The 130,392-nt window shown below is 45.8% G+C and overlaps 2 protein-coding genes across 2 annotated transcripts; one reads left to right on the top strand and one right to left on the bottom strand.

Moving 5' to 3' along the window:
- Positions 1-9,118: 9,118 nt before the first annotated feature.
- On the bottom strand, positions 9,119-90,467 carry sucla2 (succinate-CoA ligase ADP-forming subunit beta). The gene is made up of 11 exons (XM_086006471.1): positions 90,330-90,467; positions 87,169-87,349; positions 63,944-64,043; positions 44,600-44,762; positions 32,581-32,709; positions 28,806-28,944; positions 26,583-26,744; positions 22,461-22,603; positions 13,464-13,584; positions 11,574-11,662; positions 9,119-10,141 (listed from the first exon to the last, which is right to left on the bottom strand). Exons 1-11 carry the CDS (start codon positions 90,423-90,425, stop codon positions 10,067-10,069), a joined length of 1,398 nt encoding a protein of 465 aa, XP_085862597.1. The 5' UTR covers positions 90,426-90,467; the 3' UTR covers positions 9,119-10,066.
- Positions 90,468-101,194: 10,727 nt separating this feature from the next.
- On the top strand, positions 101,195-112,588 carry nudt15 (nudix (nucleoside diphosphate linked moiety X)-type motif 15). The gene is made up of 3 exons (XM_086006472.1): positions 101,195-101,491; positions 105,959-106,155; positions 112,255-112,588. Exons 1-3 carry the CDS (start codon positions 101,334-101,336, stop codon positions 112,410-112,412), a joined length of 513 nt encoding a protein of 170 aa, XP_085862598.1. The 5' UTR covers positions 101,195-101,333; the 3' UTR covers positions 112,413-112,588.
- The last annotated feature ends 17,804 nt before the right edge of the window (positions 112,589-130,392 follow it).

Raw genomic sequence — 130,392 nt, 5'->3', positions numbered from 1 at the left:
CCCGTGGATTGCGTCGTGACATCATCGCGTTTTCCCGCGCTTGGGCAGTCACGTGATTAGCGACGTGACGTCATCGCGTTTGCCCGCGCTTGGGTGGTCACGTGATCCGCGACGTGACATCACGTTTGCCCACGCTTGGGTGGTCACGTGATCTGCGACGTGACGTCATCGTGTTTGCCCGCGCTTGGGTGGTCACGTGATCCGCGACGTGACGTCATCGCGTTTGCCCGCGCTTGGGTGGTCACGTGATCCGCGACGTGATGTCATCGCGTTCACCCGCGTCATCGCGTTCGCCCGCGCTCCCAAAGGGGAAATGCCCCGTACCGGCAAACTGTATCTATACATCGTTAAAGGGAATTATGACCGGTAAGTAAGGGACACTCGGTGGTACCGCTGCAGTTAAATCATTATCACTAAAATAAAATATATACAGTGCTGCAGCACTATCACAACTGCATATTGGATTAGGAAAGCTGACTCCTCCACCTCCCCTTCCCCAACAGAAAATGGAAGCCACACTCACTTTATGCCAAAGTCTGGAAGAAGGGAAGAGGAATGGAAATTAAGGAAGAAAAGAATGAAGCCCCAGGCAGCCAATGAATTATTTTTGAGGTGCAGTCACTGTTGTTAAGGGGGCAACTTAAGAAAACTATATCTAACGACTCCGAAATATATTCTCCCTAGTCAAAAATAATTTTCTTTGTTTTGGGGGGGTGGGGGGAGGAGGTGAAGGGAATTATTTTTTGTAGCATGGGTTCGAGTTCTTGACTTCAATTATTTAGCTCTACAGCTTGCTGCTGTCAAGATCAAAACACAAACTTCAGCCTGCCTGTCAGCATAGCTAGTTAGGGTGGTACACTGCACTGTGTTCAACATGATTTCCTTGAAGATTGAGAGGGGGACATGATCAAGTTACTTAAAAGGCTGAGTGCCATTGATTATAGAGATCAAAAGCATCAAATGGGTCTTCGTGGTCCACGTATAACATTTAAATCAAGTCCTCATTAATGTGCATATAACTCAAGTTGCTGAGATCTTGGTGTTCTGATTTAGGATCTCTCTGACGTAAGAAAACTACTAGGCACTTGGTCTAAGCGTTAAACAAAGCTTTAATCAACTGTTCTGCAACATGGAGGTCTAGTTGTGTCCTTCACTAGTTCCTGTTAAGAATGGCCTGCGCAAGCTGGGCCCGTGCCCGAGTATTTATACTCTCCCTGGACAGCGCCACCCGCAGGCCACTCAGTATTATTTCATAAGTCTTTCTTTCATGAATGACTGATTCATGTCACTCTCCACCATTGAAGCAACCGCACTAAAATCAGACCTTTACAAACCTGCAGGCACACATAATTCAAACAGGATCAGCCAACTAATAAAATAAATATAATTTCGAATGAGATTGAGTTGCCTCGACTTTGTAGGCTGGGTTTCCAGCGTGCTGGGGCAGCGTGTGACCCTTAACCTGTACCCCTGAGCTAGGTGCAAACAGGCTGCCTGAGTTGGTTTAGGAACACAGAATTGAACACAAGTAGAAAAAAATTAACAAGTCTCAAGCGAGATTGGAGATTAGAAATTTGTTTTGCCCATAGAGCCAATTGGTGACCCAAAATAGCAGATGTGTCATATATTTGAGGGAGCGTCCTAGGCGGTTTTATTCTACACTGGAGATAAGAAAATTGAATACTGAACATTTTAAATATTTATATCACAGCCTTTCAAATTACAGTCTGCTCCGCTTAATTTGAATTATCCATTAATTCCATTTTTTCCAAGCCAAAAAAATGATGCTATTTCTGTTGCAGGACAACTTCAAATTAACATAATAAACCCTGGGTAATTTCCGCTTTGAGGGCAATCGCCGATTCCAGCGCAAATTGCGCCCAAAATTGCACTGGTTTTGAAAAGTGTCTCCCCCCCGCCACCCAGAGTTTCCGCTCAACCTCATTTGCATATCGCCAAATGCAAAATCTGCCATGAACCAGTGCAATCGGGCAGCATTTCAAAGCGTAATTCTTTCTTTTTAAATGTTGCTTTAAAAAGTATTCCTCGATATATTTAAGAGTGGTAATTTGGTGCAGTTTGATTAATACAGCTGAAAATGGGCTCATCACAAAAAATAAGCATTTTAAATCATCGTGTCAATCCACCACCTGTGAGTAACCCGATTTTAAATGACATTTAAAAACTAAACAAAACCATTTGCTAGTTATATTGGGGTACAGTAGTAGTTATATTGGGGTACGGTAGTAGTTATATTGGGGTACAGTAGTACAGTTATATTGGGGTACAGTAGTAGTTATATTGGGGTACAGTAGTAGTTATATTGGGGTACAGTAGTAGTTATATTGGGGTACAGTAGTAGTTATATTGGGGTACAGTAGTAGTTATATTGGGGTACAGTGGTCAGTTATATTGGGGTACAGTAGTAGTTATATTGGGGTACAGTAGTAGTTATATTGGGGTACAGTAGTAGTTATATTGGGGTACAGTAGTAGTTATATTGGGGTACAGTAGTAGTTATATTGGGGTACAGTAGTCGTTATATTGGGGTACAGTAGTAGTTATATTGGGGTACAGTAGTAGTTATATTGGGTACAGTAGTAGTTATATTGGGGTACAGTGGTCAGTTATATTGGGGTACAGTAGTCAGTTATATTGGGGTACAGTAGTAGTTATATTGGGGTACAGTAGTAGTTATATTGGGGTACAGTAGTAGTTATATTGGGGTACAGTAGTAGTTATATTGGGGTACGGTAGTAGTTATATTGGGGTACAGTAGTAGCTATATTGGGGTACAGTAGTAGCTATATTGGGGTACAGTAGTTATATTGGGGTACAGTAGTAGTTATATTGGGGTACAGTAGTAGTTATATTGGGGTACAGTAGTAGTTATATTGGGTACAGTAGTAGTTATATTGGGGTACAGTAGTAGTTATATTGGGGTACAGTAGTTATATTGGGGTACAGTGGTCAGTTATATTGGGGTACAGTAGTAGTTATATTGGGGTACAGTGGTCAGTTATATTGCGGTAAAGTAGTAGTTATATTGGAGTACAGTAGTAGTTATATTGGGGTACAGTAGTAGTTATATTGGGTACAGTAGTAGTTATATTGGGGTACAGTAGTAGTTATATTGGGGTACAGTAGTAGTTATATTGGGGTACAGTAGTATAGTTATATTGGGGTACAGTAGTAGTTATATTGGGGTACAGTAGTAGTTATATTGGGGTACAGTAGTACAGTTATATTGGGGTACAGTAGTAGTTATATTGGGGTACAGTAGTAGTTATATTGGGGTACAGTAGTAGTTATATTCGGTACAGTAGTCAGTTATATTGGGGTACAGTAGTAGTTATATTGGGGTACAGTAGTAGTTATAGTGGGGTACAGTAGTAGTTATATTGGGGTACAGTAGTAGTTATATTGGGGTACAGTAGTAGTTATATTGGGTACAGTAGTAGTTATACTGGGGTACAGTAGTCAGTTATATTGGGGTACAGTAGTCAGTTATATTGGGGTACAGTAGTAGTTATATTGGGGTATAGTACAGTTATATTGGGGTACAGTAGTCCGTTATATTGGGGTACAGTAGTCAGTTATATTGGGGTACAGTAGTAGTTATATTGGGGCACAGTAGTAGTTATATTGGGGCACAGTAGTAGTTATATGGGCACAGTAGTAGTTATATTGGGGTACAGTAGTCAGTTATATTGGGGTACAGTAGTAGTTATATTGGGGTACAGTAGTAGTTATATAGGGTACAGTAGTAGTTATATTGGGGTACAGTAGTAGTTATATTGGGGCACAGTCGTACAGTTATATTGGGGTACAGTAGTAGTTATATTGGGGTACAGTAGTAGTTATATTGGGGTACAGTAGTCAGTTATATTGGGGTACAGTAGTACAGTTATATTGGGGTACAGTAGTTATATTGGGTACAGTAGTAGTTATATTGGGGTACAGTAGTCAGTTATATTGGGGTACAGTAGTAGTTATATTGGGGTACAGTAGTAGTTATATTGGGGTACAGTAGTAGTTATATTGGAGTACAGTAGTAGTTATATTGGGCTACAGTAGTTATATTGGGGTACAGTAGTACAGTTATATTGGGGTACAGTAGTAGTTATATTGGGGTACAGTAGTTATATTGGGGTACAGTAGTACAGTTATATTGGGGTACAGTAGTAGTTATATTGGGGTACAGTAGTAGTTATATTGGGATACAGTAGTTATATTGGGGCACAGTAGTAGTTATATTGGGGTACAGTAGTAGTTATTTTGGGGTACAGTAGTAGTTATATTGGGGTACAGTAGTAGTTATATTGGGGTACAGTAGTAGTTATATTGGGTACAGTAGTACAGTTATATTGGGTACAGTAGTCAGTTATATTGGGTACAGTAGTAGTTATATTGGGGTACAGTAGTAGTTATATTGGGGTACAGTAGTACAGTTATATTGGGGTACAGTAGTAGTTATATTGGGGTACAGTAGTCAGTTATATTGGGGTACAGTAGTAGTTATATTGGGGTACAGTAGTAGTTTTATTGGGGTACAGTAGTTATATTGGGTACAGTAGTAGTTATATTGGGGTACAGTAGTAGTTATATTGGGGCACAGTAGTGTTATATTGGGGTACAGTAGTTATATTGGGGTACAGTAGTAGTTATATTGGGGTACAGTAGTAGTTATATTGGGGTACAGTAGTCAGTTATATTGGGTACAGTAGTAGTTATATTGGGGTACAGTAGTAGTTATATTGGGGTACAGTAGTAGTTATATTGGGTACAGTAGTAGTTATATTGGGGTACAGTAGTAGTTATATTGGGGTACAGTAGTAGTTATATTGGGTACAGTAGTAGTTATATTGGGTACAGTAGTAGTTATATTGGGGTACAGTAGTAGTTATATTGGGGTACAGTAGCACAGTTATATTGGGATACAGTAGTAGTTATATTGGGGTACAGTAGTTATATTGGGGTACAGTAGTAGTTATATTGGGGTACAGTAGCACAGTTATATTGGGATACAGTAGTAGTTATATTGGGGTACAGTAGTTATATTGGGGTACAGTAGTAGTTATATTGGGGTACAGTAGTTATATTGGGGTACAGTAGTCAGTTCCTTAGTAAATTTTTAAAAAAATTAAAAACATACCTATTCGTGTCCTTGCGCCAAAAAGAACCAACTTAATTTTTGGAGGCTCCCCGAAAGCCTGCAAACGAAAGCAATTAGCGGAACTCCCAATGCTAATTAATTCACCCTGGGGGCGTGGTCAGTTTTGTGGGCGGGGCCAGCTTCTCACACAATGTTTTTAAAACTCGCTTGACAGAGCGCAGAAATTAGAGTTGCGCTGAACACAATTTGCGTTTAAAATGCCACAATCTTTTACGCCGCTTATGCCGATATCGGGCAAACTGCGCCGCGAAAACCAAGCGGAAACTTCAAGCACGATTGAAGCGCGAAACCATTAAAAACTGTTTTCTTGGAAATGAACAGGACACATCACAAGGTTATTAGTTAATGCAAAATAGTTTTCCAATTCTCTTTGTGGAACTATAACCCGAATCAGATTCATTGCACCAAACTAATCTAAAAGAACCATTACCTTTTGTACAGTGGCAATAGGATTTCCTCCTCACCAGAAGTTGGGAAAGCAATTTCCTCTGCTTTTAAAGGTTTATTCTGCTTCATTAAAATGTTAGTGACCTCCTGGAAGCTCATTTGTACCCAGTGCTTTTAATCTCACTAAGGGTCTGAGTAACAAAGTGATCATCAATGGGATTTTCAATTTCTTGAATAGCCAGCCCTCTTTCTGAGAGAAACAGTTGTTGATAATTATCAATCTGGCATTAAGTTAATGTGGGTCTATCTGGAATGCCCCTCAGTGGTTTTAACATTAGGATCAAAGAGGTTGCTTACACGTGTAGGAGTGTTTCCTCCCAGCCCAACAAGCTAACCTCCATACAATTGGACCCCCGCAATGTCCGATGTCCCCCCCCCCCGCGATGTCCCACTCTTCCCCCGCGATGTCCCACTCTCCCCCCCGCGATGTCCCGCTCTCCCCCACTCTTCCCCCCACGCGATGTCCCGCCCTCCCCCCGCGCTGTCCCGCTCCCCTCCACCCTGTCCCACCCCCCCCACGCTGTCCCCCCCCGCGATGTCCCACTCTCCCCCCCCCAATGTCCCACTCTCCCCCCCCCCCAATGTCCCGCTCTCCCCCCCCGCGATGTCCCGCTCTCCCCCCACTGCGATGTCCCACTCTCTCCCCCCCCAATGTCCCACTCTCCCCCCCCCAATGTCCCACTCTCCCCCCCCCCAATGTCCCGCTCTCCCCCCCCCCAATGTCCCGCTCTCCCCCCCCGCGATGTCCCGCTCTCCCCCCACTGCGATGTCCCACTCTCTCCCCCCCCGCGATGTCCCACTCCCCCCCCCGCCCGCGATGTCCCACTCCCCCGCGATGTCCCACTCCCCCGCGATGTCCCACTCTCCCCCCCCACCCCCCCGGCGATGTCCCACTCTCCCCCCCCGCCCCCCGGCGATGTCCCACTCTCCCCCCCCCCCCCCCGCGATGTCCCACTCCCCCCCCCCCCCCCCGGCGATGTCCCACTCCCCCCCCCCCCCCCGGCGATGTCCCACTCCCCCCCCCCCCCCGCGATGTCCCACTCCCCCCCCCCCCCGCGATGTACCACTCCCCCCCCCCGCGATGTCCCCCCCCCCCGCGATGTCCCACTCCCCCCCCCCCCCCGCGATGTCCCACTCCCCCCCCCCCCCCGCGATGTCCCACTCCCCCCCCCCCCCCGCGATGTCCCACTCCCCCCCCCCGCGATGTCCCACCCCCCCCCGGCGATGTCCCACTCCCCCCCCCCCGCGATGTCCCACTCCCCCCCCCCGCGATGTCCCACTCCCCCCCCCCCCCCCCGCGATGTCCCACTCCCCCCCCCGCGATGTCCCACTCCCCCCCCCCCCCGGCGATGTCCCACTCCCCCCCCCCCGCGATGTCCCACTCCCCCCCCCCCCCGCGATGTCCCACTCCCCCCCCCCTCCCCGCGATGTCCCACTCCCCCCCCCGCGATGTCCCACTCCCCCCCCCCCGGCGATGTCCCACTCCCCCCCCCCGCGATGTCCCACTCCCCCCCCCCGCGATGTCCCACTCCCCCCCCCCTCCCCGCGATGTCCCACTCCCCCCCCGCGATGTCCCACTCCCCCCCCCCCCGCGATGTCCCACTCCCCCCCCCGGCGATGTCCCACTCCCCCCCCCCCGCGATGTCCCACTCCCCCCCCCCCCCCGCGATGTCCCACTCCCCCCCCCCGCGATGTCCCACTCCCCCCCCCCCGCGATGTCCCACTCCCCCCCCCCGCGATGTCCCACTCCCCCCCCGCGATGTCCCACTCCCCCCCCCCCGCGATGTCCCACTCCCCCCCCCCCGCGATGTCCCACTCCCCCCCCCCCCGCGATGTCCCACTCCCCCCCCCCCGCGATGTCCCACTCCCCCCCCCCCGCGATGTCCCACTCCCCCCCCCGCGATGTCCCACTCCCCCCCCCCCCCGCGATGTCCCACTCCCCCCCCCCCCGCGATGTCCCACTTCCCCCCCCCGCGATGTCCCACTCCCCCCCCCCCCCGCGATGTCCCACTGCCCCCCCCCTCCCCGCGATGTCCCACTGCCCCCCCCCTCCCCGCGATGTCCCACTCCCCCCCCCCCCCCGGCGATGTCCCACTCCCCCCCCCCCCCCCCCGATGTCCCACTCCCCCCCCCCGCGATGTCCCACTCCCCCCCCCCGCGATGTCCCACTCCCCCCCCCCCCCCCCCCGCGATGTCCCACTCCCCCCCCCCCCCCCCCCCGCGATGTCCCACTCCCCCCCCCCCCCCCCCCCGCGATGTCCCACCCCCCCCCCCCCCCCCCGGCGATGTCCCACTCCCCCCACCCCGGCGATGTCCCACTCCCCCCCCCCCGGCGATGTCCCACTCCCCCCCCCCGCGATGTCCCACTCCCCCCCCCGCGATGTCCCACTCCCCCCCCCCCCCCCCCCGCGATGTCCCACTCTCTCCCCCCCCCCCCCCCCCCCCCCCGCGATGTCCCACTCCCCCCCCCCCCCCGGCGATGTCCCACTCCCCCCTCCCCGCGATGTCCCCCCCCCCGCGATGTCCCACTCCCCCCCCCCCTCCCCGCGATGTCCCACTCCCCTCCCCCCCCACTCCCCGCCCCCCCCCCACCCCCCACTCCCTCCACCCCCCACTCCCTCCCCCCCCCCCCACCGCCCACCGCCCACCGCCCCCCCACTCCCCACCGCCCCCCCCCCCCCGCCCCCCGGCGATGTCCCACTCCCCCCCCCGCCGCGATGTCCCACTCCCCCCCCCCCCGGCGATGTCCCACTCCCCCCCCCGCGATGTCCCACTCCCCCCCACCGCGATGTCCCACTCCCCCCCGCCCCCCCCCCCACTCCCCTCCCCCCCACCCCCCACTCCCTCCCCCCCCCGCGATGTCCCACTCCCCCGCGATGTCCCACTCCCCCCCCCGCCGCGATGTCCCACTGCCCCCCCCCCCGCGATGTCCCACTTCCCCCCACCGCGATGTCCCACTCTCCCCCCTGCGATGGATCTGTGCTCCCAAGGTAGCCATGGCTCCTTTCTATGCTCCCAAGTAGCTCCAATATGCTCTGCCTCTACACAAATTGCTCCCTAATCCCCAGTGTCGCCAAACCTCAATCCCGCCAGTATTCTCAAACCCTAGACTTCCCCAACAGTTTTCTGTTCGAAAGGTCATCGACCTGAAACGTTAACTCTGTTTCTCTCTCCACAGATGCTGCTCTGGCCTGCTGAGTTTTTCCAGCGTTTTCTGTTGTTATTTCGGATTTCCAGCATCCGCAGTATTTTGCTAAAATACCTATTGTGTTGTGCAGCCTCTCCTGAGGAGTGGTGATACATTTGCTCTGTACTGTACACTACAAACTTTGTATCTCTTCGAGTCACTACAATGTAATGTAGAATGACTACTTCATCCAGTAGTTTAGCTGTGGAATAAATTAGTCTGGCCACAAAATAGAACTGAGCTTTCATACATTTTCAATCTGAACAAGGTAGCAATAATTTGCTAGAAAAACCCAGTTATCAAGCAAGTTTTCACAGAATTGAAATATATTTTATTGTTGAATACAATAACCAGAGTTTCAATAATGCATATTTAAATGTTCCAACTCCAGCCTATGAGGCTTAAACATATTCCAAAAATGCCTTGCTACGTACACAAGGGGACAATTCAATGTGCTTTTTTCTTTTAATAAGCTAATTTTTGATCTTTAGTTTACAGTGTCAAACAAAATACAGCAGCAACAAACATCTTTGAACATACTTCTCTTTTGTAGAAGGGACTATTTTGCCCCTTTATCAGTGTGATTAACTCATTCATTACTTCAAAGTTTGAGTTCATTGTTGTATGGAAATTGATCTGGAGTGTCTCAGGCATGTGTTTACCAATAATAAATTCACTTCTGTTGAAATGGCAGCACCTTTGGGTGCAGTGCAGCAGAGGAATGTGCAAAAGGTTAGAGGTTTGACCGTTCCAAAGCAGAAATTAATGAGTTAACATCCGTTGCATAAATTGCATCTGCAAAAAACATCCTGTGCGTTTCAAGTAAGACGAGAGTGCAGACACATGCTTAGTGATGCTTTAAACAGTAAAGTACATGGTACTTTGCTGGAAGCCAGGTTATGAAAACAGACCAATTCAGACTTAGTGTTTGGTCATGCAACTGTGCTTCAGGATCCACCAGCTGAACACATCAATGCTCTATGGGATTTGGAGAGCAACTCAATATGCATGCAAACTTTAAATAATTGATTGGTAATAATTTAAAAATCTACCCATGTCTGCATTACATTACATCTATATATTTGGAGATGCAACACTAAACAAGTAATGTCAATGAACGCCATGCTAACAAGTCAACATTATATTTCGTGCAGTATTGCAACTTGGCTAATAGAGTCCCTTCACAGAGCAAAACACAATTTAAGAGGATACCACAATTGTTAACACCATAGGAATTCTTTTCTTAAATGTGCGTCTCAAATTGCCAGCTGGAAATTGACATCCACCTGTACCTCCTTTGCCAATGACACGATTTCTGAAAGCTTTACAACCTGCAAGCAAAGAAAAACGCTGAAAGGGGGCACCTAATAAGCAATTCCAGGTTGAGCAAAATGAACTTGAATTTAAAAAATAATTCTCGTATGGAAATGGGTACTCAAACAATGAACCCAAAGAGTGTGCCATGAGGTAATTTATTCACTGTTGGAAGCTGCGTCTTGCTGAACAAACGCATTAGACCCTGGCTGGGTCACATCATGTCAATCATTACTGTTCTGGCCTCACGAACCCAACCAAAACCCAGATTTTGGGAAAAAAATTTGTACCTCCAAAATGGAGCACGAGAGCCAGTTATTTAAAGTTTGCTATTTAAAGAAACAAAAGTAGACTGGGTGGAAAAAAAGTAAAACTAAGTTTAAAAAAAAACACAGAATGGAGAGAATGGGAAAGGAGAGGCAATGGTGGCAAGGGGGAGGGGTGAGAATTAGGCACGCCAAGGCACGTATAATGAAAATATTCTAAGGTCTAAAAATTCGGTTGCTTTGCGCCTCCCGTTAGCGCCCTATGGCGGCGCTAATGGGGTACAAAGCAACTAGCGCCTGGGTGCGGCGCTGCCAACGCATCCTGCAAAATTCAGCAGGAGGTTAGCGGCGGCGGTAACCGTTAACGCCCCGCGCGCTGCACCACCAGCGATTAAGTCATCGCCTTGCGCAACGCCCCGCTTGCGCCTCGGCCGCATCTTCGGTAGCGCCCCGACTTACCACCGGACACTATGTCCAACAGGGTCAGGGGGGCCTACCTGCGGCCGAGGCGGCGCAAATTAAAGGGGAGGTGCCAGGCGGCCATTTTTGTTGCTGGCCGCCTGCCAGCACCTGCTCCCTCTGCCTCCTCTGCAGCTTCTCGAGTGCCAGGCTCTTTCGCCGGCACTCCGATCCATGGGGAAGGGGAGGAAGGCCTGCCGTACCGTGGCGCGACGTGCCAGAGCGTGGCGCTGCGGCACGTAGCACTGCGATATTCACTCGCAGCGCCCCAAGAGGGAGGTGGGGCGCTTCCAGTAGCACCCCGCTTCCCTCGTGGGGCGCTACCGCTGAATTTCGGCCGCGGGGGTGCTAATTTTTTCAGGGCGCTAAAAGTGGCGCCCTGGCGAAGTAAGCGCCCCAAAAGGGGCGCGACTCAATTTTCCCCCCTAAATGTTTTAGTGCAATGTTTTAGGTAATTAAACATAGTTAATATTACAGTAATAAAGCTGATTACTGTAATATTAATGTTGATGATTTCAGTGGAACAGTGTGCAAACTGAAAACTTACAAAATCTGCCAGCTTAGGAAGACGGTTATTTCCCTACATAAAGGTTAGGTTGACGCTAAGTCAGTCAAAAGAATCTGTCCGATAGCGCAGTTCCCAAAACAGATACATTCCAGATTACTGAGCTTGGGACCCAAGGGTGGTTTGTAGTTTCAGTTTCCCAAGCAACTTCTCGCTTACCATTTTAGCAGCTTCATCCAAGTCATCACAGCTCAGGATTTTGAGTGTGCTGGAAGCAATCAGTGCTTTTGCATCATCAACTTTAGAGCCTATGGGTGAAAGATAATAGACACTGAGCATTCGGCACACACGTCGGAGCTTCCCCCAAGACAGACAGAGACTTGCATTCACATAGCGCTTTTCACAACCTCAGGACGTCTCAAAGTGCTTTAGAGCCAATTAAGTACTTTTGAAGTGTAGTCACTATTGTAATGTAGGAAACACAGCAGCCAATTTACACGCAGCAATCTCCCACAAACAGCAATATGACAATGACCAGATAATTTGTTTCAGTGATGTTGGTTAAGAGATAAATACTGACCAGGACACCTGGGAGAGCTTGCATGCTCTTTTTCGAAATAGTGCTATATCTTTTTTATCCACGTGAATGTGCGGATGGGGCCTCGGTTTAACGTCTCATATGAAGCACGGCACATCTGACAGTACAGCACTCCCTCAGCACTGCACTGAAACTTCATCCTAGATTTTTGCGCTCAAGTCTCTGGAGTGGGACTTGAACCCAGAACCTTCTGACTCAAGTGGGGAGGTCTAAAGGCACTGTCTGGAGTAGCCCTTGCTTCAATTCTCAGGCAGAGTGGAAATGGGGTTACTACAATGGACCTCGATACTCTGGGGTAGGGACAGATACTGATCATTAACCCCTGCTGTAAGTGCCCGTACATGGACATTAAGTGAGAAGTGGTTTTGGGTCGGCTGTCAGTCAACTAGCTTGCTAACATTTACTGTCTAGGCTCCCACAAGAACGGAACGGTCAATGGGGCCAGGTGCTGCAGGGCTGGGGCCACGAACTGCACTCCAAAGTCAGTCAGCACTTTTAGAAGGGGAGAAAGTGGGGGAGTTGGGGCAAGTGCACACACATTAGGAAATTAATTTCTAGCAAAGCCTTTGGCAATTGTTTAAAGGGGAGTAAAGAGAAAGTGTTCAAACATAGAGAAGGCAGTAAAATTACAATTTGGGATTATGCAGAAATAACAATGGGACTAATGTGAAAAAGTAGGAGTAAAGGGAAAGATATTACTAAAATTTTAAATATTCCAAATTTCTAAGATAGATGAGGATTTTCAGAAGGGAGCAATAATCCAGCTGAATTTTAAAAATTGCAAAACACACAAGCTCTGCAGTGTTGCTTCGGTGAAATCGTTTTCAATCACCTCACTGCATTTTGAGAGAAAAAAACTTGTGCTGAATGTCACAGAAGAAATTGTTGAAAATTAAATGTGCCTGCAGAGTACTTTTCCAGCAGAACATTAAAATATATTTTTGCAAAGTGCATTTTAAAAGAATGTATAAGCAATTGTACAGACAGCTGTCACACTGCAAGCTTTATGACATCCCATCACCCTGAATCAAGTCATGCTGCATAATGTACCTCCTGATTTTGGAAATCTCATTGAAGCAAAATAAACATTTCACCCTTATTGTGACCACAAGGGCTTTTTTTGTGGAAACTGCAGAGAATGGATTCAGTTTTGAAAATCTATTTTAAAGGCAGTCTGGTGCACAACATTATTTTTCAGAGCAGGGGACAGATTAGAATTTCCACTTCCTGCTAATACTGCTCAGCAAGTCACCAATTTCAAAGAAGCAATTAGCCCCAACACCCAGCAATGGCGAAGGCCGAGAGATAGGGAGTGGGAAAAAGATTAAAGTTAAACGTGTTGGGAGTGCATTTATAGCATGAAATTCTAATACAGTAGTGGCCATTCACTGATGCACCAATGAAGAGGCCAACCTGTGCAGCTCTCCTAGTTGGGAGAAATAAAGTGGAAAGCAACTGGGCAAAAGCAAGTGCCTCTCTGTAGTTGAATTGGCGGAAACCGCCACACTCACCTTGCAATCTCACAACTATAGGAATCTTCAAATCCAAGTCCTTCACAGCCAGAATAATACCTTTAGCAACTACATCACAGCGCATAATGCCACCGAATATATTTACCAGAATAGCGAGCACCTAGAGAAAGAAGAGACCTTTTTAAAGAAATAATGAAACCATCTGGGCAAAGTAACAAAACAATCAGCATAGTTACATCAAAAGTACTTAATTCTCTGCTTATCAGTAATGATCATTTCATACACTATACATTGGCAACACATACAAGGAATATTACTAATTTGCGCACCTAGCACGAAGTTTTGCCTGCTGGAATAGCATGTCAGGAATTTGAGCAAGGGCTCCCCAGAAGGGCAAAACTCAGTACTGGGAATGCAAAATTGTAAAATTACCCTATGAAAATCAGTTTAAAACAGACACCATTAGTATGGCGGATCTGATTGGGATTATCGAATATTCAATTAGAATTTACTAAGTTTCAAGCTGCAACAGTTACTATTGTTCACTGCCCACTGCCACTGCAGATCAGCTGCCTGTTATAGAAACTGATTTTAATTTCCACTGGAATTAATGAAAGTAAAAACCACTAATGGGCGGATAATCCGCAACGCCAGGTATACGGCCGGGGGGGGGGGGGGGGGGGGTGGGGGGGGGGGGGGGAGTTGAAAATTTACCCCCATTGCGTTATTTTCAAACCTGCCTCTAGCCACAGAAGGCAGACCCAGAGGTCTGTGCTCTGAGGAAAGCAAAGTTAGCCGGTGCCGTTCAAAGCCGAGGGCAGTCCTTCATAGTTTTACATAGAATGTACAGCACAGAAACAGACCATTTCAGCCCAACTGGTCCATGCCAGTGTTTATGCTCCACACGAGCCTCCTCCCACCCTACTTCATCTCACCCCATCAGCAAAGCCTTCTATTCCATTTACCCTCATGTGTTTATCTAAATTCCCCTTAAATGCATCCATGCTATTTGCCTCAACTACTCCTTGTGGTAGCAAGTTCCACATTCTAACCACTCTGGGTAAAGACGTTTCTCTTGAATTCCTTATTGTATTTATTAGTGACCATCACATATTTACAACCCCTAGTTTTGCACGCCCCCAAAAATGGAAACATTTTCTCTGTGTACCCTAACAAACCCCTTCATAATTTTAAAGATCTCTATCAGGTCACCCCTCAGTCTGTTCTTCTCTAGGAGAAAAAACAAACCAATTTAACCTCTTCAAGGAAACAGCATTTATGTTAAAAAAAAACTTGTGAAGGGAACAGCTTTCTCTTAAAAAGTAAACAAGTGTTTTTTTTTAAACTGTGTGGACTGTCATTGCCTAAGTTTCTTCGAAAATGTGTACTAATGAAACAAAATTTACATCAAGTATGTACCTTCTAATCAAACATTGCGAGAAGCACTAGCCTGACTAAGTAACAGTCTGTTCACCTACTGATTACTTTCACTAAATTAGGATGAGAAATACTTCTAACTAGACTCTGTCCATTGATCAAGTGTAGGTGTATTTCCCCTGTCACTGCTTAGCCCAACAATACCATTGCACTGGTGTTAATATTAAAATATAAAATATTGGGAAATTTGATGCACTTAAACAGATGGACAAGGGGGACCCAGTTCACCACCCTTACTGCTGGGAATTTCCAACTTCCTCAATGTTTGTCTAACACAGATGTCAGGCCGTGAAGCAAGCTGCATTGCGTTGTCAGCAGAGCAGGAATTGAAAAGATAACTGCATCTTTCAATTACATTCCTAATTCCACCCAACAGCCACTCCAGATAATTGAAACGGAGGGCTGTACCCTGGCTAACTTAAAGAAGTTGCTGCAAGTGTCTGGTCACGCCAGGTGAATCACAAAGCTCATTATCAATACCATTTCATTATATATTTTCATTTGAGAAACAAAATCAATGCGGGGAGGCGGAAAGACAAGATAGCTTGTTCAATGCAAACGATAAGCATAAAACAACAAATGCAATAATAGCTGAATACCATCAACTCCTGATAAGTTGAAATTTTACACTAAAAAAACAACTGAATTAACCAATCATTTGCATTAACGTGAACAATAGCAAAGTCAGAATTTAGCGCTAAAAAAATTGAATCAGATAATCGGTGTGGAGTCTCGCTTGACTAGCACTTCGAGCATTTGACTATTTGCCGCTCCCTCAGTCTGACTGACTCTAGCCGCAATGTCCCAGCTCAGCATCAAAGTGCCTCAGAAAAATTCCCAGCCCAGGCGCAAACATCAGTACCCCTTCACAATACAGGAAACTTTGGTTTATCCGGAGGTTAACTGTCCGGAATGCTCGAGCCACCGGCAAAAATCAGGAGCCGTTTCGTTAGGTTTTTTTTCTTTTCGTTGCTTTTTTTTTTCCCCACCAGTCAGGCTCTGCAAGGTCTCGCTGAAGCTGTTGCTAAGCTACAGAGACGCTTGCAAGGTACAGCCGACTGTTTAGAAGCTGTTGAAGCAACAGAGTTTGTTGCCAGGTACGGAGCTCAAAATCTCCGTATGTTTCAACATTAGCACTGGTTTGTCCGGCCGTTTTGATGGGACGGCAACAGCTCGGTCCCGTCGGTGCCGGATAGCACAAAGTTTCCTGTATGAAAATAGCCTCATTCCAAGCAAAACAATTAGCGCAGCATTTCCATTTAAAATGGCTTAAGTTGTACATAATACTAAAAAAAAATCTATTCTTGCCATTTTTTCCCTGCTCATCACAGACCTGAAACGTTAACTGTTTCTCTCTCCACGGATGCTGCCTAGCCTGCTGAGTATTTCCAGCATTTTCTGTTATTTTACAAATCTTCCTGACTTGTCATGTGATATAGGTCGTCACTGTGCTGTCTAACTAGTATGGTTCCACAGGAGTAGGGTGAAAACTAAACTTCCATGATGCATTACTTTCATGCAGAATGCGTCAAAACCAACTAAAACTCCCACAGCTGAAGGCCTAGGTGAAATTTCCAACCCCTGGAACTGAAGCAGAACTCAAGTACCAGGCCCCAGAGTGAGAAGCAGGCCTTCAACAGTGGAGATTCTTGCAAGCATTTTTAACATTCAACGACCAATTTTATGGGGCAGATTAATGATTTTTCCATAATTGTGTATTTTAAAAAAAAATTGTGTTATAGCTGTTATTTTTAGCTACGAATAGTGATCCGTGAAAAAGTAAAGTGGTGGCCAAATGCAGCTTGAAAAAATTGTTTGAGCAACTTGATTGGTTTGTCTTGTGGGAGTTGCTGGTTCGAGATGGTGATTTGCTTACTTAGTACTGATTAGTAGTTTTGCCTACCTATTTAGTGAATGGAAGTAGTTTTTGATTAGTTCGAATTTAGTCCATGGGATATTTCAACCAATGGGTCGGCATCATCAACTTAACAGACAGTGGCTAATTTTGCCAATCACTACTTTTTGCCTTATGGATGCAAGACGTTTAAATATACATGTACATTAAGCAAAACCTTTTTTTTTAAACCGATAAAGTACTCTGGGCATTTAAAGATATTTTCTCCCATCTCTTTATTTTCCCTACATTACAGTTGGTTTCAGGCTTCTGTCAATGTTGCTCTTAAAAAGGTGCGAGTATGAGAAATAGACTCTGCTTCCAGTGTTCTCTGTACCATCTGCAGAAGTGCCTCTCCTGTATTTCTCACCATCCAGCATCTCAGTGGAGACTGAGAACTTAGCAAGTGGGTAGTCGCTGGAGTGCAATCTGTGTACCTCCTCTCCCTTCCAGCCTACAGTGCAGGGCATCAGCCCACTAGTGTCCTGGACACCAGACCTTCATTTTCTCCTGTTTTCCCTCCTTTATTCTTAAACTCTTAAAGGGGGAGAAATTCGGTATCGCCCCGTTTGGGGCGCAATTATCGGCCGGGCGCAAGGCACTACACACCTCTCTTAAGGCGCTAACGCTACCTCAGAGCGTTGGCGAAGCTCATGTGATGTCAGTCAGCAATTGAACACAGACACAATGGCGCCGGCCAGTTCTTAAAGGGGAGGGTCGATCTTGCTCTCCATCCACACCCTGCTCATTGCAGCCTTGAATCTTGGCCTGGAGAGACCCGTACATCAATTCTGCTGGAAAGAACAATGGAGGTGTCCAGGGAAAGAGCTCAGTCTAGCCCCCATAGTCTCTTCTAAATCGATGCAAGGAAGATCAAATCAAAATGAACCTGCAAAGTGCTGCTCAGTACCCAAAACTCCTTCACACAGCGTTGATTCTCTCTAGAAGTCAGTCAGTCTCTCTCAATGTATGGTGCAAAAATGTCACTAACAAAAAAAGGCAGGAAGCGGTCGCCTTTAAATAGCACTCCCCCAGTCCCTTCCTGATGGCAAAACGCTCCCCTCAGCCTGTCGTTGCTAGCGGCAGGCGGTAAGGCAGGGGGCGCCACTCAATATCTGGTCCGGGGCGTTGCACGCTCGACTGACATCACGATCTGCGGGCGCAGGAGATCGTGGCGGTAGCGTATAGCGCCGCCGCAAAATGTCTGGTCAATTGCGCGAGTGGCGCAAACATTGCCACGCCCGGGCGCTAGTTGCTTTGCGCCCAATTAGTGCCCTCTTAGGGCGCTAACGGGAGGTGCAAAGCAACTGAATTTTTCCCCCTTAGTGTGATCCTGGCTCAGTTAATAGCACTTTCATGTGAACTGGAAGGTTGTGGGCTCATATCCCATTCTAGGACACAAGCACATAATCTAAACCGACACATCAGCACAGTACTAAGGGACTGCAGCATTGTCAGAGGTGCCATGGTTTGGATGAATCATTAAACTGAGGTTTCATTTGCTTGTGCAGGTGGACTAAATGCAGGAAGACCTCCCAGTGTCCTGGCTAGCACTCATCCCTCAACCAACGCCACCAGATACTAGAAAATCGCTCACTCTCATCATTGCTGTCTCTGCGATCTAGTCAAGTGCAAATTGGCTTCTGCATTTGCCTACCCAACAGTGACTATGCTTCAAAAGAAAAGACAGACTTGCATTTATATAGCGCTTTTCATGACCTTCAGACGACCCAAAGCGCTTTACAACCAATGAAGTGCTTTTGAAGATAGTCACAGGTGTAATGTTGGAAACATGGCAGCCAATTTGCATACAGAAAGCTCCCACAAACAGTCATGTGATAGTAATCAGATAATCTGTTTTAGTGATGTTGGTTAAGGGATAAATATTGACCAGGACACCGGGGCTAACTCCCCTGCTCCTCTTCGAAATAGTGTCATGGGATCTTTTGCGTCCACCCAAGAGCAGACAGAGCCTTGGGTTAACGTCTCATCCCAAAGACAGCACCTCCAACAGTGTAGCACTCCCTCAGCACTGCACTGGAGTCAGTCCAGATTTTTGTGCTCAAGTCTCTGGAGTGGGACTTGAACCTACAACCTTCCGACTCAGAAGCGAGTGCGCTACCTACTGAGCCATGACTGACACAAAAAGTAATTTGCATGTAGCACTTTGATGTGTTTCTCAGGACTGATAATATGCTATATAAATAGATGTCTGTATTTTAGCCCATTGCTAATTTATTAGTGTTAGGTGGAAACCCCAGTTTCTTTAGCGCATTATTCCATTTGCAATTCACTCCTTTTGTTAAGAAATCCTGTTACTTTTCTCCTGCTGCTCCTTTTCCCTCTTTGGGATATCCAGCACCATCTGTTCCCTTAGTCCTACAGCACAGTACTTTTTACGTTTGCGTAACTAGAATTGCTGGTTCAGCAGAGCCCTCTTATCCTATTAAATTATTCAGACATATTTAGGACATAAAATAGTTTTTATAAAAACAAATGAAAAAAGATAAAGATTATAACATTTTAGAAATAGTTCACAAACATTGCAAAGCAGGTAATGGAAGGATTAGAATCAGAACTGTAGAAATTTCCATACCATGAATGAAAATGGCAAGGCTCATTTAGGCTGAAAATCAAATGGTTCAACTGTATTTTCATATTAAATTTAGGTTAGCTGTTGTTAACTGGGGTGCTTTAACCCAGAAATATTAAATAGTCTTGGGGCCTAAAACTAGAATTGATCGGAAACATCTAGAGTTCAACAATAAGAAAAAAAAATTAAAACGGTACAAATAACAGGCTTTGCTGTATTTAGGTTAAGAAGTTTATGGCGATTTGTTTTTGCCACAGAGAAAACAGAGTGCATAGCTGCTGAACTTCATTGAAGGGAATGGTCACACCAAGAATTACAACTTTTTAAAGCAGCAATTAGATTAGTGACATTACTCACAGTAAATCAGGTGAAAAACTGTTTTATATTGACAGGAGCATTAGATCATGTGATGTATAATTTATTATTCTGCTGGTATGGTTTGAGCTATGCTAATGTGGCCTGGCCATTTTCAGGCCATAAAGTCTAATCACTAAGTAAACACTGCCTAAGGTCAATCAGCTCAATTGCTGTTTGGCGAGGGGAATCAGTGCTCTCTCTTCTCTATGTACTTCTGAATGTCTGAAGATTGACAGATGCTCTCAAAACTTTCAGGAGGTACACAGTTAAAAATGGATTTGCTGCTGGTGTATCTGTCCAGAATGTAATCTACTACTAAATAAAAGGCATTAACAAACACATTACCTGTGCTCAATGGTTCAGGATAATTTCACTGTACAAGGTGCTTCTGTTTTAATTCCCAGACTTTATAAGTCGCTTTTGTTTCTGTGATGGGGTGGGGTGGGGTAGTAATCAACCACAAATTCTTTTCAAAATGTGGTCCTGGTATTGTTATGCACCCGTCACCTCTCTGCTGTCTCAGACAGCGAATGATGTGCAGTATGGAGAGTTTACAAGAATGTCTTCAAACCATCACTATGTTTTGTACAACCCTGAAAACTGCAACATTAGTGTTTTCTTCCTTTTTTTATATATAAAAAGGGGAGCAATGAATTTGTAACTCAATAAAAACAGATTTCCATTCAGAAAGGCCAACCACATTTTTAGTTGCATTTGGGACCACTTGTTCAGAGCACCCAGCATTACACTATCATTTAATTAATAAAGTTCAAGCCTAGTAGGTATTTTAAATGAATTCACCAACATATGTCAGCAGAGTATGACACGGCCTGACATCCGCAATTTGACACTCGGCAAGTTGCTGATCTTGGTTTGGTTGTCATGGAGACAGCTCAAGGGCGTTCCCATATGACGAACTTTTCTTGCAAGCCAACCAGCAACTGGTTACAAAGCAGACTGACCTTGGTGACATTCCAAGTTTCTACAGGGGTTGTTTTTTTTTTTTTTTTAATTCGTTTGTGGGATGTGGGCGTCGCTGGCAAGGCCAGCATTTATTGCCCATCTCTAATTGCCCTCGAGAAGATGGTGGTGAGCCGCCTTCTTGAACCGCTGCAGTCCGTGTGGTGATGGTACTCCCACAGTGCTGTTAGGGAGGGAGTTCCAGGATTTTGACCCAGCGACGATTAAGGATTGACGATATACTTCCAAGTCAGGATGGTGTGTGACTTGGAGGTGGTGGTGTTCCCATGCGCCAGCTGCCCTTGTCCTTCTAGGTGGAAGAGGTTGCGGGTTTGGGAGGTGCTGCCGAAGAAGCCTTGGTGAGTTGCTGCAGTGTTATCTTGTAGATGGTACACACTGCAGCCACGGTACGCCAGTGGTGGAGGGAGTGAATGTTTAAGGTGGTGGATGGGGTGCCAATCAATTGGATGCTTTGTCCTGGATGGTGTCGAGCTTCTTGAGTGTTGTTGGAGCTGCACTCATCCAGGCAAGTGGAGAGTTTCTTGTCAATGGTGACCCCAGGATGCTAATTGTGGAGGATTTGACGATGGTAATGCCATTGAATGTCATGGGGAGGTGGTTAGACTCTCTCTTGGTGAAGATAGTTATTACCTGGGACTTAAGTGGCAAGTAACATTCCCACCACACATCAGTCCAAGCCTGAATGTCGTCCAGGTCTTGCTGCATGCGGGCACAGACTGCTTCATTATCTGAGGAGCTGTGAATGGAACTGACTATCCACTGACTATCAGTGAACATCCCCACTTCTGACCTTATGATAAAGGGAAGGACATTGATGAAGCAGGTGAAGATGGTTAGGCCTTGGACACTGCTGAGGAACTCCTGCAGCGATATCCTGGGACTGAGATGATTGGCCTCCAACAACCACAAAAACTTTCCTTTGTGCTAGGTATGACTCCAGCCAGTGGAGAATTTACCCCCGATTCCCATTGACTTCAATTTTACTAGGGCTCCTTGATGCTACAACCGGTCAAATGCTGCCCTGATGTCAAGGGCAGTCACTCTCCCCTCACCTCTGCAATTAAGCTCTTTTGTCCATGTCTGGACGAAGGCTGAAATGAGGTCTGGAGCTGAGTGGCCCTGGCCGAATGCAAACTGAGCATGAGTGAGCAGGTTATTGGTGAGTAAGTGCCGCTTGATAGCACTGTTGATGACACCTTCCATCACTTTGGTGATGATTGAGAGTAGACTGATGGGATGGTAATTGGACAGATTGCATTTGTCCTGCTTTTTGTGGACAGGACATACCTGGGCAATTTTCCCACTTTGTCGGGTAGATGCCAGTGTCGTAGTTGTACTGGAATAGCTTGGCTAGAGGCACGGCTAGTTCTGGAGCACAAGTCTTCAGCACGACAGCTGGGGTGTTGTCAGGGCCCACAGCCTTTGATGTATCCAGTGCGCTCAGCTGTTTCTTGATATCATGTGGAGTGAATCGAATTGGCTGAAGACTGGCTTCGGTGATGGGCCCCAACAGCTTGTGCTCCAAAACTAGCCGCGCCTCTAGCCAAGCTACTCCAGTACAACTGGCATCTATAACTATCTGAGTATTGGCAGACTGGATAGCACAGGCTCCCTGTCCACTCTCCTTTGCTGAGAGACTGGTACACTGGAAAGGTGGACAAAAAAAATAACTGCTTAGGTCATCGAAGGAATGGAGGAACATTTAGAATCATGAAAACCCCAGTCAAATCCAAACAGTTGTAATGGGAGATGGTAATAATTTACCCCCACTCACCTTTTTGTTTGAAGTAATAAGTCTAAATGCCTCATTCACTTGCTGAGCTGTTGCCCCACCACCTACATCTAGAAAGTTGGCAGGCGATCCTCCATGAAGCTTTATGATATCCATTGTGGCCATAGCCAGCCCTGCACCATTTACTGCAAAATAAAATACCCACCAATGATATGCAACCAGCCCATGTTTAACAAAACAAAAGCAGCAAAGGCTCAGAAAAATCTCCCATAAATAGGGAATCATCTCAGTCAAAAAATGACTTGAAAGTAAAATGCACACAGACATGCAAATATCAACATAAACTAAAAAGACCCCTTAAATCAGTCTTTTCTTGAATCAACGAACTGCCTTTCTTTTTCTCAATGCTTCCACATTACTTTAGACACATTTTACATTATTAAAAAATGGGCAAACACTTTTAAACAAAGGTTCAAGTTTACATTTTTGAACAAAGATTCAACTATGCTAATTTGCTTCATTGATATTGTGTCCCATTACAGTAAGGCATTTATTTACTGTAATGCAACATGGAGCCAGGCTGTCCAGCCCAGCCAGTCCACGTTAGTGTGTATCCCCCACACAGGGTACAGTTCCAAACTTGCCGAACATTTCTAACTGAAGTTCTGATTAATCCAGAAATATCTACACTGTACAAATCATTTAAAGCTAGTAGATAGGTACAAAAAGCAACCAAAAAGGTGAATGGAATGTTGGCCTTTATCTTAAAGGGGCTGGATTACAAAGGGGAGGAAGCTATGCTTCAGTTGTATACAGCCTTGGTCAGACCTCATCTGGACCAGTGTGTTGAGTTTTAGGCACCACACCACAGGAAGGATACATTGGCCTTGGAGCGGGTATAGCGCAGATTCTCCAGAATGATGCCGGGGCTTAGAGGGTTAAATTGAGGGCATAAACTTGCCTTGTATTCCCTCGAGTGTGGAAGGTTAAGGGAGTGATCTGATCGCGGTGTTTAAAATGTTAAAAGGATTCGATACAGTAGATACAGAGAAACTATTTCCTCTGGTGGAGAATCGGAAACGAAGCAACGTAAATTAGAGCTAGGCCATTCCATTCAGCAGGGAAATCAGGAAGCACATCTTCACACAACGGGTAGTGGAAATCTGGAATTCTCTCCCCCAAAGAGGCTTTGGATTATGGGACAATTGGAGCTTTCAAGATTGAGATCAGTAAATTTGTTAATTAAGGATATCAAGGGATATGGAGCCAAGGTGGGTAAATGGAGTTGAAGCAGAGATCAGCCATGATCTAACTGAATGGTGGAACAGGCTCATGGGGTTGAATGGCCTAACCCTGTTCAGCGCACTGTCAACGACCTATATTACAAGTGCACTCCAAGCAATGAGACCACCCAATGAGCAGTCTCATCCCTACCTTGATTGTGGAGTCCTGCCAGCATGGATTGGTAGACAACCAGTCCCCCGCTGGCTTAATGGGTACTAACATAGTGTAATACCAAGCCATACGCACCAGATGATCCCAGGTTTAATCCTTGGTCTGTGCAAAGTTAGCAGATTTCATCCAGGGCAGTAGGTGGGTAATACAACTGGTTTAGATGGGCAATAAATAAATGAATCAGTTCCTGCCATTCCTGATCAGTGACCACCCCCCCTTACTGGAACGGGCACAGGGATGGACATTGTTAAATAATCAGCTGTCTAGGCTCACACATGAAGAATGACCACTTGTGTGAAGTACTAGACAGCAACTAGGATCTGTGGAAGTGTACTTCAGTAGGAGAAAGTGCCTACAGGAGAGGAGGAAGAAAATTGGGGAGCTGGGGAAAGAGCTGATCAATACAGTCTGCTCTCAGATCCACACCCAGCAAGGTTTCCCTTTTCAGAACGGGCACCTCGAATCAAATGTTTGCATGCTGGTACTAGAGGAAGTGGTCCTGGTTGATAAAGGACACAGCGCTGGATTACATAGAATTTACAGCTCAAAAACAGGCCATTCGGTCCAACTGGTCTATGCTCGACATGAGCCTCCTCCCACCTTGTCAACATATCCTTTTATTCCTTACTCCCTCATGTACTTAATCTAGCTTCCCCTTAAGAAGGGGATGCGAGACCAAGGGTAGTAGAATCCATACACTTATTTGTATGGTGTTTGCTGTTTCATGGAACTGTTGCAGTGTGTTAATCAGGGCAGCTTTACTAACTAGGAGGTACCAGCTTCCAATATTGGAACAGTGTAATAGCTCTGTTAGTAACATGACACAATATACAATAAGAAATTGAGAGTCTGATTGTCTCCAAATAAGTGGGGTATTTAAAATTACGGTGATAATTTGGTCTTTTGTATGGCAGTATAGAAGATTTAGACTTGTGGTTCAACACAATGGTGTAATTAACATGCTTTTTTAAACAGATAACCAAGAGAACAAAAGTAGTAACTTTTTGCACCTGTATAACACCATATCACACCTCTCGGGTGTCACAAAGCTCTTCACATACAACTAATTACTTTTAAAGTGCAGTCAACTATTGCTATGTAGGTGAATGCAGCAGTCATTTTGCACACAGCAAGGTCTCAAACAACAATGAGATGAATTACCAGTGCATCTATTTTTGGTGATGTTGGTTGAGAGAAGAATGTTAGTCAAGGCACGAAGGAACTCCCATGTTCTTCTTCAAATAGTGCCATGGGATCTTCTGTCTGAACAAGCAGACGGGCTCAGTTTAACATCTCGTCCCAAAAATGGTACCTCCAATACTACATTTATAAGTGTCAGCCTAGGTTATGTGCTCACGCCCTGGAGTGGGGTTTGAACCCACAACCTTCTGACTCAAATGAGCATGCTACCAACTGAGCCAAGCGGAGAATGAAAATCAAAGTGTGAATTTTAAAATGATTAATATCTTAGACATGCACATGGACCTGCTTATGAGTCATTGTCAAAAGGAACCCAGGTGCTTGATGAGCTATATTTTTTCAGTAACATAGGGAGGAAACAGCACCTTGCAGTTCCATTGACAAGAGATAGGCTGGGCAAAACTTAGTTTCCAAAATTAACTCAAGATTTGGTAAGGGAAAGACATTGGGCCGGATTTAGCTGTGAATGGCGAACAAATGGCGCCAGCTGTTCGTTGTACTTTCACTTGCCCATAGACTTTCCATTGTGGTTTTGTACAAGAAGTTGCTGTCAAAGTGACATCCAAATGGCACGGCGCCCTCTACAGGGCATCTGGGACCTGTGTGAACAGGGCAAGCAATCGTATTTCTCCATAACCAGATTGAAGAATTGTTAATGAGGCACGTAGTCTGAACCAGGAAGTGCAAGAATAGTGAATTCCATGTCAAATCAGGTACAGAAAGTAAAATAAGAGAGAGGGAAAGAAAGATTGGATTAAGAGAACAAAAAGAGACAAAGAAAAAACAAAAAGAGACTTGTAATAGTTCGTTTTCAGTGCCAGAGAGGTTGTTTGGCAGTAATTAAGACTTAGCACGTTGTTAAAAGGGTGCTTAGATTGGAATGGACAAGCCCTAACTTTGTGTGACAAGTTTAGTCCCTATCTACCATGCAAGTACAGGAACGTCACGCTGTTTAATGTATTTGAATGGTAAGTCAGAAGGTCAGATGCCATTTTCGCAAAGCTGATGGAGGGGCAGCGCATCTCTGACAACAGCTTCCAGATTTTCACGTTTAACTGTGCATGCATGCTCGCTGATCCGCGCATAAATAACGGTGAACGCCGTTAGCCTCACCGTTATTTTCACAGTAAATTCTGGCCCATTAAGTCAATTTCAAATGCTACACATATTTTCACTTGAGAGGACTAATAAGTATATTGTGATAATATAGTCTCTCTCTCTCTCTCAATTGGAACAGGGAGAGCACAGCGGTTAACAAAAACTATCATGCACAATTTGGTTTGCACAATTTATTTGGATTTAGAGTTAAATGCTGATCAAGTTAGATGCCCTTAGATTGTCAAAGGAAACTGCAGTAATTTGCATGCACAAACAAGCTAAACGACAAACGTAAAGTTTAAGGTAAACTATGTGGAATAAGGAAATAACCTTAACACAATCTGGGCAGAATTGTTTTTCTCAGTTGATTCTATTAATTAATCGGTGATGTATTCAAGCCCCATTTCTTACCCAAACAACCAATGTTTCCATCCAATCCAATGTAACTGAGCTCTAAATCAGCTGCTTGCTTGTCTTGTTCATCCTCTTGACTCCAGTCCTGCTGGGCAAAAATATCCTTCTGCCGATAGGCAGCATTAGAATCAAAGTTGATCTTTGCATCCATGCACATCACTGCAAACAAAAGGTTATGGCTGAAAAATGCATCACTAATACAGCAGTAATTGAATAAACGGTTGGCAACTATTAAGAATTTATTGCATTGTAGAGATGTCAACTGGTAAATGGCAGCCAATTAGTCTAGACCAACCCAAAAAAATTCAATTAGGTTGAGTGACGCATAAACATCATGGGAACAGCATTATTCCTCAAGTAGCAGATAAAACTGAGGTAGTAAAACAGTACCGTCATTTTAGTATTTTAGTGCCTGTTGTGTTGTGTGTGCTTGTGGTCATTAACAACCAATTAGATATAGCAATTTTCATGCGAGTCCATCAACAACATTTTCCCCAATATCATTTGAACAGTAGAACTAGAACTAGCAGTCGTGACCAGGATACTTGGCTTTTCTATCCAAAAAAGGACACGTGGAAGCAACTCACTCCATGAAGGGATGGGGAGACCATTTAAAGAGAACAGGCGTTGGCCTGTTTTTCTAAAACACCAACAGCCACATGTTTTTTCATCACAAATAAAGGAATATTTCAAAAAGAATAACCTAGGCTACGATTGGTGTAATGCACTTTTTGCTACAAATGTGCCCAGGTAACTGTTTAAGATGTGATTTAGGATCAAGGGCAAATTATGAAGACAAGTGGCAGGAGATCCTTCCCCAATCTACCAAAACTACATCTATGCTGGTATTTTTAATAACTGATCTTGTTGAATGTGTAGAAACCACTGGTTCAAGGATTATGCTGAATGGTTCTAAAGGCGTTAGTATTTGTTCACCCTATGAAAGCGATGCAAGTCCACATTCAGAAGTATTACGCTATTGGAGGTGAAATGTATTTTTTTGCTCTTCCATTGCAAGTGGATGGATTTGTTGGCTGAATACAATATAAATAGAGAACGTATCTGAATAACTGTGTGCATTTAATTACGATGTTTCGGAAGTCTTATCGCATCAACTCCTTAACAATGGCCCAGAAATTCGGGTCCCAACGCGTGAATACGCACGGGGTACTCACGCGTAGGCCCAACGAAAATGCCGGTTTCGTGCATGCACTGTGCATGCGCAGGAAACCGGCACTTCCGTTCCCCTGAAAGGGGTTCAGTGGTCGAGCGCGTGCGCATTGAACTTACGTTTTTTTTGCAGGTTTCTCCGGGAGGGTAAGTCTCCAGCAGTTACACTTTTAAAAAGCAGGCGCAAGGCCTGCTTTTAACAAGGTAAGTGGTGAATTAATTAAAATTAAAACATTTTTTCCCCCACAGGTTTATTATTTTTAAATACTTTAAAAGGTAAGTTTATTTTTAGCCCCGTTAGAAAATGTAATTAATTTTTTCAAAAATTTAAATTGTTTAATAGTTATTTCATGTAATTTAGTTATTTTTAAAATGTGATTTAAAAAAAATTATTTGAAGTTTTAGTGATGTTTTGGGGCTTATAGTATTTATAGGTTTGACAGCTCCTCCTGTCAAACTTATGAATGAAGCATTCCCTGCTACCATTGGTTCTCCATGGCCCACGTGATCCCAGGGGATGCATCGAACTAACTGTGCCCCTGGGATACACAAACACTGCGCGCCGGCAGTTGAAGGAGGCCCAGGATCGGAATCCCACGCGGGCCCACAGCTCAACGGCGTTAGGTAAGTGCAGGTCGGGGGCTTGCACCCACGGAAAGCCCCCGACCCGAATTTCTGGGCCACTATGTTCCTTTTCAAGTCTCTTGTGCCAAGACCCATTAAATGTAATGACACATTGGCCCAGAATTTCCTGGAAACTTGCGCCATTACGTTGTGGGGCCAGTTTTACAGTGCAAAAGTCCCAGGAAATTATGGGGCAAGTGACTTACGCTATGCCATCATTTCCTGGGACTTTTGCGACGCTCCACCATTTCTTTTGCAGAAACACTGAAGAGTTAATGAACATAGTTCCGCCCCCATCCACTAATTTGGAATTTAGAAATGGCCAGTTTTTTTTTTTTTTTTTAAATTTATATAAAAGTACGGACCCCTCTCAGCATAAAATCTTATTAAGCAAATCCGAAATAAAAGCAGGCCAGGGTACATTACCAATCCCAGAGACATCCTCCGCCATAGGATTTATCTCTACCATACTGGCATCATATTTGATAAACAGCTCATACAATTTGATCATGTTCTCTGCTGCATCTTCTACGACATTAGGTGGAAAACCCATTTTCCGTGCAACCTGGAAAAATGACATTTTAACACAGAAATTAACATTAAAATGCTAATCCCTTTTAAAGTAGTCTTTGCCAAAAGATGAATAGCTGTCTAGGTCTACACATTACCTGTATGATTTTAGTATTTTGTAGAGTGTAAAAATTCCATTTTAAAATGCACCAGTTTAAAATTATTCAACAAAGATAGAAAGCTTAGGTTCCAAAGCAAACAGCGAACAGATTAGTTCAAAAAATACTGCAAGAGCAGAGGATGCTTTGAATGTGCCAATGTTTCAATCAATAGAAAAAATATCCCTAAATAAAATGTAAAAATGATCTCAGTGGTAGCACTCTTGAACCCACAACCTTCTGATTCAGGGGCAAGTCCCACACCAGAGACTTCAGCACACATTGGACAGCTGACATTTCAGTGCAGTACTGAGGGAGTGTTGAAGATGACGTTTTTCGGAGGAGATGTTAAACCAAATAACCCGTCTGCCCTCTCAGGCAGATGTAAAAGATTGCACGGCATTAGTTAAAGAAGCGCAGGGGTGTTCTCTTGGTGCCCTGGCCAACATATATCCCTCAACCAACACCACAAAAAAAATTATCTGGTCATATATCTCACTGTTATTTGTGAAATCTTGCTGTGCACAAATTGGCTGCCAGGTATATTACATTTCAACAGTGGCTACAGTTCAAAAAGTACTTGATTGGCTGTGAAGCACTTCAGGAGGTCCGGAGGATGTGAAAGGAGCCATAGAAATGTAAATACTTTCTTTAAAATTAGAAACTATCTAAATTGGGATGGTGCTGTGCACAAGAGCTCCAGACAGTGGAGCTCAGCTTTGTGCCCGCAAATTCCTGCGCACGCTGACTTTATTCCGCTTGGATAAATCTGGACACCACATTTCAGAAAAAATGTAAAGGCCTTAAAAAGGGTTCAGAGAAGGTTTACCAGGGATGAGGGACTTCAGTTATGAGGAGAGGTTGGAAAAGTTAGGACTGTTCCCCTGGGAACAGAGAAGGTTAAGAGGTGACCTAAGAGGTTTTCAAGATAATGAGAGGTTTTGATAGAGAAAAACTATCCCCTCTGGTGAGTGGGTCAATAATCAGAGGTCGTAGATTTAAACTTGTTGGCAAAAGATCTAGTGGGGAGACGAGGAAAAATGTTTTCACTCAAGGAGTTGTCGAGATCTGGAATGTTCTACCTGAAAAGGTGGTGGAAGGGAGTTGGACAGTGACTTGAGGATGAGGAACATGTGGGGTTACGGACCGGGTGGGGAAGACTAAGCACAATTGCTCTTTCAAAGAGCCGAAATAGGCATGACGGGCCAAATGGCCTCCTTCTGTGTTGTAAAGGTTCTGATTCTATGACTCTAGGGTTGTCTCGTTTCAATTGTGTATTCTGAGAGAGGCTCTAAGTGGAGGCACAAAGAGAAGGGAGAAAAAGTATAACCACAAACTGCTCTCATGCAGCTCTTAGTCATTGAACAAAAAGCAGCACAGAGAACAGAAGGGGGTTGGGGAAGAGAAACAAAATACGGCCACAAAGTTATGTATATCTAAACTGAAAAAATAATTCAATTCAAAAATCAAAGACGTTTCCTTTCCCCGCCGCTATTTTTGAAAAGCATCTCCTCCCCATTGCTCTGGACAGCAAACGTCCCCCCATTCTACCAATACTACTTAAAGTGGGATGTGTGTTAGATCAGGCCTCCAACTGGCCCTCCATTGGGGTGATCTGAAAACTGGGTACTTGACCTCTTTATAAAAGAGTGGTGTGGGTAACCAGGAGTACTGGGTTTGATGTGGAACGAGCCTTTTGCTCAGTGGTAGCATGCCCGCCTCGGAGTCAGAAGGTGCAGGGTTCGGCCCTTCTCCAAACAGCCCCAGCAAGTGTAGACCGGAGCCCCGGATCTGAATGTTTGGTTGACATTAGGCAGGATTCTCCTGTCTGGTAGAAGTGGTAGTTGGAGGCCTCCCCGCCCATTAGCGCAGCAGCATGCTGCTTGGTTCCAACAGATCACTCACAATATCACGTTCTTCAGTAATCCGGTGGTGCAGCATGCTGCTGCGCTAATAAAGAAGAAAATCTTGCATTTATATAGCGCTTTTCACGACCTCAGGATGTCCCAAAGCACTTTACAGCTGATTAAGTACTTTTTAAAAGAATGTTGTAACGCAGGAAACACAGCAGCCAATTTGCATACAGTAAGGTCCCACAAACAGCAATGTGATAATGACCAGATAATCTGTTTAGTGATGGTGGCTGAGGAAGTATAGTGTAGGCTCACTGATGAGCTAGGAGGAGAAAATTGGAAAAGAAAAATAGAAATATTGTCGACATGTACACTGAAACCTGTAAATTAGGGACACCCAAGAGACTTGCATCAGGTGTCCTTATTTCCAAAATGGTCATTGCATGCACAGTAAACCAGATGAGTCAACTATTTCAGGATTGCCTGCATCTCCTGCAGCATTCCTTCTTTTTTTTCCCCACCCTCACCTGGGATCGTGCCTAATTCTGGAACCCTGCCAGCAGGATGTGATTTCAGGTCAATTTCTGTTTGTTGGGTTTCGTAGCACATTGCCATCCCAGGGTGTTTTTCCATTGAGGGAGGAATGTCCTGATCCTGGGATCTGCTACATTGGCAGCCGTAGTGCCGCAGTGCCTGGCAGATCCCAGCCAAATTTGGGGAGGGGGGGGGGGGGGGGGCGGAGGGAATTAATGTCCTGCAGAGCCATGTCCGGGACCCCCTCCCACTGTGTACTGCAGCTGCTGGGGGGTGGGTAGGGGGCTGTTAGCAGTTCATCAGTGCCTGATGTACTGGTGAAGTAGGGTTTCCAACAATGGTTGTAGGCATTCCTGGAGGTTTGATCACATGATATCAGACCACCTGACCTCTACAAATGTTATTGGATCTACCTTATAAAAAGGGTCCCCTGTAGTTGAGAATCTATTTGTTGTTTTGCGCCAGAAGCTGTTGTGTGAGATGTTCCAAGAACTAAGAGGCCACCTGAGAGCAGGTGAAGAAGGGAAATCAATGGCGGGGAAAAGGGGAAACCATTATATCTATCTCTTCCCCCCCCACCCCCCTCTCCCTCTCCCTCTTTCCCAACTATTGAGCCTCCCTCCCCACCCAATTTCAGGGGCCCTCAATTCCTGACTTCCCAACCCACCCCCACCAGCAGTTTCCAGCTTTTGTGCGATGGAGATCTCTTTGCCCAGCATCCATAGCGGCAGAGAAGCCCCTCTATCACAGTGATAGAGCCGTGCAAGCATTCAATTGCAGAGATAGAGCAGTTTCTCATGCAGGACAGTGTTCGCTATTTAAAAAGCCATTTTTTCACCTGCTGCTGCCTGGTACTTAGCTGCGTGTCTGTTTTTTAAGCTGTAAACAGACTTGGTGCATTGAAGGCTGGCAGTAGTTCCTAATTTGCGAGTGTTCATGGTTTCAAGGTGCAGTTTTTATCTATTACAATGTAAATTATTTGGGACTGTCAGTAAGTGTCCTTTTTTTTTTTAAATATACTGGTGTCCGTTTCTACAGGTTTCACTGTATATGAACTGATTGTAGTACAATCATTGGTTCCAAAAATAGGAAATTCAACTATCTGAGTTCTATCCAGTTTTCATGTTTGGAATTTCTGAGCATTACCTTGACAGCTTGCTCTTTCTTGATGCCTTCAAGTATATCAATGGGCTCCTTAACAATTGCTTCAGGGTATTCAGCTGCTATATCCTCTATATTAACTCCTCCCTGTGAACTGCCTATTAATACTGGCCCCTAAAGAAGAAAAAAATAAAGATTAGTTGGCATAAATGAAATCTCTTTCTCAGTACTAGGTGGAAACAACTATTGCACCGAGAGTCATTTTAGAAGACTAGAGAAATACATTTGGGCTATAAACATAGCACCACCCAAAAACACATCACTGCACAGTCCCAAAGAGTATGTCATAGAGTCATAACGGCACAGGAGGCGGCCATTCGGCCCAGTGAGTCCATACTGGCTCTCTGTAGAGAATCCAGTCAGTCCCATTCCCCTGCTCTATCCCCGTAGCCCTGCAAGTTTATTTCCCTCAAGTGCCTATCCAGTCACCCCTTGAAAACATTGAGTGTCTCCGCTTCCACCACTTCTGTCGGCAGCAAATTCCAGGTCATCTCCACTCGCTGCGTAAGAGAGTTTTTCCTCACATCCCCCCTGTATCTCTTGCCCAAAACCTTAAATCTGTGTCCCCTAGTCCTTGTACCATCAACTAGTGGGAACAGCCTTTCCCCGTCTAGCCTATCCAAACCCGTCATAATCTTGTACACCTCTATCAAATCACCCCTCAATCTCCTTTGCTCTAATGAAAACAAATCCAGCTTCTCCAACCTGTCCTTGTAGCGAAGATCCCCCATCCCCAGAACCATTCTGGTAAATCTCCTCTGCATCCTCTCAAGGGCCTTCACATCCTTTCTGAAGTGTGGTGACCAGAACTGGATGCAATACTCCAGTTGTGGCCTAACCAGTACTTTATAAAGGTTCAGCATAACTTCTCTACTTCTGTACTCAATACCTCTATTTATGAAGCCCAGATCCCATATGCTTTGTTAACCACTCTCTCAATATGTCCTGCCACCTTCAGGGACCTATGCACATTAACTCCCAGGTCCCTCTGTCCCTGCACACTGTTTAGAACTGTGCCATTAAGTGTATATTGCCTCTCCCTGTTCCTTCTGCCAAAATGCATCACCTCACACTTCTCTATTAAATTCCATCTGCCACTTGTCTGCCCATTCTGCTAGCCTTTCCATGTCCTGTTGCAGTCGATTAGTATCATCATCACTGTTTGCCACACCCCCAAGTTTGGTGTCATCGGCAAATTTAAAAATTCTACTCTATTCCAATATCCAGGTCATTTATATATTCCAATATCCAGGTCATTTATATGTATCATAAAAAAAAGCAGTGGCCCCAGCACTGACCCTTGGGGAACACCACTGTCTACCTTCCTCCAGTCTGAAAAAGTGCCATTTACCACAACTTGCTGTTTTCTGTCCTTAAGCAAATTCCTTATCCAAGCTGCCACTGACCCACCTATTCCATGAGCCTCAATTTTGTTAACCAGCCTTCTATGTGGTTCTTTGTCAAATGCCTTCTGAAAATCCATGTAGACAACATCCATGCATTCCCTTCATCAATCCTCTGTTACTTCATCAAAAATTCAATTAGATTAGTCAAACACGATCTGCCTTTTACAAATCTGTGTTGGCTCTCCTTAATTAGCGTAAACCCCTCCAAGTGCCCGTTAATTTTTTCCTTGATTATTATTTCTAAAACTTTACCCATCACTGATGTTAAACTGACTGGCCTGTAGTTACTAGGATTGTCCTTGCACCCTTTCTTGAACAATGGTGTCACATTTGCCACTTTCCAATCCTCAGGTACCTCCCCCGCATCTAGCAAAGATTGGAAAATTATGGCAGGTCCTTCCGCTATCTCCTCCCCCAATTCCATTAGTAACCTGGGATGCAAGCCATCTGGACCAGGCAACTTGGCCACTCTAAGCATACCCAGCCTTTCTAGTACACCCTGTCTATCAATTTTCACCCCTTCCATTGCTTCTACCTTTTCCACTTCTACCGATATTTTATCAGCATCCACCTCCTTAGTAAACACTGATACAAAGTACTCTGAGTATTCTAGCCTTGCCCTGCGCCTCGAAGCATATATCACCTTCTTTGTCTCTAATAGGCCCCACCCGTCTCTTACTACCCGTTTACTGTTTACATGCCTGTAGAAGATTTTTGGGTTCCCTTTTATTTTAACTGCCATTCTACTCTCATATTCTCATCTTCACATCCCCTCTCAACTTATTGTATTTGGTCTGGTTCTCCCTTGAACAATTCATCTGACATGCATCATACACCCTCTTTTTTTGTTTCATCATCTTCTCTATCTCTCTCCCTCATCATCCAAGGAGCCCTTGCTTTGGTTCCCTTACCCTTCCCTCTTGTTGGAATGTACCTAGCTTGTACTTGGAACATCTGCTCCTTAAAGATCACCCATTGTTCAGTTACAGTTTTTCCTGTCAGTCTTTGGTTCCATTTTACCCTGGCTAGATTCTTTCGCATCTCATTGAAGTTAGCCCTATTCCAGTTTAGAAGTTCCACTCTAGATTGTTCCTTGCTCCACTCCATTGCTAATCTAAATCTTATGATACGATCATTACTCGTACCAAAGTGTTCTCCCAGACACTTGGTCGACCTGGCCCACCTCATTCCCCAGCACCAGATCCAGCAATGCCTCCTGCCTAGTTAGGCCAAGAAAATATTGGTCAAGGAAATTCTCCTGAACACATTTCAGAAATTCCTCTACCCTAGCATTATCCCATTCGATATTTGGGTAATTAAACTCCCCCAAAATCACAACTCTATAGCTCTTGCATACCTCTGCGATTTCCCTGCAGATTTGCTCCTCCACCTCCCTCTCACTATTTGGAGGCCTATAGAATACCCTCAATAGCTCCTCAACTCCAACCAAATTAATTCTGTCCTTGTCCCCTCAAGAACATCCTTCCTTTCCAACACTACAATGTCTTCCATAATCAGCACTGCCACCCCACCTCCCTTTTTTCCTTCCCTATCTTTTCTGAACAGCTTGTACCCTTGAATTTTAAGTGCCCAGTCCTCACCATTTAAGCCACATTTCCGTTATTGCCACAACATCATATTGCGTTTACGTGCATGCATTCTAAACCCATTTTTGAATTTTTTTGTAGTCTTTCTTAGTCTGCTCCTATCGAATATGGTACTACTACCTTCTCTAGTACTATCCAACACAATCACTCTTTTATGCGCCTTATTCCTCTTTTCTACTCCTACATGCTGGTGCCCATCCCCCTGCCAAGCTAGTTTAAACCCTCCCCAACAGCACTAGCAAACCTCCCCACAAGAATATTGGTCCCGGCTCTGTTGAGGTGTAACCCATGTACAGGTCCCACCTTCCCCAGAAACGGTCCCAATGTCTCAGGAATCTAAAGCCCTCCCTCCTGCACCATCTCTCCAGCCACACATTCATCTGTTCTATCCTCCTATTCCTGTACTCACTAGCACGTGGCACTGGGAGTAATCCAGAGATTACTATCTTTGAGGTCCTGCTTTTTAATCTCTCTCCTAGCTCCCTAAACTCTGCCTGCAGGACCTCATCCCTCTTTCTGCCTATGTCGTTGGTACCGATATGGACAACGACCTCTGGCTGTTCACCCTCCTCCCTCAAGAGTGTCCTGCAGCTGCTCAGTGACATCCTTGACCCTGGCACCAGGAGGAAACATACCATCCTGGAGTCACGTCTACGGCCTCAGAAACGTCTGTCTGCTCCCCTAACTATCGAATCCCCTACCTCTATTGCTCTTCCACTCTTTTTCCTCCACCCCCCCGCCCCCCCGTGCAGCTGAGCCACCCGTGGTGCCGTGGACTTGACTCCGGCTGCACTCCCCAGAGGAACCATCGCCCTCACTAGTACAGGAAACTTTGTGCTATCCGGCACCCACAGGACCGAGCTGCTGCCGTTGCCTCAAAACTGCCGTACTCTCCAGAGTTAATGTTGAGAGATACGGAGATTCTTATCTCCGTATTTGACAACAAACACTGTTGCTTAGCAACAGCTTCTAAACACTCGGGTGTGGCCTGCAAGCTCTGTAGCTGAAGCTGTTGCTATAGCTATAGCTACAGACCTTGCACAGCTTGACTGTTCAAACAAAGCAAAAAAAACGGCTGCTGATTTTTGCCGGTGGCTCCAGATTGCTGGATAGCTCACCTCCGGATAGCACAAAGTTTCCTGTACTTAGAACAGAATACTGGTTGGAGAGTGCAATGCACTCCGGGGACTCCTGCACTACCTGCCTGGTCCTCCTCTTCTGTCTGGCGGTCATCCACTCCTCTCTGCCTGCATACTCTTAAGCTGGCGGGTGACCACCTCTAGAAACGCGCTACCTACGTAACTCTCAGCCTCGCGGATGCACCGCAGTGACTCCAGCCGCTGCTCAAGCTCCGAAACCCAGAGCTCGAGCTGCTGTAGGTGGCGACACTTCCCACACATGTGGTCGTCCAAGCTACGCGAAGCGTCCAGGACTTCCCACATGGCACAGGATGTGCACGCCACGGGACTGAGCTGCCCTGCCATGCCCCGAAGTAACCCAGCAGAAATTAACTTAAAAAAACAAAAAACACTCCCCAGCTACTCACCAATTAGCTCTTTCCCTCTATTTAATAGGCTATTAACTAACTTAGCAAACAGTTTGGCAATTAGCCACTGGTCGATATCTATTTCACTTGTTCAGTATGCCCTCTTCGTGCGGCCTTCAAGATCAGGTGAATCAGGATGTGGGCATCGCTGGCAGAGCCCACATTTATTGCCCATCTCTAGGTACCCTGGGGTGGTGGTGGTGGTGGGTCTTCTTGATCCACTGCAGTTTGTGTGGTCATAGTTTGTAGCAGTTTGCTAGGTCACTTCAGAGTGTAGTTAAGAGTCAACCACACTGCTGTGGGACTGGAGCCACATATAGGCCAGACCGAGTAAGGACAGCAGGTTTCCTTCCCTAAAAAAGGACATTAGTGAACCAGTTGGGTTTTAAAATCAGAATCTGACAGTTTCATGGTCACTTTTACTGGTACCAGCATTTTATTTCCAGATTTTAAAAAAAAATTAAATTCTCAAACTGTCATGGGATTTGAAGTCACGTTCTCTCAAATAATAGTCCAGTAACATAACCAGTACACTACAGATTCATTGTTACTTCCAAGATTACCCAGATCATTTGCATAATTAGTGGCTGTTTTACTGGAACAAACTCAATGGTTTGCAACGCTAATGGATTGTGTGGGTTGATAGAATGGAATGCATGACAATGCTGTGGTGCTCTGATGTACCTCGTGCTATTTGTACACACAAAGGAATGTGTAGTAAAAATCAGTGGTGGGAAACAAGCCAGCTGTTTCACTGAAAACAATTCCTCCACAACCCACCACTTATTAACGGTGGGGGGGCGGGGGGTCAGCAAGAATATATTATAAACCAACAGTGTCAACCAAAATTACACGTTAAACTTGGAGTGCAATATCCAGTCACCAGTACAAGGCCCAAAGCCTGAAAGTTTCATTGGGCCAAAATATGCCATGAAAATAACGGTGAGGCTAATGGCACTCGCCGTTATTTATGCGTAAACGGTGCAGCAACTTCAGGTGAGGGGCAAATCTGCGGCTAAACGCAAATATCCAAAAATTGCTGTCCAAGTTGGGTCACCCCGTTAGCTTCACGAAAATGGCATCTCGCTGCCTGCCTCACTGTTGAAATGCATTGAATGGCGTGAAGTTGCTGTATCTGCGTGGTAGACACAAACTAAACTCACCACAGAAAGTGAAGTCTTGTCATTTCAAGTCTAAGTACCCTCTTAACGATGTGAACTGCCAACTGCCAGTCAACTTCTCTGACACTGAAAATGGACTCTTACAAGTGTGGAGTCTCGTTCCTTCAGATATTGATTGTTGGAGATTTTTAAAATGTTACTTTTTTTTCCCAATTCCTTCTTGTCTCTTTATCCAATTTTTCTTTCCCTCTTTATTTCTCTATCTGTACCCGATTTGACATTGAAATCATCCACTCTAATTTACACTTCCTGCTCTGTCCTTGCGCTGTTAATTTCACAATCCTTCAAGCTGATTGGTTAAGGCGGTACACAGTTGCTTGCCCAGTTCGCTCAGGTCCTAGATGTCCTGTTTCCCTCGCTGCGCCAGTATCAGCTCGCATTTTCAGTAACTTGCCACACAAAAAATTAAAAAACCTAAACGTGCAAGGGCAAGTCTAACTGGGCCAGAAATTCGGGTCCCCACAGGTGAGTATGCGCTGGGTACTCACGCGTAGGCCCAACGAAAGTGCCGGTTTCGTGCATGCACGGGAAACCGGAACTTCCATTCCCTTAAAAAGGGATTCACAGGTCGAACGCATGCGCCGGAGAGGCAGCGCGTATGCCTGGAACTTCCGTTTTTTTTGCAGGTTTCTCCGGGAGGGTAAGTCTCCAGGAGCTATGCTTTTAAAAAGCAGCCGCAAGGCCTGCTTTTAACAAGGTAAGTGGTGAATTGTTAAATTAAAACATTTTTTCCACAGGTTTATTATTTTTAAATACTTTAAAGAAAGGTAAGTTTATTTTTTGCCCCGTTAGAAACTGTAATTAATTTTTTCAAAAATTTAAGTTATTTTATGTAATTTAGTTATTTTAAAAATGTGATTTAAAAAAAAATGTATTTGAAGTTTTAGTTGTGTTTTGGGGCTGAATTGTATTCATAGATTTGACAGGTCTTCCTGTCAAATCTATGAATACAGATTCCCTGCTACCATTGGCTCTCCATGGCCCACGTGATCCCAAGGGACGCTTCGAACTAACTGTGCCCCTGGGATACGCAAGCACTGCGCGCCGGCAGTTGGCGCAGGCCCAGGATTGGAATCCCACGCGGGCCCACAGCACAACAGCCGGCGCGCTAGGTAAGTGCAGGTCAGTGGCTTGCACCCGCGGGAAGCCTCCGACCCGAATTTCTGGGCCCATTAGATGCCCTGCTACAGCAAATTATAGCCCATTACTTTATATAGTCATTGTCACAATTCAACTCAAACAACAGGAAGCAACCATCAAAATAGATTACGATCTTATAAACCCACAGAAATTTCCTCCAAGCAAAAGAAAACTGATTTAACCTTAGGTTTCACCCTTTGTTTAAAAAAGGGCTATTACTATGACTACTGAATGCTCAAAATAAGTGGTTCTCTTTATGCTGAACTTTTAAGGAAAAAAATGTTGATAATCGATTAAGTTTACCAAAGACTTCCTGGTTATTTTTCCTTCTGGAGTGTTCAATTTGTGTTACCATTACTTGGGACAGGATTGAGATGTATTTAAATCCCGATCGTACTATTATAAAATTACACTACTGGCTTTAAACAGACCATGGTTAAAACTGAGTGGGGGCAATTTTCGACTGCGTGCGGTGATCGAGCAGACAACGTGCAGTGGCTGCACCGAGGGGTCAGCATGGGTCCTGTGCAATTTTCACAATCAGCGCTCAGTGTCATGCAATCAGCAAGTAGGAAACACGCTCCCGGAGGCAGGAAATCTTTGGGGACAGATAGAAGTAACACTGTGGAGCAGCAGGCAACTCAAGTGTAGAGCCTACAGCAGCAGCTACATAAGCTTTCAGATCCATTAAGGTGGAGAGCCTACAAGCAAAGCCAAAAAAAGTCTCCAACAGCTCCATCCAGCTTTACTCGACAGCAGCCGAGGATTTCTTTAAGTATCGCTGCCTCCGGACTTGTACCACTCGTACTGGCAGTAGTCAAGCAGGCAGAGATGAAATTGGCATCAGGATCTGAATGACATCACCTGAATCCATTTGCATATACAGATGAGGCATCCGCCTGTTTCTGATGGAAGCTCTGGCCACCAGGGTTCGAGTCTGCTCCTCAAAAATCAGAATGGAAGTCAAAGCAGCAGTTAAGTCGGTGGGACTGCCAGCTGCTCCATTTTGGTTCTGCTACTACCTCATCTTTGGGCATAAACCAGGAGGTAGCAAGGCAGAAACCACCCCTACTAAATTTAAAATGTATCTAGATAGCTCAAAATTATCCCCCTTTCCTCCCTCCCCAACCCCCCAACTCAAGTCCGTGCCCTAACCACAGCGCTCTGTTCCAGTCCCAAGCTACCTCTTCCGTCCAGCCCAAGGTCTCTGCTCCCAGTTTCTCTCTTGTCCACCACTACTCCTTTCCCCTTCAACAAGACCCACCTAGCTTCACATTCCAATACATCTCCCCTCCCCGCCCCACCCACCCTCGAACACAAACCACTAACCGTGCTCATTTGGAAATCACACCTTTTCCTTTATCCCCCTATTCCTCGAACTTCTTCTCACCTTTGAACACTTCACCCTCCACCACATTCCCATTTCTCCTTTAAGATCCTCTCTGACTACCACACCCTTTCAGGTACCTTACTCCCTCTCCAGGAACAGATGTTGGAAGACAGCAACCAACTAGTAAGGAACAAATTAATCATCAATTGAAGAGCTCAATCAGAATTTTTTTAATACTTTATCCCTAAATTCCAGTGCACAAACAGCAACTTTTGCCAGGAAAAATGGCTGTGGCAGTCAGATCTTAATTATACAAGATATAATTATATATTTGCAACATCAAGACCAGAGTTTGGCAACTGTATAACTGTCTATTGTAAAAAGCAAGCTCACCGATTCTCAATAGCTAGCTATTGTCTGAGTTAAGATGTTAGCCTCACCACAACACAACCATCTGTATAACCTTTTTAATGGATTATTTTTTTGATTGTAGTACTCAAAGTTATAAGATTCTTGCAATGTTTCAGAAACACTGGAATACCCTCACATTGCAAGTACAAATTGTACGTTTCCTGTTTAAAGTGCTGTGCTGCTATCTAGTGGTAAGTGATAGAAGTTTTTTTCTACCTACATAAACGCTTTTGCTGTCCCAAGTCTCGATAGTGCCATTCTCCTGGGTGTTGATTGGTAAAGTATTCAACAATCACATTCTACACAAAACAACCCTATTTCATTGATAGTGCTATGAACCAGTGAAGTATGATATATGACAGAGGCCCAACCAATGGAAATGACGCTTTGATATCTAGATTAAATTTTTCCACAGAAATTACAACAAGCTCAAGACCTCCAACACTCTCATCTACCCTGTTCCTCTCCCTGCCTTAACCCTACATCTCAGCTCCAACCTCAACCCAACTAATATCTCCACACACTTTGCTGCTCCCAAACCTAGCTCCCCACTTGCCAGGTTTACCCTAACCAATCTCATTCCATCTCCTTCAACACATCCTATTCCATTCCCCATCTCATTAGCTTGTTAGGTCGCACGCTCATCTTTGTATCAGAAGGTTGTGGGTTCAAGTTCCAATCCAGGCTGGCTAGGGCAGTACTCCAACATTGTTAGAAGTGTTGAATTTCAGTTGAGACATTAAACTGAGGCACTGTCTACCCGTTTAGCTGAACACAAAAGATACCATAGCATTATTCGAGTAAGTGCAGGGGAATTCTCCCAGTGTCCTGGCCAATATTTATCCTTCCATCAAGACCTCCAGAAAGAGATAAACTGGTCATTTGTCTTACCTGTGTTTGTGGAATCTTCTTGTGCATAAACTGGCTGTGGCATTTGCCTAAATAACAACAGTGACGACAATTCAAAAAGCAAATCATTGGCTAGAACAAACGTTGGGACGTTCTGAGAACATGAACAATGCTGTATAAATGCAAATTCTTTCATGTTCCATTCCCCAGTTCTGTACTCTGTTCCTCACCCTACTACTCTGATCCCCTGCATCATGCTCCCTCCCCTCACAAATGTTCCACACTGCAGTCCAAGCCTTGGATTATCCATGACCAATCCCATGGGGATGTAATAGCAGTCAATGAACTCTGGCCAAAAAGCAAAATCTGCAGATTTACAGAAAGCTCCACTAATATAGAAGTAGGATGTTTAAAATCAGACTTACTGCTTCCAGTGCTGGAGTATGCCGCTATTAGTATTTTACAAAAAATAAGAGTGAAACACAATTATCGAAGAAAGTGGGCAGGAAATGCAGTCACAAGTTTGTTTGGGGCCAATGTGGACATGGATATCAATCACAGATACCCACACAGACCCGAAACATAGAAGGAACTGATCCCTTGCCAGTTCATTTCATAATTTAAAAATTTTAAAGATTGAAATCAAATTCAAATTGTACTTTCATATTTACAACAGTACATCGATTGAAGTATGTAATGCAATTACAGAAATATTTGGATCAAATATACATTTCATGAACATGAGTAAATTAATCCAACTTAGACTGTTCGAACCATTGAAATTACAGGACATTTGGCCCATTGTTTGTGTTCTGGCTCATCAACTGGAGCCATCTAATCTAATCCCATTTCCCTGTACTTTCATATGATCTCATTCTCAAATAGTTATACAATCCTCTTTTAAATGCTATTACTGCCTCTGGCTCAATAGCACTCCATATACCAATAACCTTCTGTGTGAAAACATTCCTTTAACTCTTCCCCTTCATTCTTCTAGTGAGAAACCTCAGTCGATGGCCTCGTTACCAATTCACCAACTGGTAGTAATAATCTTTCACAATTTGCCCTCAAACTCTTTCATAATCTTGAAAACCTCTTCGATCTGTCAAGACGTTTTTATTCCAGGACAAGAGCACAATTTTTCAAGCCTTGTTTCATAACACATGAGTTTTGCTTAATGCACTGTGCAAAAGCACAAGCTTTTTTTGACCAGAAGAATGTGCAGGACCGGCAAAGACCACTGCAATGCATCTGAATGGCCCCATTGTCTAGGAAATATCATATACTACACCTTTCACACCCCTCTATCAATTTTTTCTCCAGGTACTTATTCAACTCACTTGAAGTTGTTGATACAATCAGACCTCAGTGCCTTCCTTGGCAATCGATTCCATACATTCACCACCATTTGCGGTAAGTAGGTATAAGCCTAGTGAAAAGACCCCACCCCTGGCTTTCTCTTTGGAAGGAGAAATTTCCCCCCATATTGCACACAAGCTTGCAGTATGTACAAATTATTCGTTTTCCCAACAGGAAAAGGTAACTTCAACCTTGATGTTCCTAAATAAGGGTAGGTGAAGCAGCTTAGGACTGTAGGAATGTGCAGGACCAGCAAGCACATAAAAATGCAGTCACAGCATTGCAAATAGGCTCCTATTCCCATGTCGTATAAAGCCCGATGATCTGAGCTACTGCACCAGTTAGTTAGTTACAGCTTGAAACTAAACTGAAACCAGTGGATGGTTTATAGTACTGGACTAGCAACTCAGAAGTCACTGAGTTCAAATCCCACCATGGCAAGTTAATGATCTCAGGACAACTAGGGATGGGCAATAAATACTGACTTACCAGTGTCACCTACATCCCAAGAACAAATATTTAAGAAAAAGCAGCCACTTAGTACCAAGCTTCCCCCACCCCCAATCTATACTCATGGAACAGGGGGTAGCATTGTGATGTGGAATGAGTACATCATTTGAAGAATGAAGACAGAGAATCAGAGAATGGGAGGTATTATCTTTCTTTATCATTCCACATACCAAAGTATTAGAGATTTAAGAAAGAGGGGCCTGCTTAGAAACCATAACACCAGGACTTCTCTCCCCTCCTTTAAGACACTCCATAAAATCTACCTCTGACCAAGTTTTTGGTCACCTGTCCTAATGTCTCCTTCTTTGGCTCGATGTCAATTTTTTTGTCTAATTATGCTCCTGTGAACGTTTCACGATGTTAAAGGTGATAGGGTAATGGACTTGTATTTTTTAATTCACACTCCGCACATTATAGGTAATCTATACTATAATAATGCCTCTCTATGAAGCAGAAGAAACAAAAGATTTTGAACCTAAAGCTGACTTATGCATATCTCTACCAAATCTCCTACTTTAGGGCTCCCTTATTAGAACATAAGAATGTAATAAAAGATGAACTTCATTTTTGTTTTAAACAATGTCACACAACAAGAATGAACCAAGCACCAAAGCAAGAAATTAAATCACCAGATTTTGCACGTCAGACTTGGCTGTGTTACTCACCTGAAATGTCCTTTCCAGTGTTATTGCAAAGTAATACTCTCTCCTGGGGTATCTTCGCTCACAGATGAACACCTGGTTGCATATCCTTCCTCTCTCACCTGTCTGTTTGGTAAATAACTTCTTTCCAATCATTTTCGAAGAGATATCCCGGGCTTCCTCTGGACTGTAATGGAGATAAGTCATCAACCAACTTGATTTTCATTACAAGACATGCAGAAAGACTTACAATATGAAGACAGCTTCTGAATCACTCAGTATGAATGTGATAAAATCTTTTAAAACTTTAAGATACAGTACTCATGCCTACACCCCTGAAATAAATATTTAGGGGGAGGCGGGGAGGGAACAAAACCCGGAAATCCCGGGGACGCAGAAGTCCTGCCGAATTTAACAGCAGGCCCGCCTCATCATTTTTAAATTCCGTTTACCGCCTGGTAGTTGAACCAACAATCGGGCAGGGGAAAAAACTGCAGGTTGAGGGGGGGTGGGCAGGGGGTTGGACTGGTATTTGGGAAGGAGGGAAAGATCACAGGGCAGAAGGCATAAGATCGCGGGCAAGCAGCCGTGCGCGGCAAGGCCGCAAATCGGCAGAAGGTTTGCTTGAGGGGCTGGGGGGAGCACCCATACTCCTCCTGGCTTACAAACAACTTCACTGTGGGAGTTTGATTTAAATATTTTAATGAAATGTTCCATGTCGCCAAGACGGGACACATACACAGCACACAACCTGCCGCCGTAAAAATGGCAACAGGCAACTACATGGTGGGTTGGGGTCATGTTTCATGATTTTTAACGCCCCCCCGATCGTGGGGGGTTTAGTATCGACCCCAAAGAGTCTGCGAGTTTTGTTACATGATCGTACAAAACAGATCATTATGGGTTCTCGAAGGTACAATTAGTAAACAAATGCCTGCCAGTCACAAATTCATTCCTGGGGCATCTTGCCCAGCAATCTTAAGCCTGGTGATGATTTTTAAAATTCAGCTAATAAAGCTTTCATGAATGCAATGGGCTTTTGGCTGGACTAGCAATGACATTAACAGCAATCAAAAATCACAAACCTCCTGCTGGTCTGTTTCAAACCAGCACGGATACAGACCTATGAAGAGTTTTGGCTGGGAACAGCAGGAGACACAGCAGACCAGTAAAATGGAAAGAAAAAAAATGCAATTTTCTATATTGCGTAAATCCGGTAGCTTTAATGGCCATTTTTTTTTCTTTTTTGAGGTGCCAGTCCACAATGACCAGATTTACTTAATTCAATTTCACAACTTGCCATGGTGAGATTTGTACTTATTAATGGAAGTCTTCCTAATGAGGACTCATTATCTGATGTAAAGTCAGAGATGATCCGGAGGGAGGGCGGGTGGAGGGGTTGGGGGCTGGTACCGAAGTTAAGCCTGAACATTCACATTTTGGAGCGATCATCCTTCAGACAACAATGCATTAAGTCTTACATAATGACGATGGGACAGGATTGACCATTTGATTTTCTCCAACAGAAACACCCATTATATTTAAGCATACAAGACTTATCTAGGATACAGTGCATGAATCTTGGCAGCACATCAACATGTGGCTGCAACTGAATTAATCGACAAAGAGATAGAAACAGAATATATGTGGATTGAGATAAAGCATCAGAAGGGATGGGTCACTACAGGGGTATACTACAGATCACCAAATACTGTAGTGGAGAGAAATATGTAGGCAAATCTATGAAATGAGTAAAAAAAAATGCCAAATCATAATCATGGGGGAGTTCAACTACTCCCAAATAAACTGGCAAGCAGAGTGAGTGAAACAGGAGAAGGGGATGGAGCTTTTACCCTTTGACCCAATATGCAAGATGTCCAACAAAGGAGGAATCACTGCTCGATCTAGTAATGGGAAATGAAATGGAGCAGATTCGAGAGGTCAGCAAGGGAGAACATCTAGGGAGTAGTGATCATGATAAGGTTTAAGATAATGATTGAGAGAGATATAAATAGTACAAAGACAATAGTAATAAACTGGAAAAAAGCCAACTATGAGGGAATGAGGATAGAGCTAAGGGCGGTAAACTGGAGAAAAATATTGACAAAGGTAACATTTAAAAAGGAGATCAATAAAGTTCAGGAGAAATATATTCCACTTGAATACAAGAACAAACTAGCCAAGAATGAGACACCATGAGGATAAAATTGAATGTAAAACTTGCTGCCATGTGCAGTGGTTGACGTGAATAGCATTCACATGTTTAAGGGGAAGCTTGATAAGGGAGAAGGAAATCGAGGGAATTGGGGGCAAGGTGGCAAGAGGTAATTAGAATAGGAGGAGGCTCGTGTATACACCAACGGTTGGGCTGAGATGTAATTCTATGTAATCAAGAAAAACAAAGCTTTTCAAATATGTAAACTTGGAAAAGCAGAACTTGTTAAACAGCACTATGAATTCAAGAAAGGTCTGTTAGGTTTAATTAACCTCTTTCTTGTATTTAAATCCCTTTATGGCCTCGCCAGTCCCCATCACTGTAACCTCCTCCGGCCCTACAACCCCACCCAGCCTCTGGCCTCTTGTGCATACCCGCTCTCCCTTCACCCCACCATTGGTCATGCCTCGGCCAGCTAGGCCTACATTCTAGAATCGTCTCCCTAAACCCCTTCCTACCTTTCTCACCTCCTTAAAACCAACCACCTTGTCCAAGTTTTAGGTCATTCCTTCTAATATCACTTCCTTTGGCCTGGCACCCATTTTCCCCTTACCTCTGGGAAGCACTTTATAACATTTTTCTGCATTAAAGGCAGTATTTAAATGCAAGTTGTTGTAACTACTAGCATTTTCAAAGACATTGGTGACAAGGCAAATGCAGTTCATATATATTTGGGTTTTAAGAAAGCTTTCACATTTGTGATTAACAGGGTGGCTAGTAATCACAGAATAGGACGTTATGGCAATAGTTAGAAAACTAGATTAGAGGGTTAACCATAAAGGGAACATTTTTAGGCTGGAAAAGGGTGAACTAAGTGTAAAGTCTGTGGTTTGTATTGTAAATAATACACAGACTCCAAGATTAACAAACAAAACAGGTCTTTACTATTCAGAGGTTCAGGCGATTCTGCCCTAGTTAACGTATCACAACCCTTATATACTGGTGTGGTCACTATCGGTATTACAGTATACATGAGCCAACAAATAGTGCCACACCTAAAGTAGTGCTCTTAAAGGCGAACGGTTACATTCTATAGTTCCCTTAAAGGTAAACGGGTACATACACTACAATCCTCCCTTTTTAGCTTTTTACTTACAGAATCCCGTTAAACATACAATCTTCAACTTTATATAAACAGTTTGCAGATATACTCTCGATGGAGTCAACGTCATATAACAATTTACAGATATACTCTCAGTGGAAACAGTTTACAGGTTCAGTCTCTGTGGGAACAGTTCATAAATTCAGTCTCTGGTATTAATTCGTCCCAGACAGCATCTTTTTGGTGTAGCCGGTTCACATGGTAAACGTGACTCCTCCATAGCCTTTTTAACAGCTTGTACTTTCGTCCTGTTGAACCAGCAGTGCGGACTTATACAACCCATTGGCTGTCTCGATAATGTCCCCGGATTTTTTTTACAAATTTAGCACCTTTCGTAGTGTTCGGACTGAGGTAGTAGAAGTAATAATATTTTAAACAGTTATTATCACCGGCTTCTTCTTTTTCTTTTCTGCCTTTTTGAAACTCTCGAAGCTCCTTTCTCGGCGGCCAGCTGTAGCGCCACCAACTCTCTATGTTCCTTAGACCTTAAGTGCTTCATCCGCATTTCAGCACTTTGGGAGTTTTCAATCACACTTTGGGCAGACCACCTCCTCGTAATATTCAGTGTCACTCAACAGGTCATGGTCACATTCGGGGTCATCCTGAGTTAGTCCATCGAGAGGCCCTTCTACTTCTTCCTTACCCAACTGGACGCTAGCCGACTGCTGTTCCTTCTCTATCTCTCTTTCTTTAAAAGACTTCCTCATGCGTTCATATTCATTCCACTCCTCCAGGGTTGTCTGCCATTCCTTCACTACTGACCTCAATACCTCCCCTTCCATCGAGGATTGAGTTATCAGGTGATTTAATCCTTCTATCGCAGCTGTTTCCACATCCAGACATCTCTCCTGAAGAGACTTCTTCATGTGTTCAGCTTCCTCCAGCTTTTTCTGCTCCAAACCCCTCTCCTTTGACGATTTAAGCTCATGTTCAGGGCCCATTCTTACGATCTCTGTGTTTCTTACAGTTCCCTTTTCTTCCACTGAATTGATTCCCAGTTGAATCTGTTCTTCAAGTCGTTGGACCTCGGCCATTGCCGCTTCATATTTATTTTGTGTTTCCTTTAATAATTTAACGAGTTCTTGGACATCCTGCATTCCCTGTTCTGTTATGTCTTCCACCACTAATTTTTCCTCTATGGATTGAATCCCTAACGATGAGTCAGCCTTGGCCTGGAGCTCATCAAACATCTCCTGCAGTCTTTGTAATTCTTGCTCCTGTTCAGACTTTTGTTGTTCATATGCTTCCAGTAAAACTAGCTTTTCGGAGGTTGCCAAGTTAACCCCTTCCAGGATTGTAGTCTGAGCCTGTTCATACTGTTCTTTCAACTCGTTACACTCTGCTTGCAACAAGTCGTAGAGATGAACTGGAATACCATCCTGACTTCCTGAAGATTCCTCTTCCTTTGGATCGTTCTGTGCATATTCTAGTTCCTGAACAGCCTCAGGGAGATGTGATTGGTACTTGGCCACGATGGCTCTATGGTCGCTCTCTGCTTGAGCTAGCTGTCTCTGTTGTCTTTCCAGGGTCTCCCATTCGGTGTCCCAGAACTTTTTCATCTTTTCCATCTCTTGTACGAGACGGGCACTCAACTGTTCTAATTGTCGTTGTACTTTGACATAAGTTTGGGACCGAGCTCGGTGTTCTTCCGTCGTGGATGAATCCTTAGCTTGAGCAGGCTCAGAATTCTCTGTCAACCTGGGGTTCTGCTCTACAGCTTGATTTTGCTTGGTAACATGGGCCTGCCTGCCTGTCTTCGTTTCCTTTCCCCTCATCAGCAATTCCCTTTTTGCCTTGTCTTCCATGTTTACATTGGTCGTCACGTCATCCATTTCAGAATCTGAGCTGATAGCTTGCACCGAGTCCTCCTTCCCTATGGCTTTTAGGTAGTGCCATTCTATGTTTATTTTCTGCATCCACTCCCGCCCTAGGAATGGTGGTCCTCCCTCAGGTAATACGTACAGATTCATTCGTGGGTGTTCTTTGCCCCTATCTCTCACTTTGACTCGTATTTTTCCCATGGGGTATACATTATGCCCCGTGTATGTCTGTAATACGAATTTAGTATTTCTTAAGGGTATGTGAGAGAATAGCCGGTGGTAGTCCTTTTGGTTGATGACTGATACAGCTGATCCCGTGTCCAGCTCCATTCGTACTTGGACTCCAGCTATTTTTAGTGTGACCCAGATCGTCTGTAGATCAGTTACTTTACCCACATTGTGGATTCTCAGACTATCCAGCTCCTGGCTGTTTGGGTCAGAGTCTGAATTTTGTTCGTCTGAACTCTTTTCAGCCACCTGATGCACCTTGTTGTACTTTTCTTGTGGTGGTGGCTTCCTTTGCTTGTTGGTCTTCTTTCCGGACCTGCATACCTTCGCGATGTGACCCAGTTTGCCACATTTCCTGCACTCTTGGTTCTTAAACCAGCACTGATTCTGGTCGTGCGTTGTCTTTCCACAACGGTAGCATTTGGAAGTGCTTGCAGTAATTTGGTCCACCCCGAGTGCCGCCGCCTTTAGCTGCATTTCCGCCGTTCCTTTCGCTGCAGCTTCGTGCGATGAAGCTATGAGGACAGCCCTGTCCAGTGTGAGGTCGTTTTCTTCCAGAAGTCGCTTCTGCGTTCCTTCTTTGGCCAAGCCGCATACGAACTTGTCCCGCAGCGCCTCTGTCAAATTCCCTCCAAACTGGCAGTATTTCGCTAGCTTACGCAGTTCGACTAAGTATTCCGCATTGCTTTCATCTTTCCTCTGGGTTCTTGCGTAAAATTTAAATCGTTCAGCCAGCATCAACGGTGTGGGGTTCAAGTGATCCTTCAGCACTGCTACGATCTCTTCGAAGGTCTGGTCCACTGGTTTAACTGGTGCTATTAGATGTTTCAAGAGCCCGTATGTTTTTGCTCCCATCGAATTTAACAAAGTTATTGCCTTGTCGTCATCCTCAATTTCGTTGGCTTTGCAATATATTTCTATGCGTTCCACATACGTGGCCCAGTCCTCTATCTCAACATCAAAATCATTAATATTTCCTCGCTTAGGCATCTTCTTCTCTTCTTGAGAACACAAGTATTTCTTTACTTATTATTGTTTTTCTAAGATGGCGGTTTCCCGCTTCCGTCTTCTTCCCCGGCGGTTTTCCCGCGAAAAATGGCGGCTTTCCCGCGCTTCTCGGCTCTCCCCGCCCACTTTAATGGCGGTTTTCCCCGCGCTCTTCTGTTCTCCCCGCCCACGGCAATGGCGGTTTCCCGCTTCTTCCCCTGGCGGGAGGGGTACACTTTCCCCCGCGGGCGACGGCCGCTGGCTACCGGTCCCCAGCCTGTGCGTCGGCTTCAGCGCTCTCCGCTGGCTTTCAGACCCCCAGCCCGCGCGTCGGCTTCAGCGCTCTCCGCTAGTTTTCAGATCCCCAGCCCGCGCGTCGGCTTCAGCGCTCTCCGCTGGCTTTCAGATCCCCAGCCCGCGCGTCGGCTTCAGCGCTCTCCTTCCCGCGGCAGGCAACCGGCTCCGGGTACCCCCGATGACGGCGGACAGTTACAGCCTCTGAACTGGCTCTCGGCCAATTCCCGATTTCTCGGCTCTGTCTCACCCGGCCTGCTCCCGGTCTCAGCGCCTCTGGACCCGACTTTGTCTGGCTCCTTTCCCCCCTCGACCGTGGTCGAGTGTACCGCCCTTATCCTCTGGTTTTACTCCTTCCTTATTTTCTTTTACTGTTCCCTTACTCACAGTCCGTGGCAGCCTTGCCTCTCTTGTCGATCGGCTCGCTCCTCACTGTGGCAGAAGGGACCGTCAGTGCCTGTTGCAGATGGAAGTTTTCAATGCCAAAATCTTCCTCTTTGCTATCGCTGCAGCCTCGAGTTTTCACCCAGCAGAACGACGAGGGCGGGTGCCTCACTTCGACGCTCCTTAGTTGCTTAGGAACTACTGTTGCCGCAGGGTACGATCGGCCTCGTCGCCATTGTAAAGTCTGTGGTTTGTATTGTAAATAATACACAGACTCCAAGATTAACAAACAAAACAGGTCTTTACTATTCAGAGGTTCAGGCGATTCTGCCCTAGTTAACGTATCACAACCCTTATATACTGGTGTGGTCACTATCGGTATTACAGTATACATGAGCCAACAAATAGTGCCACACCTAAAGTAGTGCTCTTAAAGGCGAACGGTTACATTCTATAGTTCCCTTAAAGGTAAACGGGTACATACACTACACTAAGGTACGTCAAGGTTCAACTTTGTGATTCTTGTCTAAATCATTAATGAGAAATTAAAAATAACAAGAGCATTGTAGACAAGGGGTTGGATTTTGTCATTGGGGGCAGGCTGGATCCGTGTCAGGTGGTCGGCGTGTCAGGACCCCGCCTCCGATGTGAGGCGGGACAAAAGTGCAATTTTGCCCTAATTGGGCACTTGATTTCCAGCGTGTGGGAACCCCTGGCCCAATGAGTCTTTTGATGCTGAAACTCGCCTCCGATGGCGTCATCTATGCAGCTGGATTTAAGGCCTGCAAGCAGCCTTGGTTCTTTTTCAGCCTTATAAGTTTATCATCATACATCTGAGGGATTCCTACTGCAACTATGTCCAGCACCAGACCAAAGTGTGCACCCTGATTCGATGAGGCCTCCCTCAAAGCTCTGGTGGAGGGAGCAAGAGCAAATAAGGAAATGCTCTTTCCTTCTTCAGGGAGGAAAAAGCCTCCACAACAGACCAAAGCTGTGTGGCTGCAAGTGGCACAGGAGGTGAATGCGATTTCAATGTGCAGCAGAACCTGGCTGCAGTGCAGAAAGAGGTTTCATGACCTTCTCTGCACATGAAAAGTGAGTATTCCATCCCGATGATCCTCAATCTGATCCCCATCGCCTCTCATCACCAGCACTCTGGCTTTGTCAACCTTCTCCTCCACATCCCACTTCACCCTTACATCCCCCCTCTCTATGTTCACATTCACTTAACTATTCGACTATGCAGCTCTCTCACTCCCTATCACTGTGATGCTATGAAACTGACAACACACAGGAAGGGTCCTTGGTCTTGGCACCTCAGTCCATCTGTGTGTCCTTCTAAGCATCTATGCTATGGATTCTCTACACTCTCTCCTTCATTCTCATTCAAACTCCACTTGTCTCACTCATTGCAAGAGAGCCCACAATAAGAGGGAGAGGGCGACCCGCAATAGCCCAGCTCACTGCAGAGGTGGCGGCCCTGGAGATCGTGGGAGTGGAGGACGATCAGACGGGCGCATCACAGCAAGCTGGTGACAGAATAGTTTTTCATCTCTCTCATTGACATTGCATGCGTGACTGATATGGATTATGATGCTTCAATGTGCATGCAACGTTTATCTCACATGTCCAACTCTTTCCTTTACTCCCCCACAGGACCATTGACAGCACCCCTCCCCACTGTCCAGAAGGAACAGCCTGAGCCAGAAGACTCCTCAGAGGAAGTTGCAACCTCTGAGGGCGCAGCGTCAACAGAATTATGCGCACCCAGCGCCACTGCAGACACTCATACCTCAGTGGAACCTTCGTGAGATAGCGTAGTCACCTGGTGTATCACAGCTCACAAGTGAGCATCAGCAAATGGTGGAGACGGACAGCAGTGGAGAGCCCTTGTCGGAGGGCGCAGGACTCTCCCAGCTCGGCTCCGCTGCATGTTGACCCTGTGCCTCCGGATCCATCCAGAAGGAGAGCGGTGCTGGAACTCCAGGAACAGGTGCGGGAGTCTCTGGCAGATTTTGTCTCCAGGGTCGCTGCGAGTGTGGAGCGAATGGAGGAGTCCATCGCTAACATGAGCGGAGCCTTTGTGGAGGTATTGGCGCATGAACGCATCACCACGGAAAGGATGGCAACCTCCGTGGAAAGGATAGCTACGGCCATGGAGGAATTTAGTAGCCAGAGTCTCGAAAACATAGTAATTGTTCAGAATAGACAGACATCTCTTGAGGAGTGATGGTCAGCTATTGAGCAGAGAAACCAGACCTTCATGGAAGTCCTCTGGAGTAGGATTTCCAGTGCAGAAACGGAACCTCATGGCCCCCCTGAAGTGCAGCAAGGTGCTGTCAAGCCACTTGCTAGCTCTGAAGTGGGGCTGACCCATGAGAGGGATGTTGGTGGCAGAGAACAAGGAAGTGGGGGCTCCTCTCCAAGCGTTCACACGACCATGCCACTGCAGAGCCCTCGGTCAGAGCCCCACCAGAGTCCTCACCCAACTGAGATGGGTGTCTCAGCCCCTGCACAGCCGCAGGAGCAGCAGACTGTTGTTGAGCCCTCACAGGCTCACAAACCAGAGGACGCCCGCCAAAGGTGTCAAGACAGGAGCAGCAAGAAAGTGAGCAAAAGGCCTCCATATCTGCTGAACCCACAGGGGAAGCACCACGTAGGAGCACGCGTAAGAGGAAGATAAAGCACAAGTAGTCACAAGGGTAGTCACTTGGGTGTTCTGTTGTGTTTATTTTTGGAAAGCCATCCGTGAATTGTGATGATAAAAAAATTTGATGGCAAACTGTTGAAGTTGTGGCCTGTCTCATTTCACAAATGGGACTTCGACATTGAGGGCTTAGGGCGGCTTGCAATTGTCAGTATGGTGGTCAGAGTGATAGGAATCCGCAGGTTTTGGTCCATTGTCGATGCTCTGGTAAGAAGCTGCGAGGCAAAAGTGTTTGATTGGGCAGGCTAAGCAAATCTGGCCAAGATGAGTGCATCCCTTGCATCCCGGGCAGCAATGTGCTCGCGTGCTGCGCCTCCGCAAGCTGTTCATTGTCGCTCTCCTCCTCCTCACTTGAGGAGGTTATGCGATCAGCCACTTGTACCTCAGCCAACTGCAAACTACGATGCAGTGCCATGTTGTGAAGTGCACAGCAGACCACAACGATTCTGGAGACCCTGGCTGCTGAATACTGCAGGGCTCCACCTGAGCTATCAAGGCATCTGAATCGCATCTTCAGCAAGCCGACGGTTTGCTCGATTATGGATCTGGTGGAAATGTGGCTGGAGTTGTAGCGCTCCTCAGCTTCGTTGGATGGGCGCCTCAACGGCTTCATTAGCCACGTCTTCAGGGAATAGCCCTTGTCTCCAAGTACCAACCGAAAAATTGGTCTGGCGGACTGAAGAGCGGAGGCACACTAGACTGGCGCAGGATGAAGGAGTCATGGGCAACTGCCAGGGTACTTGGCGCAAACATGCAAAATTTCCTTATTGTGGTCACACACCAGCTGCACGTTGAGGGAGTGGAAGCCCTTGCTGATGACAAAAATACCTGGATTGTGATGGGGTGTCTTAAGGGCCACATGTGTGCAGTCAATGACACCCTGCACCCTTGGAAAGCCTGCCAGATTGTCGAACCCAACCACATGCACGGTTACACTTGCTTGATCCTTGGGGAAGTTGATGTAATTGTGTGCGATGGCAAAGAGGGCATCGGTTATCTGCGTGATGCAAGTGTGTGTGGCCGCCTGGGAGACACCGCTGATGTCTGCTGTTTATCCCTGGAATGAGCCTGAAGCAAAAAAGTTGAGTGTGGTGGTGACTTTAATGGCCACTGGTAAGGGGTGTCTACCCGCTCTTCTGGGCTCCAGGTCTTGCTGCAGCATTGCGCAGATGTCACCCACTGCCTCTCGCGAAAGTCTGAGCCTCCTTGGCACTGCTGCTCAGTCATGTTGAGTTAGCTCATCCTCTGCCTGTAAACCCCGTTTTGAGGGTATCTCCTACGGCGATGTGCTTCCACCCGCTGGCGCCTTCTGGCCTGTGCAGCTTCAGGTGGGCGAGCAGCAGCTTGGCGCTCCTGCTGTTGGTGCTGCTGTTGTTCAGGGTTCTGCTGCTGCTGCCGCGGCTGGTCTTCGTCCGAATTGGATGTCCAGGAGAAAAGGAAATAAATGGTTCCCATGCTTCTGCTATATACCTCAGTTGAGGAAGTGCTCAGTCAAGGTGGGAAGAAGGGTTTCCCAGGAGGTCACACTGGAGATGGGTGTCAGGCTCCAAACTTCCACAACAATGAGTAGGCCACTAAAAGTTCCCCCAGACCTGAGACAACAAAGTTCTGCCACCTGCAAATGATGATTGCTGAAAACTCCTTTTTAATGGTGGAGCTGCAGCTGTTAGTAAGCAATCCACTTGTGAGGCCACCAGGATTAACTGGCGTGTACCAGAGGAGACGTGCAGCACGGGGAAATGTGTTCAATTCAGAAAGGCCTCTCAAAATGGGATTATAGAGGCACTTAACTGGTTCTTAAGGGCCTTAAGGGCCTATCCCACCTCTTGGAGGCGGGATGGAAACGGGGTCTGAAACCACGATTGTGGGAAAATTGATCAGAGGCGGGATCGGATCTGCCTGCCATTTTTTGCGATTTTAACACCTCACACACCTCCAAACCCGCCTCCTCGGGCCTGGCAAAATCGTGCCCAAGGTCTCCAAGTGTGCAGATGACATCAAAAGAGAAGGCAAGGCTATTAGTTAACAATGCAACCAGATTCAGGGTGTTTTTAGAAAGGTCTCTGGGCCAATAGGTGGTAGAACAGTTCAACGTAAATATGAATATTTAGTATGGCAGCAAGGAACCAAATGGCACAATGGAAAAGCATGCTGGTCAGGGAAGAAATATGGGGATTATAATGGATAAATCTATGAAGCCATCATAGAAACATAGAAGATAGGAGCAGGAGTAGGCCATTCGGCCCCTCGAGCCTGCTCCGCCATTCAATGCGATCATGGCTGATCATTCAAATTCAGTAACCTGTCCATGCTTTCTCCCCGTATATCCCTTGATCCCTTTAGCCTTAAGAAATATATCCAACTCCTTCTTGAATATATTTAATGAATTGGCCTCTAATGCCTTCTGTGGTAGAGAATTCCACAGGTTCACCACTCTCTGGGTGAAGAAATTCCTCATCTCTGTCCTAAATGGCTTACCCCTTATCATTAGATTGTGACCCCAGGTTCTGGACTCCCCGACCATCGGGAACATCCTTCCTGCATCTAGTCTGTCTAGTCCTGTTAGAATTTTATAAGTTTCAATGAGATCCCCTCTCATTCTTCTAAACTCCAGCGAGTACAAGCCCAATCGACCCAATCTCTCCTCATACGTCATTCCTGCCATCCCAGGTATCAGCCTGGTGAATCTTCGCTGCACTCCTTCCATGACAAGAACATCCTTCCTCAGATAAAGCGACCAAAACTACACACAATACTCAAGATGTGGTCTCACCAAGGCCCTGTACAACTGCAGCAAGACATCCTTGTTCATGTACTCAAACCCTCTCGCTACAAAGGCCAACATTTGCCTTCTTAACCGCCTGCTGCACCTGCATGCGACTCGTGCACAAGGACGCCCAGGTCTCGTTGCACTTCCCCTTCTCCCAATCTATTGCCATTCAGATAATAATCTGCCTTCTTGTTTTTGACACCAAAGTGGATAACCTTGCATTTATCTACGTTATATTGTATCTGCCATGCTTCTGCCCAATCACCCAACCTGTCCAAATCATCCTGGAGTTTCTCGGCATCCTCCTCACAGCACACACACCCACCCAGTTTTGTGTCGTCTGCAAACTTGGAGATGTTACATCTAGTTCCCTCGTCCAGATCATTAATATATATTGTGAATAGCTGGGGTCCAAGGACCGATCCCTGCGGTACCCCACTAGTCACTGCCTGCCACTCGGGAAAAAAAGAGCCGTTTATTCCAACTCTTTGCTTTCTGTCTGCCAACCAGTTCTCTATCCAAGTCAATACCTTGCCCCCAATCCCATGTGCCTTAACTTTACATGCTAATCTCTTATGTGGGACCTTATCGAAAGCCTTTTGAAAATCCAAATACACCACATCCACTGGTTCTCCCTTATCTATTTTACCAGTTACATCCTTAAAAAATTCCAGAAGATTAGTCAAGCACGATTTACCTTTTGTAAATCCATGTTGACTTCGTCCGATCTGGTCACTGTTTTCCAAGTGCTCTGCTATTACATCTTTTATAATGGCCTCTAGCATTTCCCCCACTACCAATGTCAGGCTTATCGGTCTGTAATTCCCCGTTTTCACTACCACCTTTTTTGAATAGTGGGGTAACATTAGCTACCCTCCAATCCATGGGTACTGTTCCAGAGTCTATCGAATTTTGGAAGATGACCAGCAATGCATCTACTATTTCTAGGGCCACTTCCTTAAGTACCCTAGGATGTAGATTATCAGGCCCTGGGGATTTATCAGCCTTCAATCACATCAATTTCTCCAACACCATTTCCCTACAAATACTGATTTCTATCAGTTCCTGCCTTTCATTAAACCCTATGTTCCCCGACATCTCTGGGAGATTATTTGTGTCCTCCTTTGTGAAGACAGAACCAAAGTATGAATTTAATTGGCCTGCCATTTCTTTGTTCCCCATTATAAATTCCCCTGATTCGGACTGCAAGGGACCTACGCTTGACTTCACCAATCTTTTTCTCTTCACATATCTATAAAAGCTTTTACAGTCAGTTTTTATGTTCCCTGCAAGCTTACTCTCATACTCTATTTTCCCCCCTCTTAATTAATCCCTTTGTCCTCTTTTGTTGAATCCTAAACTGCTCCCAATCCTCAGGTTTACTGCTTTTTCTGGCCACTTTGTATGTCCTCTCCTTGGAGCTTATGCTATCTCTAATTTCCCTTGTTAGCCACGGTTGAGTCACCTTTTTTGTTTTATTTTTATGCCAAACTGGGATGAACAAATTCTGTAGTTCATCCATGCGATCTTTGAATGTTTGCCATTGCCTATCCACCGTCAACCCTTTGAGTGACATTCCCCAATCAATCCTACCCAACTCGCGCCTCATACCATCGTAGTTTCCTTTATTTAAATTCAGGACCCTAGTCTCTGAGTCAACTACTTCACTCTCCATCTTAATAAAGAATTCTATCATATGATCGCTCCGACCCAAGAGGCCTCGCACAACAAGATTGCTAATTAATCCTTTTTCATTACATAATACCCAGTCTAAGATGGCCTGATCTCTATTTGGTTCCTCGACATATTGGTCCAGGAAACCATCCCGTATACACTCCAGGAATTCCTTCTCCACAGTATTGTTACTAATTTGGTTAGCCCAATCTATATGTAGATTAAAGTGACCCATGATAACTGCTGTGCCCTTATTGCACGCTTCTCTAATTTCCCTTTTAATGCCATCCCTGACCTCCGCATTACTGTTTGGACGTCTATATACCACTCCCACTAACGTTTTCTGCCCCTTGGTATTTCTCAGTTCTACCCATACAGATTCCACATCATCAGAGCTAATATCCTTCCTTACAATTGTGTTAATCCCCTCTTTAACCAGCAATGCTACCCCACCTCCTTTTCCTTTTTGCCTATCTTTCCTGAATATTGAATACCCCTGGATGTTGAGTTCCCAGCCTTGGCCACCCTGGAGCCATGTTTCCGTAATCCCAATCATATCATATTCGTTTACCTCTATTTGCGCAGCTAATTCATCCGCCTTATTACGAATGCTCATCGCATTAAGACACAAAGCCTTCAGGCTTGTTTTTTTAACGCTCTTAGATTTTTAGAATTATTATTTACTGTGACCATGTTTGATTTAAACCCTTGATTTCTCTGTCTGCCACTTTTGTTTCTCTCCTTCCTGTCTTTTGCTTTTATCCTCGTTTCCCTTTCCTCTGTCTCCCCACTCAGGTTACCAACCCCCTGCCATTTTAGTTTAAACCCTCCGCCACAGCACTAGCAAACACTCCCCCTAGGACATCGATCCCGGCCCTGCCCAGGTGCAAACCGTCCATTTTGTACTGGTCCCACCTCCCCCAGAACTGGTTCCAATGTCCCAGGAATTTGAATCCCTCCCCCTTGCAGCATTCCTCTACAGTGCTTAGTTGCAGTACAAATAGGCAAATAAGTACCGCGTTGTGTTAGTATTGATTGATCTGTAGCTTTTCTGACCTACCACTAAAGCTATGAGCTGAAAACATCAGATATAAAACCTTTTTAATCTACGTAGAATTAAAAGCCATGTCCAAATCAAGTATAATTGTTTTTTTTTTTGAATGATTGAATAACATGGGGTCGACGTTAACTCAGCCGTGAGGCAGGCTTTGAGGCGTGTGGGGGGTTAAAATCGCAAAAACTGGGGGTCGGGACCCCTCCCGCCTGGTTCCCGACCCCGAGCCATTTTAACCCAGGCGTGTCTGATGGTCCCGAATCAGTCCCGCCTCCAACAGGCGGGACTGGTCTTTAAGGCCCTTAATCAGCAATAATTGGCCTTTATAATCCCATTTTAACAGGCCCTTGCATTTTTAACCCTTTTCCCACGTAAAACACACCTGGTGGGGATCACGCCTGTGAAACCTGGCGTGAGCACTATTGGCTTGCTGACTATCAGCTGCAGGTCAACCATTAAAGAGGAGATTTGATCAGTCATCATTTGCAGGTGGCAGGACTTTGTTGTTTCAGGCCTGGCTTAACCACACCTGTGGAAGGCTGGAGCCTCACACACATCTCCAGTGTGACCTCCTGGGAAACCCCGCTCACCACCTTCACTCAGCGCTTCCTCTATGGAGGCATATACCAGAAGCATGGGAGCCATTTATTTCCTTCCCTTCTGGGCATTAGATGAGCTCGAACACCAGCCGCGGCACCAGCAGAACCAGGAACAACAGCAGCAGCAACAGGAGCGCCAGGCTGCTGCTCACCCACTTGAAGCTGCACAGGCCAGAAGGGGCCAGCGCTTGGAAGTGGCTTGAGAGCACCTTGCTGCACATCAGGGGGCCATGGGGACCCATATCTGCACTGGCAGTCCTACTCAGAAGGACTTCCATGAAGGTCTGATTTCTCTGTTCAATAGATGCCCATCGCTCAAGAGATGTCATTCTATAATGAGCACTCACCATGTTTTCCATACCCTGGCGATTTATCTCCTCCATGGAGGTTGCCATCCTTTCCATGGTGATGCGTTCATGCGCCAATGACTCCAGAAAGGCTTTGCTCATGTTCGCTGTGGACTCCTCCATTTGCTCCACACTCACATCGACCCTGGAGACTCCTGCATCTGTTCCTGGAGTTCCAGCCCCGCTGATCTTACGGATGGACCCAGAGGCAGAGGGTCGACATGCAGCTGAGCCGAGCTGGCAGAGTCCTGCGCCCTCTGACGAGGACTCTCCACTGCTGTCCCTGTCTCCACAATCTGCTGATGCTCACTCGTGAGCTGTGATACACCAGGTGACAACACTACTCTATGTCCCGAAGGTCCCACCGAGGTGTGAGTGTCTGCGCTGGTGCGGGGTGCGCTGAATTCTGCGCCCTCAGAGGAGTCTGGAAGCTCAGGCTCTTCCTCCTGGACAGTGGGGACCGGGGCTCTCGATGGTCCTGTGGGGGAGTAAAGGAAAGAGTTAGAGATGTGAGGTCAAGGTTACATGCACATTGCAGATGATCATAGGTCCATCTGTTATAGCTTCAGAATCATTATCAGCGACTCATGCAATGTCAATGAGATGGAAAACTATTCGGTCACCAGCTTGCTGTGATGCACCCGTCTGTCCGTCCCCCACTTGCGCCTCATCCTCCACTCCCACGATCTCTAGGACCGCCTCCTCCCAGGGGGTGAGGTGGGCTACTGATGGTGGCCCTCCTCCTGTCCTCGCTCGTTCTCTTTTATTGTGAGCTCTCTTTTCCTGCAATGAGGGAGACAAGTGGAGTTTGAGTGAGAATGAAGGAGTGAGTGTAGAGAATCTATGGCATAGATGCTTAGAAGGAGACAAAGATGGAGGGAGGTGGCAAGACCAAGGGCCCTCCCTGTGTGTTGTCAGTTGTTTGCATAGCATCAGAGTGATAGGGAGTGTGAAGGCTGCATAGTCGAATAGTTAGGTGAATGTGAGCATAGAGAGAGAGGGAATGGGTAAGGGTGCATGGATGTCAGTGTCAAGTGGGATGTGGAGGAAGAGATTGCTAAAGCTGAGTTCTGGTGAGGAGAGGCAATGGAGATCAGATAGAGTGATGGGAACTTCATACTCACTTTTCCAGTGTGCTGAAGGTCATGAAATCTCTTCCTGCACTGTATCTTGGTTCTGCAGGTAGCCGATAAGGAGTTGACCTCCTCTGCCACTTGCAGCCACGCAGCCTTTGTCTGCTGGGGAGGCATCTTCCTCCCTGATGAAGGGAAGAGCACCTGCTCCCTCCACTAAAGCCTGCAGGGCAACGTCGTCAAAACGGGGTGCAGACCTCGGTCTTTCTCTTGCCATTCTGCTTCCAGCTCAGTGTATCAGCAAATGCCAAAAGGTTGGCAGCCTGCAGAAGAAGCAAGGCTTGTTGCAGACCCTAAATGCAGCAGCAATAATGACGTCATATTATTCGACTTTCTGACTGGAAATACTCATTTGCCAAGGGTTCCCACACGTTGGAAATCAATTGGCCAATTGAGTTAAAATTGCATCATTTAGATTCGTGTGAGAAACACCAAATTTGGGGAACACGACAATTCCCCGCACCGGAGTTAAAATCGACCCCCTAGTGTATTCAACAGCTGCACCAGATTTTGAAATGTACTGCGCCATAGAGCAGGGATGTGGGTTACCTTACTGGCCTCTGCTAACCTTTGTATCCCAGCTGCACAGGACCATTCCTGACAAGAAAAAAATGTACATTTCTGCAAAATTACAAAACAAAGTTTGGATTCATATGTATGGTATAATTTTGAATATTATTTCATAATTTCTAGTTACACCAAATCTGCCAAATCTCAGTCATAGAGTTATACAGCACAGAAAGAGGCCCAGCCATCAAGCCCTGTCTATTCTAATCCTATTTTCCAGCACTTGGTCCGTAGTCTTGTATACTATGGCGTTTCAAGTGCTCATCTAAATGCTTCTTGAATGTTGAGGGTTCCTGCCTCTACCACCCTTTCAGACAGTGAGTTCCAGATTCCAACCACCCTCTGGGTGAAAAAGTTTTTCCTCAAATCCCCTCTAAATCTCCTGCCCCTTACCCTGAAACTATGCCCCTGGTTATTGACCCCACTACTAAGGGGAAAAGTTCCTTTCTATCTACCCTATCTATGCCCCATATAATTTTGTACACCTCAATCAGGTCCCCCCTCAGCCTTCTCTGCTCTAAGGAAAACAACCCCAGCCTGTCCAGTCTCTCTTCATAGCTGAAGCGCTCCAGCCCAGGTAACATCCTGGCGAATCTCCTCTGCACCCTCTCCAATGCAATCACATCCTTCCTATAGTGTGGCGACCAGAACTGCACACAGTATTCCAGCTGTGGTCTAACTAGCGTTTTGTACAGCTCCATCATAACCTCCCTGCTCTTATATTCTATGCCTCGGCTAATGAAGGCAAGTATCCCATATGCCTTTTTAACCACCTTATCTACCTGTCCTGCTGCCTTCAGGGATCTATGTACATGCACACCAAGGTCCCTTTGATCCTCTGTCCTTCCTAAGGTTCTACCATTCATTGTGTATGTATTCCCTTGCCTTGTTAGTCCTCCCAAAATGCATCACCTCACACTTTTCAGGGTTAAATTCCATTTGCCACTGTGCTGCCCATCTAACCAACCCGTCTATATTGTCCTGTAGCCTGAGGCTTCCCTCCTCGCTATTTACCACTCCACCAATTTTCGTGTCATCTGCGAATTTACTGATCATACCTCCTACATTCATATCTAAATCATTAATGTACACTACAACCAGCAAAGGACCCAGCACCGATCCCTGCGGTAAACCACTGGACACAGGCTTCCAGTCACAAAAACAACCTTCGACTATCACCCTCTGCCTCCTGCCACTAAGACAATTTTGTAAAGTGAGTCACTCAGTTTGGATTGAAAATACAGCCTATTTTAATGTACCTCACTCTTGAAAGTAAACACAGACCAAAATGTTTAAATGGGTTTGTACCTGCTTTCATTGTTTTCAGTCACATATATTTAAAAAAAAACTTTGTCCAAACATTTCTCCAACATTGACAGCTCGTGTTGCATGTATGGAAGAAGATACAGATGACCTTACAAGCATCCCTACCTAAAGCATGTATACAAGGTTTGGATTAAAAATGTGGTTTACCTTGTAATACTTACGAATAAACAATTCTGACTCCTCCTTTCAAACCACCTTCAAATACCCCTTTTCCTCTGCCACCAGCTAATATTTGTGCTTTTACAACAAGGTCCTTTGAACCTGTAGTGCAGAACAAAATGTTATACAGTGCAGGCCTCAAACAGTTCTCCAGTATTTAAAACTTACTTGGCTAGGGTATTCACTTATCTGTTCAGCAGAGTGCCAACACCTGTCAAAATATACACTGTTCATTCATCACGAGTGGGAAAAACCTTGCACTACATCTTTCCAAATAGTCTTAACACAAAAATACCGATCCATAGAATTAGTATTTTAGGAATGCACGCACAAAAGCACACACACACACAACCATGCAGATGAAACATCTGTGGTATTTTTTGCCAGTCAGGTCCATCAATGAATAGACTCTGCCTGGCCTTCCCGAGATATCAGGCAATCGAGAGCCTCTTCTTGGAAGCCTGCATTACCCAGACACCATCCACCCACCCTGCCAAACAACCTCTTCATAAAGCATGACTCCACAATCCAATCCCTTCTCGTCCAAAGATGTGCGGGTTAGGTTGATTGGCTATGATAAATTGACCCTTAGTGTTAGGGGGATTAAATACGTGGGGTTACGGGGATAGAGTGGGATATGTGTAGGGGTTACGGGGATCGGGTGGGATATGTGTCGGTGCAGTCTCGATGGGCCGAAATGGCCTCTATCTGCACTGTGGGGTTTCTGTGATTTCTGTGAACTGTCACCTAACGCTACTGACCCCCAACAAATGCATGGTTCCCAGCATTCAAACCATTGTACCGATAATCCCAATCTGCCAATATATGGGAGGCAATGATCATAAGTAAGAGAGGGGTACAGCAGAGTTGGATAAAAAGGAAATGAGGGAGGAACGGGGAGAGAGGAAATGACAGGCAAGGAGAACCGCAATGAAAGGAGGGAGAATGGGGAGTGAGAAAGGAAAGGTCAGCGGGAGGGAGACAATGAGAGAGAGAAGGAAAGAGTGGGAAAGGAGGAAAGAGTGGGAAAGGAAATAAGAAACAGAAGGGGGAAAAGGGAATGACAAATTTAATGAGAGGGCTAGAGGAGAACTATGAGAGAGAAGAGGAATGGGAGAGTGAGACAGAGATTGGAAAGGAGCAAGAAACAAACCGATCAAGAGGGGAATGAGTGTGAAGTGGGAATAAGAGGCAGCCAGGGAATATGCTAGAGACTGGGAGAAATTTAATGGGAGAGGAGAAGGAAATGAAATGCACAAACACAAGCAAGACACGGGCTAGGAATTCATTATAGCCAAGAAATGGGCAGAGTTTAGACTAAATAAGGTTAAGTTGCGCCACCTGAAGGTGGTCTAGGTAGCATGCAGAATTTGTGCTCACTCATTAGCATGATTTTAGTCTTGGCGTTACAGACTGGCGTGCATCATCACCCCGGCCAACCAAATTTCCATTTAATTTGTTACGTTTCATTTAATGTTTTATTAGTTACAGTCTATTTGTTTATGGGTTGCTCAAAAGAGTACACTGAGCAGCTGGATCTATATCGGGGCCAGTCTAATTACAACTCATGATTGTCATGGGCTTTTTCCACTACTTAAAAGGGGAGGTTGATGCTGCAGCACCTCATTGTAAGGTTTGTTGGGTCTGCCGCTGCCCCAACAGCAAAGCAACCAACATTAAGAAATCAATTGCAGCCATGGCAGAACGGAGACAGAGGGAGAGAGCCCGTAGGTTCTCAGATGAAGCTCGAGGCATTGGTATTCGCAGTGGAGAGGAGACGGGCGGTCCTATACCTGCAAACTGGCAGGAGGCCCTCGTCACAAATATCCCGGACTATGTGGAGAGAGACTGCGGACTGTGGTCCCCAGGACCCACACCCAGTTCAGGAAGAAGTTTAATGACCTCACATGGGTTGTCAGAGCGAGTGAAGGCTTCAGCAAATGCCACATACCACCATCTGTAACACAAGCTTCACACTGCTCAATGCACCACAACTCCAGCACTCACCTACCAACAATCTCTACCTATCAACACTCACATCTCACACCTTGCACACAATGACAGCTTCCAACTATGGCAGGCACAACACCCAAACACATTTCACTGAACTTCTCTTTCTCTTGCAGGCCAAACTGGCACAGAATTGCCAGGAGCAGGAGCGGACAGCTGGGGGCCAGGCGGACATTAAAGAGCTGAGCCAGCTGGAGAATCGAGTGCTGGATATAACTGGGTGCCACGTCGTCACTGCCGTGGTCACCGGCAACTTGGGGACAATAACGGTACGTTCATTCCTAATCCTTCTCACACCGTACTTCCCCCTCAGCTCACAATCTCTTTTCACTTTCAAGCTACTCCGGCTAGGTGCATGCATTTCTCTCTTCACCCACCCCGTCCCGTATCATAACCCGACTCTTGTGCCTTTCTGCTTTCAGATAATTAGCAAGCACCCGAGCAGCCTGTCCCCAAGGGCACCACAGAGAGCAAAGGGGGGGGGGGGGGGGGAAAAAAGAGGAAGACGACACCGCATCACTGCATCTTTCGCTCACAGACAACAGCTCAGATACTGGTAGTACGTGTAATTTAGAGGCTAGTGTAGTAGCTGAATCTGCACAGGGTGAGGCACCGGGCACGAGTGGGCTGCAGCAAGGCCGGGGGAAGGAAGAGGGGAGGGAAGAGTTCTGCTGCACAGGATCTCGACGGGGAGGCATTCAGAAGAAGGGTGATGGGCATGCACAAGGAAATGATGGGTGCAATGACAAGCCTGCCAAAGAGAGCCTCTCGGCAATGTCAAGGAGCATGGAGGAGTCTGCCTCCAACATTGCACGGGGCTCTGCGTAGAGCATGGAGTCCAGGATTTCCAGTCTGGAAATGATGGGACACTCCCAGAGAGACCGTGGCGACCCAGATGTGATAGCATGCATGATGGGCGATGTCGCAGCTTCCATTGCAGCACGGGCGGAAGTGACCCAATTGCTGCAGCAGAAGCTCAGACTGCTCTCATGCAGTTTTGGCTTGAGGCCACCCAAGCTCTGACTGCTACCACTATGGCTGGATTTACCACCGTTGACCGGGGCTGTCAGGGTGTCGCAGCAGGCCACCAATCTGTACTCCAACAGATTCCTCGGAATGCTGAGGCGCCATCCCGGGGGAGCGTCAGTGGAGCAGGAACCTGCTGTCCTCTCTCAGGATGACAGCATTCCTACTCCCACTTCGCCACTGCCCTTGTTGCTGCCCGTCAGTCAGCCAGCCCAGAGTGCTGCCACACATGCCGAGGTGGCGCAGTCTACAGCCTTCCTTCTAGGTCCACAGCTGGTTGAGGTCATCCCGCAAGGCCATCTGAAGTCTTCCGCACAGAAACTCAGCAGCCTTCCACCAGTTGTGCTGCAGCCACTGGGGGAGCACCAGATCAGGAGAGGGCACACAAAAGACAGACACTAAGAGATTGCATGAGAGGGATTAGTTAATAGTATTAATATAAATGTGATATATTATAGATAAATTTATTAATTCTGTTTGGAATTTTTGTGGTGTCTCGCATTTCATCTTTGCGCCCAGAAGGACGCTGGGATATACCGTGAGAAAGGTCAGAGTAGGTATGAGGGGGACGTAGTGAGCAAGAGAGATTTGGGATTTCAATCATGCAAATTCAAGTCTGATGAGCCGGTCATGGACAGCCTATCCATAAGGCCGACTGTCTGCCTCCCTCCTCCTGTTGAGGTGGTCCCGCAATCCCTGCTGGCAAGTGTGTAGCATGCAGCAGACCACCAGGAAATGGGACACCCATTCAGTCAAGTACTGGAGGGCTCCTCCAGAGCAGTCAAGGCAGCAGAATCGTTGCTTCAGTAGGCCGATGGTCTGCTTGATGATGTCCCTGGTGGCAGCATGGCTCTCATTATATGAGCGCTGGGGTTGCGGAGGGGAGTCATGAACCAGGTGGAGAGCGGATAGCCCTCGTCTCTGAGCAACCACCCTCAAGCTTGACGTGGTGGCTTTAAGACTGCCGCAAGATGAACATTGTGGCTGCTGCTAGGATAGTGGGCATTGACATTGAGGATTTGCTGTGTATGGTCGCACACCAACTACACATTAAGTAAGTGAAATAGCTAAAGAACACTTGCAGTTGTAGGAAGTAGCACACAGCCACTCAAACTGCAAAACCCTGTCAGGTGCGACTGATTGGTGATGATCCCTTTCAATATCGTCACTGGAGCCGGCTTCCTGCTGCTGCATGCCTGCTCTACCTGTCATTGCTTTCTCTTGCCAGTAACGGCAATGACCAAAACCAAATTAGGGGAATCGGGCATCAAGTGAGCGTTGCACATTCACTGACGTCGTGATCTCCGTGATTTAACTCCAAGAAAATCCCAGCCACTAGGGTTTTACATCATGACCTCTTCAAATGAGAACTGCACAAGTTCATATAGAACAAGATTAGGATTCCAAGCTAGAACAAAGCACACAGCGGGGCTTAATTTTAATGACTCCTCTTGGTTAACCTGGAGATGAGGGAATCATCTTCTACCCATATGCTAGCAATAGAAAACCAACAGAGCCAGGGTTTATTAAATTTTAATGCAGTACACTACAAAGACATTAGGATTTGGAAAAGGCAGCATGGTTAGGGTCAAACTCACTTTCATATTGCAAAAAATGAAGCACCTAGCAAAATATCAAGGAGTCAATATGATTTTATGGTTAGGTCATACTTGGCATTTCAGTTCTTTGTAGAAAATATTGACTGGTGGACAGAAACTGGCACTGCAGAAGTGTAACACAAGATGAGCTCTTTGGGTGAGTACACACATTAGGCACCTACAGTAGCAGAATATACTTTAAAATGCTAGCACCAGGTCCACTCTGAGACAGAACTAGGTGGACATTATATTTTTTGACAATACTACATATGGAAATGGTTTCCAGGTTAAATAAGGCACAAAAAAATTAGCATCAGCAGCTTCTGAAGTGGATAGGAACTCCGATGAATCAGAGGAAACAAAACAGTATAAGGAGCAGTGTCGCAATGGGAGAAGGTGACTAGCAGAGTGCTTCAATGATCCGAGCTCAGGCCATTGTTTACAACGTGTGCAAACGAAAGCAGAGACAGAAACAAAGCTGTTTAAATTTGTTGAGGAAGGGCTTGCAAATAACACCTACGAACATACAAAACTGGCAGACAGGAAAAGACCAGCTGGTCCATCAAGCCTGCCCCACACCATGATGGCTGGAGCATCATCATTAAACATGTCTTTCCTCCCACCCACCCCGCAGCCACGTAGTCTGCTTCTTTGCCTCTCCCGGGGGGGGGGGGGGGGGGGGGGGGAAATCAAGAAATTGGGCTGATAAGTGACAGATATCATTTAATGTGGATAAGACTGTGCTAAGACTGAGTAATCATGAGACGGGGGAGACAAATAAAAGTTAAGCAGTATTGGACTACATAACAGTACAAAAGGGAGATCTGGGAATACTCCGATAGCTTGCTGAAACCATTAGCACAGTGTGCAATAGCACTAAAAAAAAAAGCAAAGATCTTAGGCTGTATTGCCTGAACACAAGTCCCAGGAATTTATACTGACCTAGTACAAAGCACTGGTCCAGCCTGCCTGAAACACCCTGTAGTTTTGGTCACCATACCACAATAAAGACATTCAGGCATTGGCGCGTGAAGGACAACTAAATCAGTATCTTGGATTAGGCACCCAAGAACCGAGGAAAGACTTTACAAACTAGGAATGTTTACATTGGAGAAAATAAAGCTCATGGAGTTTATTCAGGTATTCAAGAGTCTAAGGGATATTGACAAATTGAACCCGAATAATGTTTTACACTGTGCAAGGGGTACAGACTGCAGCTGCAAAGAGGGAGCATGAATAGGCAGGTTAGATTTAACAGCTTTACACAGAGGATGGTGACTACCTGAAGAAGCAGGAGAGCACTATCGGGTTGGCAAATTCAAGAGGGAACTGGTTAGGTACTTGGCACAGAAAGAGGTTGAAGGGTACGAGATACACAATGCACAGCCTTTTTCAAACTTAGGGGCCAGCCAGAGAGACTGCAATCTTCCAGTTCCATACTTTCCTGTTTTCCTATGTAGATATCCAACAATTCGCAGTGTAAACCTGAGCATGAAAAATATTCTGGATACCCAGAGGGTATATAGGACAAAAAGTAGGACTCTCTCAGACCAGTCCTTCTCAAAATGCATCACATTAAATATAGGCTCTTAAAATATGCTGTTTAATTTAATTTAGATGATTGATTGACATTTAGTTCTTGAAGATCCAGGAACATAGCTTTTCTTGGTCCCCAAGGCCAAATCAACCAATGCCTTCTCTGGCCCAAGTTTATCTAAAATCAGAGGAAATGAAGGAACCACACGGTCTTCCAAGAGAATGACAGGGGGCATCAAGGCACTGCTGTGTGGTTACCTTCCCAGAATTGCACGAACCTCCTGTTCCAAAAGGTTGTCAGGAAATCTATTTCCCCCAAAATGCAAAATTTGTGATATCATACCAAAGGCACCATTCATGTGAAGTACATTTAGCTCTTGGCTCTGCGAATGTGCCACTAAATTCAGTATTCCAAAAGATGCTGAGCGCAAAAGACAATTTGTTGCCAATGACAACTGTACTACATTTGAAATACATCAAAGGGTGGAAAAAAAGTTCCAGTTTGCTCACAAATTTCACAACATAAGAACATAAGAAATAGGAGCAGGAGTAGGCCAATCGGCCCCTCGAGCCTGCTCCGCCATTCAATAAGATCATGGCTGATCTGATCCTAACCGCCAATCTACTATCACAGAACCATCTCCTGAATCTAACAGAATTAGACACACAAAATAGGAGCAGGATCAGGCTACACGGCCCCTGGGCCCGCTCCGCTCCCCACAGGGCCATGACCGATCCAAACCTAGACTCATGTCCAAATTCCTGCCCGCTCCCCGTAACCTTTAATTCCCTTTACTTCTAGGAAACTGTCTATTTCGGTTTTAAATTTATGTAATGATGTAGCTTCTACAGCTTTTTGGGGCAGCATATTCCATGGACCTACCACCCTCTGAGTGAAGTAGTTCCTCCTCATCTCAGTTTTGAAAGAGCAGCCCCTTATTCTAAGACTATGCCCCCTAGTTCTAGTTTCACCCATCATCGGGAACATCTTCCCCGCATCCACCCGATCCAACCCCTTCACAATCTTATATGTTTCAATAAGATCGCCTCTCATTCTTCTGAACTCCAATGAGTAGAGTCCCAATCTACTCAACCTCTCCTCATATGTCCATCCCCTCATCCCCGGGATTAACCGAGTGAACCTTCTTTGTACTGACTCGAGAGCAAGTATGTCCTTTCTTAAGTATGGACACCAAAACTGTACGCAGTATTCCAGGTGCGGTCTCACCAATACCTTGTACAACTGAAGCAATACCTCCCTATTTTTATATTCTATCCCCCTAGCAATGAAAGCCAACATTCCATTGGCCTTCTTAATCACTTGCTGCACCTGCATACTAACCTTTTGAGTTTCGTGCACCAGGACCCCCAGATCCCTTTGTACTTCAGTACTTTCCAGTTTCTTGCCATTAAGATAATAACTTGCTCTACGATTTTTCCTGCCAAAGTGCATAACCTCACACTTTCCAGTATTGTATTCCATCTGCCAAATCTCTGCCCACTTACTTAGCCTGTCTATGTCCCCTTGCAGGTTTTTTATGTCCTCCTCACTCACTACTTTCCCTCCCATCTTAGTATCATCTGCAAACTTTGATATGTTACACTCGGTCCCCTCCTCCAAATCGTTAATATAGATTGTAAAGAGTTGGGGACCCAGCACTGGCCCCTGCGGAACACCACTAGTTACTGATTGCCAGTCTGAGAATGAACCATTTATCCCAACTCTCTGCCTTCTGTTAGATAGCCAATCCTCTATCCATGCCAGAATATTACTCCCAATCCTGTGATTTTTTATCTTAAGTAATAATCTTTTGTGTGGCACCTTGTCAAATGCCTTTTGGAAGTCTAAATACACTACGTCCACTGGTTCCCCTTTATCCACCCTATATGTTACTTCCTCAAAGAACTCCAGCAAATTTGTCAAACATGACTTCCCCTTCATAAAACCATGCTGACTTTGTCCTATTAAATTATGATTATCCAAATGTCCTGTTACTGTCTCCTAAAGCAACCTTAGTGCTATTTTCCCACAGATACATCAACTGGTTGCAGAACTGCTCCTCGGAATCATTTTGGGAGTACAAAATAACCCAAAGTTGTGGTTGGATTGAAAAAAATCCCTTGATTTCAGTCTCCTGAAGATGGGCAACCTATTTGAATTACATAGAAATTAAAACACTGGTCGGCCTCCCAGCTTCACTCTGTATAGTTAATGCATCAAAAAACTGCCGCCTGTACCCTTCCTAATTCTGTAAACCCACCCACCCCCAAAAACTCTCCATTCGTCTCACTCTTGCCTGTTGCCTGTTGCACACCCTTCTTCCTTTAGTGGGCCTTCAGCCATCTAGGTCCCACACTCTGGAATTGCCTCCCTAAACCCCTTTGCCTCTTGACTGCCCTTCTCCCCAAAACTCAACTTTTTCATCCTACCTAATAGCTCCTTCTTTGTCTCGGTGTCCCATTTTTATCTGATTACGTTGCTTTGAAGAGCCTTAGGGATGTTGATCTACATTTAAGGCGCTATATACATACAAGCTGTTCTCGTTTCCATCTATCTTGTCCCGTCCCTTCACAATTTTAAACATTTCTATCAAATCACCCATAATCTCCTCTGTTCTAAAGAAAACAGCCCTAATTTTTCAAATCTTTCTTCGTATTTGTATTTCCTCATAAGCAGCATCCTATTGAATTTGCACTGTACCCTCTCTATTGCCTGAACATCCTTTCTATAATGTGGACTCCAAAACTACACACCATGCTCTCTGATCTTACTAAGATTTTAAATAGATTCACCATTACCCATCTATCGCTTGCCTCTCGACATAAACCATTTTTTTTTTTTTTTTTTATAAATGGTTTTATCCATTTGTGATTCTGCTTTTAATATTTTGTGAACCAGAGCCCCAAATCCCTCTGCTCTTCCTCATCACCCAGCTTTTCCCCAAAGTATAATTCTTATTTCTTTTCTAATCAAAATATACTGCCTCACATTTGCTGACATTAAATTCCACCTGCCATTTGCTGCATAGCAGGTGCTATTTTCAATTTCCAGAGCAGTTCATTCAGATACTCACATTCTTCTGGGGATAATAATTTGGTATAGGAACCTTCACTTTTCTCACCTGAGCAAGCCATTCTATGATTTGCAAACATAGCTATATGTCTACCTCGAAAGCCTCAATTTGCTCACAAGTACTACAACCATTTCAAGGAAAATGGTCTTTTTTAATTGAAGAAACCCTTGTCCAAAGTGAAGATAATGGGGGGAAAATTTGGTTGCTTTGCACCTCCTGTTAGCGCCCATGCGCGATGTTTGCACCGCTCGCGAAATTGACCAGACATTTTGCAGCGGCGCTAAACACTACCGCCACGATCTCCTGCACCCGCAGATCGTGACGTCAGTCAAGTGTGCAACGCCCCGGACCAGATACGGAGTGGCACCCCCTGCCGCTAGCAATGACAGGTTGAGGGGAGCGTTTTGCAGTCGGGGACTCGGGGAGCGCTATTTAAAGGCGACCACTTCCTGCCTTTTTTTGTCGGCGACATTTTTGCACCACGCATTCTGAGAGAGAGACTTCTGAAGAGATTCAACGCTGTGTGAAGGAGTTTTGGGTACTGAGCAGCACTTCGCAGGTTCATTTTGATTTGACCTTCCTTGCATCAATTTCGTAGGCAGGGCTACGGGCAGGGGGAGTGGGACTAACTGAAGTGCTCTTGCAGAGAGCCGGCATGGGCTCGACGGGACGAATGGCCTTCTTCCGTGCTGTAACCATTCTATGATTTAGAAGAGACTATGGGGGCTGCACTCAGCTCTTTCCCTGGGCCTCTCCATTGTTCTTCCCAGCAGATTTGATGTACAGGTCTCTCCAGGCCAAGATTCAAGGTTGCAATGAGAAGGGTGTGGATGAAGAGCAAGATCGATCCTCCCCTTTGTAGAACTGGCTGGCGCCAGTGTGTCTGTGTTCCATTGCTGACTGACATCTCGAGCTTCGCCAGCGCTAAGGTAGTGCCTCACTCCTCGGCGTTAGCGCCTGAATTAGCGCTCCAATCACCTCCAGGGGCAATAGAAGCCAAGTTTGCAGTTGGAGGCGATAATTAACACAGCCACTAAACTTTGCAACCGGCCAATAATTGCACCCCAAACGGGGATACACCAAATTTCTCCCCCAATAAATTCATATCATTTTACTCACCCATGTGCCCAACAGGTTCTGCTCCAAAATTTAAACTGTACTAGGTGCCTAGCCTCCATTGTAAGACAAGCAGACTGAAGTAGAGGGGGTAATGGTATGATACCAATGTGTTTCATGGCACAAAGCAAGGCGGCATTTTTTTTTTCTTTTTTTTTTTTCGGCTAGCAAGCCTAAAGCCATTTGCTCCCAGAAAAAGGATCTGTGATTGGACTTTATGGCCAGGATGCCCGATTAGCCAATTCTTGGATTGCCTTGGGGTTCAACTGGCACATCTACTTCTTAAAACCTACTTTCCTCAAATTGATCTCCAAAGAACCCTTCCCTGGTAGAGATATTTGAAATTTCCAAACAAGGAATATTTCAAATCACTCTTGACCTTGTCTATCCAACACTTCCTTGGTCCTCCTCCGCTTCTTGTTCCATGCACCTCTATGTAGGACCATGAAAAGGTACTTTAGCTGTTTCCATTCTTAAAATGTGCCCAAACCATCACAGTCATCTTTCTTTGATCTTCTGTATAAGCACTGTTTCTTGTCCAAGCTATGTTCTTGCATCATTGATTCTTTGCATGCTGTTTACTCCCAGTATTGCACTCAACCAACTCATCTCCGCTGTTTAGTATATTTTGCTCATTAACTTTTCTCATGTTCCAACACTCAGATCCATAATATGGGGATAACCATCACTTCATAAACTCTTACTTTTGATTTTACCAAGTTATCCTTAGCCTTTCATATCCTGCTTAATCTTCCAGAAGCAAGTCCAATCCTTCTTTTGATGTCTGCTATACAACTCCCAGTGTCTGACAGTAACTCACAAAAAGGCATACAAACTTTCCCACCTCTACAAGAAAGGAAGAAAAAAAAGACTTGCATTTATATAGTGCCTTTCACAAACACCAAACGTCACAGCCAATGTTGATCGAGGGATAAATATTGGGCAGGACACCGGGGATAACTCCCTGTTCTTCTTCGAAATAGTGCCAAAGGATCTTTTATGTCCACCTGAGAGTGGTTTAACATCTCATCCAAAACATGGCATCTCCGACAGTGCAGCACTCCCTCAGTACTGCACTGGAGTGTCAGCCTAGTTTTTTGTGCTCAAGTCCCTGGAGTGAATTTCTTGGCTTTAAGCTTACTAGCCGGAAAAAAACCCGCCTTGCTTTGTGCCATAGAAACACATTGGTATCATACCATTACCCCCTTTATTTCAGTCTGCTTGTCTTGCAATGGAGGCTAGGCACCTGGTACAGTTCAAATTTTGGACTAGAACATGTTGGGCACATGGGTGAGTAAAATGATATGAATTTATTGGGGGAGAAATTTGTAATTACCATAGGTTGCAATCCTGCTTGCCTTGTTCATTCTGTTCAAAGTCCTGGCAAATAGGTGGTAACGGGACAGCAGCCATTAGGTTGACACTATTTCTAGGTGGAGTAATGTTTTCCAGGTCATTCAAAGTATTTCAAACCAATTAATTAGCTCCCAAGAAGGGCTGAACCATTCAATTCAAATACAAACATCCTGTGGGATTTTTCTAATAAAAAAATATTTAGTTTGCCGCTCTACTTGAGTTTGAGAGATACGTATTAATTGCTTTTGGTTCAATCTATCTTCAAAGGATTTTGAAAGTATATCTCAGGCTGAATTGCTCCAAATCTCTGTTAAATTATCAGCAGGAGACACCATGGAGGGTTAGCAGTACAATTTCCACGCAAGGTTATGATCAGTGCTTCAAGTCTAGTTTTACATAGTGTCAACATTCTACATTCTGTGGATAGAGTCTGTAATTCCTGGAAGTCTACTCCTTATCCTGGTTACCATTTTCTCATCGCTCTGATAAATTTGTTCCATAGTTCATAGCCCAAGCCACATCTGCCATGAGTCTTTATTCTACCACTTTCTGAATCGGAGTTCAGATGATGACACAGCAACAAGATCTTGTGTTTGGCTGCTGGGCTCACTAGTTACCCAGATACTGGGCAGCAAAAAGCACACTCTGGACCACAGGTCAACTTATGAGAACTGCTGTTAGAATGTTAAGAGAGAAGATAGCTCTATAAAAACCAAACTAAGTTACATTATGATGAAAGGTCATCAGCCTGAAACATTAACTCGGTTTCTCTCTCCCCACTGCCTGATCTGCTTAGAGTTTCCAGCATTTTCTGTTTTTATTTCAGATCTCCAGTCTGTGGTATTTTGCTTTTTTTTTTAAAAAAAAATGAAGTTACCATTGGTCAATTTTTAAAATCCTGATACACAATTGGTTACTTTAAATCCTAATGTTTAAAGGCTTAAAATTGAAAATATGTCTCTAACAATATGGCAAATCTTATTTCCTCATCACTTGAATGTGCCTTTCCTTTCTCGGGTATCTCAGCAATACTTCTTGAATCAGGTGCACTCAACAAATGACATCATCCACTGGAACATTTTTTTAAACGGCAATTTAAGAGGTAGATTCAAGATCTGGCATTTTTCAAACGTAAGCTTTCATAAAGGATCTATGGTTTTCAGAATTTTTGAAAATGTCAGTAGTTTACTACAAAATAAAAAACTGTCCGTTGTCATCAAAACAATTGCGTAAATAAGGAGAAACTATGTAGTTTTAAACTGGTTATGACAAGGCAGCCCTGAAAATAAATCTTATGTTTTACCACCTTTATAACCACTGACATGACCATACTGGCTGAAAGAGTGGTGGAAGTAGATTCAGTAGTAACTTTCAAAATGGAATGGGATACATACTTGAAAATGAAACATTTGCCAGGCTATGGGGAAAGAGAAAAGGAGTGTGACTAATTGGATAGCTCTTTCAAAGAGCTGGCACAGGCACGATGGGCCAAATGGCTGCATGATTCGAAGATACTGGTAATATTTTACTAGTATGCTTTGGCAAGCAGCACAGTTGGCGCTCACATGATTTTGCACAACCCTTCCAAATTCTGACTCGAGTACGGCTGCATGTTTAATACACTGTACACGGAACCAGGCTTTGGATAGAAGTATGGTCATCGAGGTCCCTCTTCTAAAATCAATATAAATCAAGCCACAAAGCACTGAAAACTTAAGGATACTTATTTTTAAAGAAAAGATACTTAAAATGTTAGTCCATTGCGTAACATCCATGAACAAAATGAGTATTTACATAATTACTATGAGGTTAAAGAGTGATCCATACAAACAAATATGAAAAGTGGTTTTGGATTTAGTTATACTCAATTCATGGAATCTTGGCAAAACTACTTCTCATCAGCTCATTCCGTTTAGGCTTGAGTACCTCTACTGGTTAGTGGAAACTGAGCCAGAACAAGAAAGTTTGTCATACGGTTTGACTACATCCAAAGGCAAAAAAATTCTAAATAAGAAACTCAGGGGATTCGATCTTTAGTGAAGGTTTGAAGTTTTCACGTGAAAAACATAAATTATAGGATGAGGCCTCAACAGGCCAATCACTTACGAACTGCTACACTATCTCCATCCTTACCCAATAAGCTAAATCACCCATTTTTTCCTCCACTCAGTATAAGCCTCTGCTAAACAATTTCATAGGATATACGGCACAGAAACAGGCCATTCAGCCCAATCAGTCCATCCTGGCGTTTATGCTCCACTCGAGCCTCCTCTCGTCTTTCCTCATCTAAATCTATCACCATAACCCTCTATTCCCTTCTCCCTCATATACTTATCTAACCGCCCCTTAAATGCATCTACTATTCACTTCAACCACTCCCTGTGGTAGCGAGTTCTGCATTCTCACCACACTCTGGTTAAAGAAGTTTCTTCTGAATACCCTATTTAATTTCTTGGTGACTCTCTTATATCGATGGCCTCTAGTTATGCTCGTTCCCACAAGTGGAAACACTCTCTCTGTATCCACTCTATCAAAACCTTTCATAATTTTAAAAGACCTCTATTAGGTCACCCCTCAGCCTTCTCTTTTCAAGAGAAAAGAGACTCAGCCTGTTCATTATTTCCTGATATGTATACCCTCTCATTTCTGGCATCATCCTTGTAAATCTTCTCTGCACCCTCTCTAGTGCCTCTATCCTTTTTGTCATATGGCGACCAGAATTGTACAGTACTCCAACTTTGGTCGAACTAAGGTTCGATACAAGTTTAGCGTAACTTCACTACTTTTCAATTCTATCCCTCTAGAAATAACCTAGTACTTGGTTTGCTTTTTTTTTAATAAATGGCCTTGCTAACCTGTGTCGCTACTTTTAGTGATTTGTGTATTTGTACTCCGAGATCCCTTTGCTCCTCTACCCCACCCAGACGAGCATCCTCCAAGTAATAAATGACCTCTCTATTCTTCCTACCAAAATGTAATAATTTCAACCTCATTAATGCATTGTGTTACTTGAACTTACACAAGAACCTCAATGTAGGTATTTACAAGTGTTGTGTGATCTGTAATGAACCTTCTTGACTCAAAGAATGATAGACTTGCATTTATATAGCGCCTTTCACAACCTCAGAACGTTCCAAAGCACTTCACAGCCAATGAAGTACTTTTGACGTGTAGTCACTGTTGTAATGTAGGAAATGTGGCAGCCAATTAATGTGATAATGACCAGATAATCTGTTTTAGTAATGTTGGTTGAGGGATAAATATTGGCCAGGGCACCAGGGAAAACTCCCCTGCTCTTCTTCGTAATAGTGCCATTAGATCTTTTACGTCCACCTGAAAGGGCAGACAAAGTAAAAATGAAAAATTTGATTTTTAAAAGTTGCGTAGATAATCAATCAGACTTTTGTTTTCTTATTGATAAACATCTGTATTTTACAACCACTTATTTTGATAGCAGCTGGCAAGAAGTCACAAAACAATAAAACAGGATATCACAGTAAAAGACCAAAGCTCTGTTCAGCAGAACCCAAGCTAAATTCAACACCTTGTAACTCAGACAGGGATTTGTTATTATCTGCATAAAGATTATGTGCAAAAGCTGATTGGATTAACTTGTATTACTACTTTATATTAGATGGGGAAAAAATACAAGAATAGAGGTAAAGCCATATAGGTGAAAGGATAATGGCACATGACCTGAAGCTCTACAACAGGCAATGCAGCACCAAAAACATTTCAGATTGGGAGAGGATTGTCCCAGTATCCTGGCTAGCATTCTCCACCTCCCCACCAGTTAACTGATTTAGATTATTTTGAAGAAGAGATGGGGAGTTTCCCTCCCCCACCCACCCCCCCCAGCCAATATCTATCCCTCAACTAACAAATGGGGAAGTAAACAATACTAGCTATCTATAGTTCGAGTTTGAACTAGAAATTTCTGCATTGCTTAATATAGCTCAGCCAGTAAACAGAGCTGTGACGTGTAGCAGTCACAAAAGGGAATCTTCAGATTCCGAACAAGAGCCGCCACTCAGGTCAATCCTTCATGGCATTAACATAGCTCCAGTCTTTGAAATAACTCCTGCAGTTGGACTCAATGTCAAGACGACTGAATAAGGCACAAGAGTCAAAAATTTAAGAGTTTTTTTGGAAAGAAGCAGGAGGTTCATCCTTCAGGAACATACGTACTCAAATCGGAGCTGTACACAATACGGAGAGTGGAAGACAGTAAAGAGAAATGGACAATCAAGACTCACCAAGCCCACCTCAAATAATTGAAAAAAAAAAACCACACTTATCAAGTTGAAAGAAAGTCTTTTGTGGCCTCAGGACGTCCCATCATGCTGTTGTAATGTAGGAAACACGGTAGCCAATTTGCACACAGCAAGATCCCACAACCAGCAAGGTGATAATGGCCAGATAATCTATTTTTAAGTGATGTTGGTTGAGGGATAAACGGCAGCCAGGTCACCAGGGAGCTCTCCCCTGCGCCTCATCGAAATATTGCCATGGGACCGTTTACATCCACCCAAGGGAGCAGACGGGGCCTCGGTTTAACGTCTCATCCAAAAGGTGGCGCTTCCTCAGTACTGCACTGAAGTGTCAGCCTAGATTTTGTGCTCAAGTCTCTGGAGTGAGGCTTGAACCCACAACCTCTGACTCCGAGCCGACTGTGTTGCCAACTGAGCCACTGCTGACAAATTGCTAATGCGTTAGAAAACTTGTTTAATTCTAAACTAAAATAAATAGAGTAACTCAACAGATAGGTACTCAGAATGTAAAGAATTTATTCTCAGTGCGTTCCCGGTGACTATCTTATATACTGGAGCACTTGTTCTAGCACTCGGTATTTTAAGAGTTCTCAATGGAGCTCACCAAAGATAAATCCACTTTGTTCATGAAAGGTTAAGCAGGTGTAGTGAGGTAGCAGTAGGAAAGGGATCCCTGCAGAACATGCCATCTATCCCAAACTAATGCTGCTTTCCAGGCCAACCACAAATCTTCTTTTAAGCTTAGTCCTTAGTAAAATCATACACCAAAACAGAGAAGCTCTTGTGCAGAACCCCCAACAATGGAGCAAACATCAATTATACCAAGTGATCTGGACTACACAGATAACAAACCCTCTCCCCAGGTCACTCCTCTCTGTTTTTAAAATACATTTATTTTAAACAGTTTAATAATTTCATTAAAATCACACAGAAAAATTTGACAAGTGCTAAAATTTTCAGCCCCCGGGAGTTGCAGCGACCATCTTCCCCAAATTCCAATTATTTCCAAAAATGTTAAAAAAGACCTCCAAGTGTAGGCACATAAAACGGAATTATGTTTTCTTCACAGTTCTGCAACCAATACATTACTGCATCTGTCGCTGAGAATTGCAGAGTGCCGAGTGAAACCAGATCCAGTAACATTGACGCATGACTTTGAACTGTTGTGTGAACTAGCCATTCATCTGGATATCTGTCATTTACAACCTTTCAACAGCCTCTTCCAATTTCAGATTTGCCAAACAGCACCTATGGATCTTTACCCTAGCAAACAGTCAACACTTTCAGGAGAGGAAGGGGAGAATTTTTTTTTTTTTTTTTTTAAATTAACACTGAGCAGCAAAATCTCTACCAGGCCAACTGTCCAAGATTTCTCAATGTCACAGTCTGCTGGACACTCCTCCCAATCAACATCCAGGGAAGAACGAACAAGTGTCCTCACACTGAACATTCGACCCAGGCACATGTCTGTTTCTAACTACCCCAAATCAAAATCCCCAAGCTATCATCTGCCAAATTATATAAAGATCGCCAGATTCCTCTAAGAGAAGAAACCCAGAAGACTCTAAATATGCAAAAAGCAGAGAACATACCCTCCCAAAGTGCCAATAACTCCGCTGGGCAGTACGTATCCAAATCCAGCATCATGGACCAACCCGTGCCCAATTATCCCTAGGGAGCAAAGGAACAAGAGTGCTGCCAACCACTCTCACCTACACATGTGACTGGTAACCATGTTGAAAATATGCCCCACACAATTCATGTGCCAAGGCTCTGGAGCACTCTCTATATCAACCTAGTCGGCTGGCCTCCAAAGCTCTTGATACACAACCAAAAGCCATTGGGCATTGAAACAGTGAGCAAGCCTAACACTACACCCTTACACAAGTGCCAATCACTGTAATTAGTCTTTAGGGCTATCCATACTCCCACAAGATACCAAACATGCTATATCAACCATACTCCTATAAATGCAACGTACGTCAATGTATTGCAACCAAAGAACAATTGCCTGAAATTATTGATTTTAAGTAGCAACTACTAAAACTAACCCAGAAAACCCGACGTTCAAATGGCGAATGTGAAAGAAAGACCAGAAGAGAAATGAAATTACACCCCCACAAAAAAAACTTATTTGGAGAATCATTTTGCGACTGGGTATCCTGGAGTCAGTTAGCAATTCCCAGGTCTAAAGCAACCTGCACAGAATTGTGGCCTCCCAAGCCCGGAGGTTTCAATTGGCTACATCTAGAAAACGATTTTGTGACATTAAAACATGATGTTTTATGCCTTTAGTGCATGAATACTTGGAAATATTTAAGCATGGCTTGTAAAAAATATCAAAATACAATTCCAGGTTATTAAAATTTTTATATTTTTAATTAATATAGGTCTTGTAGATTTCAATTGATGTAAGAAAATCTTGCCAATGCGGAGAATTATGCAAAGTCCCCCCATACTCCTGCTTGTGACATTTTAAGTAAACTTTATTAAAGAAACTCAAATATTTACAAAATTACAAGTGTTCAACATCACAATAAACCCAGTACAATGTCACTGTACAAATAAAACTGCAAAGTTTCAGAAATGTGAAATAAAACAAAGTGTTGGAAATACAGTACACAGGTCAGTCAGCATCTGTAAAATATTGCACCTTTCACAACGTCAGGTCATCGCAGAGCACTTCACAACCAATGAAGTGTAGTCACTGTTGTAATGGAGGGAAACATGGCAGCCAATTTGTGGACAGCAAGATCCTACAGCAATAAGATCATTGACCAGATAATTGTTTTTGGTGGTGTTGGTTGAGGGACAAATGTTGGCCAGGATATTTGGAGGACTCCCTGCTCTTCGAAATAGTACGATGAGATCTTTTACATCCACCCGAGGGAGCAGACAGGGCCTCGGTTTAACGTCTCATTTGGAAAAAAAGCACCTCAAACTGTGTAGCACCCACTCAGTACTGCACAAATCTCAACTAAGATTATGTGCTCAAGTCTCTGGAATGGGACTTGAATCCACGACCTTCTGGCTCAGAGAAAAAGTGCTACCACTAAGCCAAGTCTGACACCCAAAGAGAAAAGGCAAGTTCTGACCTTTAAGAAGTGTACGCTTCATCAGTATTGTGTGCAGCATTTTCGGTTTTTATTACAATGCCATTGTGACAGTTGCTGACATGCAAAATACACATTCGCCTAAGAACCAGTTCTTATCGCACTTTATACTCATTGGCATTAAGTGGGATAGCCTGTATATCTATAAGTAAATAAATGCAAGGTCATTCACACCAACATCATGAATTCCACTCCCCCATTGCAGCTGTAACTGTACCATGGGCAAATTGCAAGCAACATCAAAATAATAATCATGACCAAGCCAGGAATTCCTTTATCTTGTTTACAATTAAAGTGATTAATTTTACATGTCGCAAAATGGACCTAACAAACAGTGTGTACGCCAAAAAGGAAGCTGGTCTATTTTTTCCAATAATATGCAGTAAAGCAGATAAAAGAATTTGCATCTATATAGTAACTTTTCACATCTTCAAGATATCCCAAAGCACTTTATAACCAATGGATTACATTTGAAGTGTTACGCAGGCAAAGACAACAGCCAAGTTGAGCACAGCAAGGTTCCACAAACAACAAGTGAATGAAAGGCTAGATAGTGTGATACAGGTTGAAGGCAGAATGTTGGCCAGAACACCAAGTTAAGAATTTTGATAGACTTAATAGGGAAAGACTATTTTGTTTGGTTGGGGAGTCAGTGATGAGGGATCATCAATCTAAAATTGTCACGAAGAGGAAAAGGATAGGGGTTAGCAGCTGGGTGAGCTCGCTGCTCTTACTGAAATACTGTTGTGCGATCTTATCGGCTTAATAACCCATGCGAATGACGGCATCTCCGACAACACGGCACTCTATGCACTGCCGTCAGCCTAGAATATGCTCTAAAGTCCATTGTGCGGCTCGAGCCCACAACCTTCTTACTCAAAAAAGGAGTGCTAGCACTGAGCCACGGTGAATTAAATAGTTTTCCTTTAGTTAAACAGGATGTGCACGTCAGACAAACTGCTAGCAAAAATGCAGCATTTAGAGCTGGATTTGGCAAAAAAAAGTCAAAGGATCTTCACAATTTTGTAAAATATTAAACTGACCAGTTGTCCAGAGTAGCACTATAGAATTCACTAATTATTTTCTTTCAAGCTGTTAGAATGGTTTAAACCAATAGTATTCATTGGTTAGGCCACATAGTAATGTGAACAGTCTGGGGCGCCACAATATAGAAAGGATAATAATAGCCATAGAGAGTGTAGAGCACAGAGTGACCATATCTGGTCCCTTATCTCATTGCTGTTGTGGGACCTTGCAACAGTGACTACACTTCAAAAATACTTAATGTGTGCTGAGCCCCCTCCTCTACTCCCTCTTCACCCACGACTGTGTGGCTGTTTATGGTTCCAACACCATCATCAAGTTTGCGGAGGACACCACGGTAGTAGGCCAGATCACCAACAACGATGAGTCAGCCTACAGGGAGGAGGTCCAGCATCTCGTGAAGTGGTGCGCCGATAACAACCTGGCCCTTAACATCAAGAAAACCAAAGAAATCATTGTGGACTTCAGGAAGTCTAAAGGCGGAAGTCACACCCCCATCCACATCCATGGGGCTGTGGTGGAAAGGGTGGACAGCTTTAAGTTCCTCGGAGTCCACATCACGGAAGACCTCTCCTGGTCCCTCAATACCTCCTCTCTGGTGAAGAAGGCCCAGCAGCGCCTTTATTTCCTAAGGAGGCTGAAGGGATCTAACCTGTCACCCCTGATCCTCTCTAACTTTTACCGCTGCACAATAGAGAGCATCCTGACAAACTGTATCACAGTATGGTATGGCAGCTGTAGCTACTATGACCGGAAAGCCCTGCAGCGGGTAGTCAAAACTGCCCAACGCATTACCGGTACCCGGCTACCGACCATAGAGCACATATACCAGAAACGCTGTTTACGGAGGCCACGGTCCATCATCAAAGACCCTACCCACCCCAGCCACAGTCTGTTCGCCCTCCTGCCATCTGGGAGACGCTACAGATGCATTCGCACCCGTACGACCAGATTTAGGAACAGCTTCTTTCTCAGGGCTGTCATCCTACTGAACTCCACAAATAAACTCTAAAGCCTGCACATCTGCCAATACACTTTATTATGGTTATGTTAATGTATTACAAGCCAAATGAATGTTGAATGTTTAAATGTCTTAATCTAAATGTACACTCTCGGGAGCCGCAAGCCTACATTTCGTTGTACTGCACTTGTGCACTAACAAATAAAGTTGATTATGATTATGATTATGAAAGTGCTTTGGGACGTGCCGAGGACAAGAAAAGCCTATATCAATCCAAGTTCATTTATTTTTTCATTCTTAAAAGAAAAGGCCATTTAGTTTTATTGGGAAATTCTTATTACCAATATTTACATAGCTACGTTCGCTCAAATATTTAATTGCCACTGAGGAATTGTTCACAATTAAAGAGAAATTTATAGCATCCTTTGTGTTGGTGATAATTACCTCTATTCACAAGAAGAAACATAATCTAGTCATGATTGTCACGGAGTAATTAAGCAGTCTTCCTCATATTATGTACCCTCCTTTTCACCATCCCATTACATTTGTACACGGACTCATTTAGTAGGGCTAAAATACATAATCTTATGCAAATTACTATTCAAAACAAGATTAAAACATCTTGCACCATTAATCTTCTAGTTGTCAGTGTAGCCATTAACAGTACTTTGAACATGGGCCTTCTCTACCATAATCATCGTATTGTTTTTGATGGGAGTCAGTTTTTGTTTTTAGAAGTCATCTACTTGCAAAAATATTGGTCGCAATAAGTACAGGTCATCAGTTAGTGTTTGTACATAAACCCAGAAACAAGGGCGGGTGACTGCTGTCTTTCAATGGATACCGTTGAGGTTGCTCGCTCTTTGTACAATAATTCTTTTCAGCCCACCCTGCAGCACATACATTCCCAAAATATATGGGGAGGCAGCCTTCTCCCGAGCATCTGCCATTACTTCTTCCTTTACTAATTGATTGGTCGAGAAGTACTTTGGCAGTCCTCAGCATGTGATCCAGCGCTACATAAATAAAAGTTCTTTCTTTACCTTTGTGCCCATTTACAAATATATTTAAGTTCTAAACATCAATATACAGTAGCTGGTTTTTAAGAATTGGTTTTCTTCATTTCCACTCAAAACAATTTATATAGCCCACAATTCATTTTTCTTTATCCACTGAAAAAAGGGAGTTCCAAAAACACAAAGGCCTTTTCTTGCACTTAACCTGAGTCTTTCAGTAATCCAATACTTAGGTATTCATGCAAATTATTTTCATAAGTTGCAGTCATGTATAAGTTTTCAAATAAAACAGACCTTTCAATTAAGAACAAAGTGTGCAACATATAAAAGATGCACTATTTCTCAACCGTGGTGGTAAGCAAGAATCTGCTCCCAGGCCGCTGTCATCCTGAATACTGCAATATGTCAGGTTCTCACTGTCCCAACGCTCCCTGCTTTCCCTTCAAGTTCTTTCATCCTATTCTAAAAGGGACCAAATATAATAAGGAACTCACCATATAAAGAATCTTAGGGAATACACACATCCTACCAAATAAAAAGGAAAAAAAACCACAATAAATGCTGGTCTATACATCAAGTCAGTCAGCATCTATAAAGAGAACAGACAAGTCAACATTTTGGGTACAGTATGTAGTTTTCAGTAGAACTGAAAACAAAAAGATAAGCAAGCATCTTAGGAAGGGTGGGGGAAAAAGAAAAACTGAAGTGATTAGGGTATCTGTTGCTTCTACCTCTTCCCTTTCTTCCCTATTTTCCAACCTCCCAGAAATGCTTTGCTTATCTTTTAGTTTTCAGTTCTGACTTAAGAGTTTTACCCAAAACATTAACTTGTCCTTTCCCTTTGCAGACACTGACTGACCTATGTATCGCCAGCATTTTCTCTTTTTAATTACATGCATCCTATCGTTCTGTGATGGCACACATTGGTACAACAATCCTGAATTACCACCCTGTCAAGATTGTTCATTTTCCACAATAGCGTTCTCCTTATGGCTGGTGTCAGACTTCATTCACAGTTTCATTTTTACCCCAATCTAAAATTGCCATTGTTTTAATTGACAAACACAGAAGTAATTTCAAACTAACTGTAGTGGTCATTGTCATACCAATTGCTTTGGCAGCATCATATGCTTCTTCTGGCGTAGAAACAGCTTTCCCCTTGGGAACAGAGATGCCTGCGTCTTTCAGTAATCGAATACTTAGGTATTCATGCAAGGAAAGGTTCCTCTGCTGCTGAATATGTTGCAACGCATGGATTGAAAGCAATCCAGAAGATACTCCAAACACCTAAAGAATTCAAAACAAATCATCTGATAGAAGGCAGATTAAAATTAAATCATTCATAAATTGCAATCATGTATAAAAGTTCTCAAATTAAAAAGACCTTTCAATTTAAAAATGAAGTATGCAACATAGTAATGTTTATCTAATGACTAGATCAATGTTCCATTGGCGAGAATAGCCTACAGCTCAAGGGACTTTGAAGGACATTCTCTGCAATCTAACCTAAATAAGTACTACACATATTAAAAAACAACGGTTTAACATAATCGACCTTTTTTCTTTCAAGGTATCCAGCACATGCAAATGATGGCCTTTCTCTATTATATTGCAGGTCACTCTTAAAGTTAAAAGAGGAAAGTCAACTTAGCCAAGTTTTTGCTTTAACGCTACAATAGGTTCCCCGTCACACCTTTCAGAAAGCTGCAGTAGACGTGTAATAAAATTGGCAGTCAATGCTCAGCTCAGCATTGACCTTGGGAAATGCTGGCCAACTGTTCTTTTCAGCTCCTGCAGCACTCCAAAAAAAATTAGCAAGTGAACCCTGGCAGGCACTGGCATCATCCGGTAAATGGGACAGCCACCAGAGAAAAAAAACAGCTCAGTAAGTTAACTTCAACTTTAGAACTTCATAAAAACACTGAGAAAACAAGAAAATATTAAAGTTTGAAGCCAAAACTTTGGAAGACACTGGTTGATCAATCTTTTCATGCTACATTGATAAATAAAAGAATGAACCATTATTCATATATATCCAGGTTTTCTCTGCATATAGATGAAATAGCCATTCTACCATAAATATGGCATCTGGAAACAGGGTTATTTATTCTGTAATATAATGTGCTTATTTTGCATCTAATATGCAACATGTGATTTATTGCTGCAGGAAAAAATTAATTAGAAAGCAAATACCGTGTAATAGACAAAAAATTACCAACACCATCTGTATTACTCAGCTAATGAGGGAACTTAAATAGTTTTGAAAGTTGACTGCACTTTGCAATCTGAATTAATCACAATAAAAATGACACAGGAACAAGCCATTATATTAGGTACAATTTGTGCAAGTGTTTCCTGGAATTTCTTTATAAAATATTACACTGTTATTTTGAAACTAAACAACTTATGCTAGAAACACATCATGATGGAGGAATCAGTATCATTATATAAAAACTTGCATTTATATAGCACCTTTAATGTAGCAAAACATCCCAAGACATTTCACAGGAGCATAATCAGACAAAAATTAACACTGAGCCAAGGGAGGAGATATTAGGGCAGGTGACCAAAAGCTTGGTCAAAGAGGGAGGTTTTAAGGAGCGTCTTAAAGGATGAGAGGTGAATAGGTGGTGAATAGGTGAAGAGGTGTAGGGAGGGAATTCCAGAGCTTAGCGCCTAGACAGCTGATGGCACGGCCGCCGATGGTGGGCGAAGGAAGTGGGGGCTGCATAAGAGGCCAGAGTTCGAGAAAAGCAGAGTTCTCGGAGGGTTGTAGAGCTGGAGGAGGTTACAGAGATAGGCCATGGAGGGATTTTAACACAAGGATGGGAATTTTAAATTTGAGGTGTTGGTGGAACAGAAGCCAACGTAGGTCAGCAAGCACAGGGGTGATGGTCAACAGGACTTCAGATACAGGCAGCAGAGTTTTAGATGATTTTAAGTTTATGGAAGGTGGAGATGGGAGACCGGCCAGCATTGGAAGAGTCAATCCTGGGTATACATCATGGCCCGGATTTTGCGGTCAGTGGCAAAGTGACAGCGCTTGCCACTGGCCTCGAAGAAAGTTGCCCACAAAGATCTAGTGATCTCTAACACAATTTCACCTTTCCTGACATTAATTTGATTCTGGCACCAACTCCAGCAACAGTGATGTCATCAAGTAGACTAAGCAGCCAATCACATTGAAGAATTCTCACAGACAGCAAACCAGGAAGTAAAATGCACTGATTATCCTTCACTTTTTATAAATTTTCCAGAGAACAAAATAAACATACGAGATTCTGATAGAAGCTGAAATATCAAAACAAACTTTAATTTTTTTTAAATATGGAATTTATAATGGAAAGATTTGACATTCCACAAATATTAAAATTAGTTTTGAGGGCCAGAGAGGTTGCTCAGCAGTAATTATGACTTAGTACACCATTAAAAACTCAGTGACACATCATTAAACAAGGATTAACTTTTTCAGGGGGTTTTAACAGCGATATTACAGCGTAAAGGGGAAGTTCTTGTCAGTTCAGTGATTTCTCAAAGATTGCTGTCTGCGGGGCCTTGTTGAGGAACAGGGAATCACTGACAGCAACTTGTGCATTTCCGCGTTTAACTGCACATGTGCAGACGCCAGAAGTTGCTGTAAGTTTCACAAGGTAATGACAGCAAACGCTCACAGTTTCTCCATCATTACAACTGCAAAATCCGGGCCCATGATGTGTTCACTTTGCAATGGTAAATAAGCTGGTCTCCACTTTACTCAGAACACCAGTACATCTTATTTGTAGCAGACTAGCTAAAAGGTGCCGAGATGCGGAGAATCACTATGACTGCATATACCCTAACTCAGCAAAAGCAGTAACTGCAGTTTTGCGAGCAGGACACCTGCAAAACGCTCTGGCCGAGCTGTGAACACTGAAAACCGCCAAACAGAAATCGGAACTGGAGCGCTGGCCAGGTTGGATGGCAATGCAGCAAGTTTGCTTCTAACCAGTCGAACAGTCGAGGGTCACAGTGACATTTGGATATTCACCTTGCACCAAATTGGCCAACAGCGCAGCTCCAGCCCATCACAGTGCCATGACACGGAGTGGGGGTGAGGGGCTGCCAGGGCCAGCAGGCTCCCAGTGCCCGCGGGCGGCGCTCACACCACCCGCCCGTCGAGCCCCGGCTTGTGCTCTGACCCAGCCCGCTCCGGGCCCATCGCTGACAAGTCCCGATCAGCCGCGCTTTAACCCTCCCGCCAGCTGAGGCCTCGCCTCCTGTGACTCACCCTGGCTCCGTCGTGGGTGGCTGCAGCCCGGGTGCGGCGGGCGCCGCCACCGCTCAGAGCCGCCCTGAAGCGGCACCTCAGCGCCGCCGTCGCCATCGGTCACCCTCCCAAACCGCAGGAGTACGCAGGCGCGGTCTGCCTTCACGCTCCGCGCAAGGGGGCTCGTGGCTGGGAGTCAACCAATCAGAACGGGGGGATGAGGCAAGCCCTGGGGACTCACCCGAGCATTGACCGCATCAATTAGGAATCAGCCCTTGACCATCCCAACCCAGAATAGGAGGCAACAAGCAATCGAGAGCCTAGCAAGAAAAGCTGCATCCTGCCTCTCACACTTTATCAGCACAGCACCTGTGGCCAGAATTGGAGGAGCGCAGCAATCTCAGAGGGTTGTGGGGCCAGGCCATGGAGGGATTTGAACACAAGGATGAAAATGTTTAAATCGAGGCATTGCCAGACCGGGAGCCAATGTAGGTCAGTGAGCACAGGGGTGATGGGTGAACAGGACTTCGTGTGAGTTAGGATACGGGCAGCAGAGTTTTGGATGAGCTCAAGTTTTTGGAAGGTGGGAGGTCGACCAGGAGCGCGTTGGAATAGTCGAGTCAGGAGATAACATCGAAGAGGGTTTCAGCAGCAGATGAGCTGAGCTGGGGCGGAGATGGGCGATATTAGAGGTGGAAGTCGGTGGTCTTGGTGATGAGAGGAAATGGGGTCGGTAGCTCAGCTCAGGGTCAAATAGGATGCTAAGGTTGCAAACGGTCTGATTCAGCCCAGGGTGGGGGGAATGGAGTCAGTGGCTAGGGAATGGAGTTTGTGGCGGGGACCAAAGACTGGTCTTCCTAATATTTAATTGGAAGAAATTTCTGCTCCCCCAATACTGAGTGTCAGACAAGCAGCATAACAAATCAGAGGTGGTGCTGAGGTACAGCTCAGTGTCGTCGGTGTACGTGTGGAATGTGATGTGTTGTCGGATGATGTTACCAAGTGGCAGCATGTACAAGGCAGGGACTAACCCGTTATTGTCGCTGTTAGAGAAAGAAGGACAGAGCCCACGTCAATACCTCTGCACCACCTGTGGGCCTGCAATAGGTGGAAGACCTTTGCAACATTCAATAATAGAGGATGATGGCACCAGAAGTTAACTGATATGGCACTGAAATCAACACACCAGCCAGAATTGACTACAACAAATTCCAAAACCCCTGATATAAAAAAGTGTGAAATCCCTGGGCCAGCCTTAGCAAGTTCACAATGTTACTAGCAATTTGTCCCAGTTTATCTATCCAAAGATAGATATAGTTTCTCCCTCACCACATTCCCTGACTATCTCCTAAGCTGATTTTTGCATTGCAATTAGTGTTACTGGCTCTTGATGCCACAGCCTTACACAGTGGTGCCAATACCGAAGAAAATTAGCTGCATTCATACAGGAGGAGGCCATTCAGCCTCTCTGCTGTTCAATTAGCTCATGTACCTCAACTCCATATAATTTTATACCAATACGCCAAGCTGAAAAATTTGCATAATTCCACTGAAAAATAATAACAAGGGCAGAATATGTCACTTTAAAATAAGGACTGAGTTATGTCTGGGTGCCCTGGTCCAATTATGCCTCTTGCCCTCTAATTCTGCATTACTTTTCTGCAATGCTGCAGGAGAGAGAGACTTGCATTTATATAGTGACTTTCATAACTTCAAAACGTCCCAAAGCGCTTTACAGCAAATGAGATATTTTTGAAGTGTAGTCACAGTTGTAATGTAGGATAGTCAGTGACTATAAAGAGAAAAGACAAGTTATGACAATTCGGGTGTTACTCTACATTAGAACTAGACTTAAATAATACATCATTCCTCTCAACAAATTAAATTGCTCAACCTTAACAAAACATAACTGTCAAACATACTGGCCTTGAATTTCCCGCATATTTGCACCCAGACACGCGTACAATTGGGGTGCAAAGCAAATACATGGCCTAAAAGATTGTGAAATTTGGGCCGTTAAGTGAGTTATGCGCGTAATTTGGGACGCCCAAATCTCCTCTATCTTTTACGATCATCTACCAATCCCTCTGGCCGAACACATCTCCGCCCATAAAATTGTCCTCCCCCCCCCCAAGTTACAAATGCAAGTTTCCTGCAATTGCGCTTGTTCGGAGGCCCTCTTCAAACTGCAACCAGATATTCAGGCGCACAGACACCTGTAGTCACCTGAAGCAGGTGCAAATCAGCTGCTCCAGGAAACATTCTCAGCCAGTCTCATCTTGTTACTGCAGATGGCCATTTCACAGTTGATTTTAGAAATAGAAATAGTTCTTTTGCTGGCTCTACCCCTGTTTTATATTATAATGGAGGAGGAGGAGGAACAGAACCAGAGACAGGAGTCCCACAGAGTGAAAAAACGCCAGCAGAGACATAGAAACACAGGAGCAGGAGTAGGCCATTCGGCCCTTCGAGCCTGCTCCGCCATTCAATGAGATCATGGCTGATCATCCAAATTCAGTACACTGTCCCTGGCTTCTCCCCTTATCCCTTGATCCCTTTAGCCTCAAGGAATATATCCAACTCTTGAATATATTTAATGAACTGGCCTCCACCGCCCTCTGTGGCAGAGAATTCCACAGGTTCACCACTCTCTGGGTGAAGAAATTCCTCCTCATTTCAGTCCTAAATGGCTTACCCCTTATCCTTAGACTATGACCCCTGGTTCTGGACTCCCCGGCCATCAGAAACATCCTTTCTGCATCTAGTCTGTCCAGACCGGACAGAATTTTATAGGTTTCGATGAGATCCCCTCTCAATCTTCTAAACTCCAGTGAGTATAAGCCCAATCGACACAATCTCTCCTCGTACGTCATTCCTGCCATCCCAGGTATCAGCCTGGTGAATCTTCGCTGCACTCCCTCCATGGCAAGAACGTCCTTCCTCAGGTAAGGTGACCAAAACTGCACACAATACCCAAGGTGCGGTCTCGCCAAGGCCCTGTACAACTGCAGCAAGACATCCTTCTTGTACTCGAACCCTCTTGCTACGAAGGCCAACATACCATTTGCCTTCTTAACCGCCTGCTGCACCTGCATGCTTACCTTCAGCGACTGGTGCACAAGAACACCCAGGTCTCTGCACTTCCCCTTCTCCCAATCTATTGCCATTCAAATAATAATCTGCCTTCCTGTTTTTGCCACCAAAGTGGATAACCTCACATTTATCCACATTATAGTGCATTTGCCATGTTTCTGCCCAATCACCCAACCTGTCCAAATCGTACTGGAGTTTCATGACATCCTCCTCACAGCATACCCTCCCACCCAGCTTTGTGTCGTCTGCAAATTTGGAGATATTACATCCAATTCCCTCGTCCAGATCATTAATATATATTGTGAACAGCTGGGATCCTAGGACCGATCCTTGCGGTACCCCACTAGTCACTGCCTGCCACTCGGAAAACGACCCGTTTATTCCAACTCTTTGCTTTCTGTCCGCCAACCAGTTCTCTATCCAAGTCAATACCTTGCCCCAATCCCATGTGCCTTAATTTTGCACGCTAACCTCTTATGCGGGACCTTATCGAAAGCCTTCTGAAAGTCCAAATACACCACATCCACTGGTTCTCCCTTATCTATTTTACCAGTTACATCCTCAAAAAATTCCAGATTAGTCAAGCATGATTTACCTTTTGTAAATCCATGTTGACTTTGTCCGATCCTGTCACTGCTTTCCAAGTGCTCTGCTATTACATCTTTTATAATGGACTCTAGCATTTTCCCCACTACCGATGTCAGGCTTACCGGTCTATAATTCCCCGCTTTTTCTCTGCCACCTTTTTTGAATAGTGGGGTAACATTAGCTACCCTCCAATCCATGGGTACTGTTCCAGAGTCTATCTACTATTTCTAGGGCCACTTCCTTAAGTACCCTGGGATGTAGATTATCAGGCCCTGGGGATTTATCGGCCTTCAGTCCCGTCAATTTTCCTAACACCATTTCCATACAAATACTGATTTCTTTCAGTTCCACCCTTTCATCAGACCCTATGTTCCGCGGTATGTCTGGGAGGTTATTTATGTCCTCCTTTGTGAAGACAGAACCAAAATATGCATTTAGTTGGTCTGCCATTTCTTTGCTCCCCATTATAAATTCCCCCGATTCTGACTGCAAGGGACCTACGCTTGACTTCACCAATCTTTTCCTCTTTACATATCTATAAAAGCTTTTACAGTCAGTTTTTATGTTCCCTGAAAGCTTACTCTCATATTCTATTTTCCCTTTCTTAATTAATCCCTTTGTCCTCCTTTGTTGAATCCTAAACTGCTCCCAATCCTCAGGATTATTGCTTTTTCTGGCCAATTTGTATGTCCTCTCCTTGGATCTTATGCTATCCCTAATTTCCCTTGTTAGCCACGGTTGAGTCGCCTTTTTTGTTTTATTTTTATGCCAAACTGGGATGAACAACTTCTGTAGTTCATCCATTCGGTCTTTGAATGTTTGCCATTGCCTATCCACCGTCAACCCTTTGCGTGCCATTCCCCAATCAATCCTACCCAACTCGCTCCTCAGACCATCGCAGTTTCCTTTATTTAAATTGAGGACCCTAGTTTCTGAGTCAACTACTTCATTCTCCATCTTAATGAAGAATTCGATCATATTATGATCGCTGCAACCCAAGGGGCCTCATAGACAGCACCCCATACTCAAGTACCCGGACCGGAGAATGTATAAACCTTGGCTGACATTTCAATGAGATGTCTGAGGACCTGACTGTTCAACAGCTGTACTTTACAAAGGAGGCCATTGGCCGACTCTGCAACTGGCTCCATGATGACTTAAAGCCCCATTCCACACACAGCACAGCCTTAACTATAGAAATGAATGTCTCCGTGAGACTCAACATTTTTGGATTTGCATCCTTCCAGGCATCCACAGGGGACCTGTGCAAGATTAGTCATGGGATAGTGAGGTACCTCACGCCCTGTTCCATAAGGATGGGGAGTTCATCAGATTTGGAATATCAACAGTGGAGCAAAGGCAAAGGGCACTAAGTTTCTGCAGGATTGCTAGGGTACTAGGGGCAATCAACTGAATGCTTGCGGCACTAAAGGCTCCCCTTCAGAACCTGCAACGTCCAGGTGGTCTGCTACACCTGGCTGCATATCCTGCATGTGTTCATTGTGTGCAATTCAGCAATCACGCACATGATCGGGGATGGGGGCCCAGTGGAAGGATGGATAATTGGTCACAAGGTTTAGCCCTTGCAGCCATGGCTGATGACGCCTTTTGGCATCGGAAAGACAGAAGCAGAGGAGAGATACAATCAGGTACATGTGCCCACCAAGCAGGTGGTTGAGAGGAACATTGGGGTGCTGATGAGTCACTTCAGGTGCTCCAATGCTCCCCAGAGAGGATAGTGAGGATATATGCTATGTCCTGCACAACTATGTCATGACGGAAAGCATACATACCGAGGGGCCAATCGAAGCAGAAGATCCTGTATGGCAGGAGCCGGAGCTGAGGGATGTTGGGCATCTGCAGGAGGCATTGCTTAGAGAGGGTAGGGCGGTCACAGCGCAGCTCGTGGTGCAGGGTATTACCCAATTAGTGCCCATGTGGAGGTCGCTACCAGAAAAAGAGTCAGATACAGCTCTCTTTAACTTCAAAGACTGTTTTATTACAAAAAATGTTTCATAACTTTAAGTGCAAATTGTTACAAATAAATACAAATGTTGCCTGAAAAAGTTAAACTATATTTCGACATTTCAAAAAACTGTTAACTAGACCTTGAGAAATATATTTTCATTGCAAAGTGTTTTATTGCAATGTTAAACTCTACAGAAATTTGAACAACTATTTACAAGAGTAGACCTTTAAATACAACAACTTGTATTTATATAGCGCCAAGGCACTTCACAGGAGCGTTATAAAACAAAATTTGACACTGAGCCACATAAGGAGGTGTTAGGGCAGATGACAAAGAGGTAGGTTTTAAGGAGCGTCTTAAAGGAGGAAAGAGAGGTAGAGAGGCGGAGAGGTTTAGGTAGGGAATTCCAGAGCTTAGGTCCTTGGCAGCTGAAGGCACGGCCACCAATGGTGGAATGATTAAAATCGGGAATGCTTAAGAGGCTAGAATTAAAGGAGCACCGATATCTCGGGGGGGCGGGGGGAGGGGATTGTGGAGCTGGAGGAGATTACAGAGATAGGGAGGCCATGGAGGGATTTGAAATTAAGGATGAGAATCGAGGTGTTGCTTAACCAGTAGCCAATGTAGGTCAGCGAGCACGGGTGATGGGTGAACGGGACTTGGTGCGAGTTAGGACATGGACAGCAGAGTTTTGGATGACCTCAAGTTTACGTAGGGTAGAACGTGGGAGGCCGGCCAGGAGTGCATTGGAATAATCAAGTCTAGAGGTAACAAAGACATGAATGAGGGATTCAGCAGCTGATGAGCTGAGGCAGAGGCGGAGTCGGGCAATGTTCCGGAGGTGGAAATAGGCGGTCTTAGTGATGGTGCAGATATGTAGTTGGAAACTCATCTCAGGGTCAAATATAACACCAAGGTTTCGAACAGTCTGGTTCAGCCTCAGACGGTTGCCAGGGAGAGAGATGGAGCCGGTGGCTAGAAAACGGAGTTTGTGACAGGGACCGAAGGCAATGGCTTCGGTCTTCCCAATATTTAGTTGGAGGAAATTTCTGCTCATCCAGTACTGGATATCAGACAAGCAGTCTGACAATTTAGAGACCGTGGAGGTGTCGAGAGAAGTGGTAGTGAGGTAGAGCTGGGTGTTGTCAGCGTACATGTGGAAATTGACGCTGTGTTTTCAGATGATGTCGCCAAGTGGTAGCACGTAGATGAGAAATAGGAGGGGGCCAAGGATAGATCCTTGGGGAAAACCAAAGATAACGGTGTGGGAGCAGGAAGAGAAGCCACTGATAGTGATTCTCTGGCTACGATTAGATAGGTAAGAATGGAACCAGGTGAGTGCAGTCCCACTCAGCTGGATGACTGTGGAGAGGTGTTGGAGGAGGATGGTGTGGTCAACCGTGTCAAAGGCTGCAGACAGGTCGAGAAGAAAGAGGAGGGATAGGTTACCTTTGTCACAGACACATAGGATGTCATTTGTGACTTTGATACGAGCTGTTTCGGTACTGTGGCAGGGGCGGAAACCTGATTGGAGGGATTCAAACATGGAGTTCCGGGAAAGATGGGCACAGATTTGGGAGGCGACAACATGTTCAAGGACTTTGGAGACAAAAGGGAGGTTGGAGGTGGGGCGGTAGTTTGCAAGGATGGAGGGATAAGGGTTAGTTTTTTGAGAGGGGTGTTGACGGCAGATTTGAATGAGAGGGGGACAGTACCTGAGGAGAGAAAAACATTAACAATATCAGCTAACATGGGAGCCAGGAAGGGAAGTTGGGTGGTCAGCAGTTTTGTCGAAATAGGGGTCGAGGGAACAGGAGGTGGGTCTCATGGACAAGATGAGCACAGAGAGGGCATGAGGGGAGATAGGAGAGAAACTGGAGAAAGATGTGAGTTCAGGGTTAGGGCAGTGGGGAACCTTAAAGGAAGTTTGGCCCGGTGGGCTAGGGGAAGGGAGGGAAGTGGCAGCTGATCGTATGGTCTCAATCTTAGTGACAAAGAAGTTCATGAGCAGATCGCACTTGTTGTTGGAGGTGAGGGTGGAGGAGACAGGGGAGAGGGGTTTAAGAAGAGGGTTTGCAGTAGAGAAAAGAAGCCGGGGGTTATCGTTGCATTTCAGGATGATCCAGTTTTGGCAGACGCGAGTAGGACCCGATAATGCTTTATGTGGTCCAGCCAGATCTGGCGGTGAGTGGCTAAACCAGTTGTCCGCCATAACCGTTCAAGTCTGCGTCTTGGGGGAATGGCCAAGGTGAGAGTAATGGTTTTAATGGGGACTAGGGCATCAAAGGAGGAGGTGAAGGTGTGATTGAGCAGATCGGTAGCTGCAGAAATGTCATGGTGAATGGAGGGCCAAAAGGTAGACAGTTGGGAATTTGAAAGTGCAGTTGTAAGTGACTTGAGGGAGAGCTTTATCCAAGGGTGGACACAGAAAGAAGTGGGGTTGGGTTGGGAAAGGGGAATGTGGGTGAAGAGCAATATAAGGACCTAGCAGTGATAGGTGTGATGAGGCCACGTGAGATGGCATGATCGAGGGGATGGCCGTGAATATGGGTAGGAAAGTTTATATGGAGGGAGAGATTTAGGGAGGATAGGAGGGCAGCGAACTCAGAGGAGAGAGAGCATGATGAGTTGAGATGGAAGTTGAAATCATAGAGGACGAGAAGTCGCTCGGTGCAGAGGCTGAGAGAGGAAAGCAGAGAAGATAACTCGGTGAGAAACTTGGCGTGATACTTAGGTGGGCGGTACAGAACAAGGATTTTAAATGAGAGGCGTGAGGGGTGGAACAAGGTGAGATACTTAAAGAGAAGTTGCCAAGAGGAATAAGGAAACAGACCAAGGTGTGATTTGGAGATAAAGGCTACATCACCACCACGACGATTTGAGCGGGTCAAGTGGTGAAATGTATAGCCAGGTGGGGAAGCTTCATTAAGCCATGTCTCCGTCAAGGCCATGATATTCTGGAGGGAGATGCAGAGAGGGGCAGTGATAGCTGATCCACTGGCAGAGTCCACAGGGTCAGCAATGGGAGCAATGAGTGGGACAGAAGGAGGCTGGCAAGATTAGCCCCTGGCAGGTGCGGTGGATGGGATGGTCGGGCAGAGTAGAATGGGGCAATTGGGGTTGCTGCTTATTAGGAGGCACCAATGAGTGCCTCGAAGGGTGCCATGAGAGGCACAGAGGGAAGCTGTAGATTATTTAAGAGGGAGTCAAGCCTGGGACAGCAGTAGGAAAGAGGACGAGTGCTCAAGGATTGGGGTTTGTAAGGGTAGAGTACCTGAGGACGGAGAAATGAAAGGAGGCATGGTGTCAGGAAAGCTAAAGAGAAAAGAGGCAAAAAAAGGGAGGGAAAAGGGGAAATAGAAGTGATGGGCTTGGGTCCGGAGCGGCAGCCAAAACATGCACGCAAATGGACATGGGGAAATTAAGCTACACAGGCATGGTTATATGCTAGATCAAGATAGCTATGCTTTGAAATACACAGGGAATAGGGAGGCGACAACAGCTGGGAAAACTAGATTTAAAGTCAAAGGTCTGATAAAGTTGATGTAGGTTGGGTGAAATCAGCGACAAACTGATGTCCACATGCCGACATAGGTGAGTGAGACCAGAGGCTATTTGACGGGCAGAGCATTGATGTATGTATTCCCATGAATTTAAATATTTCCTGTGGCCATATTGAAACAGCTCCAACAACATTCAAGAAGCTCAACACCATCTGGGACAAAGCACTCCACTTGATTGGCACTCCATCCACCACCTGAAACAACCACACCCTCCACCAATGGTGCAACGTGGCTGCACTGTGTGTCATCTACAAGATGCACTGAGCAACTTGCCACGGCTACAGCAACAGCACCTCCCAAACCCACAAACTCTTCCACCTAGAAGGACAAGGGCAGCAGGCGCATGGAAAAACCACCACCTCCAAGTTCCCCTCCAAGTCATCCACCATCCCGACTTGGAAATATATCGCCATTCATTCATCGTCGCTGGATCAAAATCCTGGAACTCCCTACCTAACGGTACTGTGGGATTACCTTCAAAATAAAAAGTAAAGTATACAATTAAAAGTGTGGAGTCTCATTCCTTCAGCTTGTGAATTGTTTTAGGAAATGTAAAAAATGTCAAATTTAAAAAAAACTTACTTTTCCTTTCTGTCTCTTTTTTCCTGTCTCTATCTTAATCCAGTCTTTCTTTCCCTCTCTTTATTTCTCTTTCTGTACCTGATTTGACTCTAATTCATCCTCCTTCTCAGCCTGTTTCTCAATCCTTAAATCTCATTAGCCCAGATTTTGCGGTAAAAATAACAGTGAGGCTATCACCATTATTATGGAGTAAATCGGTCAGCAACTTCCAGTGTCTGCATATATGCTCTGTAAAACGCAGAAATCAGGAAGTTGCTGTCCGATTTGCCCTGCTCCTCCAGAAGCTTTACACCGGTACCTCACCGAGAAACTTGGCATTAAAACACATGAAGGGTGTTAAGTTGTGGTACTTGTCCACTAGTTACCCACTAAACACGCCAGAAAAAGTTAGGGCTTGTCCATTCAAATGTAAGTGAATTTTTAATGGCATGATAAGTCTTAATTACTACCAAACAACCTCTGTTGCACTGAAAATTAACTTTTACAAGTGTGGAGTTTCATTCCTTCAAATTTTAATTATTGTTGGTGGTTTAATAAAATATTAAAATAAATGTTCTTTTTACTTTTTCTTTCATCTCTCTTAATCCCATCTTTCTTTCCCTCTCTTTATTCCACTTTCTGTGCATGATTTTTCATTGAATTAAATATTCTAACTTACACCTGGTTTAGACTCTACCTGTCTCAGAGAGGATTCTGCAGTCTGATTGGTTGACGAGACACACTGCTGCTTGCGCCCCTGTGGAGGCGCCGCGCCGAATGGGCTCTCTAATTACCATACGTTGCTGCGCAAAAGCCCCTAGAAAGTCTGTGGGCATCAGTAACCCCAGTCAACGGCCAGCGCCGTTCCTTCGTCGGGGACCACAAAATCCGGTGCAGCTCAAATTTGCAGCAGGCCATGGTAGAAACAAAAATTTGAGATGAAAGGTGCTGGAAACCGTCTAAAGATCCGTCCCCGAGAATGAATGTTGAAATAACCCTCGGCCGCCACCGTACCCGGACCGACTGCTCCAGCGCGGGAAACATGCGCCGGACGGCCAACCGCCGCCACCCCGGCGGGCGCGCGTGCGCACAAACGTGCAAGCGCCGCCTCGGCTCCCAGCCCACGCATGCGCAGCAGCATATCGCGGGGGGGGGCCGACCTGCGGAGGGAGAGTCAGACGGTGCCGGTGGTCGTCGCGCCCGGTTAACGGAAGGGTCGGTGGTCTGTGCAGCTTCGCCTGTTGTTCCGGGATGGCCAGCAACGGTTGTACTCCGGCGCGACGGCCGGGAGTAGGAGTGGCGGCTTTCGTGACTAGCTCAGGCCGGCCTGGCTGTGTGCTCCTCGGGAAAAGGAAAAGCTCGTTCGGAGCGGGCACTTTCCAGCTTCCCGGGGGCCACCTGGAGTTTGGGTATAATAGTCTCTCTGCAACACATTGACCACATTGGCGTGGACGCGGGCTTCAGTGAAGCGGTGCAGAAATTGTATGGTGCATTGTTTTCTTCTCTCAATTTGTTTCCTTTTTTTTTATAAGAGATTAACCGTGGCCTTTATTGCATTCCAACTCATTATACAATTGGAACCAAAATGTAAACGGAAGTAGTCAGTGGAACCAGCTTTGTTTTTTACTCAGAAGTTAATAGAGTTCTTAAGATCAGTGTTAATAGAAACATAGAAGATAGGAGCAGGAGTAGGCCATTCGGCCCCTCGAGCCTGTTCTGCCATTTAATAAGATCATGGCTAATCATCCAAAATCAGTACCCTGTCCCTGCTTTCTCCCCATATTGAGAATCTTCTCTATTGGACAGTGCCTTAAGTGTAAATGTGCCAATAACTATTGGATTCCGTGCAATTTAACCACGTTCTTTTAGCGAGCCCAATGTCTCCCGGATTAGCACCCTTGCCTCTCCCCCAAAAGTAGGGCTATTCCGATGGCCTGTCCAAACTCAAAAATGCATAGCACCATTTTTGCATTTGGAAGCTTAGCCTAATAAAGCAGGTATTATTCTGCAATGGCAGCCAGTCATGGAAAGCTTTGAGCAAATTGGACACTACTCCTTCTGTGGTCACCTGGACACAACATGGGCAAGCAGGTGGGAAAACCTGGTACATGACAACTTTGTCAGACCCACCATGTGCCCCTCCATCCTACTTGCCCTGTGCCCCAGATGACCAATGGTTGGGATAAGGTAACCACAAATTGAGGAGCAGCCCCTTTTAAACAGTGAAAGAGGATTTGCAACCTCTGGCACTGTAGGAACAAGTGGTAAATGGTTTCATCCTGGCTGCAAAATGGGGACAAGCCCAGGACATCTGTAAAGTGGCTCAAACAAACATTCAATGGCACCACACCATGTGGCACTATACACTCCAGGTCCTCTGGTGCAGAGTTGGATTCCCAAAGCATTCTGCTTGTCAAAGTGCTGCAGACTTCGACCAGTGACTGAAATGGCTGCTGCTAATGTAATACAGAATATACCCACCAAAAGAAAAATAAATCTATGAATGCTGGAAATCTGAAATACAAACAGAAAATGCTGGAAAGGCACAGCAGGCCTGGCAGCATCTGTAAAAAGAAAAGATGATATCTTGTTTGGATGTAGACACTTCCTCAAAATTGAAGCAAGCCCCTTTATAGGACTGAACAACATTATTGAAAGGTGGTGGGATGAGAGGTCAAGTAAAAGTAGAGTCGTTGGGAGCTTTTCCTGCCAGAGTAAGGCAGCCAGTGGATTAAATAAGCAGCACAAGTTTTCTGAAAAGCTAGAAAAAGGTGCAAATTGGTGGCATTAATAAAATATGAAAATAATTGCTGGAAATACTCAAAAGGTCAGGCAGCATCTACAGAGAGAAACCGAGTTGACATTTCAGGTCGATGACCTTTCGTCAGAACTGGAAAAAGTTAGAGATGTAACAGATTTTAAGCAAATGCTGAGGGAGGAAAGAACAAAAAGGAAGGTCTGTGATAGGGTGGAGGCAGGAGAGATTAAATGACAAAAGGTATGATTGTACACAAGTGGAAACATTCCCTGTATCTCATCTATCTCAACCTTTCATAATTTTAAAGACCTCTATTAGGTCACCCCTCAGCCTTCTCTTTTCAAGAGAAAAGAGACCCAGCCTGTTCATCCTTTCCTGATCGGTATACCCTCGCATTTCTGGTATCATCATTTTTGCACCTTCTCCAGTGCCTCTATATCCTTTTTATAATATGGCGACCAGAATTGTACGCAGTACTCCACAAGTGTGATTAAACCAAGGTTTGATACAAGTTTAGCATAACTTCTCATACTTTTCAATTCTATTCCACTAGAAATAAACCCTAGTGCTTGGTTTGCTTTTTTATGGCCTTGCTAACCTCTGTCGCTACTTTCGGTGATTTGTGTATTTGTACTCCGAGATCCCTTTGCTCCTCTTCCCCACTTAGATTTGTATTTTCCAAGTAATATGTGACCTCCCTATTTTTCTTACCAAAATGTAATACTTCACTGCCCCACCCTCTCAAAAGAAGTATGGTAATGTGAATACTACATTAATAATGACAACCTTTAACAGAGTAAATTGTCCCAAGGCACTCGGATCATAGAATGATACAGTATGGAAGGAGGCCATTCAGCCCATCGTGCCTGTGCCGGCTCTTTGAAATAACTATTCAATTAGTCCCGCTCTTTGCCCATAACCCTGCAATCTTTTCCACTCCAAGTATTTATCCAATTCCCTTTTGAAAGTTATTATTGAATCTGCTTCCACCACCCTTTCAGGCAGTACATTCCAGATCATAAGTTGCTGTGTAAATTTTTCTATTCCTCATGTCCTCTGGTTCTTTTGTCAATTACCATAAATCTGGTTACTGGCCCGTCTGCCACTGGAAACCGTTTCTCCTTATTTCCATTCATGGTTTTGAACACTTCTGTCAAATCTACCCTTAACCTTCTCTGCGCTAAGAACACCCCAGTTTCTCGAGTCTCTCCACATAACTGAAGTCTTTCATCCCTGGAGCCATTCTAGTAAATCTCTGCACCCCCTCTAAGGCTTTCACATCCTTCCTAAAGTGTGGTGCCCAGAATTGGCCATAATACTCCAGCTGAGACCTAACCAGTGTTCTCTAAAGGTTCAGCATAAATTCCTTGCTTTTGTACTCTATGCCTCTATTTATAAAGCCAAGGATCTCGTATGCCTTTTTAACAGCCTTCTCAACTCGTCCTGTAACCTTCAAAGACTTGTGTACGTACACCCCAGGTCTCTCTGTTCCTGCACCCCCTTTAATATTGTACCATTTAGTTTATATTGCCTCTCCTCATTCTTCTTACCAAAATGAATCACTTCACACTTCTCTGCATTAAATTTCATCTGCCACATGTCTGCCCATTTCACCAGTCTATCCTCCTGAAGTCTGTTACTACCCTCTTAACAGTTTACTACATTTCTGAGTTTTGTGTCATCTGCAAACTTTGGAATGATGCCTTGTATACACAAGTCCAGGTCAATATATATCAAAAAGAGCAGTGGTCCCAACACTGATCCCTGGGGGCACCACTACACACTTCCCTCCAGTCTGAAGAACAACCGTTCACTACTACTCTCTGCTTTCTGTCCCTGAGCCAATTTCGTATCCACGCAGCCACTGCCACTTTAATCCCATGGGCCTCAATTTTGCTAACAAGTCTATCATGTGGTACTTCATCAAACACCTTTTGAAAGTCCATATACACAACATGAACCACACTACCCGCATCAATCCTCTCTGTTACTTCATCAAAGAACTCCATCAAGTTAGTCAAACATGATTTGCCTTTAACAAATCCATGCTAGCTTTCATTTATTAGCCCATATTTTTCCAAGTGGCAATTAAGTTTGTCCCGGATTATTGTCTCTAAAAGTTTCCCCACCACTGACATTAGGCTGACTAGCCATAAGTTAACGGGTTTATCCCTCCCCTTTTTTTGAACAGGGTTGCAGCATTTGCAATCCTCGAGTCCTCTGGCATCACCCCCATATCCAAGGAGGATTGAAAGATTGTGGCCAGAGCCGCTGCAATTTCCACCATTACTTCCCTCAGCAACCTAGGATGCATCCCATCTGGAACAGGTGACCTTTCTACTTTGAGCACTGCCAACTTTTTAAGTACCTCTTTTTATTTTAATCCTATCCAATTTCTCTACTATCTCCTCCTTTATTGTGACAGTGGCAGCATTCTTTTCTCTTGTGAAGATGGAAAGTACTCCTTTCCTCCCCCAGCCATGCCCGCTGCCTCCACAAGATCATCTCCTTTTTGGTCCCCAATCGGCCCCACCCATCCTTGGACTACCTTTTTATTATTTACACTAGGGATTATAGAATTGAGGGAGCTTGGCACAATGTTGATATATTGACATGTTGCACCACAATGATTTCTCCACACGTGCTTTTTTGCCATCAGCGCTAATAGCTGAAGCCAGGCATGTCTCGGAGAAGGGCGGGGAGTGGGATCTCAGAGGCTCAGTAAACCTACGGCACTATACGATACCTGGTTGCCAGCTCAAGAATGACACTGGCACATACATGAAGTGGGTCAACTGCTTTCTTAGGGAAAGCCCTGATGGAGAGGTGTCATAGATGCAAATATTGGAACACCAACATGCTATACTGTTCAGTTTTATTCATGCCATTCTACTTGTTTTGTGGAGGTGGGAGGGAAAACCATGAATACAGTTTATAATGCAGTTCGATTAGAGAATTAGCAAGACACATGGAAATTTGAAAATCACAACTGGATTGGGCTTTCTTGGATCTACTGCTAGAACTTGTTTTTAGACACCCTTTGTAAGTAGGTTTGCAGAGTATGAGAACTTGTGCTTCCATTGACATGGCTCATTTTTAAACTGATTATTTTTAATAGAGAAAGCTGGGAAGACTGTGCTCAACGGGAAGTTCTTGAAGAGACGGGGCTTCACTTGAAGAATATGTACTTCGCTACCATTGTAAATGGCATCAAGTTAGAAGAAAATTATCACTACATCACAATTTTCATGCAGGGAGAAGTCAATATGGATTATGATTCAGAGCCAAAGAATTTAGAACCACAGAAGAATGAGGGTAAATTGCTGCATTAAATTCCGAATTTGTACATGTGGTTAGAACATGATTGTAAATCCCTTCACAGCCTCGCCCCTCCTTATCTCTGTAACCACCCCACCACCTCCAACCCACCACCTCTGAACTCTCCATTTCTCTGACTCCAGCCTCTCCCCCCACCTGTTTACACCACAGATGCCGTCTATACCTTTAGTCACCTAGGCTGCACACTTCAAATGTTTCTCCCTCCTCCTTAAAATCCACCTCTTGGTCCAAGTTTTTAGTCACCCCTTCTAATATCTCCTCCTTTCGCTTGATGTCCATCTGCTTCTGTATGCCTCTGAAGTGCTTGGGATCTTTTCTACATTAAAGGCGCTGTGTAAATGCAAGTTGTTGTAACTGCTGGATTTTTCAAAGACATTACTGACAGGGAAAATGCAGTTGATAATATATTTGGGTTTTCAGAAAGCTTTCACATTTGTGATTAACAGGCAGGCAAGTAACCACAGATAAAGTATAGCAAATCAGATTAGAAACTGGCAACAGGTAACCATAAATGGGAACATTTTAAACTAGAAAAAGGTTATAATGAGGCTACTTCGGAGATCACTCTTATGACTCCTTCTTTAAGACCCTCTTTAAAAATCACCCTTTGATTAAGCATTTGGTCAGTGCTAATATCTCTTTTGACTCGGCTTCCATTTTTTAATTGCACCTCTTATAAAGCACCCCCTCCTCTTTTACACCCCCCTCTGTCTCGCCTGAAGATTCTATACCCCGGAATATTGAGCTGCCAGTCCTGCCCCTCCCTCAACCATGTTTCTGTGATAGCAACAATATCATATGCCGATGTGTTCATCAACACCTTCAATTCATCTGCCTTACTCGTAAGACTCCTTGCATTAAAATAAATGACATCCAGCCATACTCCCTTGTGCCATTACATATTTGCTCTGCCTTCCAGACTGACTTGTTTTTTCCTCTATATTTGGCTGTGCATCACCCCCTACTATAGCTCCACTCGTATTCCATCCCCATGCCAAGTTAGTTTAAACCACCCCCCCCCCCCAACAGCAGTAGCAAACCTCCCCGCAAGGATGTTGGTCCCGTTCCGGTTCAGGTGCAACCCGTCCGACTTGTACAGGTCCCACCTGACGATGCCACCTTCCATATCAGTGCTTCTGACATGTCTTCCTTTTTTCTCAACCGAGGATTCCCCTCTACTGTGGTTGACACGGCCCTTGACCTTGTCCGTTCTATTTCCCGCACTTCTGCTCTCACCCCTTCCCCTCCCTCCCAGAACCACGATAGGGTTCCCCTTGTCCTCACCTTTCACCCCACCAGTCTCCACATTCAATGGATCATCCGCCACCTCCAACGTGATCCCACCACCAAACACATCTTCCCCTCACCTCCCCTTTCAGCATTCCGAAGGGACCGCTCCCTCCACGACACCTTGGTCCACTCCTCAATCACCCCCAACAGCCCTTCTCCTTCACCTGGCACCTTCCCGTGCAAACGCAGGAGATGCAACCCATGCCCTTTTACCTCCTCCCTTCCCACTATCCAGGGCCCCAAACACCCCTTCCAGGTGAAACAGCGATTTACTTGTACTTCTTGCAATTTAATATACTGTATTCACTGCTCATGATGCGGTCTCCTCTACATTGGGGAGACCAAACGCAGATTGGGCGACCGCTTTGCGGAACACCTCCTTTCAGTCCGTAAGGGTGACCCTGAGCTTCCGGTCGCCTGTCACTTTAATTCTCCGCTTCACTCTCACTCTGATCTCTCTGTCCTCGGCCTATTAGATTGTTCCAATGAAGCTCAACGTAAGCTCGAGGAACAGCACCTCATCTTTCGATTGGGCACTTTACAGCCTGCCGGACTCAATATCGAGTTCAACAATTTCAGATAATAATCCCTGCCCCCATTTTTCATGCAGTATGATTTTGCCAGTCCCATTTGCAACATTTTCACAGTATGTTCTTTCAATTCCTTCCTCTCCATCTACCCCCCCACCCCCATCTTTGCACCTGTTTAATATCTGTTACATTTCCAGCTTTTTCCAGTTCTGATGAAGGGTCCCAGACCTGAAACGTTAACTCTGTTTCTCTCTCCACGGATGCTGCCTGGCCTGCTGAGTATTTCCAGCATTTTCTGTTGTTATTTCATGGTTAGAATGTGGAACTTGCTACCACAGGGAGTAGTTGAGGCGAATAGCATAAATGCATTTAAGCTAGATAAACTCATGATAAAGAACGGAATATAAGGTTATGCTGATGGGGGTTAGATCAAATGGGGTGGGAGGAGGCACATGTGGAGCATGAACACCAACATGGACCACTTGGGCTGTACATTCTATGTAATTCACAGGACAGCAAAACTGACAGATGTAGATTACGTTTCAGACCAGGTGTTTAGACCAGCGTCTTGACGACAATGAAAGATAGTTTGACAGGCCAGTGATTATTTACACTCATTGCTCCTGTGGCAACTCTCCTCACCTGAATTCAGCAGGGATGACTGCTAAGTTAGGCTAGTGGATTCTGCTCCTGGGTTGGGAGAGTTTGACTAAAAACTTACACTACAGTTAGGCTTTTTTAAGAGAGAACTGCAAAAGCTGGGGGCAGTCAGACCGCAAAAGGCTCCAAGGAGGAGAGGGGCATTAGAAAATTAGCTTTAGGGCAAGCACGATGATCCACTGTAGCAGAATAGCATCAGTAGTTTTATATTATTAATTACATAAAGGCAATGAATAACACTGATTGTAACTTCTGTATGTTCACCTTCCTATGGAATAAAACAACTTAATGTTTTATATCAAGCTTCACGTCACCCAAGTGGTAACTTGATTCATCACTGGGGAATTTTAAGAAATACACATGAAAAGACACAAGTATCCACAGATTATGGTATTATACAATTATATATAGGACAGTGTGAGTCAACTCCTGTAAAAGTAAGATGCTCAGACTGCTTAAAGGAGAGACTAATACAGCTGAATCCAAGATGATATCTACGGCAGACCTGAATTCCTAACATTTTACTATTTAAATAAAATTACATAGTCTACAGCACAGAAACAGGCCATTCAGCCCAACTGGTCTATGCCGGCATTTATGCTCCACACAAGGCTCATCCCACCCTAATTCATCTCGCCCTATCAGCATATCCTTCTATTCCTTTCTCTCTCATGTGCTTGTCTACCTTCCCCTTAACTGCATCTATGCTATGTACTTCTTACAAATCCTCGGTAATACAGTTTGTAAATTGTTGCTGATGTGAATCGCAGCATCTATCTTTTATAAACAACATAAAATAGAATGTAAAATATTTTCTAATGCTCTGTTGTATTAACTTAGCTCTTGAAGACAAAAGTAATTCTCCAGCACAGGTCTTTACAGCACCCTTATCCTCAATATTCATCGTAAAAGTACTCATTTTACTGGTTGGGTCGGATGTTACATGTTTTGAACAGCACACCAAACAACAAGCAAACTTTGCCAATGTGTACAGCACAGTGACTTTCTCCAATTACATCAATCTCCCAGGGCAGTAATGCTTCCTTTGTAAACTCCCCAAAGGAAGCAGTTTAGATTACACTGTAAAAATGTTTTGTTGTGTAGTGAGTTCTTTGGCACTCAAAGGTATATCTTTTTATACTGGTTCCCCCCGCACGGATACTGTGCTTGAATCTGTGTCTCTTTGAATTCAGCAGAGTGCTTCATTTGTGTTGTCAGCTTGTGTATATTCATTTTTTTTTTAACACGTTTTATGTACTACATGTATACATTGCTAGGTTTTGTGGGTATAATGAGGAGACTGACTCCAGAAATGAATGTATGACCAGTTTTACGCTATATTACCTGAAATTTTGTTTCAGTATTCTTTGCATTACATCACAATCTCCAGAGTTGCTGAGTGAAAAGGACAGTTTAAATAGGGTGTGATAATTTGTGTCACTTTTTTGAAGCAGTAAATCCAGTCAGCTCAGCTGCCCTCGCAGCAAGGGTTCACACCTCATCAGTTATTGGTTATACCAAATAGTGATTATCCTGAGGGTCTCTTTTGGATCGAGGGGGCTTCAGAATGACTCATCTGGCATTGGGAGTTTGGAACTAAATCAGTTCCCCATTGTGGACTTGATAATCCTATCGCTGAGCCAGGCAAGTCTGCACTCTTCCAGGGAACTGTTAATGATCGACCAGCCAGATTCGAGCCTACTCCTACATTCGGGATAATGCCTGATCTATATCCTAACTCCATCCACCATCTTGGCTTATTATCCCTTAATGCCCTTGGCTAGAAAAGATATACTGCTCTCCGATTTAAATTTATTAATTGAGCTAGCATCTACTGCTTTTTGTGGGAGTTCCACACTTCTACCACCTTTTGTGTGAAGAAGTGTTTCCTAACTTCTCCCCTGAATGGCCTGGCTCTGATTTTAGGGTTATGTCCCCTTATCCTAGACACCCCCACCAGCAGAAAAAGTTTCTACCGTATCAATTGCTTTCAAAATCCTAAAAACCTCAATCAAATCACCTGTTAACCTTCTATATTCCAGGGAGTACAAGCCTAGTTTATGTAATCTCTTCTCATAATCTAACCCTTGAAACCCTGGTAACATTTTGGTGAATCTGCACTGCACTTCCAATCCCAATACAGTACCTGTATATAGTTTCTATGGTGCGGTGCCCAGAACTGTAAACAGTACTCCAGATGTGGTCTAACTAGGGCTTTGTATAGTTGTAGCAAAACTTCCTGCCCTTTATATTCTAGCCCTCTAGTTATAAAAGCTAACATTCCATTAGCCTTTTTGATTATGTTTTGTGCCTGACCACTACATTTTAATGATCTGTGTACATGGACCCCAAATCCCTTTGGACCTCCACAGTTCCTAGTTTTACACCATTTAAAAAATAATCAGATCTATCTTTTTTTGGTCCAAAATGAATGACCCCTCACTTACCTGCATTGAAATCCATCTGCCACAGTTTTGCCCACTCACTTAATTTATCAATGTCTTAGTAATTTTATGCTCCCATCTACACTACTTACTATGCCACCAATATTTGTGTCATCGGCAAACTTGGATGTACGTATGGTTATCTAAGTCATGGATAAATATAGTGAATAGTTGAAGCCCCAGCACAGATCCCTGTGGGACACCACTAGTTACTTGCTTCCAATTCGAGTACATACTCATTGTCCCTACTCTGTTTTCTATAGGTCAATAATTTGCCTTGAATTCCTTGAGCTTTAATTTTAGCTAACAGTCTCTTACATGGAACCTTATCAAGTGCTTTCTAGAAATCCATATAAACTACATAGACATTCCCCCATTTACTACTTTAGTTACTTCCTCAAAAAATTCAGTTAGGTTCATTAGAGAGGACCTACCCTTTACAAATCCATTTTGGCTGTCTCTAATCAGCTCAAATTTCTCTAAGTGCTCAGTCACTTTGTCCTTTAATTATAGATGCCAGTAACTCCCCACAACAGATGTTAGACTAACCGGTCTATAATTTTCTGGTTTCTCTCTCTCACCTTTCTTAAATAATAGAGTAATATTTGCAATTTTCCAATCTAAAGGGACAATTTCTGAATTGAGAGAGCTTTGGAAGATTATAGCTAAAGCATCTCACTAATAGAACCTGTAATGGCTAAACATGTCACTGGGGATTCTTCCCATTTGGCTCTAGATAACCGACAGCCCAAGCTGGCAGGGTGGTCCAAACCGTACAAGCAGTAGGAAGTTTAACGGTGATCTGCTCTGGTAAGCAGCGTGATTTCAACTGGTTAAAACCTTGATTTGGGTAAATGGGACATGTCCCATTGTGTATTTCACATAGGTCAAATGGAAATCTACAAGTGGGTGTAGATTTCTCGGTAGCTTGAGTTTGGGACTTAAACTTGAAGGGTTTCTACATATTTTTGGTCATCAAGAATTTTTGATCAGTTGAAAAAGCTGCTTCAGGGGTAAATCAGAGAACAAATGAACTCAGATTTACATAACACCTTCTCACATCCTCAGGGCGTCCCAGAGTACTTCACATCCAATGAAGTATCTGTGAGAATATATTAAACATAAGTTTCACATCAGCTTGTCTTTTATAGGATGGGAATGGATCAAATGGGAAGACTTTCCACCAGCGGACCAGCTGTTCTGTCCTTTAGCTTGTGTGAGACAAGTTTATCATCCTTTTGAAGAAAGACTTAAAAATCTTGCTGGAAATTCACCAGTAAATGACGGTAATCATCCTCATTGTGTGTAATGTCAAATAAATTGTTTACAAGAAGTGTGGAATCCCAAATGAAGCAACCAACTGATTTTAATCATGAAGCCATATATTAAAGATAACTAATGTCAGTGATATGAGCATGTATCTCCCACATATAAATATTGTGTACTTGAAAATGGCATTAAATGAATAAAATTTCAAAACTAAAATGTATTTTTATTTTATAAATATAACAGATTGATGGCTTGGGGAAAATAAATTGCACTTAAAATCCCTCATACCTGGGATGCTGCTCAGTTATGCAACAGATGAGGTTATGCTGCTAGTTTATTTTCCATAGCCCCCCAATATGCACTCTATATAATGTGGTATGTTGATTACCTTTTTTAGAAATAATGAGGACTAGCTGGAGTGCCCGGCAGTGCCGAGGGAACTCAAGAACCCTGTGGCATGTTTATAAAACTGTTTTTTAAACTGTTGGGATTGAAGAACTCTTCCTAAGCACCCAGGAGTGATACTACATTATTCACAAAGTTTCAGTGTATGAGTTGAATAGGGAAATAAAAGAATCTGAGGCATTTAGAGGTCAGTTTAGAAATCAACAGTGAACATTTATTCCAATAATGTAGAACAATAGAACATTTGACAATATGCTGGAGTTACAACCAAAGACTTAGTGAATACTCCCTCTGTTAAAGGTTTGCAAACCCAATAGGGTTGGTATTGCACAGAGTGATTTTGTAATCTTGTAGTAGGTATGCAGCCTCTCAGATCTTGAAGAGTGCTGTTGAGTGCTTCAAGTGCCCTCTTGTGGGCCTTTGTACACTCCTCCCACACAATGAGTTTAGACTTTTGAAGCAGCTCAGCAGCAGCAGTTCCTTTGACAATGTGACACACTGGGTGTTGTTGTCTTGTCAGATCCAGAGGGAGAGCAAAGGTTGAGTGGGCAGTGCGACCTCCTTGGAGAAGAGTTGCAGCGATTCCTGATGAGGCAACAGCCAGTGCAATGAATCTCTTAGAGCGAAGGATGGCCACAAAGAGATTTCGTAGCCTTTTGGGGGAGTAAGACAGAGCAGCTTCTGTCATCGTTGCATGCCAATGAATGTCATCCTGAATGAGTCCTCTCCTGCGGCAAGCTTTTATAAAGGAGGCACAGAGATGGCCAGTGAGAGTTTTGAGGTAATTAAATTATGTTGGGCCAGCAACCTCATGGAGGAGTAGAGGAAGGTGAAAGCACTCTGCATTATTGGAGAGCCCGTTGATACACAACATTTTCTGTTTTTCCTGAGGGTGTTAAAATAAACAGATTCCTTGACGCACCAACTCTTGAACATGCCACGTACAACTGGCCATGTGAAAAACAGGGCGTGAGTAAGTTGATGCCAGCAACCTTCAAAGTCTGCCCCTGTGCCTTGTTGATTGACATTGCAAAAGAAATTGTCACAGGAAACTTGCCTTCTGAATTGAAATGGCAAGTCAGTTGGTATCATTGGAATTCGAGGAATGAGAACATCCTCCCCTCTGGCGCAGCCTGAGATGATGGTAGCCTCAATGAGATTTGGCATGAGCTTTTTGACTGCCAGTCTGGTTCCATTGCACAACTTTGGTGGATATATGTTTCTTAGGAGCATGATGGGAGTGCCTTCCTTCAGTACCAGTTTGTGAGGAGGCGTTCCTGAAGGCTGCAATGAGTTGAGGAACTCAGTGGGGTAGTGTACCGCATCAGCACTGTCACAAACAGTATCAATGCTTTTATAAATTTGCTCTTGGCCAGGGAGTTTTTGAAGAAGGAGCATGTTTATGTTTTTGACGGTATCATTCCTGGGTGCAAGTATTGACCGTTCACACAGCCACTTGGGATCTTTGAAGTGATTGAGGAGGTCTGGATACATCTGTGAGATCAACTCATCAACTGTTTTGACTTGACTGCCAAAGCCTGGAGGAATTGTGATTTGACCACTGCTGTCAATTGGCAACTTTCCTTCTCCCAATTGTAGCAAAAGTTGCGCAAAGGATTCTGTCATCTCATCACCATGCATATGAACACGCATGTTTGTGGTCAAATGGACTGTTTGCACATTTGGCCACAGATGGGATGCCTTGAGACATGCATTGAGTTCATCTGCTGGAGTTCCTCTGGGGACAACTGGCAGGATTTGGCGGAAATCACCTGCCAGCGACAGGGTGGTGCCACCCATCAGCCAATTGTTGCCTCTCAGATCTTGAAGAGTTCTGTCGAGTGCTTCAAGTGCCCTCTTGTGGGCCATTGTACACTCATCCCACACAATGAGTCTACACTTTTGAAGCAACTCAGCAGCACCAGTTCCTTTGCTAATGTTACACACTGGGTGTTCTTGTCTTGTCAGATCCAGAGGGAGAGCAAAGGTTGAGTAGGCAGTGCGACCTCCTTGGAGAAGAGTTGCAGCGATTCCTGATGAGGCAACAGCCAGTGCAATGTGTCCCTTAGAGCGAACCATGGCCAGTAAAAGATTGATCAGGAATGTCTTTCCTGTTCCACCAGGTGCATCGAGGAAGATAATGCCACCTGCATTGTTTTCCAGCATATCCACAACCAACCTGTATGTCTCTTTCTGGTCTGGAACCAATTTAGGTTCAGTGACGGTGACAAAGGAGGTCAGTTCCTCAACATTGTAGGTGGTTTCCCTGAGGACCTCTCTGCTGAGACCTGGAGAATCATTCCTATTGGGAGATGGAAGGTTCAACTTAGTCAGAGACTTGCCAGCCAATGCCAAAGTCTTGTCCTCCAGAAGGATCAATACCTGATTGTACATTGCATCAGTGAAGTTCAAGGTATTGGTGAGACCGCACCTGGAATACTGCATACAGTTTTGGTGTCCATACTTAAGAAAAGACATACTTGCTCTCGAGTCAGTACAAAGAAGGTTCACTCAGTTAATCCCAGGGATGAGGGGGTGGTCATATGAGGAGAGGTTGAGTAGATTGGGACTCTACTCATTGGAGTTCAGAAGAATGAGAGGCGATCTTATTGAAACATATAAGATTGTGAAGGGGCTTGATCGGGTGGATGCGGTGAGGATGTTCCCAATGATGGGTGAAACTAGAACTAGGGGGCATAATCTTAAAATAAGGGGCTGCTCTTTCAAAACTGAGATGAGGAGAAACTTCTTCACTCAGAGGGTGGTAGGTTTGTGGAATTTGCTGCCCCAGAAAGCTGTGGAAGCTACATCATTAAATAAATTTAAAACAGAAATAGTTTCCTAGAAGTAAAGAGAATTAAGGGTTACGGGGAGCGGGCAGGAAATTGGACATGAGTCTAGGTTCGGAATGGTCATGGCCCTGTGGGTAGTGGAGTGGGCCCAGGGGCCGTGTAGCCTGGTTCTGCTCCTACTGTGTTCTAATTCTGTGTTAGATTTCAGGAGATGGTTTTATTCCTGTTCCTGGCTGGGGTGGAGATCGCCTTTACAGAAGGTAAGTACTGTAGAAAATATAGGGACAGAGTGATCTCCTGGAAGAATTTCGATCACCTAGATGGGTCGGAGAGGAATTTCCCAGATTTTTTTCTCCCTAATTGGCCATTGGGTCTTTATCTGGTTTTTCGCCTCTCCCGGGAGATCACATGGGTTCAGGTGGATGCACAGTGATAGAAGATTTGAGGTTAGGATCAGATCAGCCATGATCTTATTGAATGGTGGAGCAGGCTCGAGGGGCCGATTGGCCTACTCCTGCTCCTATTTCTTATGTTCTTATGTTCAGCGTCATTGTGGGGTTGGCTGTCTTGAGTTGGTGTAAGATGTCTTCTGTGAGGCTGTCTTTGTGATCTTCCCACAACTGCATCGGATTGGAAGGGCTGCAGAGGGCAATTATAATGGCAAAGAGATTTCGTAGCCTATTGGGGGAGTAAGACAGAGCAGCTTCTGTCATTGTCGCATGCCAATGAATGTCATCCTCAATGAGTCCTCTCCTGCGGCAAGCTTCTTGAAAGGAGTCACAGAGATGGCCAGTGACAGTCTTGAGGTCATTAAATGATGTTGGCCCAGCAACGTCATGGAGGAGTAGACGAAGGTGAAAGCACTCTGTTGTTTGGATAGACCGTGTAGACTCTGCCAAGTGCATCTGATGAGTACACCCCTGTATGACCAGGAACTTCCTTCTGACCTGCTCCAGGGTGCTGAGCCCGCCATGTCTTGTTTGGCTGCCAGGTGTAGTACTTGGGCACCTGATGATACAAAAGTGTCTTGGCAAAGTCATTCGTTTGGCACAACTCAAAGAATGCTGTAAGTTTTGTCTTTGGAGGTTCCTCGGCACATTGGCTGGCATTTCCTGGTCGGAATAAAACCCTTTGTCCATTTTGCAAGTGAACATCCAATTTAGTGACAGTGGGGTAACGGTTGTGGATGTCAAATCCAAAAGTTCGCCAGGCTGCCTCATTGCTGCAGATGTAACGGCCCATCAGATGTGTGGTGATCTCATCATTTTGATTCTGCTGTCCAGCCGGTTGAAGATCAAAGACAGCTTAGTCACTGCCCTTATGGATGTACTTGCACACATATTTGATAGACTTAACTGAGTGGCCGTACTCCACATTGATGTGACATTTGAAGAGCCTGGATAGGAGTGGACAGTAAGGAACAATCCAACGGTCGTCAACTTCAAATGTCTGTCTTTGCTGTGTTGTCTGATTTGACGGACCAGGTTGACCTGAGTGGCTAAATTTTTGAGTTCGCATTCTTATCTCAGTGCTGAAACCTCCACTCTCTTTGCCCCTTCTCCTGTACAAAGGATAGCCATCATCCCTATGCTGAGTTTCTTCGCGGAGTGGCTTTGGGTACCCTTTTGTACATGCATTGTTTTTCATGCAGGGAGAAGAAGGGTTGTGTCGCCCACAAGGACCATGAATCATATTTTTTACAACAACATCAAAGAGGATTGGATCCTGGTCCTTATCGGGTAGCTCTGCAGAGATGAAGGAATCAACTTGATTGGGGTGAATCTTTGCCTGAAGCCAGAGTAAAAGATGAACATGAGGAAGTCCTCTCTTCTGCCACTCAATGCTGTACATGTAGCAATGGTGTGCACTAAAAAGTTTGCCCACAGTCAGGAGTTTGAGCAGTTTTTTAACTTTGAGGTTGAAGACCCGTGCTATGAGCTCATGCCTTTCAGTACCAGCTTTGGGTGGGAACTCCTGCCATTGGGGATTGCAAGTCATGGTGATGAAGAGGTCAGGTCTGCCATAGTTTCTGACATAGGTCATGGCATCTTGCGTGTGCTCATGCATGTACCTAGGACCTCCAACGAAGGTGGATGGTAGGATGACCAGTTGACCAATGTCCTCAGTGTTGCCATCATTGGCCACAGCATCTCGTAAGTGTATATAGTCTGTGACTCTCAAATGATTTTGGTTATTCCGGAACCAATTAAGCCGCTCTCCTATTTTTGCATACATGTCAGCGAGGAACTGGTGGAGAAGTCCTCCACAGTGAAGCAGGTGGTTTGAAGCAGTTTATCGTTCCATCAGCCTGTATGAATAGAATTCCATGGCAGAAACCATCTTTTGCCTTTGGGCTGTAGGTGGCACACCAGTTTTGGGGTCAACATGTGGGATCTTGTTATAGGCATCGTATCCATCTTCCCCATGGCAAAACAAAAGCGGGTATTGCAGAGGATCATATGACCTGTGAAGCTCAGAAATTCTTTTGAGTGGGCCACCTCTCATATGCAAGACAATGTCCCGTTGTTCAAATTCTTGGCCCACAGTGACAATGGCAACTTCATTGGTGGTCGGAGCATTGAAACGTCACTCATGTTCACCTGCAGGAGTCTTGTCAGCTTTGATGACAACTTTGAGGTCTTCATTTGTTGTTTTTTCAATGGCTGTTTTGAAACTCTTTACATATGGGTTTTGCTGATGAAGCATCCCCTGTAACCCAAGCAAAGTTTGAAGCTTGATGTGGTGTTGTTGTGCGGGGAGAACAGCAGCTTCCCTGCAACGATTGGCTTGCTGTTCATCATCACCCAAGAAGTAGATTTGGAGAAACTGAGGTCTTTCGTTTGGTAGAGGAAGTAGGGAGCCAGCTGTATGGTACACCTGTCCATGAACTTTAAAAGTTGGGCAAAATCCTGATTCACGCACTCTGTTTGCACCAAAAGAGGTCATTGCAAAGCAGTTGTTGTACTTTCTGATGTGAGTGAAGAAATGTGTTGAAGCTGGAGTTCGGCCGAACAGAAGTGAGTGTAGGGGTTCAGGTGGAGCTGTTAGTGTTGGAAGTTTAACCTTTCCTCCATTGCAGCAAATCCCATCAATTTCCCCTTCCCACTTCAGAGCGCCACAGTGAGGGCAAATGATGGTCATCTTGCCAATGATGACTGTGGGGTCGGCTTCATAATTGATGGTGGGTGTATAGGAGAAGGCTGCTGCGAGCCAATGATTCCAAATGTCAACTCTGGCAATGGCCCTGCGTCTATTGGCGGCCTGGCGACGTGCCTGAGTCTGGTCAGCAGTGTCTGAGGCTCTGGCTTGGGTATGTCTCACCTGGTCAACAGCATGATGTGCCTGAGTCTGGTCAGGAGTCTCTGAGGCTCTGGCTTGGGTATGTCTCGCCTGGTCAACAGCATGATGTGCCTGAGTCTGGTCATGAGTCTCTGAGGCTCTGGCTTGGGTATGTCTCGCCTGGTCAACAGCATGATGTGCCTGAGTCTGGTCAGGAGTCTCTGAGGCTCTGGCTTGGGTATGTCTCGCCTGGTCAACAGCATGATGTGCCTGAGTCTGGTCAGGAGTCTCTGAGGCTCTGCCAGTTGCAATTCTTGCTCTGTTGGCAGCTTGACATCCCTTAGATTGTTCAGGAGTCTCAGCTGATCTAGCAGCAGCATTTCTGTCCTGGTTAGCCTGAATCACAGAATCACAGAATCCCCACAGTGCAGATAGAGGCCATTTCAGCCCATCGAGCCTGCACCGACACATATCCCACCCGATCACCGTAACCCCTACACCAACACATATCCCACCCTATCCCTGTAACCCCCCTAACACTAAGGGTCAATTTATCATAGCCAATCAACCTATCCCGCACATCTTTGGACTGTGGGAGGAAACCGGAGCACCCGGAGAAAACCCACGCAAACACGGGGAGAATGTGCAAACTCCACACAGACAGTCGCCCGAGGCCGGATTCGAACCCGGGTCTCTGGCGCTGTGAGGCAACAGTGCTAACCACTATGCCACCGTGCCGCTGAAGGCGAGCCTGTCTCTGCTCCTCAGTTGCAGCAGCTCTCTGAGCCTTTTTTCAGTATGCATCAGAAGTGCTGCGTCCAACTCTGCTACGTTTTCTTGGGGGCATGCTGTAATGAAAAATTTTTTTTATATCTATCTTCTATATATAAAAGCGGTTGATCTGTCTGTCCGGCTATACACTCTCAAGTTATAGAGCTTACCTACACGTGCGTCACATCAAAAGAAAGCTTACGATTCCAGAACGGTCATAAGTGTATTTACGTTTTGGTCGGACAAAAATTGCGCCCACGGTATCCAAAAAACATTCAAAATTACGCTCATTATCCGCTCATTAGCATCGAATGACGTCGAGGTCGACCAATCGTACGGTCGAGCGACCCGACGGTCAACCAATCGCTGCGTTGCGGGGGCGGGTTCGTCGCGCGTGCGGGCCCTCCTAGAGTCGAGTGACAGGACGATTGACCAATCCTACGCTGCGGTGACATGACGGTTGACCAATCGGTGTGTGTGTGGGCGGGCCTAATGCCTAATTCCAAACTCTTCATTTCTTTTTCCCACTTTCTGCGTGTTTCTTTTCAAATCTAGATTTCCAGCAAAAAAAAAAGTTGCTTTTAAAACACAAATTGTTTTAAAAAAAAGTTAATTTATAAATCTTTTCTCTAACTTCTATAATTTTCCTAACTTTCACCGTTTTTGCAGGGCTCGAAGCCTGGGCGTCTGTTGCCCAGCCACGCCCGAGCTAGGCACTGCCCCTCCCACTGGGCCCACCCCGCGATCGCCGCCATTTTGGTAAAGGCTGGCGGGGCGGGAGGGAGCCTAGCGGGAGGTGAGTTGCGGTCACTGCGGGGCTCGGGCTCAGCTGATCGGGCACTCATCAGGGGTCGGCCTGCAACACATCGACCGGAGGAGCAGCGGCTCTCTCTCCTTCCCCCCGCGCGGCCCGAGAGCCTGGCCCAAAGCCAGCAAGTGAGCGGCCGCGGTGGTCCGTGCCGGGAGCCGCCGCGCACAAAACTTCCCCGCGGCGTCAACAGCCCCGCCCCAGAGCCCGACCCAAAGCCACCAGGTGAGCGGCCGCGGCGGTCCGTAGCAGCCCACACTCTCTCTCTCTCTCACACACTCCCAGTCAGCACCAACCAGCTCGCTCACCGCCATCTTTGATCATGGCAGCACTTCAATGTGGGGGGTAAACAGCGCCATATTTGATCCTGGCGGCATGACAATTTCCTCATGGCGCCATCTTTGATCATGGCTGCACTTCAATGTGGGCCCGAACAGCGCCATCTTTGATCATGGCATCACTTCAATGTGGGCCCGAACAACGCCATCTTTAGTCTGGGCTGCCCGGTTTCTTCCTCCTTCCCTCACTCTCTCCTTCCCTCTGTTTCTGTCTGTCTCTCTCTCCCTCTCTCTCTTCCCCCCAGTCTCTCCCTCTCCCCCCAGTCACTCTCTCTCCCCCCGTCTCCCTCGCTCTCTCTTCCCCCCTCGCTCTCTCTCTTCCCCCCACTCGCTCTCTCTCTTCCCCCCACTCGCTCTCTCTCTTCCCCCACTCGCTCTCTCTTCCCCCCACTCGCTCTCTCTCTTCCCCCCACTCGCTCTCTCTCTTCCCCCCACTCGCTCTCTCTCTTCCCCCCACTCGCTCTCTCTCTTCCCCAGTCGCTCTCTCTCTTCCCCCAGTCGCGCTCTCTCTTCCCCCAGTCGCGCTCTCTCTTCCCCCAGTCGCGCTCTCTCTTCCCCCAGTCGCGCTCTCTCTTCCCCCAGTCACTCTCTTCCCCCCACTCGCTCTCTCTTCCCCCCACTCGCTCTCTCTCTTCCCCCCACTCGCTCTCTCTTCCCCCCACTCGCTCTCTCTTCCCCCCACTCGCTCTCTCTCTTCCCCCCAGTCGCTCTCTCTTCCCCCAGTCGCTCTCTCTCTTCCCCCAGTCGCTCTCTCTCTTCCCCCCAGTCGCTCTCTCTCTTCCCCCCACTCGCTCTCTTCCCCCCCAGTCACTCTCTCTTCCCCCCACTCGCTCTCTCTTCCCCCCACTCGCTCTCTCTTCCCCCAGTCGCTCTCTCTCTTTCCCCCAGTCGCTCTCTCTCTTCCCCCCAGTCGCTCTCTCTCTTTCCCCCAGTCGCTCTCTCTTCCCCCCAGTCGCTCTCTCTCTTCCCCCAGTCGCTCTCTCTTCCCCCAGTCGCTCTCTCTCTTCCCCCCAGTCGCTCTCTCTCTTCCCCCCAGTCGCTCTCTCTCTTCCCCAGTCGCTCTCTCTCTTCCCCCCAGTCGCTCTCTCTTCCCCCCAGTCGCTCTCTCTCTTCCCCCCAGTCGCTCTCTCTCTTCCCCCCAGTCGCTCTCTCTCTTCCCCCCAGTCGCTCGCTCTCTTCCCCCCAGTCGCTCGCTCTCTTCCCCCCAGTCGCTCTCTCTCTTCCCCCCAGTCGCTCTCTCTCTTCCCCCCAGTCGCTCTCTCTCTTCCCCCCAGTCGCTCTCTCTCTTCCCCCCATTCGCTCTCTCTCTCTCTCTTCCAACAACATGCCCTCAAAAAGCCTCGGCACCGCTGGGCACTCCAGCTAGTATATATATAAATGAGTCTGTCTGTCTGTCTGTCTGTGTGGGAAGGAGAGAGGGAAGAGAGAGAGGGAGAGAGAGAGAGGGAAGGAGAGGGAAGGAGGGAGAGAGGGGGAAGGAGAGAGGGGAAAGGAGAGAGAGAGGGGAAAGGAGAGAGGGAAGGAGATAGAGAAGAGAGGAAGACGCCCCGGGGAAAGGACTGGACTCAGAGCCCGGTGGGTGAAGAAGGGCGCCCGCCATTTTGTGAAGTTGGCGGGAAGTTTAAATCGTGGCAGCCGAAGGAAGGAAGAAAGAAGGCGAGATTGTGGGTTTAAAATTTTAAGAAAAGGATCTAGAGAGAGGAGATGTAGGTGAAGCCGGAGGGTCTGATCGCTCGGGCTGTGTGTGTGTTGTGTGAGGAGACGGAGACTCTCCGCAGCCCTGCCGGACACCATCTGAGGTGAGTCTCTCTCTCTCTCTGCGCTTTGCTAAAGCTCTGAGCTCGGGGATTGATGTTGAGGCGGTAGGCCGCGGATCCCCGGCCTCCTCCTCCTCTTTCACACTGAGTGTGAGCTGAGCCCAGCCCCCCCCGGGTGTGTCGGGGGTGATTGGCCGGGGAATGGTGCCGAGTCTCTCTCACACACCCCGGGCCCCCTGGGGCTGTAATAGAGCCGCCTTCCCTCTCCCCCGGGCTCTCGGGCCGCACGGTTGATACCGCGGGGAAGGAGTAGGACTCAGAGCCCGGCCTTGGTGACCCGGAGCCCCCGTGCACCGCCGCTCACCTGCTCGCTGGGCGGGGTGGAAGGAGGGAATGGCACCGAGTCTCTCGGTCGGGCTGACCCCTGATGGCCGCGAGGGTGTATCAGTCCCGCACTCACGGCAGGCTGCAGGAATAGGCCCCGCCCACGACCCAGAGCCCCCGTGCGCCGCCGCTCACCTGCTCGCTGGGCGGGGAGGAAGGAGGGAATGGCGCCGAGTCTCGGCTGCAGGAATAGGCCCCGCCCACGACCCGGAGCCTCCGTGCGCCACCGCTCACCTGCTCGCTGGGCGGGGAGGAAGGAATAGGCCCCGCCCACAGATGCCATGAAACGCCCCCACTCCGCGGTACGTGATGCGCCAGCGGAGCGCTGATTGGCGGGACTCACCGTCAGGCGCTCACATCAGCAGGAGGAATAGTTCAACGTGAAAAAGTTGAGTTATTGGAGAATTCATGAGGCTGCAGCTGGGGGCAGTGACGGGCTCGCGGGCTCAGAGCTCGAGCTCCAGGCCTGAACTCCTGCACACCCACGAGAATTCATGAGGCTGCAGCTGGCGGCAGTGACGGGCTCGGGGCTCGAGCTCCAGGCTTGAACTCCTGCACACCCACGAGAATTCATGAGGCTGCAGCTGGCGGCAGTGACGGGCTCGCGCTCCAGGCTTGAACTCCTGCACACCCACCACCTGGAAAGTCCTATTTCCACTTATCAAAATAAAAAAAAAAGCTTACCTACAGGGTTCAGCTGGGGATCCGTTATCTTAAAATGCCTCATAAAACGTTAAACGCGAACGTTGTGTATCATGCACTCCTTTGCAAATGGATTTTTTTTTCTTTTAAAACCAACTTTTTTTTGCTGGAAATCTATATTTCATATCATTTAATTCCCATCTGCGTCGTTTCTGGCATTGCCTCCAGTGGTTAATGTGTCAATACTAATGAATCAGCAATTTCCTCACCTCCATGACCATTTTTTGAGCTTCAGGCCCGGGGGGGAAGGGGGTGTGGGGGGGGGGGGAAGGGGGGGTGGGGGGGGAAAGGGGGGAGGAAGGGAAGGGGGGAAGGGAAGGGTGTGGGGGAGGAAGCGGGTGGGGGAGGAAAGGGGGTGTGAGGGAAGGGGAAAGGGAGGGGGGAAGAAGGGGGTGTGAGGGGGGAAAGGGGGTGCGAGGGGGGAAAGGGGTGCGAGGGGGAAAGGGGGTGTGAGGGGGGAAAGGGGGTGTGAGGGGGAGGAGGGAGGGGGGGAAGAGGGGGAGGGAGCAGGGGGAAGGGGAGGGGGAGTAAGGGGGGGTGGGAAGGGGAGGAAGGGGGAGGGGGAGGAAGGGGGGGTGGGAAGGGGGGAAGGGTGGGGGAAGCCAGCAGACCCTCTCCCCATTGCCAGTGTTGAGAGTTGCGCTGCCGGCGGCGGTTGGAGAAGGCTAGGCCCCGGGGCCTCGGGCACCCGCACTGACATGGCCCAGCCGAGCGCAGCGCCCCGGTCAGCCTGAGCTCCGCAGCCGCCGTTCGGCCGCAGGCCACAAAGCACCCAAGCCCAGCGCCGGCGATGGCTCCGCGGAGCTCCGTGCCGCCCCACCAGCCTTTAGAAAAATGGCGGCGGTGGCTACGCTCGGCTCAGACCCACCCGGCCAGCCTTTAGAAAGATGGTGGCGATTGCGGGCCACTTGTTGAGTGGGACGGGAGGTGCCTAGCTCGGGCGTGGCTGGGGAACAGAGGCCAAGGCTTCGAGGCCTGCAAAAACGGTGAAAGGTAGGAAAATTAATGAGGTTAGAGAAAATATTTACAAATTAATTAACTTTTTTTAAAAACAATTTAATTGTGTTTTAAAAGCAACTTTTTTTTTGCTGGAAATGTAGATTTGAAAATAAAGACGCAGAAAATGAGAAAAAGAAATGAAGAGTTAGGAATCAAGATGGCGGCCACTCACCTCAGCTCAGCTGGATTAGGCCCGCCCACACACGCACCAATTGGTCAACCATCAGGTCCCTGAACTGTAGGATTGGTCAATCATCACGTCACTCAACTCTAGGATGGACCGCCCGCACACGCATTGCACCTGCCCCCGTGATGCAGCGATTGGTCAACCGTCACGCCGCTCGACTGTACGATTGGTCAACCTTCACGTCACTCAATGCTAATGAGCGGATAATGAGCGGAATTTTGAACGTTTTTTGGATACCGTCTGAACAATTTTTGTCTGACCAAAAAGTAAATATGCTTATGACCATTCTGGAATCATAAGCTTTCTTTTGATATAACACATGTGTAGGTACGCTCTATAACTTTTGAGTGTATAGAGGACATACAGACAGACGGAAGGACAGACAGACAGACAAACAGAAGAGCTCTTTTATATATATAGACTAGCTGGAGTGCCCGGCGGTGCCGAGGGTTTTTTGAGGGCATGTTGTTGTTGGAAGAGAGAGAGAGAGCGACTGGGGGGGGGAAGAGAGAGCGCGACTGGGGGGAAGAGAGAGCGCGATTGGGGGGAAGAGAGACGGGGGGGAGAAGAGAGAGAGGGAATGAGAGAGAGAGGGAGAGGGAGTGAGAGAGGGAAGGAGAGAAAGGGGGAGGGGGTGGGGTGTGGGGGGGAAGGAGGGGAAAGGGGGTGGAAACAGGGGGGAGGGGGGAGAGGCGGGGAGAGGGAGTGTGAGGGAGGAGGAGGGAGGGGGGAGGAGGGAAAGGGTGTGTGGGGGAGGAGGGGAAAGGGGGTGTGAGGGGGGAAAGGGGGGGAGGGTGTGGGGAAAGTGGGGGGGAAAGGGAGTGGGGGAGCTAGCAGACCCTCTCCCCTCTGCCAGTGTTGAGAGTTGCGCTGCCGGCGGTTGGAAAAGGCTAGGCCCCGGGGCCTCGGGCACCCGCACGGACATGGCCCAGCCGAGCCCAGTGCCCCGGGCAGCCCGAGCTCCGCAGCCGCCATTCGGCCGCAGGCCACAAAGCACCCGAGCCCAGTGCCGGCGATGGCTCCGCGGAGCTCCGTACCGCCCCGCCCCGCCAGCCTTTACAAAGATGGCGGCGGTGGCTGCGCTCGGCTCATTCCCGCCCCGCCAGCCTTTACAAAGATGGCGGCGATTGCAGGCCGCTTGTTGAGCGGGACAGGAGGTGCCTAGCTCGGGCGTGGCTGGGAAGGAGATGCCGAGGCTTCGAGGCCTGCAGTCGGGGTAACCCTGGAAGGTTGCGGCGCCCGGCGGAGGTAGCGGGTCAGCAGGAAAAAAAAAGAGGGTGAAAGGTAGGAAAATTAATCAGCTTAGAAAAAATACTTACAAATTAATTTACTTTTTTTGAAAACAATTTAATTGTGTTTTAAAAGCAACTTTTTTTGCTGGAAATCTATGTTTGAAAATAAACATGCAAAAAGTGGGAAAAATAAATGAAGAGTTAGGAATCAAGATGGCGGCCACTCACCTCAGCTCAGAAGGATTAGGCCCGCCCACACATGCAATGAAACGCCCCCCGTGACGCACCGATTGGTCAACCATCAGGTCACTCAACTGTAGGATTGGTCAATCATCATGTCACTCAACTCTAGGATGGCCCGCCCGCTCCCATGATGCAGCGATTGGTCAACCGTCACTTCGCTTAACTGTACGATTGGTCAACATTCACGTCACTCAATGCTAATGAGCGGAATTTTGAACGTTTTTTGTATACCGTCTGAACAATTTTTGTCTGACCAAAAAGTAAATACGCTTATGACCATTCCAGAATCATAAGCTTTCTTTTGATATAACACATGTGTAGGTACACTCTATAACTTTTGAGTGTATAGCGACCATACAGACAGACAGAAGGACCGACAGACAGGAGAGCTCTTTCATATATATAGAGACTAGCTGGAGTGCCCGGCGGTGCCGAGGGTCTTTTGAGGGCATGTTGTTGTTGGAAGAGAGAGAGAGCGCGACTGGGGGGAAGAGAGAGAGCGCGACTGCGGGGAAGAGAGAGAGAGCGACTGCGGGGAAGAGAGAGAGAGCGACTGCGGGGAAGAGAGAGAGCGACTGGGGGGAAGAGAGGGAGCGACTGGGGGGAAGAGAGGGAGCGACTGGGGGGAAGAGAGGGAGCGACTGGGGGGAAGAGAGAGAGCGACTGGGGGGAAGAGAGAGAGCGACTGGGGGGAAGAGAGAGAGCGACTGGGGGGGAAGAGAGCGACGGGGAAGAGAGCGTGCGACTGGGGGGAAGGGGGGGAAAGGGGAGGGGGGGAAAGGGGAGGGAAGAGGGGGGAATGGGGGGAGAAGGGAGGGGGAGGAGGGGGGGTGGAGGAAGGGGAGGGGGGGAGGAGGGGATGGGGAGAGGGGGAGCCCCCGAGCCCCGCCCCCCAATCTCCCGATGTCCCGCCCCCCGGTCTCCCGATCTCCCAATGTCCCGCCCCCCGATCTCCCGATGTCCTGCCCCCCGCCCGATCTCCCGATGTCCCGCCCCCCGATCTCCGATGTCCTGCCCCCCGATCTCCCGTCCCCTGATCTCCCAATATCGCGAGCCCCGCCCCCGATGTCCCAAGCCCCCGCCCCCCCGATGTCCCGAGCCCCGCCCCCCGCCCTCCCGAGCACTGGCCTCACCGCTCTCCGGAGCCCCCCGCCCTCCCGAGCTGGCTTCAAGACCGCCGATTTGCGGCTGTGAGAGACGGCCGGCGAGCCCGGTTGCCAGGGTAACCCCTTCCCGCTCTCCAAGCCCCCGCCCGAGATCCGCACTCTACAGAGAGCCCCACACCCCCGCCTGAGCCGAGTGGGGAAACAGAGACACCGCGTCTCAGCTGCTCCTGCTGCGCGCGCACCCTGTGTATGTCCCGTGACCCTCGTGGCTGACGCCGTTGCCCCGGGTAACGTGACACCGGTGGGGGGGGGGGAGCTTAGCAGAAGCCGTGGGACAATTACCTAGCTCGGGCGTGGCTGGGGCAGAGAGGCCCCGGCTTTGAGTCCTAGGTTCTGAGGCCTTACAAAAACGGGGGAAAGGTAGGAAAAAAGAATCTTCAGGTTAGAGAAAATGTTTACAAATGAATGAAGTTTTTTTAAAAACAATTTAATAAAAGCAATTTTTTTTTGCTGGAAATGTATATTTGAAAAGAAAGACGCAGAAAGCGGGAAAAAGAATGGAAGCAAGATGGCGGCTACTCACCTCAGTTCAGAACGATAAAGCCCGCCCACACACGCACCGATTGGTCGACCGTCAGGTCACCAAAGCGTAGGATTGGTCAATCGTCCCGTCACTCGACTGTAGGAGGGCCTGCCCGCACGCGCCAGCAACCCGGCGTACGATTGGTCGACCTCGAGGTCACTCTATCGCTAATGAGCGGATAATGAGATGCTAATGAGCGGAATTTTGAACGTTTTTTGGATACTGCGGGCGCAATTTTTGTCCGGCCGAAACGTAAATACGCTTACGACCGTTTTGGAACGGTAAGCTTTCTTTTGACGGAACGCACGCGTAGGTACGCTCTATAACTTTCGAGTGCATAGCCGGACAGACGCACACCGGAGGACAGACAGATAGACCGACAGACAGATGTATCCGTTTATATATATATAAGATTAAGATGAGCTATTTACCTTTCTTAATCATTCCTTTGAATTTCAGTCCAGTATGGGGAGGGGTGAAAAATCACCTTAGGATGCTATCACTAAGAAATTCACCCCATAGCACGACCGTCCTGGTCAGGTAGTTCCCCCCTTCAGTTGTGTACAAGGTTGCATTCTGAACCACATCTTGGTTCTTTTTTTCTCTGGTATCAAGAATCAGTCCTAACTGGTTATGCATTCCACTGAAAATCAGTGAACTTTAGTTGTAAACAGCCACTCAGTAATGTGCCCATAATCATAGAAATTTACAGCAGAGGAGACCATTTGACCCATTGTGTCGGCTAAAAAAGAGCTATCCAGCCTAATCCCACTTTCCATTTCTTGGTCGATAGCCTTGTAGGCTACAGCACTTCAAGAGCATATCTAAGTACTTCTTAAATGTGATGAGCATTTCTGCCTCTACCACCCTTTCAGGTAGCGAGTTCCAGACCCCCACCACCCTCTGGGTGAAAAAAGTTCTCAACTCACCTCTAATCCTTCTACCAATTACTTTAAATCTTTGCCCCCTGGTTATTGACCTCTCTGCTAGGGAATAGGTCCTTCCTATCCACTCTATCCAGACCCCTCATAATTTTATACAAGTGATTGGTTGGTGAGTATTTCTCTCTTTTTAAACTTTAACTCGGTGGTTTATAGTTTTTAAGGTCTCTGTGGTGTAGTGGGGACTGTTGGTAAACCAGGCCCCTTAAGTATATAATTTAACTGTAGTGAAATTGGTGGGATTGATTTGATTTAATTTAATTTCAATTAATTAAAGGGTAAGTCATGGCAGGAGAGCTCGGCCTCATGGCATGCTCCTCCTGCGCTATGTGGGAACTCAGGGACACTTCCTGTGTCCCTGACAACCATGTGTGTGGGAAGTGTATCCAGCTGCAGCTACTGGCAGACCGCATTGCGGCGCTGGTGCTGCGATTGGATTCATACTGTACCATTCGCGATGCTGAGAAATTCATGGAGAACACGTTTGAGCAGTTGGTCACACCGCAGGCAAAGGTTGGACAGGCAGAAAGGGAAGGGGTGACCAACAGGCAGAGTAGTCGGCGCAGTGCAGGGGCCCCTGTGGACATCCCCCTCTCAAACAGATATACAGCTTTGGATACTGATGGGGGGGATGGCTTATCAGAGGAAGGCAGCAGCAGCCAACTTCCTGGCACATGGGGTGGCTCTGCTGCACAGGACGGGAGGAAAAAGAGCGGGAGAGCTATAGTAATAGGGGATTCTATTGTAAGGGGAATAGATAGGCGTTTCTGCGGCCGCAAACGAGACTCCAGGATAGTGTGTTGCCTCCCTGGTGCAAAGGTCAAGATATCTCAGAGCGGCTGCAGGACATTTTGGAAGGGGAGGGTGAACAGCCAGTTGTCGTGGTGCAGATAGGCACTAATGATATAGGTAAAAAATGGAATGAGGTCCTAAAAGCTGAATATAGGGAGTTAGGAGGTAAATTGAAAAATAGGACCTCAAAGGTAGTAATCTCAGGATTGCTACCAGTGCCACGTGCTAGGCAGAGTAGAAATAGAAGGCTATTTCAGATGAATACGTGGCTAGAGGAATGGTGCAGGGGGGAGGGATTCAAATTCCTGGGACATTGGAACCGGTTCTGGGGGAGGTGGGACCAGTTCAAACCGGATGGTTTGCACCTGGGCAGGGCTGGGACCGATGTCCTAGGGGGAGTGTTTGCTAGTGCTCTGGGGGAGGGTTTAAACTAAAATGGCAGGGGGTTGGGAACCTGAACAGGGGGACAAAGGAAAGGGAAACAAGGATAAAAGCAAAGATAGGAAGGAGAAAAACAAAAGTGGCAGTCAGAGAAATCAACGGTTTGAATCAAACATGGCCACAGTAAATAATAATTCTAATAGGTCTAAGAGCGTTAAAAAAAAAGCCTGAAGACTTTGTGTCTTAATGCAAGGAGCATTCGGAATAAGGTGGATGAATTAGCTGCACAAATAGAGGTAAATGAATATGATTTGATTGTG

Source organism: Somniosus microcephalus, chromosome 14 (genome assembly GCF_052327205.1).
Source record: "Somniosus microcephalus isolate GS21.2 chromosome 14, FLI_Smic_1.0, whole genome shotgun sequence".
NCBI classification, from domain to species: Eukaryota; Metazoa; Chordata; class Chondrichthyes; order Squaliformes; family Somniosidae; genus Somniosus; species Somniosus microcephalus.
This window is presented reverse-complemented; position numbering and strand designations above follow the sequence as displayed.

Bases quoted from the DNA above. Each gene is read 5' to 3' on its own strand.
- sucla2 (XM_086006471.1), bottom strand. From the start codon at position 90,425: ATGGCGACGGCGGCGCTGAGGTGCCGCTTCAGGGCGGCTCTGAGCGGT. The intron at 64,044-87,168 runs GTATGACAATGA...TCTGCACTACAG, and splicing joins TGATGCTGCCAAAGCAATTG to GTTCAAAGGACCTTGTTGTA. The intron at 32,710-44,599 runs GTGAGTAACACA...TTTCTTCTTTAG, and splicing joins CACTGGAAAGGACATTTCAG to GGGCCAGTATTAATAGGCAG.
- nudt15 (XM_086006472.1), top strand. From the start codon at position 101,334: ATGGCCAGCAACGGTTGTACTCCGGCGCGACGGCCGGGAGTAGGAGTG. The intron at 101,492-105,958 runs GTATAATAGTCT...TATTTTTAATAG, and splicing joins GGGGGCCACCTGGAGTTTGG to AGAAAGCTGGGAAGACTGTG. The intron at 106,156-112,254 runs GTAAATTGCTGC...TGTCTTTTATAG, and splicing joins AGAACCACAGAAGAATGAGG to GATGGGAATGGATCAAATGG.